This window comes from Lepisosteus oculatus, chromosome 14, assembly GCF_040954835.1.
Source record: "Lepisosteus oculatus isolate fLepOcu1 chromosome 14, fLepOcu1.hap2, whole genome shotgun sequence".
Lineage (NCBI taxonomy): Eukaryota > Metazoa > Chordata > Actinopteri > Semionotiformes > Lepisosteidae > Lepisosteus > Lepisosteus oculatus.
In genome coordinates, this window is record NC_090709.1 from 54,181,303 (window position 1) to 54,324,355 (window position 143,053).

A 143,053-nucleotide genomic window follows, 5' to 3' on the forward strand; every position below is an offset into this window, starting at 1 on the left:
TCCAACTACCCATCACTCAGGAGATGGAGGGGGGGTTGTACTTGCAGTGCATCGGCATAGACGGGAAAGCAAGAGCCGACCGCTACGCCGCCCTCGTGTTTCGAAATCTTGTGACTTTTGAAATTTACTGGGGGTGGGCCACGTCTGTAAATTTCGATGGGTCCAGAGGCAAAAGTGCCTTGCCTTGCAATCTCCGGGAAACCAATAGTAGCATGGTGAATCGGAGATTCTCAACCCTTTCTGTGTGCGACTGGAAAAGAATTAGTGATCGGATCAACAAAATGCTTCGTAGAAGGAGGCGCTCTTTTCCTCTTGTCTAACAGTCTGTCCACAACAAAACATTCCTGTTAGACAAGAGGAATTGAAAAAAAAACAATTTTGTCAATGGAAACCGGTGTGTGTGTCTCTCCCTGCTGGATGTCCCTCTCACTCTCTGCTATATGAATAAATCATTTTATTAAAAACACGTTTGTGTTTGTCTGGTATTTACTTTGGTCCCTTTTAACTGTTTTTCCCATCTACTTTTTTGCTTTGAGATGCCACTTTTAAAGGTGATATGTAAAATAAAGTTTTTTATTATTGTTATAGAGAAACATGATCAGATTTTCCCTGGTTCAGAAAAAAATATCTAAAGTGCTACACATAACTTTCTTAATTCGATGTATTTAAAGCAGTGAACTACTGTAGGTGTAACATAACATTCAGAAATACAATCTCATATTTGAAAAATAAAAACGATTACAATCAAATCCTTCCACGTTTGATCCCAAAATCCCAAGAAATATAAATCTAAACGGGTAGAAAGGTATGCTGAAAGTTTATTAAGATACTTAGAAGACAAAGATACTGTATCAATTTATGTTGCATTAGCCTAATTATGATTAAAAAACACATATAATTAAACTCGCGTTTGCGATTTAAATCAGATGACGATTTAAATCAATATAAATGTTTATATTGTAACGCATACTGTCCAGCCTGCATTTCTCTATAAAAATTTACTCTATTGCACACACACACACACTAGAAGCAGGAAGCAGAAACAGGGACCATTGTCAGAAGGGAAGAAGGTGACTATTCATTGTTATCAAAAATGACTTAGAATCGATCATGTTGTGATATTTTGAAATATAAAAGTCAATTGATTGTCCATAATATCGCTATTCTATTTTTTCAAAGAAATGTTTGCACAACCTGGATTTGAACACACAACCCATGAGTTGATAGTTGGGCACGTAGACCAGTAGGCTACTAGGGAAGTTGCATAAAGAGAGAGGCGAAACAGCCCTACACAGCCCTGTCGCAGTTCACGAATATAATCATATCGTTATTAAATTCTTTAGATACGCGATTCCATATTATATTAGCAGAAAAGCTTAAAACTACCATTTTTTCACACGCTATTTCACATGCTAGTTATATACTTCGATGCTTAAAATCGTTAGGGAGAAATGGAATACCGGTGTGTATTATTCCTTTAAAGTACCGATTCCTGGAATCTGACCGGCTGACACCCCTCTGAAGTCGTTCCATAAAATCTGGTATACGGAAAAGAAAGTGTTGCTACATACAAGTATCTTTTAATACAGTCTTTGCTGTGCTCTTGAGGATCCTTGTGATATTTTGAGCTCTAGTTGAATGATAAGTGTCGCATTTTAAATCATTTTCGTAGTTAGAAATTATGAAACACCCTGTTAAAAGCAAGAAAGTTTTTATGCCCGTTGAAGTAAAACAAAATGCCTGACAAAGTATGGCTTGGACAGATTCCAAGTGCTTGTACAAATGTGCTAAAGAAATTATACTTTGAGTATACAGCTTGTCCAAAGTCATCCATTATTAATACTATTAGTAATATCTTCGGTAAAGGCTTTGATGCATAAATATTTCTGATAAAGGTAGGTTGTGTACTTTTGTCCAACTGAGCAATCTTGCTTTCATAAAATATACCAACATTTTAATGACTGATGATTAACATGCTGTAATACACAGTTCAAAATTAAAAGCTCAAATGCTGTACATGAGAGGTTAAGCTCCCCCTGGCGGTTTTACAAGGTGACACCGGATAGTTTCCGGGATGACACCAAATGACGCGATTAACCGCGTGATACTGCGTGACACCGCGACACGCCCACCGGGGTATGCCGCGAAATACCCCACCCATTTTGAATTGCTGCATCTGTAATACCTTGTGATACATGCAAGACATCTGTAAACGAAGATGTAATTACAATAAAATTGGCAATTCACAGAAAACCACAATTTGTATAATATTATTCCTCGATATCAATGATCAATTAAAGGATTTGAAGAAACAGCAGCAATAGCAGATGATTTTGGTTTTGAACCCATCTTTACACCTCAATAATCCATTTGTCCTCGAAAAAAGAAAAGACAGGCATATTTTGAGTCTCATAATTATATGTGAATATGTGAATAACAGTTTAACCCCAAATGTCTGTAATTGTGATTCTGTTAAAATTCAAAAAAGCATCTATCAATAGTAAGAAATTATTAAGAAAGGAAGAAATTGTGTTATTTCATAAACTGTAAGACATGAAGACATTTACAGGTTATATCCTTTGCTTTGTCTTTTAACACAAGTGTTCAGGATCAAAACCCATATTCGGACGGTTGTGTTTCTCTTGTAATCATCAAATGTCATTGTTTTGTCCATCAGTTCTTTCTCGAGTTGTACCATGGATATTTTATACCATCAATACTTTTCATGCTCTTTTGCATTTTCTTTCACATACAGAAAAAAACTCAAGGCGTTCTTGTCACTGTGCTACACAGTACAGGACACGCAGGGAGGAATTCGCGCAGCTTTCAGCTCAGTGCGGAGTCCAGAGGGAGGACTCACTCAGTGAATGATCTCTCAGGAAATCCCGGGTGAGATTCAACATCCCGGGTGAGGTTTTTCTGCAACAGCCACGACAAGTGTGAAGATGTTCTCTGGATTTCCTGAATGTGGCTTTAAATTAGTTCACATTCTTTGGTAGTTAACAGAACTAAATAATTTGGAGGTACATTTAAAACTTCAGAGAACACTGTAGCACTTCGAGTTTAATTGTGTAAACCTGGCTCTCTATGAACACGAGCAAAGAGTTTTCACTCAACAGAAGACTGCGATGTGAGCACAGTAACATAAAGCACTTGGAAAAACCAGGGATTGAACCCAGGACCTCATACATTTAAGACAAGCACTCTACCACTGAGCTACATCCCCAACATAGACACGTGTGGAAGTGACTTAGAGATGTGCAGGTGCTCACAGAACACAATCCATCTTTTGCATCTTTTAAGTGCTCTTGATTAAACAATGCATAGAAAAACAGCAGTACTGATGATTTTCATGGACTGATGCACACTTGTTCTGTACAACTCCACTGATAAAACCTTGTCTGTAAATATTGTAGAACGTAAAAGGGTGAAACAACGCTCCAACTGCAGGAATGGTAACAGAAAGGATCATTTTCTTATTTAATATGTCCGTTTGAGATGCCTTGTCAACGCACACAGACGTTAGAGCTGAACAAATATTTTGTACACAAGACGGCAGTGCGATATTAGAATTCCTGTCTTCTTGATGGATTCAGACTCCTTCTCAGAGGTCCATGCTCACCAAATAAGTTTACAGCTGTAGCGGCAATGCTTGTTAATAAGACAGAATTAAGCGTTGCTGTGCTTTCCTAAATGAGGCCCCATCTCACTCTCCCTCTCTGTGGTGCAACCACAGAGAAAGTATTCATGCAGGCTGATTTAAGATGTTTTCTTTTCATAAGGGACAGCTCCCAAACGGGGATGCACTTAGATAAGCCTGGCTATCATGATCAATGGTCATCCATTGGCGCCTATCTTTCTAGGGAGTGCCGATTGGATATCTGGACTGCATTCCTAAGCGTCAGGAGTAAGTGACTCATATCTCACTTTGATCAACCAATCAGGGATTGGCAGGGCGTGGTAACACCACGTGGGTCTCCAATGCCCGCCAAAATCTCAACCAATCAGCACACATCTGTGTCTTGGTCAAAAACGGAGCGCAAGCTCAGATCGGGGCTCTCCTTGGCCATTTTCGGGCATCCTCAGAGACAATCATGTGACAACTGCTGTTGTCTGCACTGGGACTTGGACTTTGTTCTAAGCACGAGACCGAGGATCCCGTACGTACTCAGAATTCTACCAACGTGAATGCTCCGCTTGATCAACGGCAGCCTACAGTTGGACCCTTGTCGACAACCTGAATAGTTTATTCAGAAGCAGCGCTGGTCCGGGAACGAACCAGCTTCTTCCCAGGCAAAAGAGTGACTTGTGAGGACTCGCAGTCACACTCTGTGCATAGAGACTTTCTACTAGCCAGCCGGACTGCTGGTAGATCCCCTCGGAGCAACGACTGCCATGCGCGCCGCAATCAGATTCCTCCGCCCGTCCAACTCTGAGCTGCACCTCGACTGGTTGGTCGGTAGCCAGAGGACGCCGGGACAATGCCCATTGGACAACCGCTGGAACCGATGCTGTAACAGAGCCTGTCAGCTGGTTTGGTGTTCGTGCCAGGAAATTCCAAATCCATACACAGCGGATAAGTAAACCCCATGTTCTACATTGCGTCTCGAGAATTCAATTGTACCTCAACATAAGTTGTTATCAATTTAATTCATGAGTATTGCATTTACTTCCGAGTTTAGAGTAACAGTGGGTAATAACACTGATTAGCGATTTGGTAACCGAACGATATATATTGACATATATTCTCTGTTGTGTATCTCTTTGTGTTTGCATCTCTTCGAGATTATATACCGTGTGTATTGATAACCCTCACAGTAAGGTCTGCCGCTTGTATCCAGGCAGACTGGTATATGTTTGGTGCACAATTTATATTAATAACTGTATCTCGTGTATTGAACCCGTGTGTGTGCGTTGTTAGTTGTTCTGACAATTGATTTTCTAAAAGCCACAACGAATCACCTCGTGATTGCTGCTGCAATGAATAATTGTCTCAGTAAACCCATCAAACCTCTACACAGCTAAGGAAGAGTAGCTCGGAAAATACCCAACTCAACAAGCGAGCGCGTTGGTTGCTCTTGATCTTAATGCAAGGAGCTTTTTTTTTTCGCATTAATGATTATTAACCAGAAACAGCTGCACAACTGGTTGCATTTGTGATTATGTCACTTCTCTGCTTCAGCAAGGTCAATAAAAGACTCTGAAAGTAGTAGAGAAAAACTGAATTAAAATCATTTAAGCAATTCTGAGCGATATCTGCATACAGGCAATCCAATAAGAACATTGAAATCTTTGAATGTCATCTCTCTATATATTGCGCTGCTTTTTACTTGGAGTAAAACTATTGGATTGAAGGGTTAAAATGTATTGTTGTTATTTGGAGAAATCAATGAACTCGTGATTTTATATGTTTTATAGACGGTCATGCCCACAGAAAAAAGACAGTGCTGATTATTTTTCTGGAGACGGAGCACTGATGACCTATCCGAGCCAATTGATAAAGCCCACCCAGTGGATACTCTAGCAGAACGTGGAAGAACGTTCACCATTGTAACCAAGGCAACCACAGGAACAACATCAAGAAGCACAATCAATTCCCCATTTAAATCTTTCGTGTAAGGTATGCCATGTGAAAGCGTGAAGTAAATCCCCTGATCTCTTTTGAACATGGATAAGGTATTTCTGATGGAGCGCAATGAGCAAAGATTTAATAAGGTACTCCTGCCGATGATTCAGCTTAAAGAAGTAAAACCAGCTCGCTACCACAGCCAATATTAAATATACTTGGTAGCACATTACCATTTGCACTGGCTCAAAAGTGGTCTCGGCAGACGTTGTTCCCTACGTAAAGCTGAAAGCGCCAAGGAGCATTTCCATTGAGAAAAAAAAATCTTTCTTGATGTTAAACATAGAGAGCCTGCCTTTTAGAAGTTCTCCCTCTAAACACCTTGTGCAGCCTCCCGACAGACTAACAAAAAGCGCCTTTTCACCAACTCAATTTATAATACGCCCCTCAAAACTCACAACCGAATAACAATCCATCCGTATATTTGATTTCCAAGATCCATTCAAGGCAACTTGGCTCTTCGCAAGCAAATAATTTCAGGGAAGAAACTCAGTTTAGTCAACTACTGGTGCATTCAGCACACCATTTGCTTTCACTTGTCAGGGTGGCCGAGTGGTCTAAGGCGCCAGACTCAAGGACGTGTGTCTTTCCAGTTGGCTTGGGTGTTCTGGTCTCCAAATGGAGGTGTGGGTTCAAATCCCACTCCTGACAGCTTCTGCTTTTACCTCTCTTGAATTGTTCCAGTGCTACAGTGAATGACTGAAATATAAAAGCAGCAGAAGAAAGCAAGCAACTCAGTGCAATTTGTGAGTATTCTGCACTGTTAAAATGCACAGGTTTTCATACTTTTTGGAATTCGTAGCTCAAGAAGTCACTCCTGTTTCATTTTCTATTCACCAACTCGATTTGCATTCCGCCCCTCACACCTCACAACAGAATAACAAACGGCTTCATGTTCCACAGCATTCCCCTGTAGATTCAGTTTGCACTATGAATTAGGCGACCCCGAATGAAATATTTTAGTGTTGGCTCAAATGTGAGGAATTTCATGAACCCTCAAAAAGGAACGCTTGCAGAAAATGCCAGCAATTCAAAGCGTGTAGGCAGCATGAACAGACCAATTCTGCAATTTCTTTTATCACGGGCGGTGCTTTCCGAGTCGATGGCTCTGCATTAGAAATTAGAAGTCCTGAACTCTTAACACGTTCTTGCCATAACTGCTACTCCTGCTGCTACTCCTTCGTCCTCGAAAAAAGAAAAGACAGGCATGTTTTGAGTCTCAAAATGATCTTGTGGATCCACAAGAAACATGTAAATTTGATTGATTCCGCAGTATTTTGGATGTACTGTACTTATAACTTCCATTGAAGAGAGATTTCATCAGTTGCATGAAATTGAAACTTTCGACTTTTTGTCTGGTATTGAAAATATGTTTAAAAAAAGCCATAAACAATTTTCTAACAAACAACTCATGAATTATTGCCAGGATCTATATTTAGTGTTCGGTAGTGATAACACTGCTGATATTGATTGAGTAGAAATCTATGATGTATTGACAGCTTTATCTGAAGCGAGAAGTCCTAGAACGCCATCTATGAAGTTTTAGGATTCATACCAAGAAATGCCTTTTGTTTCCCACCCCAACTGCTGCTTTGGCATTACACATTATGTGAACATTACCAGTTTTGGTAGCTTCTGGGCACGATTTTCCTAAACTGAAACTTAAATTATAAAGAAAGTAAAAAATTGTTTTATTACATAAACTATAAGACAATGAAGAGAGTTTACTTCGCTTTTGTTCTTTTGACTTAAGCGTTCAGGATCCGAACCCATCTGCGGACGGTTGTGTTTCTTGAATCTCTTGTAATCATCAAAAGTCGCTGTTTTGTGCTTCAGTTTTTTATCGAGTTGTACCATGGATATTTTATATGATCAATACTTTACATGCTCTTTTGCATTTTCCTTCACATACAGAAAAAGTTCAAGTTGTTCATATCACTGTGCTGCACATTTACGCTGGACCACCTGTAACAGTACAGGACACACAGTGAGGAATTCGTACAGCTTTCAGCTCAGTGCGGAGTCCAGAGGGAGGACTCGCTCGCTGAATCATCTCTCAGGAAATCCCGGGTGAGATTCAAAAGGTAAACCTGGCTCTCTATGAACACGAGCAAAGAGTTCTCACTCAACAGAAGATTTCAATGTGAGTACAGTTATAATTAAACACCTGAAGATGCCAGGGATTGAACCCCGGTCCTGTGGAGCAGTAAGTGACTTGTAGCGCTGACATAAGAGATACTTACATAAAGTGCTTTTACTGACCATATTACAAATCACAGGAAGTAAGGTCTTGAAACATTGGGCAGTAGTGGGATTTAAACCCATGCCCCTGAGAGAGTGGAGCCTAAAATCCAGCATATTAGACCATTCAGCCACACTACCTCTGGCCCCTTCTCCTTTCCTCTCGTTGCTGAGTATAGGTGCCTTCATGCAATTGAGCCAGGTTTGAATCCCAGCCAATGCATCTCCAAATCTTTTCAAATGAATCTGTGATCTTGTAGCACATCCTCTGAAACCAGCAATCGAAATTGGAAACGTCTTCTTCAACACTGAAAAGCTCAATTAGGATGAAGAAGTAATACACAGGACAGCAGTACCATATCTGTTCTTGATTGATTCAGACTCGTTCTCAGTGGTTCTTGTTCACCAAATAACTAAAAAGCTGAGGAAGAACGCTACGGAAAATACTAATCAAAATACAAAATAATAATCAGTATTAACCAGAAACAGCAGAAAAACTGGTCACAATTGTGATTATGTCGCTTCTCTGCTTCAGCAAGGTCAATAAAGGACTCTCTGAAAGTAGTAAAGCACTAAAGCACTGCAAAACTGAATTCAAAATCATATTAGGAATTCTGAGTGGTGCCTGCTTACATGCAATCCAATACGGATGTTGTCTTTAAATAAGAATTCTCTATGTTTCCCTGCCTTTTCCCTGGAGTGAAACTATTGGATTGAAGGAATTCTTATGACAGGTTTACAAGGTCCCGTTGATATTTGGATAAGTCTATGAACTCGTGATTTTTATATACTTTAAATAACTGCCATACACACAGAATAAAATGACAGTACTGATGATTTTTCCTGAGATGAAGCACAGCTTATCTTTCCAAGACTGCTTATAAAGGCAAGCCAGTGGATACTCTAGCAGAACATGGACAAACGTTCAGCTTCGTAACCAACAAATTCCCAATTTAGATCTGACATGTGAGGTATGCTTTGTGATTGCTTGAAGTGAAACCCACAATCTCTTTTGGACTTAGACAAGTTATTTCTGATGGAGCGCTATGCGGAAAGACATAATCAGCTCTACCCCTGAGGATGACTCGACTTGAAAATGCAGAACATTAACGTTTCACAGATAAAAGGAGCACAACCGACATTAAAATTGAGGGCGCACTGTGATTTGCACTGACTCAAAAGTGATCTTGGTAGACAAACTTCCCTGCTGAAGGTGGAAACGATAAATTGTGTTGAGAAGAAGAAACACTTTTTTCTCCCTGCTTTGATGTTAAGCTGATAAAGTAACTTTTAACACATTGCTCCATTTGGTGGTTGTAACACAAAAACTCCTAGCAGCAGTGGGATTCAAGCCCACACCCCCAAAGAGACTGGAGCCTTAATCCAGCACCTTAGACCGCTCGGCCACGCTACCCACTGGGCCCTCTTTTTTTGTCTCATTACTTGCCTGGAGGAAGCCGGGTGGGTTTTGCTCTTGTCGCCCAACTTAGTGGCGTTATGACCGTGGAACCGACTGCACCTGCTTTTTCTGAGATGCTTCCCCTCTCATGGCGAGATCTCGACTTCTTTAACACCTCTGAATAAAGATCTTCTGTGGAGCAGGTTTCAGACCTCTGCGTACAGCACCCTTGATGTCATTTTATTTTTACAGCAGCCGCATCCGGAAAGTTGTGTCCTTTACGTTTTATTTGAACAACAAAACTACATACAATACAAACAAGAGCACATATAACGTATCAAGAAAATCGTCAGGGGCACATGCTATAATACAATTACACTTTATGAAAAACGATTACACAAGGTAAATAAAGATAAGGTCCGCACAGCTCGTTCTTACATTTCGAAAGAGTCCGTAAATACCCCTTTACGTCTATTTTGAACTGTTCAAACGTAGGACTCTTCCCAGACCATTTCACTTTATACCACATTCCTAAACGAGGATGCTTCTCCTGTTTTAGAACTATTTTGGGCGGTATGGCTTATACAACACACCCACAGTATTCTAATGGTGGACTGCAGATCTGTGCTATAGTTCAGTCGAATTCAAAGGATCCAGCAATCTTACTGGATTTGACTGGGATTCTGAAATGTCTCTTGCAAAAGTATTCGGGTTTGCTTGAACCTTTGATAAAAAAAGTGATCTGATCTGAAACTACCCAGCTTACAATCTCTGAGGTAGTTGTCACTAAACTCGGATGTGATGTGGCACACATGTGCCGTGTGCCTTTACTTTTGTAAAAAACTGGTATCGGGAAAAGTTTCTTAATATTTCTTTTGATTAGCATGCAAGAAAATGTGATCATTACCTATGGAATTTCCCGCCAGCGTGGAGCTTGAATTCACAACCTTGAGACTCAGTGTTCAAGAGTCACAGAAGAGGTCAGCCTGGTCTTCAGTTTGCCAACGATAAGCTCCGGCAGTGCTCCTCTGTAAAGCAGATTGTTCGGATCGGTTATGTGGGACGGCACTTCGATACTAAGATCGTTTGCAGCACACGCATGGTTTCCCCCTTCACGCAAAAAACATAGACGAAGGAAACTCTCTTGTCTTGGGCTGCTGACTCCCGGATTTAAAGCGCTCTGGGTGCCAGCTATGTCTCTAACAAGCACACTATAAAGACAGGAATTACACTTTGCTCACGTCACGCATGGAATGGCGAGGCTACTTGTTCCAATATTATCTAGTCTCACCTCATATGGTGCCGATTCCTGGTTTTCATTTAAGAAAGAGCACTGCAAACACCGTAAACAGTGCAAAACGTGTGATGAAAGAAGTCTTTTCCCCCCTTTGTCTAAAGCAGAACACAGCGGAGTCATGCCGAGGGTTGTGAGATCAAGATTTCAGTGGAGCACTGTCGTCTACGTCTTTAGCTACATGAGTTGGACATCCTCTTGTACAGGGAAAGCAGATTGAGATCCTCTGACATGAAAAGTGACAGATAAAAGCCATTTCTCATCCTTTCTCTTAGTGGTGGAACTATCGCATGTAAATGAGGCAACTTGCAAGGCGAGCAGGCTCGGTGCACACCGAACGCAGATGTCTCAGAGCAGTTGAGACGTGTCCAAGTGGCTGTCAAAGGACAGCACTTTGCCGGCGCCGTGGCTTAGTTGGCTAAAGCGCCTGTCTAGTAAACAGGAGATCCTGGGTCCGATTCCCAGCGGTGCCTTTCTTCCTGTCTTACTGTACAGAATTTATCCTTATGGGCAAATCCCATGCCTTTTAATTCAGGTGAATGCAAGTGTTCGTTTCCTTTCTGGAACAACTTGTTTTGAAAGAAATCTATACAGCTTGCGAAAGATGAAACACAAATCTTGCTTATCAGTGAAGAAGAGGTACTCCCAGCAGGCCAACTAATACCAGCAAAGTTTTTTTTCACCCTAACCCAGAGAATGGAGAAAAGCGAGGCGCCTGTGGCTCTGCAGTGTAATCAGTTCGCGAGTTCGGCGGTTAGCTGAAAGAGTAGTAAATGGAGCTCGCTCCAACCCGTCCTTATTCTTTTAAAGAGGATAAAAAATTAACTTCGCCGCCATTACTACCAGCTTTAAAAGACTGCCATGGGCACGGAAAAAAACACACTACAGATGACTTTTCTGGAACCGAAGCAGAGATTCCTTTACGAACCAACTGATAAAGCTCAGCCAGTGAATACTGTTAACAGAATGTGAAAGCACGATCAACTTTGTAACTGCAACCACAGGAAAAACAGCAAGAAGCAGGCTCCATTCCCCATTTAAATCTGTCGTGCGAGGCATGCTTTTTGCACGCATGAAGTAAATCCCACGATTGCTTTTGAACTTGGACAAAGTACTTCCAAAGGAGCGCTATGCTCAAAGATTTAACAAGCTCAATCCCCGCCGACGATTTGGTGTGAAGAAGCAGAACATTCAAGTTTCACAGACAGAAGCAGCACGCCAGCACAGCCAAAATTAAAACGCAGGGCACACTACGATTTGCATTGACACAAAAGTGATCTGGGCAGACGTCGTTCCCTGCATAACGCAAAAAGTGGCAAAGCGCTTTTGGGTTGAGAGGACGCAAGAAGGTTTTTGTTTTGTGCCTTGATGTCAAGCTGAGAAAGTATCTTTAAACACTTTGCTTAGTTTCTCGAGAGACTGCCAAAAAGCAGTTCCCTTCGTCTGAAGCCAGCTGAAAGGGGGTCTCGACAGAAGCACCTGGCAGCGGTGGGATTTGAACCCACGCCCCCGAAGAGACTGGAGCCTTAATCCAGCGCCTTAGACCGCTCGGCCACGCTACCCGCTGTGCACTGTCTCTTTGTCTCATTACTTGCCCGGAGGAAGCCGGGTGGGTTTTGCTCTTGTCGCCCGAATTAGTGGCGTTATGACCGTGGAACCGACTGCACCTGCTTTTTCTGAGATGCTTCCCCTCTCATGGCGAGATCTCGACTTCTTTAACACCTCTGGATAAAGATCTTCTGTGGAGCAGGTTTCAGACCTCTGCGTACAGCACCCTTGATGTCATTTTATTTTTACAGCAGCCGCATCCGGAAAGTTGTGTCTTTTACGTTTTATTTGAACAACAAAACTACATACAATACAAACAAGAGCACATATAACGTATCAAGAAAATCATTAAGGGCACATGCTATAATACAATTACACTTTATGAAAAACGATTACACAAAGGTATTCGGGTTTGCTTGAACCTTTAAAAAAAGTGATCTGAAACTACCCAGCTTACAATCTCTGAGGTAGTTGTCACTAAACTCGGATGTGATGTGCCACACATGTGCCATGTGCCTTTACTTTTGTAAAAAACTGGTATCGGGAAAATTAAAGTCGAAACCCAAAACAGTAACATATTTAAGAGTAAATGCCTCCTAATAGCTAGCAAGCGCTCCTAGTTAGTAAAGTTGTTTGTGTCCCAGCCTGTCACACGGGAAACCGGGGTTTGATTACCGACGGGGAGACAGCTAGTTTTTTTATGATCAGATTCCAGTCTTTAATGCTCTGTGTGAGAGTTTACGTAACTTTTCTTTTTCTCACATTTTCTGACGACTATTCCGAAGGAGCGCCCTATCAACTCCTAATACTTTTCAAAAATCTGCCTGCATGTTTGATTAGTTTTGTTTTACTTAGAAAAAGTTCAATATTGATCATAACTAAAGAAAATTATGATCAGAAACAAAAACAAAATGTTGAAGATGCAACTCGATCTTGAATCAGAGCTGGGTGACATGGGCTTCTGTTCTGATATGGTTGTACGAGAAACAGGAGGAATCTCTTCTCTCCTATGGAACATGAGCTGAATCAGGAATGAGACATGTCATATATCAACGCATGACCTACATCGTAAAACTAAAATAAAAACTAACATTAAGTTATCAGAGACATCCATTTATATACAAACAAGAGACAGACAAAGCAATAATTCTACATTAACTTGTCCTGCACTGATCAGACTAATTGAAATGGTCTGATTCAGAGCCTGTGCAGCTCGTGCTAATACAACAACGACAGTATTGAACCCTCAGCACCATACTGACTACTGAGCACAAGTTCAGCTGCTCTCCAGCTTTGTTACGCATGTTTTTTTTATTGCAAATGGAGCTGATCTCCAGACAGTACAGTGTTAGTCAGCAGCCTCTACTAGTAATACATCGCCCCTGTCCAAAATCTCTAGGTAAAAAAAACACATTTTATACATTTGTCTGTTTAAAGATATAATCTCTTTAAAAAAGACAAAGGGTTTGTGTGTCAATTGTTTCGAATTAATTTCGAACGCAAAGAAAAGTAGTTTTCTTCCAAGAAATCACACATTTGTCGCATCCTCCATACTATACTTCTCTCTTGTAGTAGTAAAGCATTTTGATTTAAACTGAACAATATATTAAATGTTTCATCTATACACTTACGATTAACATAGGCAGCCTTGAACGGATTGCAGAAATCAAATATACAGATGGATTCAGAGTGTGCTTTCCAACTTTTGTGTAACATTTTCCTTTGATAGGGCGGAGTTGTTTTTAAAATCTGGATTAAATAAAAAGGAGTGACGTCAGTGTAAAACAGCTTTCCTTCATGGGGAACAACAGTTGTGTTCCATATTTCTAATTATTTTGGTTTCAAGATAGCAATTTAGTATGAAACATAAAAGCCAGCTGGATAAATCTGTTACACGTCATTTACAATGGTTTTCAACTAATAGCCCGTGCAGGGATCAAACCCCAACAGTTGTTGCGAGTTGCATAAGACTCTGCAACATACAGATGAGAAACTAACCTCCGCTTCTTCATTATATACACAGTGAGCTATATTTGCGAGCCTACTGCCCCCTGCGGGCTCTGTATTTGATTGCGGTACAAGACCGGCCGTGGAGGTAAAGTGAGACGGGTGTGTACATTAAAAGGCTCATAGCGTCCCTGGGAAGGCTCAAACCACCACCCTTTTTGTTAACAACCGAGCCACAAAGACTCATGTACAGCTTAACACTCCTCGGTCTCAGTGAAAGTGATACACTCCGTAAAATTTCTGGAGAATCATTTGTCAATTTCCCTACGGGATTAATAAAGTATTATCTATCTCTGTTAAAGGAAAATCGCCAACAGTGGCCGATATCTATTGGAGTTTTTTTCATTCTATACTGCAATTTCTGAAGGGTACAGGCTTGAGGAATTGGACCTTATGGTGAAGGCTGTGGGCTCAGCAGCAGCAGAACCTGATCAGTATCGGTTGACTCCGATATACTTTGACAACTTAACTTCTGGATTTAGAGACATTTACCTTAGTGTCGGTATACTAAGATGTTTTGGTAACGAGGAAGGACGGACAAAGCAAATTGGTAGAATGTGTGCTATTTTGTTGACTACAAGTCCTCACATGCCAGAGGGTCAATATTAAAAAAAAAATGTAACAGTATAATCTCTTGTACTTCAAAATTTAATAGTGTCTGTTACATTGTGTCTCACACCTCAGTCTCAGAATTGTGAGACGAGTTTGTAATCAGGAGGGAGGGCAATAGCAATTCAGCAGAAATTGCATTCACCTTTTCCCAATGCATTCTCACATGCCATTTTCTCACATGCCATGCTCAGAGGGTCATATTTTTAAAATGGTATCATAAAATGTCCTGAAGTTCAGGATTTTGACAGTCTGTTATATTGTGTCTCACACCTTAATGTCAGAAATATGAGATGATTTTAAAATCAGGAGGGAGGGCCCTAGAAATATAGCAAACATTGCATTTACCATTTGACAATGTATTCTCTCGTGCCATGTTCAGAGGGTCGTATTTAAAAAAAACTGTACAGTACAATGTCCTGAAGTTCAGGATTTTGATAGTCTTTTCCATTGTCTATCACACATCTGTGTCAGAATTTTTAGACATTTTTATAACCAGGAGGTAGGTTCGATCACCCTCTGCTCATCCTCAGTTAACCATATAGTCTCATATGCCATGTTCTAAATGTCCCATTTAAAACGGCTATATTAAAATTTCTTGTAAATTCAAGAGTTTGAGACTTTTTATGATCAGAAGGCAAGGTCGTGGAAAATATGCAGGAAGTGAATTTACGTTTTGCCTTTGTCTTATTTACTCGTGGTATAACATGCCAGTTTGTTTTATTGTGAGTTGTGTTTCTGAAATGTGTTTCATACAAAATGCAATTTGGACAGTCTCTACTTACATATTCCCCTTTACTGAGGAAATGTACAATAATACATCCGGATAAGTATTTTTAAAAATGACTGTAGAGAGCCATCTACAGGCGAAAGACGACATAACATCACAGCAGTAGCATTTAAGATGGAACGAAAAACACAAAGCAGCAGCTGGCGAATAAGAAGCCAACTTCAGCCTCGTTAATGCAATAGCATTAGGTGAGGTGGAAAAATATTTCTTGCTCTGAATCTTAACATTTTTATAGGAGGTGTTCTAGGACCTCTTGCCTCAGAAAAAAAACTGCCAGTACATCACTTATTTCTACTCCATCAATAGCAGCAGTGTTATCAGTACTGAGCCCTAAATGTAGGTCCTATCATCATATAAAAAGTCGAAAGTATCGACTACATTCAACTGATAAAATGTATCTTCTATGAGAGTTATATCTTTATCCAAAATACATCGGAAACAAATTTGCACGTTTTTTGGGGGGGATCCTGAAGACTGAGACTCAAAACTTTTTTTTCCTTCTTTCCAGGAGGAAGGATTATTCAGATGCAAACATTGTCCCAAAATCGATGTACTCTTCAATGATATTCAAATCCTCAAATTCTTCATCTGAATGTCGATATTGAAATATGATATCGTACAAATTGTGGTTTTCTTTTTAAAGCAAATTTTATGCTTTAAATTAAATAAATTGTATTTATTATGAATGTGCCGGAATTTTTTCAGTACTTTAGAGGGTTCTGCCATTTTAGATGTTATGCTGTTCCTGTCTGATTTATCAAATGTGTCATTTAAATCTCCCGTCATTTCTATATCAGCCTGAAGGCCTTGAAGTAAAGATTGCAATTCATCCAAAAATGCAATTCATCCAAAAAAAGTTTCTCACTGGTGATACATACAAGGAAATGAATGTACATTTTCCCCCCAAATCAACAAATTTAAAATCAAATACCTCCCTCATCTGCAGGTGGAGAGAATAATGTCAGAATAAATACAGGTTTAAAAGTCAGGAGCATTGATAGTCCTATTTTAAAATGACACTAAAATGCTCACAATATATTAAAAAGCTCTGTAAAATAATAAAAAAAATAAAAAAGGTAAAAAGAAATAATACACAGTTATAAAGCTCAGGAATTATCAATGGGAACTTACAATGGGTTGATATGATTTAAAAATAAAATATTTGAAAAGATCCACTTACAATATGCTAAAAATGGCAAGAATACTTAAAACAGGTTTTAAAATTTTAAAAAAATAAAACAAGTTAAAAATAAATACTAAATGGGTTTGAAATTCAGGAATGTGATTGGTCAGATGCTTACAATGAGTGTTGCTGGTGTTTCGTGTGATTTACTGAAATGAAAAAATATTCAATTTAAAAACGGCAAGAGCTCGTATGAAAAAAAAGTTCTTAAGTATCTTTGTTGTAAGAGCTGCACCAGAACTAGTGTATTCATATACATCAGAAAAGTAGCTGAACGTGACTGGTTTATATTCAGTTATATGCATTGGGGACGAAAAGGAGACTTACATGGATTTTATTAGGTTTTAGGAATCAGAACATTTATTTTTACACATTTATGCCTACGAGCAGAAATAACTTCCTGCTTTCAGCGCTTTTATTGTTTCTGCTTGTAACCTCGAACAGAGAAACCTAGTACTGACTCACAGAAACGCCCCGGAGTTTCTGTGTTTCTGGGATTTAAGAGGGATGTACTGTATGAAGACAGTAAAGGGAGTTTTTTTTTCCCGCTATAGAGTATGAAGGCGGTTTGATGAGTCTGGAGGGAGGAGACGAGCATTCCGCACGGGGAGCGCAGAACAACGAGTTTCACCTGCAGCTCGCCGAGTCCTGTCCTATATAACCGCTGAGCCTGGGACAGACTGAGTCTCTAACCAGTGTTTGAGATGTAAAGGGTTAAACCCAGAAGTCGAGAGTGGAGTTTTTGTATAAGTGTAAGATTAAGGGAATAGGGTTTTGGTGGGTTTGGTGCACAGCAGAGGTTTCGGTTTAGGTTTAGTTTGCTTTTGACACATTTGTAACGGCCATGGCGGCCTGTAGGGTCGGCATGCACCGTTACTTTTGCTCACTTTTGGTGTATAAGGGTGGTGAGGGTTTGGCTCACTCGGGTGATATTTCACGGTTGGACTTTTCAAGGAAGGTGTTACAGAAAGGATTAAGGCATTAGATGTCAAATTCTTAATCACTTTGCTGAAGGGAATTGGTTTTGACATTAGTTTCAATCGGCGAAGTTACTGGAACAATTTTGGATAAAAATAGAGTAGAAAAAAAGATGTGGGCCTGATTAGAATGTTTGAATGGCAGAAGCTGATGGATGTTTCTAATGTGGTGTGAGCCTGGTCAGTACCTGGAGGGGAAACCTCCTGGGAAAAACCAAGGTTGCTGCTGGAAGAGGTGTTAGTGGGGCCAGCAGGGGGCACTCACCCTGTGGTCTGTGTGGGTCCTAATGCCCCAGTATAGTGACGGGGACACTGGACTGTAAACAGGCGCCGTCCTTCGGATGAGATGTAAAACCGAGGTCCTGACTCTCTGTGGTCATTAAAAATCCCAGGGCGTTTCTCGAAAAGAGTAGGGGTGTAACCCCGGTGTCCTGGCCAAATTTCCAATTGGCCCTCACCAATCATGGCCTCCTAATAATCCCCCCCTATGAATTGGCTACATTACTCTGCTTTCCTCCCCACTGAGAGCTGATGTGTGGTGAGCGTTCTGGCGCACTATGGCTGCCGTCGCATCATCCAGGTGGATGCTGCACATTGGTGGTGGTGGAGGGGAGTCCCCATTACCTGTAAAGCGCTTTGAGTGGAGTGTCCAGAAAAGCACTGTATAAGTGTAAGCAATTATTATTAATTAATAGGACTGTGATTGTTCGCATGTTTAATGAGATGGTGATGAAGGAAGATGTTGTGACATGGTTGTCTAAGTATTGTTTAGTGAAAGGTGAGCTTCAGAAAGTCTTGGATGATGATGGCATCTGGAACTGTGCATGGAGAGTACCTGTTTCATTGCATGAAGACAAAAAATGGTTATGGTGGATTTAAACACATTCCTTCTTTGATTGGATTAGGTGAAAATAGAGGCCTTGTGTTCTGTTTTTCAAATGAAATGTACAGAACAGAGGGTGCAGTCTAAAAGAGACATTAGATTTAGAAAATGATTTAACTCTGAGCAGAAGAGTGAGGGAAGATCATTTTCCGAGTCCTCAGGTAGGTTCTCCCATGGGTTTAGATGTCTCCAATATATGTGATCTTACTTACCAAGCTTTAGAACCAGAGACTCAAGGAAGGCAGGTGGAGATATATCCTATGGATTGTGGGGGTGGTGGAGGAGGAGACAATTAAAATAAAAGGGGGGGGGCTGTATAGTAGGTGTCACCTACTGAATGATTGTAGCCAGAGCTTTAAGTCTCCCCTGGTCCTACTTAAGTATGGCTCTTAATATTGTGTCCATAAATGTGAGAAGCATTCGCTGCAAGTTAAGGGCAAGGAATATAATATCTTTTGTGAGGAAGGTAAATGCTGATATTGTGTTGTTACAGGAGTGTGGGTTACCCTTTAAAAACTGCCATAAGGATATGGAAGAACTGGGGACATTGGGCCCATCAATCTGGAGTGGGTCCAAAGAAAATAAATCTGATGGTATAGCTGTTCTAATTAAAAATAAGATGGTAGAGGTACGTCAGCACCTTGTAATGAAACCAGGGAGAGCACTGGTGGTGTATCTGGGTTTCATGAATGTCTAATTTAAACTCTTAAATATATATTGTCTGAGTTGCTCACATGACAGATATGTCCTAATTCAGGAACTGAGTATATTGATTGGGATGGGAACCAGTGGTTTTAGCTGGGGATTTTAATTCTCTTTTAGAAAGAGAAGGCAGAATGAGGGGCGAGAGACGGGTCCAATTTGATAAATCATCAATATTATTGCAAACATTATGTAAAGATTTTAAACTGAAAGATGGCTTCAAACTTCATAGTCAGGGGAGGGCAGGTTTCACATGGGACTAGTCTAATGGGACCCAAGGCTCACGCATTTTGTTTTGATACATGATTTTACTTGCACGACCGCAGGCCTAACCCCTGTTTTTTTTTCTCTGACCATTGTCTGCTGTCATGTACAATTTCTATTCCAACAGCTGTTACTGTGGGGAAGGGTGTGTGGAAGCTCGATATTTTGCTTCTGGAAGGTGAGGAAGTGACACACAGGTTCAGGGAAAGATATAAGGAATGGCAGTCTTTGTATGACCTGTTTGGCACAAGAGCACAGCAGCCTGCGCTCTGACCCCCAGCTTCTCTCCCTGTCTGTGTGTCTCATGGAGTTAGAAAGACTACAAGCTGTGCAAACTTCCAAATCTTTAACATCATTTCAAGGGTGTATGATAGATCATTCACAAGATCAAATGGCTGTTTATTATTGTAAGAACTGTAGTTCACTACTGTTCTTTTTACTCTTTTGCTTGCATTATACAGCCGTTAAGTGCATTTAGAACCTAAGAGATATCCAACTGATTAACCTGTCTGATGAATGTTAAATGGGTTGTGACTTTTGGCAAAGTTTTTTGCAACATTATTTGTTTCATGAATACCATTCATCTCTATAACAACTTTCCTGTACCCTGAACATATGTTTTAAATTGCTTGATCCCATTTGGTGCAAACTTTCCATTGTACTCGTAATGTGTTGTTTGCATTAGGAGTGTGTTAAATAAGCAGAAAAGAAGCCCGTTTCTTCTACTGCTTCTGATCTTATATAGTGGTCAGAATCTCTCATCCAAAAGCTGATGAGTGGGAGGGGGGGAAATTAGTGCATAAAAAAACATTAAAGAGCATAAGGGTTTTCATCACATGGACTTGTTTGACTGTTTAGGATTAATGTTTTGGTGCCAGATCAATTAAAGGACAACAACCAGAAACACTGGTTCTCAGACTGAACGCATTCTCCTTCAATAATCTTTTTTACCAACAGGTGAGTGGAGTTGCCATGGGCACCAGAATGGGACCCAGCTATGCCAATATCTTTGTTGGCTGGGTAGAAGAATGCTTCTTCGCTTCCTACACTGGCTATGTCCCTGACCTCTACAAGCGATGTATTGATGACTGCGTCAGTGCCGCCACATACTCCAACGATCAGCTTAAGTGCTTCCTGCACCATTTCACCAACTTCCACCTGTACCTCAAATATATAGTTAACATATCTTCAACTACTCTTCAGTTTCTGGACATCAACTTCTCCATCAACTACCACAGACTCTCCACTTCTGTTTATTACAAACCCACAGATTCACACAGATATCTTGTATAGCTCATTTCACCCCAAACATACTAAAAATCTCTCCCTTTTTCACAGTTCCTTCGGCTACAACAAATATGCAGCGACGACATCGAATTCCAGAACCAAACCCTCAAAATGAACTCCTTTTTCATCAACAGAGGATACCCCAGCAGTGTTATTGACAGGGCCCTTGCCCGAGCCAAAAACACCCCTCGGACCATCAACCCAATCAGGAACTCCCACCGTAACAACCGCATTCCTTTGGTGCTTCCCTAACACACTTCCTATCCCCAGGACTGTTAACGACAACTTTTCCATCCTACAGGATGATCCCTCTGTTGGGGCCCTCTTTTCTGACCGCCCCATCATCTCATATCACCAGTCACCTAATCTGCACAACCTTCTTGTTCACAGCTCCCTTGACCGCCCTCAGCAACCATCCACACCAGGTACTTTCCCTTGCAACAGAGCTCGCTGTATCGCCTGCAAGTACACATCCAACACCACACTCATTCAAGGCCCCTCAGGACAATTCTGGATCACCCAGATGGCATCTTGTACCTCCAGCAACCTTATTTACTGTATCTCTTGCGTAAATGCCCAGTTTCTCTCTATATTGGAGAAACAGGAAGGAGACTTGGAGACCGCTTCAGAGAACATGTCAGGGCTATGAAGATTAAAGATCTCTCCAAAAACCACTGTTTCTCATTTCACCTCTGATGGCCATGACCACTCTAATCTCTCCATCTGTGTTCTCAAAGATGGTTTTCTGAACTCATACATTAGAAAGAATACCAAAACCAAACATATCCTGCAGCTAGGATCACACCTTACCCCTTCTCTAAACGAAAGACTACTATTCTACTAAATTTTCTCCATTCATTGGAAGTTTCATTTCACACCTCTCAACACCTATTCTGACTTCACACCTCTTGATTGGCCTCTCTTTCTGTCCCCTGCTCCCGCCTCTCACCCCTCCTCCCTCCCAGCCTTTGTTCTCCCACTACATTACCTTTGCCTACTGCCTTCTCTCTCTCACACCTGAATGAGGCTCCACGGCCGAAACATTGTTTTCTCTCTTCTTTTTTTTCAGCATGGAATAAACCTATTACTTGTTCCTTAACAACCGGAAACAATATCTTCGGTCTTTCCAGAGCTGTAAGTAGTCATTCCAAGTTTATTAACTTGTCTCTGTGCTTGTATGTACTCTTCAATAGCCACTGATGTTCTGTACAACAGCTATTTTTAAAAATAAATTTGCATTTTTTTGGACTGCTTTTAAAGAATTGGCACATTTGGCAGAACGGCGGCTCTGTGGCTAAGGATCTGCACCTGTGGCTGGAAGGTTGCTGGTTAACATCCCACGGTCGGCAGAGGAATCCTACTCCATTGGGCTCCTGAACAAGGCCCTTAACCCCAACTGCTGCAGGGGTGCCGTATAAATGGCTGACCCTGCGCTCTGACCCCCAGCTTCTCTCCCTGTATGTGTGTCTCAAGGAGAGCAAGCTGGGATATGCAAAATAGGAATTTCTAATGCAAGAAACTGTATATGGTCAATACAGTGATCTTATCGTATTGGCACATGGTAATCTCCAAGGAAAAAGTAATAGGTTTATTCCATGCTGAAAAGAGAAGAAGAAAACACAATGTTTTGAGCATGGAGCCTTCTTCAGTTATGATTTGATTTTTTACAATCATACCCACACAAACTTTCCAATTTTAAAAAATCTTGCAAACACAACCCAGATATGTTGACTTTTAAAAAACAAAAACAATTTGGGGTATTTTTTTTAAGAAACACATACTTCTTTTCTAGTTTTTTATGTGGCTGTGACTGTCAGAAATCCTCAGTGAAAAGGTATGCAGATCCTGTGCAGATGCAGGAGCAAGTAGTTATTGAGACAGGCGAACAATCCAGAACGAGATTGTTAGGTGAAAGGTAGATCGAAATACTGGAAGTACAGAGAGAAGCAAACAATTCAAAACAGAAGGTAAGGTCCAAGGTCGAGAGGCAAAAGGGAGTTCAGTAACCAGTAAGCGAGATTCAGAGTAAACGCGAGGTAGAGCTCTCAAAGAGAAGACTCAATACCGAGTAGCGGGAAGCGGGTTTGAATGGTTAAAACAGTGCTTTTCTGGTGGATTAACAAATGTTATTATTAACCCGCTGCTGGTACTGGTTAGTTCTTTTGTGAGTTGATCTCCCCTGGCTGGTGGTCGTGACAGTGACAGAATGCTGTTTTGTGATTGATGCTATATCAAAATATAGGGTCCCTCAAAAATTAAACACAGAAATAAGAACATTTAATGGCTTGTACATCTGTTGCACTCCTACACTATTAACATCCATTGGGAGTTGAATTTCAATTATGTTTCCACTTCATTCAGATGTGTTCCCTATTTTTCAGATTTTTGGCAATGCCACATGTTAAAGGAGGACAGAGGAGTAGGAGGCCAGACCTGTGGTCAAGGGCTGGTGAAGTAGGGAATGAGATCAAAGAATTTCTGAAGTTTTCTAAGCTAGAAAAAAAATTAGGTGGCATGACAATATGTGGTCAACACTGTCAAACAGAGTCCTTGGAGAGGATTGCTCCAGCAACAGGAAATGGTTATCAGTGATTTGGCATGAAGATAGAAAAAAAGTAAGAATCCAAGTGCTTAGGGCTCAGAAGGAGGTGAGTATTGGTAAGGATTCCAAACCAGATGACAGTACACAATCTATAGTCAATATTTCAAGTCAAAGTGAGGGACATAGTTTGGAAGGCAACACAGAGCTCAGAAGTTCATCAGAAGATACAGAAGAGGCATGGGCTGCACACGGCAGCACAGACAGTGGTGACATGTTTGAAGGAGAAAAAATCTGTGTAGAATCAGAAAAAAAGCCTGAAGAGCACAGTGAATATTCCCAGGGGGCAAGCGTGCCTGGGACGTCACCTCAGGATAAAAGGGGATTAAGAAAGATTGTCTGTGCCTAACACTTTCCAAGTATGTCTGAAGGCTGAACGATGGAGAAAAATACCACCTCTAAAAGGTACATCTAAACTAAGATGACCATGGACCCATATGTTATATAGCGAGGTCAGGAAGATAAATCATTGCTGCCCAATAGCCTTCAAATACCAATACATCAGGAAAGAGAACAGCAGAAAAAAAAAAAACTTTCTGATGATTAAAGCAGTCTGTACTTTCAGTTCCTACCTTCAGTACCTTCAGTTCCTGTAATGTAAAATACATAATGATAACAAGACACAAACCAATGGGCAATGATGACATCACAATTGATGTTGTTCGAGTAGGAAAAATACAACACAGTGAAAGGGAAACAAAATTTCGACAGGCACGTCAGCCTTATCGTTGAAAGATTGCCCGTGCCCTCACAAAAGGAATCAGCAATGTGTACTACAGGCAGCTGAGCAGAACTCCGCTTGCTGAAATTGCAGCAGGCAATTTATCTAAGGCTCACAAGCAAGTATTAAACACTTCAGCATTTACTATTCGAATACCACACTTTGTCTAAACACTGCCGCTTCTTAAGCTAATGAGTAACGGTTTTTGAGCACGCATTGTGTTGTTAATACTTATATTAAAAAAGCATAAATTCACATAATGGAATTTGGACTGAACAAAGTAGTCCAGCCCCTTTACAACATTACATACCCACTGATTAAAGCTTAAAACTACAGCAGCAGGAGTAACAATAATGGCAACAACATGTTTGGAGTTCGGCATTTCATTTATTCTGCGGAAACATCGTATGGGAATGAACTGCCTGAGATAAAAGAGTAATTGTTTTTACAGAGCATTGCGTTGTTCTGTTCATGCTGACTACACGCTTTAAATTTGTCGTTTACTGCAAGCGTTGCTTTTCCAGGTTTTTCTGAAATTCCTCGCATTTGAGCCAGCACTAAAATATTTCATTCCCGTCGCTGAATACATCGTGGAAACGGTATTTGCAACGGAATGCTGTCACACATGAAACCTCTTTGTTATTCGGTTCTGAAGTTTGAAAATGAAAATAAAACGGGGGTCACTTCATAGGCTTGAAAGAAGTCCAAGCAGCATAAAAACCCGCGAATTCTCACAAATTGCATTGTGCTGCACCTTTCTTCTGCCTTAAACATTTGAATGCATACCTTACTGCTGCTAATCACATTCACGTGTTTACAAAGCTTTTTTCTGTCCGTTCTGTTTTTGCTAAGCAGTTTCTCCGTTTTCCTCGTACTGTGATTGTCAGCGAGCACAACAAGACTGAAACAGTGTAAAGGCAGGTAAAAAAGACAGGGTAAAACACCTGACTGTCAGGAGTGGGATTTGAACCCGTGCCTCTATTTGGAGAGCGAAACACAAAGCTTATAAGAAGCTGTGAATTTGCTGTTTTAAAGTGCTCGACTATCCTGAAAAAATGTGTGCTGATTGCACCAGTCGCATGCGATTTTCCGTAACGTTAGGACGATAGATACGACTGGACGAACACAATTTGTGGCGTTTAGCATGACATGGAAAACGGTACCGGAGCATTCGGGTCCGGACTACCAGACTCGAAAATAATTTTACCCCCGCACTATCAAACTATTAAACTCCCAGCCTCTCTCACTCTCTCCTCACCTCTCACCTATGATCTGAACCTCACAGTGCCTTCTTTCTTACCAAAAACCCAAACACACATTGAAAATCTATCTCTACCATACATGTCAAAAGCTCACTCCCCATCATTTCTATCCCTTTATTTCATTCTTTTGATGCATGTTTTTGCACATAACCTGTTACCTTTTTGTTGTTTTGCACACTGCCTGTTGTTGTTTTTTGCACATCGGCTGTTGTCTTTCTTTTGTTATACAATTGTATTGTTGTTGTGTTTTTTTCTTTGTACTACTTATATCCGAGAGCTAGCTAAATAGCATTTCGTTATACCATATACCTGTGTATGAGTATAATGACATTAAACTTGTACTTGAACTTGACAGAGTCTTGCAGGCAGTATATTATTTTATCGTTTACTCGTATAAAAAAAGCATGGTCTTCTCGTTCCTAAGTCAGATTTTTAGTGCTTTCGAACGTTACTTCCAACCTGGACTGACAGCTCACCCGATCTGTTTGTGATCAGACCATGGAGTCGGGGGCTGTACCAAGCGCACGTTCCTTCCCAGTGCTGAGGCGATCATTCGGAAGATGGGTGTGAAGAGAGATAAACTTTGTCGACTAAAAAACAAGGCAGGATATGCAAGAATACTAATCACTGGCGACAGTTATGCTCTCTTACTATTGAGATCCCTACATTGCGAGTTTTTTTAAGACTTTGAAACTAAAGGAAAGCGGTGACAAACGAAACAGGCACGGGTGGGGTTTGAACCCACGCTCTTCGGTTTACGAGACCGACGCCTTACCACTTGGCCACCGCGCCTTCACATAACCATGGGAATAAGGTTGTTCAAATTATTTTTTTCTGAATCCGGTTTACATCGCCAAATGTAAACCGGAGGCAGCAACAACAATAAAAAGGATACTTGTCCTTAAACTCGGACGTGATGTTCTGCAGACATGTGCACAATGTCCTGTTTTCTTGCAGTGTAGACATTTTGCTGTTCACGCTCCGCATTCATCTGCTTTGTGCGTTATTAGTCCGCACCTGTAACATGTAATGTCAGCCGTCCCCTGTTCTTCTATATCTCTAGCATGACTGCGTCCGGCTGCTCGGCTTTTGTTTGTAAAGTTTGAGCGAGCGCCCCGTTCAGTGTCACTTTGTCACTGTGGTCAGAAAGCATTCTTGATTCTGCTTGAGCTGCTTCATGAATTCTAGCGACTGTAAGAGCTCTTTTTAAAGTCAGCCTTCATCCTGCAGCAATTTATAGTCTCTTATGTGCACATTTTTCCACAAGTTGATCTCTTAACATGTCAGTTTCCAATACTCCAAAGTCACAAGATTTAGCCAGTTCTCTTAGTGCAGTCACAAAAGCATCAACAGATTCGTCCTGAGACTAAGTTCTCTGCCTAAATTTATGCCGTTCCAAAACCACATTTCGCCGCGGTGTAAAGGAAGCGTCTAAGGCAGCTACAGTCTTTTTCTCCAGGGAGGTTGGCAAAAATCCGCTGCACGGAAGCCCCGATACAGTGCAGTAATGTAGCACGTCTCACGGCATCCTGAGCTTCTGTAGATCCACCGGCTATTTAAAAAAAAATCTGTACGACTCCATCCATATCTTGTATTCCGTATACAAATCCGGAGCTCCGAGGTTCAGTAGAAGCGGTGGAAAAAGCTGGGCATAAGCAAAGCTTCTCGGCGCGGCTGCCATATCTTCCATGGCGCAAGCTAAACGAAAAGTCCGAAAATTCAAAAGTTCGTTTCTACCAGCAAGAGAATTAAAATCTGCAGTGTTCTGCTCGCTTTGAGTCCGTCAAGCACTCATCTCTGGTCACCATAAATGTTGTGTATCTAAATTTAGAGAAGTTTTTATATTATTTTAACTATTTTGTTAACTACACAGATCACGCCCTTACACCATATATTCCCGCCTTCTACTCTCGTTCTGTTGTCTCGCGATGTCTACTCACTATACTACATTAAGCATGACTTCTTGTTGCAGTTGAGCTCAAAGCTGGAGATGAACTCCATATTCTACCGCCGTAACTAGTCCGAAACGTAGTACACAGTACACACTTTTTAAGTGAACTCAGGTTGTTAAAAAATTAAACCAGCGCCCTGTCACAGAAACGTACCCCAGTCTCCCGCGCAACAAGCGGGGGTACTCAGCACTATACTAACGAGGAGCGCTTGTCAGCAGCTGAGCGTCAGCTCTGTTTACTGTCAGCAGTCATTTCCTCATTTCTAAAGACTTTTTCACTTGCTCTCAGCTTTTAAAGACGGTCATAAACGCTCAAGAAGTAATTCATGTCAGTTGGAAGTCTGTTTCTGTTGTCTCAGCTCTTGATAAAGAAAAGCCGTGCGTGGGAGACTCCCTCTCTGAAGAAGTTTGCCGTCACCCTGCGAGGGAGAAGAGCCATCAATCACCGAGGCAACCACTGAGACAGTTAACATTAAACACGTGAAATGCGAGATGTTGTGACTTTTTTCCCGCTTAAGGCTTCTATCGTTTCTACTCTAACGAGAAAGACCTCTTTATTAGAAGTGAGATTTTAACAAACGTCTCCAGGGTTAACTGCGACCTGAACGCAACGCCTTAGACCACCAGCCATCTTGCCTGTGGTACTTAGAGCAGCGCTCAAAAAAAATGATCAGAACCCGAAAGCGCTTCTTATGCGGATCAGTATATTCCGATACCACTGGTTCTGCAGAAGAAATAAGAAAAGCCGAACTCAAAGCAGTGTGTTGCCATTACGGGTACTCTGCGGCTGCTTTAAGATCTACTCACACCGTGTTGCCATTAAGGCTACCTAGTTAAAAAAAAACTTATCGTCATCTTTTTGAACGTGATTATTAGACACCCGTTAAATCTCCACCGAGGTTTCTTGAGAGATCGTTCAGCGAGCGAGTATTAAAAAACTACGTCGCTTCCAACCTCTGCTCTCACTGTAAACTCGGACGTGATGTTCTGCAGATGTGCAGTGTGCCTTTCCTCTTGTCGTATTCAAGAGTACTCACTGTGTGCGCTCCTCACTGCGTGTTCTGTACTCTACTGTGATTTAATTTAGATGATTACGTGGAGTAGAGTGACAAGATCTACTTGAACATTTTCGGTTTGTGAAATGAAACACTAAATACAGTACTGTAAATACAAGTAATGGACATTTAAAATAACCACAGTACAGCTAGAAGAGTGAAAGATAAGAGACTATTTAGAATGACATTCACAATAGACTTAAGAACAGCACAACCGCCCGAAGAGGGACTTGAACCCTGGGCCCTCAGATTAAAAGTCTGATGCTCTACCGACTGAGCTATCCGGGCTCTGAAAGAAAGTCGACACTGTCGGGATCCTCGCAAGTCACCTGTCTCTTGTGCCGAAGAGCAGTCATACCGGACCCGTCTGGAATGACCACTGACAGACTTTATCCAGAAGCGACGGTACCACTTCCAGTAGAATGAGTGAGAAATACAGCATGACATGGGTAGTTAAGGGGCTCCCACAATCCATCTTTCCTCACATTACTAATTTTTTTCAATAGCATTTTGACCTTTTTTCACATTCAGATTTTTTTCACATTTAATAAAATCTTTTAATCAACAACATTAAAAAGAAAACAAATGGAACATTTTTGGGAACAATAATTAAAAAAAAAACTTTCAATGCCTTGGTTGTTTACGTGTGCACACCCTTTATAAAGGGAGTTGCAACAGTGCTGAAATGTAAAGAGCATTTCTGTAGAGAAAACAGCATTTTTTCTGCCTTGATGTTAAGCTTAGGGAGCCTGTCTTTTAGAAATTCTATTTTATAACACCTTGCACAGCCTCCCGGCAGACTAACAAATATTTTTTTGGAGAAATTGGCTCACACACCGGAAGACACTAACGTTTATTTACGTTAGAGTATGTAAAACTCAGGCTTTAACAGATGTTCATGATGTTTCACACGGGGTGTTACCTGTTGTAGTGTTTCAAAAGATGTGTTAGCGGACAACAAATTATCTTGAAAAGATTTGGGTTTGCACTGGCTGGGATTCAAACCCGACTCAATTATTTGGAAGGCGCCTGTACCACCAACGCACTTCCGAGAAGCACCTGCAAATTGTCACAATCCTCTCTCTCACCTACAAAGTTATGGAGACACAGACATCCAATGAAAGCTCAAGGCTCCACTCAAGGCTTTATTCATTCAAGGCTCCACTATTTTGCTGTGAAGTCATTTTAATTAATTTTAGCTTTGATAAGGTGTCGTTTTTGCCTCTTAAAGTTAAAATCTGCTCCTTTCTTCCTGGTATAGAAATAACATGTTCCATCTTTGTTTAAAAACACCACTAAAAGTAAATTATTCAGCTCTAACGCCTGTGTGCATTGACAAGACATCTCAAAAGGACTTATCAAATAAGAACACGATCCTTCCTGTTACCATTCCTGTGGTGGGGCGTTGTTTCACCCTTTTATTTTCTTCTACAATATTTGCAGACAGGGCTTTATCACTCGAGTTGTACAGAACAAGTGTACATCGGTCCATGAAAATCATCAGTAGTGCTGTTTTTCTATGCATAGTTTAATCAAGAGCACTTAAAAGATGCAAAAAGCTTTCAAATAAAACAGAATTGAAAGACAGTCGAGTAAGAAGGTAGAAAAAAAGCACTCCCCCGTCTGGGAATTAACCACCGTCGCAGGTATGACTGGATACAAAAATAATAGATTAATTTGTGCCCAGTCTCTTGAAGCTTCAATGCGATTATTTTTCCTTCCTTATTTCTTCATTCCCATGCATTTACTCTGTAGTAGAGGAAACGCGAAAGTGGGAAACTGCAGGCATTCTTCGTGAGTGGTGGATTGTGATCAGTGAGCATCTGGACAAGTCTGTTCCATTACTTTGCCATCGGGGATGTAGCTCAGTGGTAGAGCGCATGCTTCGCATGTATGAGGTCCCTGGTTCAATCCCTGGCATCTCCAGGTGCTTTATATTACAGTACTCACATTGCAATCTTTTGTTGAGTGAGAACTCTTTCCTTGTGTTCAGAGAGAGCCAGGTTTACACAACTAAATGCAGGCACACTCGACGTGCTGCAGAGTTGCGCTGCTGTTTTAAATGTACCTCATTTAGTTCTGTTAAATCCTAAATTATTTGAACTAACCCTAACCCTAATAATTTAGTTCAAATTCAGGAAATCCAGAGATTGCTTCACACTTGCCGTGGCTGTTGCAGAAAACACCTCTTGAATCTCACCCGGGATTTCTTGAGAGATCATTCAGCGAGCGAATCCTCCTTCTGATCTCCGCACTAAACTGAAAGCTTCACGAACTCCTCACTGCGTGTCCTGTACTGTTACAAGTGCTCTCGTGTAGATGTGAAGCACAGCCATAAACACACTTTGAACTTTTGCCGTTTGTTAATGAAAATGCAAAAGAGCATGACAAGTATTGATCGTATAAAATATCCATGCCACAACTCGAGAAAGTACTGAAGGACTACATATCGACTTTTGATGATTACAAGAGATTCAAGAAACACAACCGTCCGCACCTGGGTTTGGATCCTGAATGCTAGAGTTAAAAGAACATAACCGACGTTTATGACCTATAAACTCTCTAAATTGTCTTATAGTTTATGAAAGAAAACACTTTCTTAATAATTACTTACTGATGATAGACGATTTATTGAATTTTAACAAAATCACAATTACAAACTTTTTCGGTTAAACTGTTATTCACATACTCTAACGTAAATAAACGATAGTGTCTTCCGGTGTGTGAGCCAATTTCTCCAAAAAAATATTTGTTAGTCTGCCGGGAGGCTGTGCAAGGTGTTATAAAATAGAATTTCTAAAAGACAGGCTCCCTAAGCTTAACATCAAGGCAGAAAAAATGCTGTTTTCTCTACAGAAATGCTCTTTACATTTCAGCACTGTTGCAACTCCCTTTATAAAGGGTGTGCACACGTAAACAACCAAGGCATTGAAAGTTTTTTTTTTAATTATTGTTCCCAAAAATGTTCCATTTGTTTTCTTTTTAATGTTGTTGATTAAAAGATTTTATTAAATGTGAAAAAAATCTGAATGTGAAAAAAGGTCAAAATGCTATTGAAAAAAATTAGTAATGTGAGGAAAGATGAATTGTGGGAGCCCCTTAACTACCCATGTCATGCTGTATTTCTCACTCATTCTACTGGAAGTGGTGCCGTCGCTTCTGGATAAAGTCTGTCAGTGGTCATTCCAGACGGGTCCGGTATGACTGCTCTTCGGCACAAGAGACAGGTGACTTGCGAGGATCCCGACAGTGTCGACTTTCTTTCAGAGCCCGGATAGCTCAGTCAGTAGAGCATCAGACTTTTAATCTGAGGGCCCAGGGTTCAAGTCCCTCTTCGGGCGGTTGTGCTGTTCTTAAGTCTATTGTGAATGTCATTCTAAATAGTCTCTTATCTTTCACTCTTCTAGCTGTACTGTGGTTATTTTAAATGTCCATTACTTGTATTTACAGTACTGTATTTAGTGTTTCATTTCACAAACCGAAAATGTTCAAGTAGATCTTGTCACTCTACTCCACGTAATCATCTAAATTAAATCACAGTAGAGTACAGAACACGCAGTGAGGAGCGCACACAGTGAGTACTCTTGAATACGACAAGAGGAAAGGCACACTGCACATCTGCAGAACATCACGTCCGAGTTTACAGTGAGAGCAGAGGTTAGAAGCAACGTAGTTTTTTAATACTCGCTCGCTGAACGATCTCTCAAGAAACCTCGGTGGAGATTTAACGGGTGTCTAATAATCACGTTCAAAAAGATGACGATAAGTTTTTTTTTAACTAGGTAGCCTTAATGGCAACACGGTGTGAGTAGATCTTAAAGCAGCTGCAGAGTACCCGTAATGGCAACACACTGCTTTGAGTTCGGCTTTTCTTATTTCTTCTGCAGAACCAGTGGTATCGGAATATACTGATCCGCATAAGAAGCGCTTTCGGGTTCTGATCATTTTTTTTGAGCGCTGCTCTAAGTACCACAGGCAAGATGGCTGGTGGTCTAAGGCGTTGCGTTCAGGTCGCAGTTAACCCTGGAGACGTTTGTTAAAATCTCACTTCTAATAAAGAGGTCTTTCTCGTTAGAGTAGAAACGATAGAAGCCTTAAGCGGGAAAAAAGTCACAACATCTCGCATTTCACGTGTTTAATGTTAACTGTCTCAGTGGTTGCCTCGGTGATTGATGGCTCTTCTCCCTCGCAGGGTGACGGCAAACTTCTTCAGAGAGGGAGTCTCCCACGCACGGCTTTTCTTTATCAAGAGCTGAGACAACAGAAACAGACTTCCAACTGACATGAATTACTTCTTGAGCGTTTATGACCGTCTTTAAAAGCTGAGAGCAAGTGAAAAAGTCTTTAGAAATGAGGAAATGACTGCTGACAGTAAACAGAGCTGACGCTCAGCTGCAGACAAGCGCTCCTCGTTAGTATAGTGCTGAGTACCCCCGCTTGTTGCGCGGGAGACTGGGGTACGTTTCTGTGACAGGGCGCTGGTTTAATTTTTTAACAACCTGAGTTCACTTAAAAAGTGTGTACTGTGTACTACGTTTCGGACTAGTTACGGCGGTAGAATATGGAGTTCATCTCCAGCTTTGAGCTCAACTGCAACAAGAAGTCATGCTTAATGTAGTATAGTGAGTAGACATCGCGAGACAACAGATTGAGAGAGTAGAAGGCGGGAATATATGGTGTAAGGGCGTGATCTGTGTAGTTAATAAAATAGTTAAACTAATATGAAAACGTCTCTTTATTAAGATACTGTAACGCTTACGGCCGACAAGCACTGTGTGTGATAGCAGGACCTCTCTTTGGCTCACGGGGCTAGGTCGCTGCAGAGAGACGCGGAAGTCCCGGGTTCGAGCCCCGGACGGTTTAGGGGCCGACCTAATGCGGCAAGGGCGCCCGCCTGAGCCCCCGTTGCGTTACAATACACAACATTTATGGCGACGAGAGATGAGTGGTTAACGGACTCAAAGCGAGCAGAACACGAACTTCTGAATTTTCGGACTTTTCGTTTAGCTTGCGCCATGGAAGATATGGCAGCCGCGCCGAGAAGCTTTGCTTATGCTCAGCTTTTTCCACCATTTCTACTGAACCTCGGAGCTCCGTATTTGTATACGGAATACAAGATATGGATGGAGTCGTACAGATTTTTTTTTAAATAGCCGGTGGATCTACAGAAGCTCAGGATGCCGTGAGACGGGCTACACTACTGCACTGTATCGGGGCTCCCGTGCAGCGGATTTTCGCCAACCTCTCTTGAGCAAAAGGTACATATGAACAGACTGTAGCTGCCTTAGACGCTTACTTTACACCGCGGAGAAATGTGGTTTTGGAACGGCATAAATTTAGGCAGAGAACTTAGTCTCAGGACGAATCTGTTGTTGCTTTTGTGACTGCACTAAGAGAACTGGCTAAATCGTGTGACTTTGGAGTATTGGAAACTGACATGTTAAGAGATCAACTTGTGGAAAAATGTGCACATAAGAGACTATAAATTGCTGCAGGAGGAAGGGCTGACTTTAGAAAGAGCTCTTACAGTCGCTAGAATTCATGAAGCAGCTCAAGCAGAATCAAGAATGCTTTCTGACCACAGTGACAAAGTGACACTGAACGGGGCGCTCGCTCAAACTTTACAAACAAAAGCCGAGCAGCCGGACGCAGTCATGCTAGAGATATAGAAGAACAGGGGACGGCTGACATCACATGTTAAAGGTGCGGACTAACAATGCACAAAGCAGATGAATGCGGAGCGTGAACAGCAAAATGTCTACACTGTAAGAAAACAGGACATTATGCACACGTCTGCAGAACATCACGTCCGAGTTTAAGGACAGCAACATCAGAGATTGGAAGCTAGGAAGTTTCAGGTCTGTTTTTTTATTATAGGTTCAAGAAAGTCTGAATACCTTTGCAAGAAGTATTTCAGAATCCCACTCAAATCCAGTATGAATGCCGGATAAATCTACATTGTACAATTAGTATACTGTTTGTCCGTTGAATCAAACACGCCTTATGAAGCATTTCTAAAACAGGAGAGATCGTTATGGAATGGGTCTTCCTGTAAAAATAAAATGACTTCACTATAAGCAGAGGTGTGAAAGCCTGCTCTACAGAAGAACTATAGCCAGAGATGCCAAAGAGGTCGAGATTTCACCACGTGAGAGAAAGCATCTCAGAAAACGAAGTTGCGGTCAATTCCACGCGTTATAAAAACACTAGGTCAAACAACAAGAGCTGAAGAGCCGCTGTTGAGAGTAACGTGGCCGAGCGCTCTAAGGAGCTGGCTTAAACCTCCAGTCTCTTCAGGAGCATCTGTTGGAGTCGCACTGCTACAGCGTATCTCCTTGTTAAGTATCCCTTTTACTGTTGTTGCTGCCTCCAGGCGATGTAAACCAGATTCAGAAAAAAATAATTTGAACAACATTATTCCCATGCTTTCTCGAAGGTCCAGTGGCCAAGTGATAAGGTGTCGGTCTTGTAAACTGAAGATTGTGGTTTCAAACCCCACCCATGCCTGTTTCAAAGTCTTCAAAAAAACTTGCAATGTAGGAGTCTCAATAGTAAGAGAACATAACTGTCGCCAGTGATTAATATTCTTGCATATCCTGCCTTGTTTTTTAGTCGACAAAGCTTGTCTCTCTTCACACCTATCTTCCGAATGATCGCCTCAGCATTGGGAAGGAACGTGCGCTTGGTACAGCCCCCGACTCCATGGTCTGATCACAAACAGATCGGGTGAGCTGTCAGTCCAGGTTGGAAGTAACGTTCGAAAGCACTAAAAATCTGACTTAGGAACAAGAAGACCATGTTTTTTTAAACGAGTAAACGATAAAATAATATACTGCCTGCAAGACTATGTCAAGTTCAAGTTCAAGTCCAAGTTTATTGTCATTATACTCATACACAGGTATATGGTATAACGAAATGCTATTTAGCTAGCTCTCGGACATAAGTAGTACAAGAAAAAAACACAACAACAATACATGTATAACAAAAGAAAGACAGAGACAACAGCCGATGTGCAAAAAAAAAAACAATGGGCAGTGTGCAAAACAACAAAAAGGTAACAGGTTATGTGCAAAAACATGCATCAAAAGAATGGAATAAAGGGATAGAAATGATGGGGAGTGAGCTTTTTGACATGTAAGGTAGAGGTAGATTTTCAATGTGTGTTTGGGTTTTTGGTTAGAAAGAAGGCACTGTGAGGTTCAGGTCATAGGTGAGAGGTGAGGAGAGAGTGAGAGAGGCTGGGAGTTTAATAGTTTGATAGTGCGGGGATAAAAACTGTTTCTGAGTCTGGTAGTCCGGACCCGAATGCTCCGGTACCGTTTTCCATGTCATGCTAAACGCCACAAATTGTTCGTCCAGTTGTATCAATCGTCCTAAAGTTACGGAAAATCGGATGCGACTGGTTCACTCAGCACCCATTTCTTCAGGATAGTCGAGCGGTTTAAAACAGCAAATTCACCGATTTGTGTCTTTTAAGCTTTGTGTTTCGCTCTCCAAATAGAGGCATGGGTTCAAATCCCACTCCCGACAATCAGGCGTTTTACCCTGTCTTTTTTACCTGCCTTTACACTGTTTCAGTCTTGTTGTGCTCGCTGACAATCACAATACGAGGAAAACGGAGAAACTGCTTAGCAAAAACTTAACGGACAGAAAAAAGCTTCGTAAACACGTGAATGTGATTAGCAGCAGTAAGGTATGCATTCAAATGTTTAAGGCTGATTTATAACAGCAGCAGAAGAAAGGTGCAGCACAATGCAATTTGTGAGAATTCTCGGGTTTTTATGCTGCTTGGACTTCTTTCAAGCCTATGAGGTGACCCCCGTTTTATTTTCATTTTCAAACTTCAGAACCGAATAACAAAGAGGTTTCATGTGTGACAGCATTCCGTTGCAAATACCGTTTCCACGATGTATTCAGCGACGGGAATGAAATATTTTAGTGCTGGCTCAAATGCGAGGAATTTCAGAAAAACCTGGAAAAGCAACGCTTGCAGTAAATGACAAATTTAAAGCGTGTAGTCAGCATGAACAGAACAACGCAATGCTCTGTAAAACGATCTGAAGCCGCAATTACTCTTTTATCTCAGGCAGTTCATTCCCATACGATGTTTCCGCAGAATAAATGAAATGCCGAACTCCAAACATGTTGTTGCCATTATTGTTTCTCCTGCTGCTGTAGTTTTAAGCTTTAATCAGTGGGTATGTAATGTTGTAAAGGGACTGGACTACTTTGTTCTGTCCAAATTCCATTATGTGAATTTATGCTTTTTTTTAATATAAGCATTAACAACACAATGCGTGCTCAAAAACCGTTACTTATAAGCTTAAGAAGCGGCAGTGTTTTGACAAAGTGTGGTATTCGAATAGTAAATGCTGAAGTGTTTAATACTTGCTTGTGAGCCTTAGATAAATTGCCTGCTGCAATTTCAGCAAGCGGAGTTCTGCTCAGCTGCCTGTAGTACACATTGCGGATTCCTTTTGTGAGGGCACGGGCAATCTTTCAACGATAAGGCTGACGTGCCTGTCGAAATTTTGTTTCCCTTTCACTGTGTTGTATTTTCCCTACTCGTACAACATCAATTGTGATGTCATCATTGCCCATTGGTTTGTGTCTTGTTATCATTATGTATTTTACATTACAGGAACTGAAGGTACTGAAGGGTAGGAACTGAAAGTACAGACTGTTGTAATCATCAGAAAGTTTTTTTTTTCTGCTGTTTCCTGATGTATTGGTATTTGAAGGCTATTGGGCAGCAATGATTTATCTTCCTGAACTCGCTATATAACATATGGGTCCATGGTCATCTTAGTTTAGATTTACCTTTTAGAGGTGGTATTTTTCTCCATCGTTCAGCCTTCAGACATACTTGGAAAGTGTTAGGCACAGACATAATCTTTCTTAATCCCCTTTTATCCTGAGGTGACGTCCCAGGCACGCTTGCCCCCTGGGAATATTCACTGTGCTCTTCAGGCTTTTTTTCTGATTCTACACAGATTTTTTCTCCTTCAAACATGTCACCACTGTCTGTGCTGCCGTGTGCAGCCCATGCATCTTCTGTATCTCCTGATGAACTTCTGAGCTCTGTGTTGCCTTCCAAACTATGTCCCTCACTTTGACTTGAAATATGGACTATAGATTGTGTACTGTCATCTGGTTTGGAATCCTTACCAATACTCACCTCCTTCTGCGCCCTAAGCACTTGGATTCTTACTTTTTTTCTATCTTCATGCCAAATCACTGATAACCATTTCCTGTTGCTGGAGCAATCCTCTCCAAGGACTCTGTTTGACAGTGTTGACCACATATTGTCATGCCACCTAATTTTTTTTCTAGCTTAGAAAACTTCAGAAATTCTTTGATCTCATTCCCTACTTCACCAGCCCTTGACCACAGGTCTGGCCTCCTACTTCTCTGTCCTTCTATAACATGTGGCATTGCCAACAATCTGAAAAATAGGGAACACATCTGAATGAAGTGGAAACATAATTGAAATTCAACTCCCAATGGATGTTAATAGTGTAGGAGTGCAACAGATGTACAAGCCATTAAATGTTCTTATTTCTGTGTTTAATTTTTGAGGGACCCTATATTTTGATATAGCATCAATCACAAAACAGCATTCTGTCAATGTCACGACCAGCAGCCCGGGGAGATCAACTCACAAAAGAACTTACCAGTACCAGCAGTGGGTTAATGATAACATGTGTTAATCCGCCAGCACATGCTCTACTGTGCGGCAAGCAGCATTGTTTTAACCATTCAAACCCGCTTCCCGCTACTCGGTATTGAGTCTTCTCTTTGAGAGCTCTACCTCGCGTTTACTCTGAATCTCGCTTACTGGTTACTGAACTCCCTTTTGCCTCTGGACCTTGGACCTCACCTTCCGATTTGGATTGTTTGCTTCTCTCTGTACTTCAAGTATTTCGATCTACCTTTCACCTAACAATCTCACCTGACGTTCTGGATTGTTCACCTGTCTCAATAACTACTTGCTCCTGCATCTGCGTAGGATCTTTATACCTTTTCACTGAGGATTTCTGGCAGTCAAAGCCACATAAAAAAAACTAGAAAAGAAGTATGTGTTTCTTTAAAAAAAATACCCCCAAATTGTTTTTGTTTTTTAAAAGTCAACATATCTGGGTTGTGTTTGCAAGATTTTTAAAAATTGCAAAGTTTGAGTGGGTATGATTGTAAAAAATCAAATCATAACTGAAGAAGTCTCCATGGTCAAAACATTGTGTTTTCTTCTTCTCTTTTCAGCATGGAATAAACCTATTACTTGTTCCTTGGAGATTACCATGTGCCAATAAGATATGATCACTGTATTGACCATATACAATTTCTTGCATTAGGAATTCCTATTTTGCATACCCCAGCTTGCTCTCCTTGAGATACACATACATGGAGAGTAGCTGGGGGTCAGAGCGCAGGGTCAGCCATTTATACGGCACCCCTGGAGCAGTTGGGGTTAAGGGCCTTGTTCAGGAGCCCAATGGAGTAGGATTCCTCTGCCGACCGTGGGATGTAAACCAGCAACCTTCCAGCCACAGGTGCAGATCCTTAGCCACAGAGCCACCGCTCTGCCAAATGTGCCAATTCTTTAGAAAGAAGTCCAAAAGAATGCAAATTTACTTTTTTAAAACAGCTGTTGTAAATAACATCAGTGGCTATTGAAGAGTACATACAAGCACTGAGACAAGTTAATAAACTTGGAATGACTACTTACAGCTCTGGAAAGACCGAAGATATTGTTTCGGGTTGTTAAGGAACAAGAAATAGGTTTATTCCATGCTGAAAAAAAGAAGAGAGAAAACAATGTTTCGGCCGTGGAGCATTCTTCAGGTGTGAGAGAGACAGGGCAGTAGGCAAAGGTAATGTAGTGGGAGAACAAAGGCTGGGAGGGAGGAGGGGTGAGAGGCGGGAGCAGGGGACAGAAAGAGAGGCCAATCAAGAGGTGTGAAGTCAGAAAAGGTGTTGATAGGTGTGAAATGAAACTTCCAATGAATGGAGAAAATTTAGTAGAATAGTAGTCTGTTGTTTAGAGAAGGGGGAAGGTGTGATCCTAGCTGCAGGATAAGTTTGGTTTCGGTAGGCTTTCTAATGTATGAGTTCAGAAAACCATCTTTGAGAACACAGACGGAGAGATTAGAGTGGTCATGGCCATCAGAGGTGAAATGAGAAACAATGGTTTTTGGAGAGATCTTTAATCTTCACAGCCCTGACATGTTCTCTGAAGTGGTCTCCAAGTCTCCTTCCTGTTTCTCCAATATAGAGAGAAACTGGGCATTTACTGCAAGAGATACAGTAAATAAGGTTGCTGGAGGTACAAGATGCCATCTGGGTGATCCAGAATTGTCCTGAGGGGCCTTGAATGAGTGTGGTGTTGGATGTGTACTTGCAGGCGATACAGCGAGCTCTGTTGCAGGGGAAAGTACCTGGTGTGGATGGTTGGTGAGAGCGGTCAAGGGAGGTGTGAACACGAAGGTTGCGCAGATTAGGTGATTGGGGATATGAGATGATGGGGCGGTCAGAAAAGAGGGCCCAAATGGAGGGATCATCCTGTAGGATGGAAAAGTTGTCGTTAACAGTCCTGCGGATAGGAAGTGTGTTAGGGAAGCACCAAAGGAATGCGGTTGTTACGGTGGGAGTTCCTGATTGGGTTGATGGTCCGAGGGGTGTTTTTGGCTAGGGCAAGGGCCCTGTCAATAACACTGCTGGGGTATCCTCTGTTGATAAAAAGGAGTACATTTTGAGGGTTTGGTTCTGGAAGTCGATGTCGTCACTGCATATTTGTTGTAGCCGAAGGAACTGTGAAAAAGGGAGAGAATTTTTAGTATGTTTGGGGTGAAATGAGCTATACAAGAGATAGCTGTGTGAATCCGTGGGTTTGTAATAAACAGAAGTGGAGTCTGGGGTAGTTGATGGAGAAGTTGATGTTGAGAAACGGAAGAGTAGTGGAAGATATGTTAACTATATATTTGAGGGACAGGTGGAAGTTGGGTCCCATTCTGGTGCCCATGGCAACTCCACTGACCTGTTGGTAAAAAAGATTATTGAAAGAGAATGCGTTCAGTGTGAGGACCAATTCTGCAAAGCGTACCAGGGTGTGGGTGGGTGGACAAAGCACTGTGCGTTTGTCCAGCGTGTGCTTGAGGGCTGTAAGGCCGTCATTATGGGGAATGACGGTGTACAGAGATGTGATGTCCATGGTAAAAATGTGGCATTCGGTACCCTGAAATTGGAAATCATTGAAAAGTTGGAGCGCGTGGTTGGTGTCTTTGATGTATGAGGGAAGATCTTCAACCAGCGGTCTCATGAGGCTGAGATGTAAGTAGTAGGACAGTTACATGCTGATACGATGGGGCATCCAGGGGTGTCCGGTTTGTGGATTTTGGGGAGGAGGTAAAATTGAGATACCTGTGGGTGTTCCATGATGAGCCGGTTCGCCTCCTGGGGTAGCTTGTTACTGCTGATGAGAAGGGAAATGGTGGATACCACTTCCTTTTGGTAGTCAGTGGTAGGGTCCTGTTGGAGAGGGAGGTAGGCAGAAGTGTCAGTTAGTTGTCTAGAGGCTTCAAAGATATATAGATCCTTACGCCACACCACAACAGCACCTCCTTTGTCCGCTGGTTTGATGACGATAACATCCCTGTTGCGGAGAGACTGGAGCGCCTGATTTTCTCCTTGGGTGAGGTTAGACCTATGTTTACTGGGTATAGAGAGTGCCATGGGAGCTTGATTAGTGCATTGGTTGATGAAATAATCAACTGGTGGAAAACGGCCAGAGGAGGGAGTCCATTTGGGATTAATGTTGTTAATGACATCAATAACCGGGTTGTCATCAGCTGCCTGTGAAGAGGAATTGTCGGCAAAATGTGCTCTGAGACGGATCCTGCGGTAAAAGCGGTTAAGGTCGACATTGGTCTGGGGGATGTCCAGCTTCCTGGGAACTGGTACAAAACTCAGCCCTTTGCTGAGGAGGGATCGCTCATCCTGTGAAAGGGAAAGGTCAGAAGGTATGGTGACAACAAGGTTAGGGTTGGTGAGGGTGTCCTGGGTGTTGATGGTTTTCTTCTGTAGAAGATGACTGAGTTTTTTGTCCTTCTCTGTAGTGAGAAACTGGTAGAGTTTAGAGTTGAGAGATCTAATGAGGTTAGTTATGAAGGGAAGATGATGTGGAGCTGTCAGCCGTAGAAATTCCTTAGCCTCTTTGATGTTGTTATCGGAGAGGATAATCTGTTTTACTTCTTTTGTCATACTTCTTTTCTAGTTTTTTATGTGGCTTTGACTGTCAGAAATCCTCAGTGAAAAGGTATGCAGATCCTATGCAGATGCAGGAGCAAGTAGTTATTGAGACAGGCGAACAATCCAGAACGTCAGGCGAGATTGTTAGGTGAAAGGTAGATCGAAATACTTGAAGTACAGAGAGAAGCAAACAATTCAAAACAGAAGGTAAGGTCCAAGGTCGAGAGACAAAAGGGAGTTCAGTAACCAGTAAGCGAGATTCAGAGTAAACGCGAGGTAGAGCTCTCAAAGAGAAGACTCAATACCGAGTAGCGGGAAGCGGGTTTGAATGGTTAAAACAATGCTGCTTGCCGCACAGTAGAGCATGTGCTGGTGGATTAACACATGTTATTATTAACCCACTGCTGGTACTGGTAAGTTCTTTTGTGAGTTGATCTCCCCGGTCTGGTGGTTGTGACATTGACAGAATGCTGTTTTGTGATTGATGCTATATCAAAATATAGGGTCCCTCAAAAATTAAACACAGAAATAAAAATATTTAATGGACTTGTACATCTGTTGCACTCCTACACTATTAACATCCAGTGGGTGTTGAATTTCAATTATGTTTCCACTTCATTCAGATGTGTTCCCTATTTTTCAGATTGTTGGCAATGCCACATGTTAAAGGAGGACAGAGAAGTAGGAGGCCAGACCTGTGGTCAAGGGCTGGTGGAGTAGGGAGTGAGATCAAAGAATTTCTGAAGTTTTCTAAGATAGAAAAAAAAATTAGGTGGCATGACAATATGTGGTCAACACTGTCAAACAGAGTCCTTGGAGAGGATTACTCCAGCAACAGGAAATGGTTATCAGTGATTTGGCATGAAGATAGAAAAAAAGTAAGAATCCAAGTGCTTAGGGCGCAGAAGGAGGTGAGTATTGGTAAGGATTCAAAACCAGATGACAGTACACAATCTATAGTCCATATTTCAAGTCAAAGTGAGAGACATAGTTTGGAAGGCAACACAGAGCTCAGGAGTTCATCAGGAGATACAGAAGATGCATGGGCTGCACACGGCAGCACAGACAGTGGTGACATGTTTGAAGGAGAAAAAATCTGTGTAGAATCAGAAAAAAAGCCTGAAGAGCACAGTGAATATTCCCAGGGGGCAAGCGTGCCTGGGACGTCACCTCAGGATAAAAGGGGATTGAGAAAGATTATGTCTGTGCCTAACACTTTCCAAGTATGTCTGAAGGCTGAACGATGGAGAAAAATACCACCTCTAAAAGGTAAATCTAAACTAAGATGACCATGGACCCATATGTTATATAGCGAGTTCAGGAAGATAAATCATTGCTGCCCAATAGCCTTCAAATACCAATACATCAGGAAACAGCAGAAAAAAAAAAACTTTCTGATGATTACAACAGTCTGTACTTTCAGTTCCTACCCTTCAGTACCTTCAGTTCCTGTAATGTAAAATACATAATGATAACAAGACACAAACCAATGGGCAATGATGACATCACAATTGATGTTGTACGAGTAGGGAAAATACAACACAGTGAAAGGGAAACAAAATTTCGACAGGCACGTCAGCCTTATCGTTGAAAGATTGCCCGTGCCCTCACAAAAGGAATCAGCAATGTGTACTACAGGCAGCTGAGCAGAACTCCGCTTGCTGAAATTGCAGCAGGCAATTTATCTAAGGCTCACAAGCAAGTATTAAACACTTCAGCATTTACTATTCGAATACCACACTTTGTCAAAACACTGCCGCTTCTTAAGCTTATAAGTAACGGTTTTTGAGCACGCATTGTGTTGTTAATGCTTATCTTAAAAAAAAGCATAAATTCACATAATGGAATTTGGACTGAACAAAGTAGTCCAGCCCCTTTACAACATTACATGCCCACTGATTAAAGCTTAAAACTACAGCAGCAGGAGAAACAATAATGGCAACAACATGTTTGGAGTTCGGCATTTCATTTATTCTGCGGAAACATCGTATGGGAATGAACTGCCTGAGATAAAAGAGTAATTGCGGCTTCAGATCGTTTTACAGAGCATTGCGTTGTTCTGTTCATGCTGACTACACGCTTTAAATTTGTCATTTACTGCAAGCGTTGCTTTTCCAGGTTTTTCTGAAATTCCTCGCATTTGAGCCAGCACTAAAATATTTCATTCCCGTCGCTGAATACATCGTGGAAACGGTATTTGCAACGGAATGCTGTCACACATGAAACCTCTTTGTTATTCGGTTCTGAAGTTTGAAAATGAAAATAAAACGGGGGTCACCTCATAGGCTTGAAAGAAGTCCAAGCAGCATAAAAACCCGAGAATTCTCACAAATTGCATTGTGCTGCACCTTTCTTCTGCTGCTGTTATAAATCAGCCTTAAACATTTGAATGCATACCTTACTGCTGCTAATCACATTCACGTGTTTACGAAGCTTTTTTCTGTCCGTTAAGTTTTTGCTAAGCAGTTTCTCCGTTTTCCTCGTATTGTGATTGTCAGCGAGCACAACAAGACTGAAACAGTGTAAAGGCAGGTAAAAAAGACAGGGTAAAACGCCTGATTGTCGGGAGTGGGATTTGAACCCATGCCTCTATTTGGAGAGCGAAACACAAAGCTTAAAAGACACAAATCGGTGAATTTGCTGTTTTAAACCGCTCGACTATCCTGAAGAAATGGGTGCTGAGTGAACCAGTCGCATCCGATTTTCCGTAACTTTAGGACGATTGATACAACTGGACGAACAATTTGTGGCGTTTAGCATGACATGGAAAACGGTACCGGAGCATTCGGGTCCGGACTACCAGACTCAGAAACAGTTTTTATCCCCGCACTATCAAACTATTAAACTCCCAGCCTCTCTCACTCTCTCCTCACCTCTCACCTATGACCTGAACCTCACAGTGCCTTCTTTCTTACCAAAAACCCAAACACACATTGAAAATCTACCTCTACCTTACATGTCAAAAAGCTCACTCCCCATCATTTCTATCCCTTTATTCCATTCTTTTGATGCATGTTTTTGCACATAACCTGTTACCTTTTTGTTGTTTTGCACACTGCCCATTGTTTTTTTTTTTGCACATCGGCTGTTGTCTCTGTCTTTCTTTTGTTATACAATTGTATTGTTGTTGTGTTTTTTTCTTGTACTACTTATGTCCGAGAGCTAGCTAAATAGCATTTCGTTATACCATATACCTGTGTATGAGTATAATGACAATAAACTTGGACTTGAACTTGAACTTGACATAGTCTTGCAGGCAGTATATTATTTTATCGTTTACTCGTTTAAAAAAACATGGTCTTCTTGTTCCTAAGTCAGATTTTTAGTGCTTTCGAACGTTACTTCCAACCTGGACTGACAGCTCACCCGATCTGTTTGTGATCAGACCATGGAGTCGGGGGCTGTACCAAGCGCACGTTCCTTCCCAATGCTGAGGCGATCATTCAGAAGATAGGTGTGAAGAGAGACAAGCTTTGTCGACTAAAAAACAAGGCAGGATATGCAAGAATATTAATGACTGGCGACAGTTATGTTCTCTTACTATTGAGACTCCTACATTGCAAGTTTTTTTGAAGACTTTGAAACAGGCATGGGTGGGGTTTGAAACCACAATCTTCAGTTTACAAGACCGACAACTTATCACTTGGCCACTGGACCTTCGAGAAAGCATGGGAATAATGTTGTTCAAATTATTTTTTTCTGAATCTGGTTTACATCGCCTGGAGGCAGCAACAACAGTAAAAGGGATACTTAACAAGGAGATACGCTGTAGCAGTGCGACTCCAACAGATGCTCCTGAAGAGACTGGAGGTTTAAGCCAGCTCCTTAGAGCGCTCGGCCACGTTACTCTCAACAGCGGCTCTTCAGCTCTTGTTGTTTGACCTAGTGTTTTTATAACGCGTGGAATTGACCGCAACTTCGTTTTCTGAGATGCTTTCTCTCACGTGGTGAAATCTCGACCTCTTTGGCATCTCTGGCTATAGTTCTTCTGTAGAGCAGGCTTTCACACCTCTGCTTATAGTGAAGTCATTTTATTTTTACAGGAAGACCCATTCCATAACGATCTCTCCTGTTTTAGAAATGCTTCATAAGGCGTGTTTGATTCAACGGACAAACAGTATACTAATTGTACAATGTAGATTTATCCGGCATTCATACTGGATTTGAGTGGGATTCTGAAATACTTCTTGCAAAGGTATGCAGACTTTCTTGAACCTATAATAAAAAAACAGACCTGCAACTTCCTAGCTTCCAATCTCTGATGTTGCTGTCCTTAAACTCGGACGTGATGTTCTGCAGACGTGTGCATAATGTCCTGTTTTCTTAAAGTGTAGACATTTTGCTGTTCACGCTCCGCATTCATCTGCTTTGTGCATTGTTAGTCCGCACCTTTAACATGTGATGTCAGCCGTCCCCTGTTCTTCTATATCTCTAGCATGACTGCGTCCGGCTGCTCAGCTTTTGTTTGTAAAGTTTGAGCGAGCGCCCTGTTCAGTGTCACTTTGTCACTGTGGTCAGAAAGCATTCTTGATTCTGCTTGAGCTGCTTCATGAATTCTAGCGACTGTAAGAGCTCTTTCTAAAGTCAGCCCTTCCTCCTGCAGCAATTTATAGTCTCTTATGTGCACATTTTTCCACAAGTTGATCTCTTAACATGTCAGTTTCCAATACTCCAAAGTCACACGATTTAGCCAGTTCTCTTAGTGCAGTCACAAAAGCAACAACAGATTCGTCCTGAGACTAAGTTCTCTGCCTAAATTTATGCCGTTCCAAAACCACATTTCTCCGCGGTGTAAAGTAAGCGTCTAAGGCAGCTACAGTCTGTTCATATGTACCTTTTTCTCCAGGGAGGTTGGCGAAAATCCGCTGCACTGGAGCCCCGATACAGTGCAGTAGTGTAGCCCGTCTCACGGCATCCTGAGCTTCTGTAGATCCACTGGCTATTTAAAAAAATCTGTACGACTCCATCCATATCTTGTATTCCGTATACAAATACGGAGCTCCGAGGTTCAGTAGAAATGGTGGAAAAAGCTGAGCATAAGCAAAGCTTCTCGGCGCGGCTGCCATATCTTCCATGGCGCAAGCTAAACGAAAAGTCCGAAAATTCAGAAGTTCGTGTTCTGCTCGCTTTGAGTCCGTTAACCACTCATCTCTCGTCGCCATAAATGTTGTGTATCTTAATAAAGAGACGTTTTCATATTAGTTTAACTATTTTATTAACTACACAGATCACGCCCTTACACCATATATTCCCGCCTTCTACTCTCTCAATCTGTTGTCTCGCGATGTCTACTCACTATACTACATTAAGCATGACTTCTTGTTGCAGTTGAGCTCAAAGCTGGAGATGAACTCCATATTCTACCGCCGTAACTAGTCCGAAACGTAGTACACAGTACACACTTTTTAAGTGAACTCAGGTTGTTAAAAAATTAAACCAGCGCCTTGTCACAGAAACGTACCCCAGTCTCCCGCGCAACAAGCGGGGGTACTCAGCACTATACTAACGAGGAGCGCTTGTCTGCAGCTGAGCGTCAGCTCTGTTTACTGTCAGCAGTCATTTCCTCATTTCCAAAGACTTTTTCACCTGCTTTCAGCTTTTAAACTAAACGCTCAAGAAGTAATTAATGTCAGTTGGAAGTCTGTTTCTGTTGTCTCAGCTCTTGATAAAGAAAAGCCGTGCATGGGAGACTCCCTCTCTGAAGAAGTTTGCCGTCACCCTGAGAGGGAGAAGAGCCATCAATCACCGAGGCAACTACTGAGACAGTTAACATTAAACACGTGAAATGCGAGATGTTGTGATTTTTTTTCCCGCTAAAGGCTTCTATCGTTTCTACTCTAACGAGAAAGACCACTTTATTAGAAGTGAGATTTTAACAAACGTCTCCAGGGTTAACTGCGACCTGAACGCAACGCCTTAGACCACCAGCCATCTGGCCTGTGGTACTTAGAGCAGTGCTCAATAAAAATGATCAAAAACCGAAAGCGCTTCTTATGCGGATCAGTATATTCCGATACCACTGGTTCTGCAGAAGAAATAAGAAAAGCCGAACTCAAAGCAGTGTGTTGCCATTACGGGTACTCTGCAGCTGCTTTAAGATCTACTCACACCGTGTTGCCATTAAGGCTACCTAGTTAAAAAAAAACTTATCGTCATCTTTTTGAACGTGATTATTAGACACCCGTTAAATCTCCACCGAGGTTTCTTGAGAGATCGTTCAGCGAGCGAGTATTAAAAAACTACGTCGCTCCCAACCTCTGCTCTCACTGTAAACTCGGACGTGATGTTCTGCAGATGTGCAGTGTGCCTTTCCTCTTGTCGTATTCAAGAGTACTCACTGTGTGAGCTCCTCACTGCGTGTTCTGTACTCTACTGTGATTTAATTTAGATGATTACGTGGAGTAGAGTGACAAGATCTTCTTGAACATTTTCGGTTTGTGAAATGAAACACTAAATACACTACTGTAAATACAAGTAATGGACATTTAAAATAACCACAGTACAGCTAGAAGAGTGAAAGATAAAAGAATGACATTCACAATAAGAGCAGCACAACCGCCCGAACGGGGACTTGAACCCTGGGCCCTCAGATTAAAAGTCTGATGCTCTACCAACTGAGCTATCCGGGCTCTGAAAGAAGGTCAACACTGTCGGGATCCTCGCAAGTCACGTGTCTCTTGTTCCGAAGAGCAGTCATATCTGACCCGTCTGGAATGACCACTGACAGACTTTATCCAGAAGCGACGGCACCACTCCCAGTAGAATGAGTGAGAAATACAGCATGACATGGGTAGCTAAGGGGCTCCCACAATCCATCTTTCCTCACATTACTGATTTTTTTCAATAGCATTTTGACCTTTTTTCACAGATTTTTTTCTCATTTAATAAAATCTTTTAATCAACAACATTAAAAAGAAAATAAATGGAACGTTTTTTGGAACAATAATTAAAAAAATATTTCAATGCCTTGGTTGTATACGTGTGCACACCCTTTATAAAGGGAGTTGCAACAGTGCTGAAATTTAAAGAGCATTTCTGTAGAGAAAACAGCCTTGATGTTCAGCTTAGGGAGCTTGTCTTTTCGAAATTCTATTTCTTAACACCTTGCACAGCCTCCCGACAGACTAACAAATATTTTTTGGAGAAATTGGCTCACACACCGGAAGACACTAACGTTTATTTACGTTAGAGTAAGTGAATAACAGTTTAACCGAAAAGGTTTGTATTTGTGATTTTGTTAAAATTCAATACATCGTCTATCAACAGTTAGAATTTATTAAGAAATTGTTTTATTTCATAAACTATAAGACAATTCAGAGAGTTTATAGGTCATATCCGTCGCTTATGTTCTTTTAACTCTAGCGTTCAGGATCCAAACCCAGGTGCGGACTGTTGTGTTTCTTGAATCTCTTGTAATCATCAAAAGTCGATGTGTAGTCCTTCAGTACTTTCTCCAGTTGTGCCATGGATATTTTATATGTTCAATACTTGTCATGCTCTTTTGCATTTTCCTTAACAAACGGAAAAAGTTCGAAGTGTGTTTATGGCTGTGCTTCACATCTACACGACAGCACTTGTAACAGTACAGGACACGCAGTGAGGAGTTTGTGAAGCTTTCAGTTTAATGCGGAGTTCAGAAGGAGGATTCGCTCGCTGAATGATCTCTCAGGAAATCCCGGGTGAGATTCAACAGGTGTTTTCTGCAACAGCCATGACAAGTGTAAAGCAATCTCAGGATTTCCTGAATTTGAACTAAATTATTAGTTCAAATAATTTAGGATTTAACAGAACTAAAAGAGGTACATTTAAAACAGCACTGCAACTCTGCAGCACGTCGAGTGTGCCTGCATTTAATTGTGTAAACCTGGCTCTCTCTGAACACAAGCAAAGAGTTCTCACTCACCAGAAGATTGCGATGTGAGTACTGTAACATAAAGTACCTGGAGATGCCAGGGATTGAACCCGGGACCTCATACATGCGAAGCATGCGCTCTACCACTGAGCTACATCTCCGATGAAAAAAAGCTTACGGAACAGACTTAGAGATGTGCAAATGCTCACTGATCACACCACTCATGAAGAATGCCAGCAGTTTCCCACTTTCGCGTTTCTTCTACTACAGAGTAAATTCATAGGAATGAAAAAATAAGGAAGGAAAAATAATGGCATCGAAGCTTCAAGAGACTGTGCACAAATTAATCTGTTATTTTTGCATCCAGTTACATGGGCGACGGTGGTTGATTCCCAGACGGGGGAGTGCTTTTTTTCTACCTCATTACTCGACTGTCTTTCAATTCTGTTTTATTTGAAAGCTTTTTGCATCTTTTAAGTGCTCTTGATTAATCTATGCATAGAAAAACAGCAGTGCTGATGATTTAATGTAAAAGGGTGAAACGACGCCCCAAATACAGGAATGGTAACAGGAAGGATCGTGTTCTTATTTAATATGTCCTTTTGAGGTGTCTTGTCAATGCACACAGGCGGTAGAGCTGAATAATTTACTTTTAGTGGTGTTTTTAAACAAAGATGGAACACGTTCTTTCTATACCAGGAAGAAAGGAGCAGACTTTACCTTTTTAGAGGCAAAAATGACACCTTATCAAAGCTAATATTAATTAAAATGACATCACAACAAAAGAGTGGAGCCTTGAGTGAATAAAGCCTTGAGTGGAGCCTTGAGCTTTCATTGGACGTCTGTGTCTCCATAACTTTGTAGGTGAGAGAGAGGAGTGTGATAATTTGCAGGTGCTTCTCGGAAGTGCGTTGGTGGTACAGGCGCCTTCCAAATAATTGAGTCAGGTTTGAATCCCAGCCAGTGCAAACCCAAATCTTTTCAAGATAATCTGCGGTTCGCTAACACATCTTTTGAAACACTACAACAGGTAACACCCCGTGTGAAACATCATGAGCATCTGTTAAACCTCTCTACCTGCCCGTTCCTAGCAGAGACATGCCGAGGGTCTAAAGGGACATTTTGAGCCGTAGAAACATTTTATCATTCCATACTTTCCTGTGCAGTCAGGCCAGTTCCACTTTAACTGCGCCCAACAACGGAGGTCGTTTTGAAAACTACGAGAGTAAAGGCACACTGCACGTCTGCAGAACATCACGTCCGAGTTTAAGGACAGCAACATCAGAGATTGGAAGCTAGGGAGTTTCAGTTCTGTGTTTTTATTATAGGTTCAAAAAAATCTGAATACCTTTTCAAGAAGTATTTCAGAATCCCAGTCAAATCCAGTACGAATGCTGCATAGATCTGCATTGTACAATTAGTATACTGTTTGTCCCTTGAATCAAACACGCCTTATGAAGCATTTCTAAAACAGGAGAGATCGTTAGGGAATGCGTCTTCCTGTAAAAATAAAATGACTTCAAGGGCACTATAAGCAGAGGTGCTCTACAGAAGAACTATAGCCAGAGATGCCAAAGAGGTCGAGATTTCACCACGTGAGAGAAAGCATCTCAGAAATGAAGTTGCGGTCGTTTCCACGCCTCATAAAACCACGTGGAGTAGAGTGACAAGATCTACTTGAACATTTTCGGTTTGTGAAATGAAACACTAAATGCACTACTGTAAATACAAGTAATGGACATTTAAAATAACCACAGTACAGCTAGAAGAGTGAAAGATAAAAGACTATTTAGAATGACTTTCACAACAGACTTAAGAACAGCACAACCGCCCGAACAGGGACTTGAACCCTGGGCCTTCAGATTAAAAGTCTGATGCTCTACCAACTGAGCTATCCAGGCTCTGAAAGCAAGTTTCATGAAGCAGCTCAAGGAGAATCAAGAATGCTTTCTGACCACAGTGACACTGATCGGGGCGCTCGCTCATACTTTACAAACAAAAGCCGAGCAGCAGGACGCAGTCATGCTAGAGATATAGAAGAACAGGGGACGGCTGACATTACATGTTACAGGTGCGGACTAATAACGCACAAAGCAGATGAATGCGGAGCGCAAACAGCAAAATGTCTACACTGTAAGAAAACAGGACATTATGCACTAGTGTGTAGAAAGAAAGACGGTTCCCATCAGGAAAAGAAATTTAATACAAATAAGGAAGGGACAAAACTGCGAGCAGTTCAAGAACCGTCTTCAGACTCAGATGAATTTGTTAATTCCATTGACCCTGAAGGTAAAGAAACTGTTCGAATAAATGGCCAAGAGATAAAAATGGTGATAGATACAGGAAGTCAAAGAAACTTCATTGGAGTAGAATTTTTAAAGAAAGTGTTTGCACACAGAACTAAACTTCAGCAGACTAAGAAGAAATTTTATGCCTATGCACAAATTAGTCCACTTAAGTGTGTTGGCTACTTCGAGGCACAGCTGAAATGGCAGAAAAATGTAATAAAGGACAAAGTAGTTGAAGGAAATGTAGAAGTGTTGTTGAGAAGAAAAGCATGTTTTGATCTGAAGATTCTGAATGTAGGAGACACTGTCAATGCGGTTGACCAGTCTTCAGAGAGGTTTAAGCGGTTAGCACAGGAATATGAGTCACTCTTTAAAGGTTTAGGACAGATCAAGGGTTACAGTCACAAGGTTACAGTAGATGAGAAAGTTTCACCAGTAGCTCAAAGTCTGAGATGAGTACCCTATCCAATGATAGAAGCTGTTAATCAAGAGTTAGATAAAATGTTGGATGATGGAATTATTGAAGATGTGAATGAAGGTGCAGAATGGATCTCAAATATTCTGATAATACCTAAAAAAGACACCAAGGAAGTGAGACTGTGTGTGGATCTGCAAGAAGTGAATAAAGCAGTTATCAGAGAGAGACATCCAGTACCAACGGTTGGCAGCATACTGCAAGCAGTGCAAGGAGCCAAAGTTTTTGCAAAGTTAGATGTTCGAAAAGGGTTCTGGCAAGTTGAGTTGGCCCCGGAATCAAGACACCTGACTACCTTCATCACACACAGGGGTTGTTACCATTTCAGAAAAGTTCCCTTTGGCTTGTCTAGTGCCCCAGAGGCCTATCAGAAGTGTAGGGAAAACTGGTTCAGGGACGCCAAATTTGTAATCATAGTGGCTCTCTGAAGGCACCAGTTCTGTAGGGTTTGGGCACTTACTGAGACAATTATTAATTTTAGCAGTAAATCACAAAGTTGATTCTTTTGATGGCTTTAGAATCCAACCATGCGACATAACTCAAACAACGCGCACACACAGGTACTAATACACGAGGATACATTTATTAATACATAGAATATGCATAAAAAACTAACAGATCTTATCGAGAGGGTTATCAGAATACAAAAGATATATATTCAGTCAGTTACAAAGTGTTACATATATCAAGAAGACATACGTTCAGTATATCATTCATTAAGACCGTTTCGTAAAGTGAACTTGGTTACAACTTCTACATTAGATACTCAAAACAAGTACATAACTCTTAGGAATTAAACTGATATCAACTGGTTTGGATAACAATTGAATTCTCGAGCTGTAATGCATTGAAGTTGAATACTCATCCAATTTCTGGGGATTCAGATCTTCCTGCGGGCACAAAGAAACAGTTGCAGGCTGTTGCTGTCCAATCCGCGCTCTCTGGCTCGGTGCCAGGCTGTGCTGTGCGGCTTGCGACGGTGCGCTGCTGATGCTCACTGTTGGCTTTAACTAGCTTTAAGTTTTAAGTTTGTGCGCAGGAGAAAAGATGACTGTGGGTCCCAGCAAGTCAGGAAGAGGACCGGTTCGTTCCTGATGAAGAGCTAGTTCTGAATAGTGATTCAGCTGTCCACAGTTCCGACCTGTTCACGAGGCCTGCTGCTGGTTACTCTCTGGCAACCTCCACTCTAGACTCTTAGAACAAAGGAAAGTTCTGGCACTCTGACACACTGGCCGTTCCGTGGTTGTCCGGGCTGAGTCTCAGGATGGTCAGGAGGCGCGCTGCGAGAATGTCCTGCCCTTGGGAGCCCTCTGCTCCTGGGCCGTCCTGCCCTTTAGAATCTTACAGAATCTTGTTGAATCTGAATCTGAATCTGAATCTCACAGGCTCTCTGTGTTGCCTGTTTTTACCTGGAGGAACTTCAGCTCATTGATTGGCTGAAAGTTCCATGGGCATCAGAGTCCCACGTGGGTTACTCGGCCCTACCGGTCCCTGATTGGTTGATCAAGGTGAGATATGAGTCACCTACTCCTGACACTTAGTAATGCAGTCCAGATGTCCAACTGGCACTCCCTAAACAGATAGGCGCCAATGGATGACCATTGATCATGATAGCCAGGCTTAGCTAAGTGCATCCCCCTTTGGGAGCTGTCCTTATCAAAAGAAAACATCTTGCATGAATAGTTTCTCTGTGGCTGCACCACAGAGATGAACAGAGAAATGGGGCCTCATTTGGGAAGCTCAGAAACACTTAATTCTGCCTTATTAATAAGCCTCGCCGCTACAGAAGGCTATGGACTCAATGTTGTGTGCAATGCCAGGTGTTGTATGGTACAGTATATGGATGATGTTGTAGTACATGCGGAAAATGAAGAACAACTAGAACAGAGGCTCAGGCAAGTATTCCAAAGATTCCAAGACAGAGGCTTAACTTTAAATAAAGATAAGTGTATATTTGGCCTGAAAGAGATCGAGATACAGGGACATTTGGTCACTGCAGAAGGAATAAAACCAGACCCGAAAAAGGTGACAGCTGTTTGCAGTGCGCCGAGACCTGAGAATGTTGCACTTTTGCGCTCATTCTTAGGAACTTGTGGATTTTTGATGAAATTTATTCCTAATTATGCAGATATATCAGAACCCCTTAGAAAACTAACAAGGAAAGGACAGAAGTGGGAATGGACATCGGAAACTGAGAAAGCCATTGCCGAGTTGAAAAGAGCACTTGTAACTGAACCATGTCTGGGATACTTCAAACTAGATGCGCCACCAGTAGTGATCAGTGACGCGAGTCCTGTAGGACTTGGAGCAGTATTGCTACAAAGACCAGAAGAAGCCAGTGGCATATGCAAGTTGCTCACTTACCCCAACAGAAAGGCATTACTCGCAAGTAGAGTGTGAAGCCTTGGGTTGTGTTTGGGCAGCGCAACATTTTAGAACATATTTATGAGGAGGCAAGTTCACACTTCAAACGGATCATAAACCCCTCATTTACATGATCAATCCCAAAAAGGCAACTTTGTTACCACCCAGGATACAAAGACTTGGATTGAGATTACAGCCGTATGATTACAGAATTGAACACATAGTAGGGAAAACCAATGTTGCAGACTCATTGTCACGTCTTCCTTTACCAGACACAGAAGACACTGGTTATGTAGACACCTATGTTGATAAAGTGCTTTCAATCAGCACTTATGAACTGCATGCACTGACACTTGAGGAACATAAACAAGCAACAAACGAAGATGACACATTGAAATTGTTGATGTCCATAGTGGAAAAAGGACAATGGCCTAATCCAATTCCAGACGAACTGCAGCCATACCACAGGTGTAGGCTGGAGTTATCTACATATGATGGACTGCTTTTAAGAGGACAGAGGATTGTGTTACCGAAAACAAAAATCAGACAAGCACTGAAAATAGCACATGAGACACATCAGGGTGTAGTTCGTACAAAACAGTACCTGAGAAGCAACTTTTACTGGCCCAACATGGACAGTGATGTTGAAAGACTAATCAGGAATTGTTCCACTTGCGTGTTGAATCAGCCATTGCAGGAGGATCAACTTCTCCAACCACTTGAATTACTACCAAGGCCTTGGACAAAATTGGGCATTGCCCTGGTAGGCCCCATTCAGAATGAATACATATTGACTGTCATAGACTATTATACTTCTTAACCTGAGGCGGTTGTTGTATCAGACATATCTTCAGCCACAGTTATTAGAGAGCTGATGAACATCTTTGCACGATTTGGTTATCCACTAGAGGTAGTAATAGCTAATGGCAGGCAATTCATAGGACAGTTGTTTGAATCATTTCTGACTAATTGTGGAATTAAACACATCCGTGCATCACCTTACTATCCAAGATGTAATGGCAAAATTGAAAGATTTCACAGATACCTGAAAAAGGCCTTAAGAGCAGCTGTGACAGAAGGAAAAAAGAGAGAGAGGAACTCCCTAAGATTCTGCTGACTTATAGATCAACACCACACAGGGCATCTGGAGAAACCCCAGCTAATCTTATCTTTGGGCGTGATATCCGGACTAAACTACCAAACGTGGAGAAGAAAGAAGAAGAGTCAAGGGACATTCAAAAGACAAAAGATATCCATAGACATCATGAGGAGTATGCACACAAAATGAAATTATATGCAGACCAGACACGGATCATAACTTCAAGGTCTGTGACATAGTGTTTGTGGCTGGCCTAGACACCGGTAAATTGGATGCCAAGTTCAAAGACACTCGCTATGTGTTATTGAGAAACACCTCTTGTAACTCTTTTGAGTTAGTGAATGTGGAAGATGGCTCAAAAATAATGAGAAATGTAAAACATCTTTGACACGCTCCTCCATTGGATCTTGATTTTGAATCTGCAGAAACACAAAATGCTGAGAATACAGGACTTTCTGACGTGCAGGAAGTGCCGAGTCCTCAGACAGTGGAGAGTACATCCGTAGGAGAGCCAGTAACTTTACCCAGAAGTAACGTAACAACCATTAGTGGCAGGATTATCAGGAAACCGGCTCATTACAGAGACATTTAAAATTGCAGGACTTGCATAGCTCTCCAAATGTTAAATTGCCCTATTTTGTTTGTGTTATCTATGTAGATGTTGCTTAGACTGCTAGAAATGAGGTGATATTTAGAAGTGACTTAAGTAGAAATTGAACTAAAATTTGAGTTGGTACGCATAGAAATTGTTGTAAAAAAAGATGAATGTATTGAATAGAAATGAAAGGGTTTATATACATTTTGTTGTAAAAGTTAATAACCGTTTACTGTGTGTTGATATAAAATTGTTACAATTGTATGGTAAAGTTATAGACTTTAAAAATAACAAAGGAAGGGATGTAGTATAGTGAATAGACATAGCGAGACAACAGAACGAGAGAGTAGAAGGCGGGAACATATGGTGTGAGAGCGTGATTTGTGTAGTTAATAAAATAGTCTAAATCATGTAAGAAAGGCTCTTTATTAAGATACACAACATGCTCAATAAGCTACTGGACACACCCGCCCCTCCTCACACAGACCGTGGAAAAGCCCCCGAGTGGGAGGGCTCTCTCTTCCTCCCAGGAGCTCTTGGACACGACGCACAGACAGGGCGCGGGGAGCCGCCGCCTGCAAAACACAGCTCCAGGCAGGACTCCACTCCGCAGGAGCCGCAGAGCAGAGGAGATGAGGGCAGCTTAGCTCCTGTGCAGAGACCTGAGCTGTTGTTGCTGCAGACTCTGTCTTTTCTTTTCACGGGGTAGGAGTGAATGTTAAGTTGCCCTTAGAAATGAAGCAGAGCACTTCAACGTTCGATCTGTCTCCCAGAATCACCAGGGCGCACGGGTGTGTGTGTGCGCCCTGGTGATTCTGGGAGACAGATCGAACCTGGGCTAAAAGAGAGGGGGCTTAGCCCTCTTGCATTTTCTAGTTCGAAGTTGTACAACCCATTTGTATCTGCTAGGCGGCGCAGTCTTTGTGCACAAAGAACGCTTTGAAAAGCGTCAAAGGCAAGTCATTCAGAGTTGGTCGGTTGTGTTTTCCGTTCAGACGCGAAATGCTGAAATGATCTCTCGGCTCCTCGGTTGTCATTTCTGCTCCGTAAAGGAATCACAGTACGCGTCGGCTTCCAGCACGGTGGGTCGGGACACGATGCCGGGGGTCGGAGAGAGCGATGTCTTCCTCGTTAGTATAGGACCTGTCACGCGGACCTGTCACCTGTCCCCACCTGTCACGCGGGAGACTGGGGTACATCAGGACGCGCATTGAAGTGAAAGCAGGATGCGCTGTGACATGCACTGTGCAGATCCCGCCACACTAAGAGGTGAGTGGGTCTGTTCGATCACAGCGCTAGGCGAATCCCCAATCCCCTTCTGTGCCTGGCGACAAAATAAGTCTGTTTCCACCCGGTTTCGAACCGGGGACCTTTCGCGTGTGAGGCGAACGTGACAACCACTACACTACGGAAACAGTGGTAAGACGTGCCCAGCAGCCCAGCGCTGAGCTTCGCCAATGCGATTCAGCTGCTTCCAGTGCCTTTATTGGAGTGCGCTGATGGACCGTGCTCTCTCTCCAGAGACCAGCACGCCTGTCATGGACGGAACAGGAAAGGCGGCGCCACATTCTACAGCCCTCTCCACGCAATCGACGAAATCGGGCTACTGAAATGGAGAAAATCGCCTCTCCAGAAAGTGCAAATATCATCTTGGAGACTATAAATCCTATTGCCGAAGGTCAGCCCTGTCTACCAGAGTAACCCTCCCACAGCGATGATCAGCTCGTCTCACACGCGAGAAGTTTCGGTTGGAAACAAGCGCCCCCTCTTATCGCACGTTTTGCACGTTCGAGTAGTTTTAATGCGGCTCCTTCGTACACGGTGCTGATCTTTTGGAAAGCAGGAGGCAAAACTGACACGTTCCCATACCAGGAGTCGAACTCGGGAGCCTGGGTGAAAACCAGGAATCCTAACCGCTAGACTATATGGCAGCAAACAACCATGCTGTTCCCGGCATCATGCAAGCAAACTACATAAATATGAGAAAATACGCAAGAGAGTTGTCACTCAGAGTGTCGAAGGGTCGATGTATACTTGGGCTCAGTTGAAATGCAACGTCAGGACTTTTCCGAATTATGTCACACGAAGAGAGCACAGCCCTTTCCGCCCTGCCACGTGTGTCTCGGTAACTCGCTGTGATCGTATAGTGGTCAGTTCTTTGCGTTGTGGCCGCAACAACCCCGGTTCGAGTTGGGGTCATGACAGAATAGAGGCGTCTGCTTTTACTACTTGCACGAATGAAGGCAAAAAAAAGCCAATCGATGTGAACGAACGGCGCTTTACAGAGGAGTATTGCCTGACTGGATCGGTGATGAACGACAGAGGCCACTCCGACCTCTTCTCGGTTTTCTTCAATGACTTACTAAGGTTTTTCTTCACATTCGCCCATGCAGGGGAAGTCAGTTACACCAAAGCAAACGCAGGAAAGTGCAATTCAAGCAGAGACCAGGAGGGACTTGTTTACACCGAGAGTGGGCGGAGAATGGAACAATGCGCCCAGCCCTGTTGCTGGAGCCGATTCTTGATGAGCTCTTGGGCTCACTAAGAGGCCCCCGCTGGATGCTAATCTTTCTGTTGTTCTTGCAGGTCCTGCGCTGCTTTTGAGCCGACAGAGCTCGTCCTGGTCTGTCTGCACAGCTCAATTGCAAATGATTGGCTCCGCGTACAGAAGGAACGTGCGTTTGGTACAAGAGTGCACGAAGGCACCGGAAATACATTGGGAACAAATGACCGGTTGCTCAAGACCTCTATGAAGTACAGGAGCGTGCAAAACGAGGCTGTTTCCGCCCGGTCTCGAACCGGGGACCTTTCGCGTGTTAGGCGAACGTGATAGCCGCTACACTACGGAAACCTGTAGGGACTGCTGCTGGTGTCTCGCTTGCGTTTCGGGCTGAGAAAGGGACGCGTCACTTTAGGCAGGTGGCGCTGGAGAGAGGAACAAAGGGCGCGATGAAACAAAATGCCGAAACCCGGGATCGAACCAGGGACCTTTAGATCTTCAGTCTAACGCTCTCCCAACTGAGCTATTTCGGCAGTGCGCAAAGCCCACAGCCACCTGCTCCAGCCTTCCTGTGTTGTGGCATGAGCGCACCAAGAGTAGCGGGAGAGTGTTGCAGGAACGTCACTCAGAAGGAAAGCCACCCAGCTGCGCCCTCTGAGCTCTGTCCAGCGCATCTTCCTCGCATGGACTCCTGCCTGCGACGGGCAGGAAACAATTAGCAAGAACAGAACGACACCCCATGGGTGTCTCATGACCGCACCTTAGGTTGTGACACGTGCAGGTGTGAGGGGTTGCCGGGCTACTTTGGAGCAGAGCTTGGGCGGAGGGGGGGCGGGAAAGCAGACAAAGAGGTGACACCTCAAGGTCTGCACGATCACAGCTCTCCGCCGCCCCAGGCTTCCGCTCGATAAGCTACTGGACACACCCGCCCCTCCTCACACAGACCGTGGAAAAGCCCCCGAGTGGGAGGGCTCGCTCTTCCTCCCAGGAGCTCTTGGACACGACGCCCAGACAGGGCGCGGGGAGCCGCCGCCTGCAAACACGGCTCCAGGCAGGACTCCACTCCGCAGGAGCCGCAGAGCAGAGGAGATGAGGGCAGCTTAGCTCCTGTGCAGAGACCTGAGCTGTTGTTGCTGTGGATGCTGTCTTTTCTGCACTCGGGGTAGGAGTGAATGTTGAGTTGCCCTTAGAATTGAAGCAGAGAACTTCAACGGCACGGGTGTGTGTGTGTGTGCGCCCTGGTGATTCTGGGAGACAGATCGAACCTGGGCTAAAAGAGAGGGGGCTTAGCCCTCTTCCATTTGCTAGTTCAAAGTTGTACAACCCCTTTGTATCTGCTAGGCGGCGCAGTCGTCGTGCACAAAGAACACTTTGAAAAGCGTCAAAGGCAAGTCATTCCGAGTTGGTCGTTTGTGTTTTCCGTTCAGACGCGAAATGCTGACATGATCTCTCGGCTCCTCGGTTGTCATTTCTGCTCCGTAAAGGGATCACAGCACGCGTCGGCTTCCAGCATGCTGGGTCGGGACACGATGCCGGGGGTTGGAGAGAGTGATGTCTTCCTCGTTAGTATAGTGGCAAGTATCCCCGCCTGTCACGCGGGAGACCAGGGTTCGATTCCCCGACGGGGAGTAGCTTTTCTTTCACCTCCTTAGAGAAATGACTGCCTTTCACTTCTCTGTTTTCTTTCACAGCGTCGTGCACCTTTTCATTGCTCTCGCTTTCAGAGCCTCCGCACGGCAGTCGACTCGACATCAGGAAGCACATTGAAGTGAAAGCAGGAAGCGCTGCGACATGCACTGTGCAGATCCCGCCACACTAAGAGGTGAGTGGGTCTGTTCGATGCACAAAGAACGCTTTGAGAAGCGTCAAAGGCAAGTCATTCCGAGTTGGTCGTTTGTGTTTTCCGTTCAGACGCGAAATGCTGAAATGATCTCTCGGCTCCTCGGTTGTCATTTCTGCTCCGTAAAGGAATCACAGCACGCGTCGGCTTCCAGCACGGTGGGTCGGGACACGATGCCGGGGGTCGGAGAGAGCGATGTCTTCCTCGTTAGTATAGGACCTGTCACCTGTCCCCACCTGTCACGCGGGAGACTGGGGTACATCAGGACGCGCATTGAAGTGAAAGCAGGATGCGCTGTGACATGCACTGTGCAGATCCCGCCACACCAAGAGGTGAGTGGGTCTGTTCTATCACAGCGCTAGGCGAATCCCCAATCCCCTTTTGTGCCTGGCGACAAAAGATGTCTGTTTCCGCCCGGTTTCAAACCAAGGACTTGTCGCGTGTGAGGCGAACGTGATAACCACTACACTACGGAAACGGTGATAAGACGTGTCCAGCGGCCCAGCTCTGAGCTTCGCCAATGCGATTCAGCTGCTTCCAGTGCCTTTATTGGAGTGCGCTGATGGACCGTGCTCTCTCTCCAGAGACCAGCACGCCTGTCATGGACGGAACAGGAAAGGCGGCGCCACATTCTACAGCCCTCTCCACGCAATCGACGAAATCGGGCTACTGAAGTGGAGAAAATCGCCTCTCCAGAAAGTGCAAATATCATCTTGGAGACTATAAATCCTATTGCCGAAGGTCAGCCCTGTCTACCAAAGTAACCCTCCCACCTGCAGCGATGATCAGCTTGTCTCACACGCGAGAAGTTTCGGCTGGAAACAAGCGCCCCCTCTTCTCGCACGTTTTGCACGTTCGAGTAGTTTTAATGCGACTCCTTCGTACACGGTGCTGATCTTTTGGAAGGCAGGAGGCAAAACTGACACGTTCCCATACCGGGAGTTGAACCCGGGCCGCCTGGGTGAAAACCAGGAATCCTGACCGCTAGACTATAGCGGGGAGCACACAACCCCGCTTTTCCGGGCATCATGCAAGCAAACTACATAAATATGAGAAAACGCAAGAGAGTTGTCACTCGGAGTGTCGACGGGTCGATGTATACTGGGGCTCAGTTGAAATGCAACGTCAGGAGTTTTCCGAATTATGTCACACAAAGAGAGCACAGCCTTTTCCGCCCTGCCACGCTTGTATCGGTAACTCGCCGTGATCTTATAGGGGTCAGTACTTTGCGTTGTGGCAGTCCTGATGTACCCCGGTCTCCCGCGTGACAGGTGGGGATACTTGCCACTATACTAACGAGAGAGACATCGCTCTCTGCTTAGCGTGCAAAACACTTACTTGCAGCATTGTGGGTGCTGTGGTTTAAATGCTATTGGTTTGTGAATAGAATACCCCTATCCCAGTGCACTGTGCCACATTAAATAAACGCACGAGAAAAAGAGATTCAGAACACAAAGCTGTGTCAGTGTTCGGTGTAAAAAATCGGTTTGAACATCATGGGAGCTGTTTTTAATAAGCTGCTGAGAAAAGAATATTTTAATCTTCCTGCTGTCAGTAGTATTGTGAATATAGTTGACTCTTACCTGAATGAAAACAGGACATAAAGGAAGGGTTTCAGAATCCAGACAAAGCTTTACTCCCGTGCTTACAGTCTGAGTAATTGGAGACTGCACTATCCTTTTGCCTATGGTCATATATGCGTTTTTCGCAGGAAGCCGTATTGAACAGTATTTCTCACGTTGTGAGCTTGTGTATACAGCGGTCCCCCGGGTTCCAGTTAGTGTGTAATTACGCATCGATGAAAAACCGGAGGTTTAAAAAAAGATAATTAGCTCACTGATACTTTGATGTAGAGGCTGTGGAAATATCCACATGTCGTGGTCCTTAAAATGCAGTTGGTTTGAAGGCGTTCTGTGCTTCCGTTGCTTCCGTTGCGAAGATATGGACAAAAGAATATTCGTGCTTGGTAAAAAAAATGTCATAAAAATGAAAAAGTAAAGGCTGAGAAAGCATTCACAATGTATTTTATACACAAAGCAAGTATTCTCGCGATTCTAAGAGGTTTCGTGTAAACGCTACAGGCGTGCCAAAATCGTTTTCGAACTTCAAGCTAACTTTACCCCGGTCTGGTACCATAGGTCACGTAACTTAAAATCCCAGTCATGTTTTTTTTCCTATCTTGTGGTACATAACATGCCATTTCGGACTATCACAAAGGGCTTAATTTCGTTAAATGCATGTATTCATTTCCTTTCTGGAAATCTTGTATTTCAAGAAATTCACACAGCTTGCGAGAAATGAAATTCAATTCTTGATTATCAGTGCAGAAGAAATATTACCAGCTTAACCTGAACGTTGTGATGCGAGACACGGACCCACCATTCCATCTGTGTGGCGCGTTCGGTTGTTCACTGAAAGGTTGGTGGTTCGAGTCCACCCAGGGACGGGTTTCTTTTGCGATGTAAACATTGTCTTCGCAAAGGTCGATTGGATTGCTCGGCGAAACCTTAACCATTTTAATATTTGCAGGAAATGCGAGTGCTTAACAGGTGTCAGAATCACCGGGAAATGTCCAATTACTGTATGCCCAACATCGCAACTCCCCAGAAAACCATATTCACCCAAGAAAAAGTCGAGTCGTCATTTATACCCCCGTTGCATCCTCTGCTGAAATATTTTAAAAATACAATGCAGATTTGTTTAAGAACATGCAAGCATTGTTACATTAGCACCGTGCATTTGGACTTCGATATTTTGACATATTTACCTTAATTTTAAACATAAATACTGTACAATCTATTGTAATTTTGTTGTACTATTAAAATATGTTAGCTGAGGATGCAAAGGGGTGAAAGGGAAAGGTCAGAGGGTGTAGTAACACCAAGGTTAGGATTGGTGGAGGTGATAAGGGTGTTGATGGTTTTTCTCTGTAGAGGATTTTGAGTTTTTTTTCCTTCTCTGAAGTGAGAAACTGGAAGAGTTGGGAGTTGAGGGATCTGATGAGGTTAGTTATGTAAGGAAGTTGATGTGGAGCTGTTAGCTGTAAAAACTCCTTAATGTCTTTGATGTTGTCATCAGCGATAAACTGCATTCAGCAAAGATAAAAAGAAAATTATCTTTGCTTACTGCCCTGTCTTTCTCACACCTGAAGAAGGATCCACAGCCGAAACATTGTGATTCTTTTCTTCTCTTTTCAGCTGGAATAGTCCTTTACTTGTTCCTTTGCAGCCTACGCATGCTGACGCAGCTACCCACCCGATATCTAACATTCTATAATCACAACTATGAATGTCCACTTTGGGTATTTTTTCCATGATTATTTATTATTATTATTTATCATTGAAGCATATTTTATGTCATACTGAAGTGTCATAATCACTGAAAAAATATTTTTTTTCATTTAGAAAGTAAGAAAATGATAAATCACTAGGAATTGCATTTAGCCTGTTCTGATCTAGATTTTCTATATACTTTAACATGCCATGTTCACAATGTCACAACTCATAAATGAAACAGTGAAGTGTTGTAATTACAAAAGTACATAGTGTCGGGACATTGAGATGTTTTGGTAATGAGGATGGAGGGACATGCAATGTTCACAGGGTCAAATTTATAAAACGCTACAGTAAAATTTCTTGTATTTCGGGATTATGAGAGCCTGTTACATTGTGTCTCACACCTCAGTGTCAGAATTTTGAGACATTTTTATAACCAGGGATAGGTTCATAGCAATAAGCAGAAAGTGCGATCATCCTTTGCTCATCCTCGGTTAACCATATATTCTCATATGCCATGTTCTGAATGTCCCATTTAAAACTGCTATATTAAAATTAAGACTTTTTATGACCAGAAGGCAAGGTTGTGGTAAATATGCATAAAGTGAAAGTGAACTTATGTTTTGCCTTTGTCTTGTTATTGTGAGTTTTGAAAATTGGTTTTCGATTTTCTGAAATGTGTTTCACACAAAAATGCAATTTGGATAGTCACTACTTATATATTCCCCTTTACTGAGGATATGTACAGTAATCCATCCCGATTAGTACTTTTAAAAATTACTTTAGAGAGCCATCAGAAAGGGAATGAAAACTTGCATTAAACAAAATCAAGCTGCATGTAATCATCCATAGTGATACATTTTGTAAGACAAGACAGGAAGAAAGACACTGCTGGGATTTGAGCGCAGAATCTCCTGTTTAATAGGAAAACACTTTAACCAAATCAGCCAAGATGCTGTCAGAGTATTAACATCATGTCTGCATCAGTGATTACAGCTGACTATCGCTGGAGGACAGTGAAGTCAGCCTCATAATGAGGGGGAAGAGACTGACCTCTGTGATGCACTATAGAGTTACACTAACCTTCTATCCAACTGTTCTATGCTGCATTCTATCCTAGTGGTAAATATTGGTTTCCGTGCGTGTAATATTGTGAGAATGTGTAGAATGTTGTGATCCTTTTCCCCCAGTGTCACCCAAATTGATACACTGTGCTTTGGCAATTCTTCAGGCGATATTGTTTAGAGGAGCTCAGTTGAATTAGTTTGCGTATATAAAGTATTTATTTTCCCTTTAATCCTTTAAAACATATTACATTTTCAAAACATTGTATCTTTCTTTCTACTAATTGTAGCGGCAATGCTTGTTAATAAGACAGAATTAAGTGTTGCTGTGCTTTCCCAAATGAGGCCCCATCTCTCTCCTCATCTCTGTGGTGCAGCCACAGAGAAGCTATTCAGGCAGGCTGATTTAAAGATGTTTTCTTTTGATAAGGGACAGCTCCCAAATGGGGATGCATTTAGCTAAGCCTGGCTATCATGATCAATGGGCATCCATTGGCGCCTATCTGTCTAGGGAGTGCCAGATGGACATCTGGACTGCATTCCTAAGTGTCATGAGTAAGTGACTCATATCTCACCTTGATCAACCAATCAGGGACTGGTAGGGCAGAGTAACCCACGTGGGTCTCTGATGCCCATGAAACTTTCATCCAATGAACGAGCTGAAGTTCCTCCAGGTAAAAACAGGCAACACAGAGCTCCAAGACTATTCTAAAGGGAATTCAAAGGAGAATTCCAGGGCTGTGAGATAATTCCAGGGCGGGACGGCCCAGGAGCAGAAAGGCTCCCAAGGGCAGAACATTCTCGCAGCGCGCCTCCTGACCATCCTGAGACTCAGCCTGGACAACCACGGAACGGCCAGTGTGTCCGAGTGCCAGAACTTTCCTTTGTTCTAAGAGTCGAGAGCGGAGGTTACCAGAGAGTAACCAGAGGATCCACCCGAGGTTAGCACCAGCAGCAGGCCTGGTGAAAAGGTCAGAACTGTGGACAGCTGAATTACTATTCAGAACTAGCGCTTCATCAGGAACGAACTGGTCTTCTTCCTGACCTGCTGGGACTCACAGTCATCTTTTCTCCTGTGCACAAACTTCGCTAGTTTCAGCCAAAACTAACTAGCCAGTATTCAGAGAGCATCAGCAGCGCACCGTCACAAGCCGCACAGCACAGCCTGGCACGGAGCCAGAGAGTGTGGATTGGACAGCAACAAGCCTGCAACTGTTTCTTTGTTCCCGCAGGAGATCTGAATCCCCAGAGATCGGAAGAGTATTCAACTTCACTGCATTACTGCTCCAGAATTCTATTGTTATCCCAACCAGTTGATATCAATGTAATTCCTAAGAGTTATGTACTTGTTTTGAGTATCTAATGCAGAAGTTGTAACCAAGTTAAATTACGAAACGGTCTAAATGAATGATATACCGAACGTATGTCCTCTTGATATGTGTAACTCTTTGTAACTGAATGAATATATATCTTTTGTATTCTGATAACCCTTACGATAAGATCTGTTTGGTTTACATGCATATTATATATATTAATGAATGTATCCTCGTGTATTAGTACCTGTGTGTGCGTTGTTTGAGTTATCTCGCATGGTTGGATTCTGAGACCATTAAAAGAATCAATTTTGTGATTAACTGCCACAATTAATAATTGTCCCAGTAAATGCACAAACCCCTACAGAACTGGTGCCTCGTGAGAGCACACTACAACAGTGTGTGATCTCCTGTCCCAGCCTGAGGAGCAGACACCGAACCTGTCTCTCAATAATAATAATACAGTGTGTGATCTCCTCTCCCAGCATGAGGGACAGACACCGAGCCTGTCTCTCAATTATAATAATACAGTGCGTGATCTCCTATCCCAGCCTGAAGAACAGACAGTGACCCTGTCTCTCAATAATAATAATACAGTGTGTGATCTCCTGTCCCAGCCTGAGGAGCAGACAGCGAGCCTGTTTCTCAATAATAATAGAACAGTGTGTGATCTCCAGTCCCAGCCTGAGGAACAAACAGTGAGCCTGTCTCTCAATAATAATAATAAAGTGTGTGATCTCCTGTCCCAGCCTGGGGAACACTGAGCCTGTCTCTCAATAATAATAGTACAGTGTGTGATCTCCTGTCCCAGCCTGAGGAACAGACAGCGAGCCTGTCTCTCAATAATAATAATAATACAGTGTGTGACCTCCTGTCCCAGCTTGGGGAACAGGGAGCCAGACTCTCAATAATAATAACAGTGAGGAACAGTGAGTTTATCTGTCAATAATAATAATACAATGTGATCTCCTGTCCCAGCCTGAGGAACAGTGAGCTTGTCTCTCAATAATAATAATACAGTGTGTGATCTCCTGTCCCAGCCTGAGGAACAGACAGTGAACCTGTCTCTCAATAATAATAATACAGTGTGTGATCTCCTGTCCCAGCCTGGGGAACAGACAGTAAACCTATCTCTCAATAATAATAATCCAGTGTGGAATGTCCTGTCCCAGTCTGGGGAACAAACAGTGAGCATGTCTCTCACTAATAATAGAACAGTGTGTGATCTCCAGTCCCAGCCTGAGGAAAAGTGAGCTTGTCTCTCAATAATAAAAATACAGTGTGTGATCTCGTGTCCCAGTCTGAGGAACAGACAGTGAGCCTGTATCTCAGTAATAATAATAATACAGTGTGTTACCTCCTGTCCCAGCCTGAGGAAGAGACAGTGAGCCTGCCTCTCAATATTAATAATACAGTGTGTGATCTCCTGTCCCAGCCTGGGGAACAGAGAGTAAACCTATCTCTCAATAATAATAATCCAGTGTGTGAGCTCCTTTCTTAGCCTGAGGAACAGACAGTGATCCTGTCTCTCAATAATAATAATCCAGTGTGGGATGTCCTGTCCCAGTCTGAGGAACAAAAAGTGTGCTTGTCTCTCAATAATAATAGATCAGTGTGTGATCTCCTGACCCAGCCTGGGGGGCACTGAGGCTGTCTCTCAATAATAATAATACAGTGTGTCATCTCCTGTTCCAGCCTGAGGAACAGTGAGCTTGTCTCTCAAAAATAATAATACAATGTGATCTCCTGCCCCAGCCTGAAGAACAGACAGTGAGCCTGTCTCTCAGAAATAATAATACAGTGTGTGATCTCCTGTCCCAGCCTGAGGAACAGACGGTGAACCTGTCTCTCAATAATAATAATAATACAGCGTGAGACCTCCTTTCCCAGCCTTAGGAACAGACAGTGAGCCTGTCTCTCAATAATAATGATACAGTGTGGGATCTCCTGCCCCAGCATGGGGAACAGACAGTGATCCTGTCTCTCAATAATAATACTCCAGTGTGGAATGTCCTATCCCAGTGTAGCGGCAATGCTTGTTAATAAGACAGAATTAAGTGTTTCAGTGCTTTCCCAAATGAGGCCTCATCTCTCTGTTCATCTCTGTGGTGCAGCCACAGAGAAACTATTCATGCAGGCTGATTAAAGATGTTTTCTTTTGATAAGGGACAGCTCCCAAAGGGGGGTGCACTTAGCTAAGCCTGGCTATCATGATCAATAGGCATCCATTGGCGCCTATCTGTCTAGGGAGTGCCAGATGGACATCTGGATTGCATTCCTAAGTGTCAGGAGTAAGTGACTCATATCTCACCTTGATCAACCAATCAGGGACTGGTAGGGCCGAGTAACCCACGTGGGACTCTGATGCCCATGGAACTTTCAGCCAATCAACGAGCTGAAGTTCTTCCAGGTAAAAACAGGCAACACAGAGAGCCTTAAGTGTAGAATTCTGTGGACTTTTCTAAAGGGAATTCAAAGGAGAATTCCAGGGCAGGACGGCCCAGGAGCAGAAGGCTCCCAAGGGCAGGACATTCTCGCAGCGCGCCTCCTGACCATCCTGAGACTCAGCCCGGACAACCACGGAACGGCCAGTGTGTCCGAGTGCCAGAACTTTCCTTTGTTCTAAGAGTCGAGAGCGGAGGTTGCCAGAGAGTAACCAGAGGATCCACCCGAGGTTAGCACCAGCAGCAGGCCTGGTGAAAAGGTCAGAACTGTGGACAGCTGAATTACTATTCAGAACTAGCGCTTCATCAGGAACGAACTGGTCTTCTTCCTGACCTGCTGGGACTCACAGTCATCTTTTCTCCTGTGCACAAACTTCACTAGTTTCAGCCAAAACTAACTAGCCAGTATTCAGAGAGCATCAGCAGCGCACCGTCACAAGCCGCACAGCACAGCCTGGCACCGAGCCAGAGAGCGCAGATTGGACAGCAACAGCCTGCAACTGTTTCTTTGTGCCCGCAGGAGATCTGAATCCCCAGAGATTGGATGAGTATTCAACTTCACTGCATTACTGCTCGAGAATTCAATTGTTATCCCAACAAGAGTTATGTACTTGTTTTGAGTATCTAATGTAGAAGTTATAACCAAGTTAAATTACGAAACGGTCTAAATGAATGATATACTGAATGTATGTCCTCTTGATATATGTAACTCTTTGTAACTGACTGAATATATATCTTTTGTATTCTGATAACCCTCTCGATAAGATCTGTTTATATGCATATTCTATGTATTAATAAATGTATCCTCGTGTATTAGTACCTGTGTGTGTGCGTTGTTTTAGTTATATTGCATGGTTGGATTCTAAAGCCATCAAAAGAATCAATTTTGTGATTTACTGCTACAATTAATAATTGTCCAAGTAAATGCCCAAACCCTACAGAAGCATGCAAGAAAATGTGATCATTACCTATGGAATTTCCCGCCAGCGTGGAGCTTGAATTCACAACCTTGAGACTCAGTGTTCAAGAGTCACAGAAGAGGTCAGCCTGGTCTTCAGTTTGCCAACGATAAGCTCCGGCAGTGCTCCTCTGTAAAGCAGATTGTTCGGATCGGTTATGTGGGACGGCACTTCGATACTAAGATCGTTTGCAGCACACGCATGGTTTCCCCCTTCACGCAAAAAACATAGACGAAGGAAACTCTCTTGTCTTGGGCTGCTGACTCCCGGATTTAAAGCGCTCTGGGTGCCAGCTATGTCTCTAACAAGCACACTATAAAGACAGGAATTACACTTTGCTCACGTCACGCATGGAATGGCGAGGCTACTTGTTCCAATATTATCTAGTCTCACCTCATATGGTGCCGATTCCTGGTTTTCATTTAAGAAAGAGCACTGCAAACACCGTAAACAGTGCAAAACGTGTGATGAAAGAAGTCTTTTCCCCCCTTTGTCTAAAGCGGAACACAGCGGAGTCATGCCGAGGGTTGTGAGATCAAGATTTCAGTGGAGCACTGTCGTCTACGTCTTTAGCTACATGAGTTGGACATCCTCTTGTACAGGGAAAGCAGATTGAGATCCTCTGACATGAAAAGTGACAGATAAAAGCCATTTCTCATCCTTTCTCTTAGTGGTGGAACTATCGCATGTAAATGAGGCAACTTGCAAGGCGAGCAGGCTCGGTGCACACCGAACGCAGATGTCTCAGAGCAGTAGAGACGTGTCCAAGTGGCTGTCAAAGGACAGCACTTTGCTGGCGCCGTGGCTTAGTTGGCTAAAGCGCCTGTCTAGTAAACAGGAGATCCTGGGTCCGATTCCCAGCAGTGCCTCTCTTCCTGTCTTACTGTACAGAATTTATCCTTATGGGCAAATCCCATGCCTTTTAATTCAGGTGAATGCAAGTGTCCGTTTCCGTTCTGGAACAACTTCTTTTGAAAGAAATCTATACAGCTTGCGAAAGATGAAACACAAATCTTGCTTATCAGTGAAGAAGAGGTACTCCCAGCAGGCCAGCTAATACCAGCAAAAAATTTTTTTCACCCTAACCCAGAGAATGGAGAAAAGCGAGGCGCCTGTGGCTCTGCAGTGTAATCAGTTCGTGAGTTCGGCGGTTAGCTGAAAGAGTGGTAAATGGAGCTCGCCCCAGCCCGTCCTTATTCTTTTAAAGAGGATAAAAAATTAACTTCGCCGCCATTACTACCAGCTTTAAAAGACTGCCATGGGCACGGAAAAAAACACACTACAGATGACTTTTCTGGAACCGAAGCAGAGATTCCTTTACGAACCAACTGATAAAGCTCAGCCAGTGAATACTGTTAACAGAATGTGAAAGCACGATCAACTTTGTAACTGCAACCACAGGAAAAACAGCAAGAAGCAGGCTCCATTCCCCATTTAAATCTGTCGTGCGAGGCATGCTTTTTGCACGCATGAAGTAAATCCCACGATTGCTTTTGAACTTGGACAAAGTACTTCCAAAGGAGCGCGATGCGCAAAGATTTAACAAACTCAACCCCCGCCGACGATTTGGTGTGAAGAAGCAGAACATTCAAGTTTCACAGACAGAAGCAGCACGCCAGCACAGCCAACATTAAAACGGAGGGCACACTACGATTTGCATTGACACAAAAGTGATCTGGGCAGACATCGTTCCCTGCATAACGCAAAAAGTGACAAAGCGCTTTTGGGTTGAGAGGACGCAAGAAGGTTTTTGTTTTGTGCCTTGATGTCAAGCTGAGAAAGTATCTTTAAACACTTTGCTTAGTTTCTCGAGAGACTGCCAAAAAGCAGTTCCCTCCCTTTCGTCTGAAGCCAGCTGAAAGGGGGTCTCGACAGAAGCACCTGGTAGCGGTGGGATTTGAACCCACGCCCCCGAAGAGACTGGAGCCTTAATCCAGCGCCTTAGACCGCTGGGCCACGCTACCCGCTGTGCACTGTCTCTTTGTCTCATTACTTGCCCGGAGGAAGCCGGGTGGGTTTTGCTCTTGTCGCCCGAATTAGTGGCGTTATGACCGTGGAACCGACTGCACCTGCTTTTTCTGAGATGCTTCCCCTCTCATGGCGAGATCTCTACTTCTTTAACACCTCTTGATAAAGATCTTCTGTTGAGCAGGTTTCAGACCTCTGCGTACAGCACCCTTGATGTCATTTTATTTTTACAGCAGCCGCATCCGGAAAGTTGTGTCTTTTACGTTTTATTTGAACAACAAAACTACATACAATACAAACAAGAGCACATATAACGTATCAAGAAAATCGTCAGGGGCACATGCTATAATACAATGACACTTTATGAAAAATGATTACACAAAGTAAATAAAGATAAGGTCCGCACAGCTTGTTCTTACATTTCGAAAGAGTCCGTAAATACCCCTTTACGTCTATTTTGAACTGTTCAAATGTAGGACTCTTCCCAGACCATTTCACTTTATACCACATTCCTAAACGAGGATGCTTCTCCTGTTTTAGAACTATTTTGGGCGGTATGGCTTATACAGCACACCCACGGTATTCTAATGGTGGACTGCAGATCTGTGCTATAGTTCAGTCGAATTCAAAGGATCCAGCAATCGTACCGGATTTGTCTGGGATTCTGAAATGTCTCTTGCAAAAGTATTTGGGTTTGCTTGAACCTTTGATAAAAAAAGTGATCTGATCTGAGACTACCCAGCTTACAATCTCTGAGGTAGTTGTCACTAAACTCGGACGTGATGTGGCAAACATGTGCCGTGTGCCTTTACTTTTGTAAAAAACTGGTATCGGGAAAAGTTTCTTAATATTTCTTTTGATTAGCATGCAAGAAAATGTGATCATTACCTATGGAATTTCCCGCCAGCGTGGAGCTTGAATTCACAACCTTGAGACTCAGTGTTCAAGAGTCACAGAAGAGGTCAGCCTGGTCTTCAGTTTGCCAACGATAAGCTCCGGCAGTGCTCCTCTGTAAAGCAGATTGTTCGGATCGGTTATGTGGGACGGCACTTCGATACTAAGATCGTTTGCAGCACACGCATGGTTTCCCCCTTCACGCAAAAAACATAGACGAAGGAAACTCTCTTGTCTTGGGCTGCTGACTCCCGGATTTAAAGCGCTCTGGGTGCCAGCTATGTCTCTAACAAGCACACTATAAAGACAGGAATTACACTTTGCTCACGTCACGCATGGAATGGCGAGGCTACTTGTTCCAATATTATCTAGTCTCACCTCATATGGTGCCGATTCCTGGTTTTCATTTAAGAAAGAGCACTGCAAACACCGTAAACAGTGCAAAACGTGTGATGAAAGAAGTCTTTTCCCCCCTTTGTCTAAAGCGGAACACAGCGGAGTCATGCCGAGGGTTGTGAGATCAAGATTTCAGTGGAGCACTGTCGTCTACGTCTTTAGCTACATGAGTTGGACATCCTCTTGTACAGGGAAAGCAGATTGAGATCCTCTGACATGAAAAGTGACAGATAAAAGCCATTTCTCATCCTTTCTCTTAGTGGTGGAACTATCGCATGTAAATGAGGCAACTTGCAAGGCGAGCAGGCTCGGTGCACACCGAACGCAGATGTCTCAGAGCAGTAGAGACGTGTCCAAGTGGCTGTCAAAGGACAGCACTTTGCCGGCGCCGTGGCTTAGTTGGCTAAAGCGCCTGTCTAGTAAACAGGAGATCCTGGGTCCGATTCCCAGCGGTGCCTGTCTTACTGTACAGAATTTATCCTTATGGGCAAATCCCATGCCTTTTAATTCAGGTGAATGCAAGTGTCCGTTTCCTTTCTGGAACAACTTGTTTTGAAAGAAATCTATACAGCTTGCGAAAGATGAAACACAAATCTTGCTTATCAGTGAAGAAGAGGTACTCCCAGCAGGCCAGCTAATACCAGCAAAGTTTTTTTTTACCCTAACCCAGAGAATGGAGAAAAGCGAGGCGCCTGTGGATCTGCAGTGTAATCAGTTCGCGAGTTCGGCGGTTAGCTGAAAGAGTGGTAAATGGAGCTCGCCCCAGCCCGTCCTTATTCTTTTAAAGAGGATAAAAAATTAACTTCGCCGCCATTACTACCAGCTTTAAAAGACTGCCATGGGCACGGAAAAAAACACACTACAGATGACTTTTCTGGAACCGAAGCAGAGATTCCTTTACGAACCAACTGATAAAGCTCAGCCAGTGAATACTGTTAACAGAATGTGAAAGCACGATCAACTTTGTAACTGCAACCACAGGAAAAACAGCAAGAAGCAGGCTCCATTCCCCATTTAAATCTGTCGTGCGAGGCATGCTTTTTGCACGCATGAAGTAAATCCCACGATTGCTTTTGAACTTGGACAAAGTACTTCCAAAGGAGCGCTATGCGCAAAGATTTAACAAGCTCAACCCCCGCCGACGATTTGGTGTGAAGAAGCAGAACATTCAAGTTTCACAGACAGAAGCAGCACGCCAGCACAGCCAACATTAAAACGGAGGGCACACTACGATTTGCATTGACACAAAAGTGATCTGGGCAGACATCGTTCCCTGCATAACGCAAAAAGTGACAAAGCGCTTTTGGGTTGAGAGGACGCAAGAAGGTTTTTGTTTTGTGCCTTGATGTCAAGCTGAGAAAGTATCTTTAAACACTTTGCTTAGTTTCTCGAGAGACTGCCAAAAAGCAGTTCCCTCCCTTTCGTCTGAAGCCAGCTGAAAGGGGGTCTCGACAGAAGCACCTGGCAGCGGTGGGATTTGAACCCACGCCCCCGAAGAGACTGGAGCCTTAATCCAGCGCCTTAGACCGCTCGGCCACGCTACCCGCTGTGCACTGTCTCTTTGTCTCATTACTTGCCCGGAGGAAGCCGGGTGGGTTTTGCTCTTGTCGCCCGAATTAGTGGCGTTATGACCGTGGAACCGACTGCACCTGCTTTTTCTGAGATGCTTCCCCTCACATGGCGAGATCTCTACTTCTTTAACACCTCTTGATAAAGATCTTCTGTTGAGCAGGTTTCAGACCTCTGCGTACAGCACCCTTGATGTCATTTTATTTTTACAGCAGCTGCATCCGGAAAGTTGTGTCTTTTACGTTTTATTTGAACAACAAAACTACATACAATACAAACAACAGCACATATAACGTATCAAGAAAATCATCAGGGGCACATGCTATAATACAATGACACTTTATGAAAAATGATTACACAAAGTAAATAAAGATAAGGTCCGCACAGCTTGTTCTTACATTTCGAAAGAGTCCGTAAATACCCCTTTACGTCTATTTTGAACTGTTCAAATGTAGGACTCTTCCCAGACCATTTCACTTTATACCACATTCCTAAACGAGGATGCTTCTCCTGTTTTAGAACTATTTTGGGCGGTATGGCTTATACAGCACACCCACTGTATTCTAATGGTGGACTGCAGATCTGTGCTATAGTTCAGTCGAATTCAAAGGATCCAGCAATCGTACTGGATTTGTCTGGGATTCTGAAATGTCTCTTGCAAAAGTATTTGGGTTTGCTTGAACCTTTGATAAAAAAAGTGATCTGATCTGAGACTACCCAGCTTACAATCTCTGAGGTAGTTGTCACTAAACTCGGACGTGATGTGGCACACATGTGCCGTGTGCCTTTACTTTTGTAAAAAACTGGTATCGGGAAAAGTTTCTTAATATTTCTTTTGATTAGCATGCAAGAAAATGTGATCATTACCTATGGAATTTCCCGCCAGCGTGGAGCTTGAATTCACAACCTTGAGACTCAGTGTTCAAGAGTCACAGAAGAGGTCAGCCTGGTCTTCACTTTGCCAACTATAAGCTCCGGCAGTGCTGCTCTGTAAAGCAGATTGTTCGGATCGGTTATGTGGGACGGCACTTCGATACTAAGATCGTTTGCAGCACACGCATGGTTTCCCCCTTCACGCAAAAAACATAGACGAAGGAAACTCTCTTGTCTTGGGCTGCTGACTCCCGGATTTAAAGCGCTCTGGGTGCCAGCTATGTCTCTAACAAGCACACTATAAAGACAGGAATTACACATTGCTCACGTCACGCATGGAATGGCGAGGCTACTTGTTCCAATATTATCTAGTCTCACCTCATATGGTGCCGATTCCTGGTTTTCATTTAAGAAAGAGCACTGCAAACACCGTAAACAGTGCAAAACGTGTGATGAAAGAAGTCTTTTCCCCCCTTTGTCTAAAGCGGAACACAGCGGAGTCATGCCGAGGGTTGTGAGATCAAGATTTCAGTGGAGCACTGTCGTCTACGTCTTTAGCTACATGAGTTGGATATCCTCTTGTACAGGGAAAGCAGATTGAGATCCTCTGACATGAAAAGTGACAGATAAAAGCCATTTCTCATCCTTTCTCTTAGTGGTGGAACTATCGCGTGTAAATGAGGCAACTTGCAAGGCGAGCAGGCTCGGTGCACACCGAACGCAGATGTCTCAGAGCAGTAGAGACGTGTCCAAGTGGCTGTCAAAGGACAGCACTTTGCCGGCGCCGTGGCTTAGTTGGCTAAAGCGCCTGTCTAGTAAACAGGAGATCCTGGGTCCGATTCCCAGCGGTGCCTTTCTTCCTGTCTTACTGTACAGAATTTATCCTTATGGGCAAATCCCATGCCTTTTAATTCAGGTGAATGCAAGTGTCCGTTTCCTTTCTGGAACAACTTGTTTTGAAAGAAATCTATACAGCTTGCGAAAGATGAAACACAAATCTTGCTTATCAGTGAAGAAGAGGTACTCCCAGCAGGCCAGCTAATACCAGCAAAAAATTTTTTTCACCCTAACCCAGAGAATGGAGAAAAGCGAGGCGCCTGTGGCTCTGCAGTGTAATCAGTTCGTGAGTTCGGCGGTTAGCTGAAAGAGTGGTAAATGGAGCTCGCCCCAGCCCGTCCTTATTCTTTTAAAGAGGATAAAAAATTAACTTCGCCGCCATTACTACCAGCTTTAAAAGACTGCCATGGGCACGGAAAAAAACACACTACAGATGACTTTTCTGGAACCGAAGCAGAGATTCCTTTACGAACCAACTGATAAAGCTCAGCCAGTGAATACTGTTAACAGAATGTGAAAGCACGATCAACTTTGTAACTGCAACCACAGGAAAAACAGCAAGAAGCAGGCTCCATTCCCCATTTAAATCTGTCGTGCGAGGCATGCTTTTTGCACGCATGAAGTAAATCCCACGATTGCTTTTGAACTTGGACAAAGTACTTCCAAAGGAGCGCTATGCGCAAAGATTTAACAAGCTCAACCCCCGCCGACGATTTGGTGTGAAGAAGCAGAACATTCAAGTTTCACAGACAGAAGCAGCACGCCAGCACAGCCAACATTAAAACGGAGGGCACACTACGATTTGCATTGACACAAAAGTGATCTGGGCAGACATCGTTCCCTGCATAACGCAAAAAGTGACAAAGCGCTTTTGGGTTGAGAGGACGCAAGAAGGTTTTTGTTTTGTGCCTTGATGTCAAGCTGAGAAAGTATCTTTAAACACTTTGCTTAGTTTCTCGAGAGACTGCCAAAAAGCAGTTCCCTCCCTTTCGTCTGAAGCCAGCTGAAAGGGGGTCTCGACAGAAGCACCTGGCAGCGGTGGGATTTGAACCCACGCCCCCGAAGAGACTGGAGCCTTAATCCAGCGCCTTAGACCGCTCGGCCACGCTAACCGCTGTGCACTGTCTCTTTGTCTCATTACTTGCCCGGAGGAAGCCGGGTGGGTTTTGCTCTTGTCGCCCGAATTAGTGGCGTTATGACCGTGGAACCGACTGCACCTGCTTTTTCTGAGATGCTTCCCCTCTCATGGCGAGATCTCTACTTCTTTAACACCTCTTGATAAAGATCTTCTGTGGAGCAGGTTTCAGACCTCTGCGTACAGCACCCTTGATGTCATTTTATTTTTACAGCAGCCGCATCCGGAAAGTTGTGTCTTTTACGTTTTATTTGAACAACAAAACTACATACAATACAAACAAGAGCACATATAACGTATCAAGAAAATCGTCAGGGGCACATGCTATAATACAATGACACTTTATGAAAAATGATTACACAAAGTAAATAAAGATAAGGTCCGCACAGCTTGTTCTTACATTTCGAAAGAGTCCGTAAATACCCCTTTACGTCTATTTTGAACTGTTCAAATGTAGGACTCTTCCCAGACCATTTCACTTTATACCACATTCCTAAACGAGGATGCTTCTCCTGTTTTAGAACTATTTTGGGCGGTATGGCTTATACAGCACACCCACAGTATTCTAATGGTGGACTGCAGATCTGTGCTATAGTTCAGTCGAATTCAAAGGATCCAGCAATCGTACTGGATTTGTCTGGGATTCTGAAATGTCTCTTGCAAAAGTATTTGGGTTTGCTTGAACCTTTGATAAAAAAAGTGATCTGATCTGAGACTACCCAGCTTACAATCTCTGAGGTAGTTGTTACTAAACTCGGACGTGATGTGGCACACATGTGCCGTGTGCCTTTACTTTTGTAAAAAACTGGTATCGGGAAAAGTTTCTTAATATTTCTTTTGATTAGCATGCAAGAAAATGTGATCATTACCTATGGAATTTCCCGCCAGCGTGGAGCTTGAATTCACAACCTTGAGACTCAGTGTTCAAGAGTCACAGAAAAGGTCAGCCTGGTCTTCAGTTTGCCAACGATAAGCTCCGGCAGTGCTCCTCTGTAAAGCAGATTGTTCGGATCGGTTATGTGGGACGGCACTTCGATACTAAGATCGTTTGCAGCACACGCATGGTTTCCCCCTTCACGCAAAAAACATAGACGAAGGAAACTCTCTTGTCTTGGGCTGCTGACTCCCGGATTTAAAGCGCTCTGGGTGCCAGCTATGTCTCTAACAAGCACACTATAAAGACAGGAATTACACATTGCTCACGTAACGCATGGAATGGCAAGGCTACTTGTTCCAATATTATCTTGTCTCACCTCATATGGTGCCGATTCCTGGTTTTCATTTAAGAAAGAGCACTGCAAACACTGTAAACAGTGCAAAACGTGTGATGAAAGAAGTCTTTTCCCCCCTTTGTCTAAAGCGGAACACAGCGGAGTCATGCCGAGGGTTGTGAGATCAAGATTTCAGTGGAGCACTGTCGTCTACGTCTTTAGCTACATGAGTTGGACATCCTCTTGTACAGGGAAAGCAGATTGAGATCCTCTGACATGAAAAGTGACAGATAAAAGCCATTTCTCATCCTTTCTCTTAGTGGTGGAACTATCGCGTGTAAATGAGGCAACTTGCAAGGCGAGCAGGCTCGGTGCACACCGAACGCAGATGTCTCAGAGCAGTAGAGACGTGTCCAAGTGGCTGTCAAAGGACAGCACTTTGCCGGCGCCGTGGCTTAGTTGGCTAAAGCGCCTGTCTAGTAAACAGGAGATCCTGGGTCCGATTCCCAGCGGTGCCTTTCTTCCTGTCTTACTGTACAGAATTTATCCTTATGGGCAAATCCCATGCCTTTTAATTCAGGTGAATGCAAGTGTCCGTTTCCTTTCTGGAACAACTTGTTTTGAAAGAAATCTATACAGCTTGCGAAAGATGAAACACAAATCTTGCTTATCAGTGAAGAAGAGGTACTCCCAGCAGGCCAGCTAATACCAGCAAAGTTTTTTTTCACCCTAACCCAGAGAATGGAGAAAAGCGAGGCGCCTGTGGCTCTGCAGTGTAATCAGTTCGTGAGTTCGGCGGTTAGCTGAAAGAGTGGTAAATGGAGCTCGCCCCAGCCGTCCTTATTCTTTTAAAGAGGATAAAAAATTAACTTCGCCGCCATTACTACCAGCTTTAAAAGACTGCCATGGGCACGGAAAAAAACACACTACAGATGACTTTTCTGGAACCGAAGCAGAGATTCCTTTACGAACCAACTGATAAAGCTCAGCCAGTGAATACTGTTAACAGAATGTGAAAGCACGATCAACTTTGTAACTGCAACCACAGGAAAAACAGCAAGAAGCAGGCTCCATTCCCCATTTAAATCTGTCGTGCGAGGCATGCTTTTTGCACGCATGAAGTAAATCCCACGATCGCTTTTGAACTTGGACAAAGTACTTCCAAAGGAGCGCTATGCGCAAAGATTTAACAAGCTCAACCCCCGCCGACGATTTGGTGTGAAGAAGCAGAACATTCAAGTTTCACAGACAGAAGCAGCACGCCAGCACAGCCAACATTAAAACGGAGGGCACACTACGATTTGCATTGACACAAAAGTGATCTGGGCAGACGTAGTTCCCTGCATAACGCAAAAAGTGGCAAAGCGCTTTTGGGTTGAGAGGACGCAAGAAGGTTTTTGTTTTGTGCCTTGATGTCAAGCTGAGAAAGTATCTTTAAACACTTTGCTTAGTTTCTCGAGAGACTGCCAAAAAGCAGTTCCCTCCCTTTCGTCTGAAGCCAGCTGAAAGGGGGTCTTGACAGAAGCACCTGGCAGCAGTGGGATTCGAACCCATGCCCCCAGAAAAGACTGGAGCTTTACTCCAGTGCCTCAGACCACTCGGCCACGCTACCCGCTGTGTGCTGTTTCTTTGTCTCATTACTTGCCCGGAGGAAGCCGGGTGGGTTTTGCTCTTGTTGCCCGACTTAGTGGCGTTATGACCGTGGAACCGACTGCACCTGCTTTTTCTGAGATGCTTCCCCTCTCATGGCGAGATTTCCACTTCTTTAACACCTCTGGATAAAGATCTTCTGTGGAGCAGGTTTCAGACCTCTGCGTACAGCACCCTTGATGTCATTTTATTTTTACAGCAGCCGCATCCGGAAAGTTGTGTCTTTTACTTTTAATTTGAACAACAAAAATACATACAATACAAACGAGCACATAAAACGTATCAAGAAAATCGTCAGGGGTTCATGCTATAATACTGTACTGTTTTCAGGTTCCCTCAGGAAAAGGACAAGTGGCGACGTGATAGTTAACCAAGCGACAGCTTTATACTTTTATCGAAACCACACAAAACCAAACACAGGACATACACACACATGAGGAGACTGATGGAACACGTTCACATATTTAGGGTGGTAATTACTTAACAACAGGCTATACACTTATAAGGCTACACAGGACACTAAAACTACTATAACACTATTCACATATGCAGAGTCAGCTGCTGGTCATCGAGCTGACCCTCACTCTCCCCGGCTACAACTCCCAACCTGCTCCACGGTACCATGAGTGCCTAGGTGCACTTCCTCCTCACCACCGGGCCAGGGGGGTTACACTGTCCCCACCTGAAGCGTCTGGCGTCCCGCCGACATCGAACACCCCCCTCAGGCTATACTCATACTAGGCTAAAGGCTGTGGAACTCTGCGTGAGCAGCTGTTACGAAGCGGTGGTTGCCGGCGGCCCGCGGTCACCCCATTGTCGGTCGGCTCCGGCCCTGGCTGCTCCTCCGGAGCCTCCCCGCGGGGCTCCTCCTCCCGGTCCCAGTAGGGGACCAGGCGGTCTCGGTGCAGAACCACCACTCTCCCCTGGTAGCAGTCCTTGCCTACCACCCTGAGGACCTCAGCGGCCCCCTCCCACAAAGGCGCCAGCTTAGGTCTGAGGCCTTTGCGGCGGTGCGGGCTGTACACCCAAACCAAGTCCCAGGGCAGGAAGGCAGGCCCCCTGCAGAGCAGGTCGTAGTGCCGCTTCTGCCGGACTCCCGCCTGAGTCAGATGGGTCCGGGTAAAGCTGTGCACCCGCCGCATCCACTGCTGCAGGTCCTACTCGTAGTCCGGTCCAGCTGGTGGTGCCGACTCGTCTCCGGGCGGCGGGCCGAAGACCAGGTCCACCAGGGTTTGCATTTCCCGGCCCAGCATGAGTGAGGCCAGGGTACACCCGGTAGATTCCTGGACTGTGGTCCGATAAGCCCAGAGCTCGAGGGGGAGGTGGCGGTCCCAGTCCTGTTGGTGCCAGGACACCAGGGAGGCCAGCTGGGTGGCGAGAATCCGATTAAACCGCTCCACAGACCCGTCGCTCTGGGGATGCAGCGGGGTGGTCTGAGTCTTAGAGATCCCCAGGCGCTGGCACACTCTGGCGAAGACCTGGGACTTGAAGTTACGCCCCTGGTCACTGAGTAACTCCTCCGGCACCCCCAGCCTGGCAAACATCCCCTCCAGTAGTGCATCGGTGACCATGGGGGCACTCTGGTCCAGGAGGGCATAGGCCTCCGGCCACTTCGTGAAATAGTCCATTGCTACCAGGATATAGTGGTTTCTGGCCTCGGTGCGCGGAAACAGGCCCAAAACATCCACCCCCACCCGCTCCACAGGAGCCCCCACCTGGTGTTGTTGGAGGGGGGCCCGAGAGCACTCGAGGGGACCTTTCTGCGCCACGCACACCGCACACGTTTGGCAATACCGCCCCACGTCCCGGTGGCAAAGACCCCAATAAAAATGGCCTCGGAGACGCTGCAGGGTTTTTTTACAGCCGAAATCCCCCATGCCCGGCTGGCCATGCACCACTCTGAGCACAGCCGCGCGGAGCGACTGTGGCACCACCAGCTGCCACCATATCTCGCCACTGGAGGGTACCTGCCACCCCCGGCGCAGCACCCCGTCCTTTACCTCCAAGGCCTCCTACAGGACGCAGAGGGCCTTGACGGACTTTGGGTGCTGGGGGAGCTCCTCTCGCACAGGCCGCGCTCCTGCTGCCTTCCAGCGGAGCACCGGCCCCACGTCAGGATCAGCTGCCTGTTGCTGTGCCAGGTCTGACATGCCCACCCCCAGCAGCCCCTCCAGGGCTGTGGCCGAGGTGCTCGCCTCCGTCACTGTGCAGACGGCTCCCTCACACTGCTCCCACCGGGCGCAGTAGTGGCAGTCCGCAACCTCACAGGGGCGCCGCGAGAGAATGCCGGCATTGAGATGGCGAGATCCAGCACGGTGCACAACAGTGAAGTCATACTCCTGCAGGACCTCTATCCATCGCACCATCTGCGCCTCCGGCTCCTTAAAGTGGAGCAGCCAGGTGAGGGACGCATGGTCGGTCCTCAACAGGAATCGGGTCCCGAATAGGTATGGCCTGAAGCTCGCGACGGGCCACGCAGTAGTTCCGTTCAGCCTTATTCAAAGCCCGACTGTAGAAGGCAACTACCCGCTCCCATCTGGCCCCTCCTGTGCCAGCACCACGCCCACCCCCAAGTCACTTGCATCGGTATCCAGGATATACGGTAACCACGGATCGGGATAGGCTAGCACGGAGGGAATGGGAATGACAGTAAAGTGCCAGGGGCCCTGGCCGATGGAAAAGGCTGTCTTCGAGCGAGCATTGGGAGCGAGCGGTACCTGTCATTACCTGCTTAGTGAGCCCAAGATCTCATCAAGAATCGTATACAGCAACAGCATTTGGCGCATTGTTCCATACTCCGACCACTGTAAACAGGTGTAAACAGGTCCCTCCTTGAAATGCACTGGTCTCTGCTTGAAATGCACTTTCCTGCATTTGCTTTGGTGTAACTGGCTTCCCCTGCATGGGCAAATGTGAAGAAGATCCTTAGTAAGTCATTGAAGAAAACCGAGAAGAGGTCGGAGTGGCCTCTGTCGTTCATCAACGATCCACTCAGGCAGTACTCCGCCGTTTGTTCACAGGCTTTTTTTTGCCTTCATTTGTGCAAGTAGTAAAAGCAGACACCCCTATTCTGCCGTGACACAGATTCGAACCGGGGTTGTAGCAGCCACAACGCAAAGTACTGACCACTATACAATCACGGCGAGTTACCAATACACACGTGCAGGGCAGAAAAGGCTGTGCTCTCTTCGTGTGACAGGAGTCGGAAAAGTCCTGATGTTGCATTTCAACTGAGCCCCAGTATACATCGACCCTTCGACACTCTAAGTGCAAACACACAGTGCACTTGTTTTGTTTTGTTTTGTTTTGTTTTGTTTTGTTTCTTTTTCATAAATACAACAGTAGTACCTGATGTCTCAGTGGCTTTCAAAATTAAATTATGCATGCAAACCTGTGAACTAGAAAGATAACTAAGATATCCATCCATTATATTCCATAATATCCATGAAATATATGGCGCCAGGGCACCTCACCGTGTCAGGCCACCAGTGTGTCACACATATTTCAGCGCCATATACGCGATTAAAAAATAAATAAATAAAACTGGAAGGTCCAGCACCAGCTGGATTCAAACACACAACCTGCTAGCTGGTAGTCACGCACCTAGACCAGTAGGCTACAAGACAGCTCGCATGAACAGGCAGGCGATACAGCCCTACACAGCCCTGCCGCAGTACACGGATATAATCATACCGTTATTAAATTCTTGAGATACGCGATTCCATATTATATTCCCTTTTAATCAAATTCTAAAAGTATGCTTGTTGACTCCGGTATCACGTTAGTTAAAGACTTCGAAGCTTACAATGTTTAGGGAGAAATGGAATACTGGTGTGTATTTTTTTCTTTTCATGATAGGTGTCGCATTTTAAATCATTTTCGTAGTTAGAAATTATGAAACGCCCTGTTAAAAGCAAGGAAGTTTTTATGCCCGTTGAAGTAAAACAAAATGCCTGACAAAGTATGGCTTGGACAGATTCCAAGTGCTTGTACAAATGTGCTAAAGAAATTATACTTTGAGTATACAGCTTGTCCAAAGTCATCCATTATTAATACTATTAGTAATATCTTCAGTAAAGGCTTTGATGCATAAATATTTCTGTCCAACTGAGCAATCTTGCTTTCATAAAATATACCAACATTTTAATGACTGATGATTAACATGCTGTAATACACAGTTCAAAATTAAAGGCTCAAATGCTGTACATGAGACGTTAAGCTCCCCCTGGCGGTTTTACAAGGCGACGCCGGATAGTTAGTCACGTGACACACGTGAACCGCGTGATACCCCGGTGGGCGTGTCGCGGTATGCCGCGAAATACCTCACCCATTTTGAATGGCTGCATCTGAACATCCCCGACATAGAAGGTTGTGGAAGTGACTTAGAGATGTGCAGGTGCTCACAGAACACAATCCATCTTTTGCATCTTTTAAGTGCTCTTGATTAAACTATGCATAGTAAAACAGCAGTACTGATGATTTTCATGGACTGATGCACACTTGTTCACAACTCCAGTGATAAAACCTTGTCTGTAAATATTGTAGAACGTAAAAGGGTGAAACAACGCTCCAACCGCAGGAATGGTAACAGAAAGGATAATTTTCTTATTTAATACGTCCTTTTGAGATGCCTTGTCAACACACACAGACGTTAGAGCTGAACAAATATTTTGTACACAAGACGGCAGTGCGATATTAGAATTCCTGTCTTCTTGATGGATTCAGACTCCTTCTCAGAGGTCCATGCTCACCAAATAAGTTTACAGCTGTAGCGGCAATGCTTGTTAATAAGACAGAATTAAGCATTGCTGAGCTTTCCTAAATGAGGCCCCATCTCACTCTCCCTCTCTGTGGTGCAGCCACTGAGAAAGTATTCATGCAGGCTGATTTAAGATGTTTTCTTTTGATAAGGGACAGCTCTTAAACGGAGATGCACTTAGCTAAGCCTAACTATCATGATCAATGGTCATCCATTGGCGCCTATCTGTCTAGGGAGTGCTGAATGGACATCTGGACTGTATTCCTAAGTGTCAGGAGTAAGTGACTCATATCTCACCTTGATCAACCAATCAGGGATTGGCAGGGCGTGGTAACACCACGTGGGTCTCCAATGCCCGCCAAACTCTCAACCAATCAGCACACATCTGTGTCTTGGTCAAAAAGGGAGCGCAAGCTCAGATCGGGGCTCTCCTTGGCCATTTCCGCGCATCCTCAGAGACAATCACGTGACAACTGCTGTTGTCTGCACTGGGACTTGGAAGCTCAGATCGAGGCTCTCCTTGGCCATTTTCGCGCATCCTCAAAGACAATCACGTGACAACTGCTGTTGTCTGCACTGGGACTTGGACTTTGTTCTAAGCGCGAGGCCGAGGATCCCGTACGTACTCAGAATTCTACCAACGTGAATGCTCTGCTTGATCAATGGCAGCCTACAGTTGGACCCCGTCGAAAAACCTGAATAGCTTATTCAGAAGCAGCGCTGGTCCGGGAACGAACCAGCTTCTTCCCGGGCAAAAGAGTGACTTGTGAGGACTTGCGGTCACACTCTGTGCATAGATACTTTCTACTAGCCAGCCGGACTGCTGGTAGATCCCCTCGGAGCAACAACTGCCCTGCGCGCCGCGGTTAGATTCCTCCGCCCGTCCAACTCCGAGCTGCACCTCGACTGGTTGGCCGGTAGCCAGAGGACGCTGGGACAACGCCCATTGGACAACCGCTGGAACCGAGGCTGCAACAGAGCCTGTCAGCTGGTTTGGTGTTCGTGCCTGGAAATTCCAAATCCATACACAGTGGATAAGTAAACTCCATGTTCTACATTGCGTCTCGAGAATTCAATTGTACCTCAACACAAGTTGTTATCAATTTAATTCATGAGTATTGCATTTACTTCCGAGTTTAGAGTAACAGTGGGTAATAACACTAATTAGCGATTTGGTAACCGAACGATATATATTGACATATATTCTCTGTTGTGTATCTCTTTGTGTTTGCATCTCTTCGAGATTATATACAGTGCCTTGCGAAAGTATTCGGCCCCCTTGAACTTTTCAACCTTTTGCCACATTTCAGGCTTCAAACATAAAGATATAAATTTTTTATTTTATGTGAAGAATCACCAACAAGTGGGACACAATTGTGAAGTGGAACGAAATCTATTGGATTTTTGAAACTTTTTTAACTAATAAAAAAATGAAAAGTGGGGCGTGCAAAATTATTCGGCCCCCTTGCGTTAATACTTTGTAGAGCCACCTTTTGCTCCGATTACAGCTGCAAGTCGCTTGGGGTATGTCTCTATCAGTTTTGCACATCGAGAGACTGAAATTCTTGCCCATTCTTCCTTGCAAAACAGCTCGAGCTCAGTGAGGTTGGATGGAGAGCGTTTGTGAACAGCAGTTTTCAGCTCTTTCCACAGATTCTCGATTGGATTCAGGTCTGGACTTTGACTTGGCCATTCAAACACCTGGATACGTTTATTTGTGAACCATTCCTTTGTAGATTTTGCTGTATGTTTGGGATCATTGTCTTGTTGGAAGATAAATCTCCGTCCCAGTTTCAGGTCTTTTGCAAAGTAATACTAATAGGTTATAGCAGTATAACCCTGTATATGCGCGGACAGCACATACAAGGGTTAATTGCACAATGAACTGCGCCAAGAAATTTAAAATAGTCTTCTTTAGGTGTGATACAGTCTTTTAATACAGTCTTTGCTGTGCTCTTGAGGGTCCTTGTGGTATTTCGAGCTCTGGTTGAATGATAAGTGTCGCAGTTTAAAGTGTCGCAGTTTATTTATGGGTTGCAATTTAGAAAAAGTCAAAAACCCGCACTCAAAATGCAATTTAGAGCTTTCTGGCAAGAGGAGACACCCAAATTAAAAATGTAACATGCCACTGTTTGTGCATGAACAAAGTAATACTTGTATGTACTTGATATCTCTAATCAATCCACGGCGATATAGTTAAAGCAGAGTCCCCGCACAAAACGAAACTAAAACGCCCTGGGCATACCGTTTCGCGCTTCTTATCAGATGCTCAAAAGTAATTTGACCGTATGAAATGCATAATATAAACCTAGAAACATATACGTGAGCAGTATTTACGTAGTATCGGTGTCAAGACATACCTCTCAAATACTGTAAATCAAGTTAAAAATATCTCAAGACCGATTCTGGTCATAATGAAACCATGTTTCGTGTATGTTTTCTTTAAAGTACCGAGACCAGCCATATACTGTATGTTTATGTTCCAAAATTAATATTGTTTATGGCCTTCACACGCCTTACAGTATGCTCCTATTCTTTTTATGCTCAGCTATTAAGATTTCCCTTCAGTGGTAAAATTCCATATGAATATTCAATACTACAACGGGCACAGTAAAGACGTTTACAGTAAATTTTTCTACGACAGACCAACAGACCAAGAGTGCCCCTGTCGGTCAACCAATCACATACCGCGGTACCCCGCGTCATCTTGCATCATATTCCTCCAAAATGCGCAACGCCGTAGCCAATTACCTCCAGTACGTGTCTGTACCGGGCACTTTGAATGGCTGCATCTGTATAAATTGAATTGTTCTATTTTTCAGGCTTGCATATCATATTTCAGTTAAACCTTTTCTTCTATAGTAATTTCATTTGATATTAAAATTAGTCCTGATTTAAGAATTTTATAATAAGTTTCAGTTTCAGTTTAATCATGCCCAGAAGCTACCAAAACTGGTAACGTTCACATAATGTGTAATGCAAAAGCAGCAGTTGGGGTGGGAAACAAAAGGCATTTCTTGGTATGAATCCTAAAACTTCATAGATGGCGTTCTAGGACTTCTCGCTTCAGATAAAGCTGTCAATACATCATAGATTTCTACTCAATCAATATAAGCAGTGTTATCACCACCGAACGCTAAATATAGATCCTGGCAATAATTCATGAGTTGTTTGTTAGAAAATTGTTTATGTTTTTTTTTTAACATATTTTCAATACCAGACAAAAAGTCGGAAGTTTCAATTTCATGCAACTGATGAAATCTCTCTTCGATGGAAGTTATAAGTACAGTACATCCAAAATACTGCGGAATCAATCAAATTTACATGTTTCTTGTGGATCCAGAAGATCATTTTGAGACTCAAAACATGCCTGTCTTTTCTTTTTTCGAGGACGAAGGAGTAGCAGCAGGAGTAGCAGTTATGGCAAGAACGTGTTTAGAGTTCAGCACTTCTCATTTCTAATGCAGAGCCATCGACTCGGAAAGCACTGCCCGCGATAAAAGAAATTGCAGAATTGGTCTGTTCATGCTGCCTACACGCTTTGAATTGCTGGCATTTTCTGCAAGCGTTCCTTTTTGAGGGTTCATGAAATTCCTCACATTTGAGCCAACACTAAAATATTTCATTCGGGGTCGCCTAATTCATAGTGCAAACCAAATCTACAGGGGAATGCTGTGGCACATGAAGCCGTTTGTTATTCTGTTGTGAGGTGTGAGGGGCGGAATGCAAATCGAGTTGGTGAATAGAAAATGAAACAGGAGTCACTTCTTGAGCTACGAATTCCAAAAAGTATGAAAACCTGTGCATTTTAACAGTGCAGAATACTCACAAATTGCACTGAGTTGCTTGCTTTCTTCTGCTGCTTTTATATTTCAGTCATTCACTGTCAGCTAGTACTGGAACAATTCAAGAGAGGTAAAAACAGAAGCTGTCAGGAGTGGGATTTGAACCCACGCCTCCATTTGGAGACCAGAACACCCAAGCCAGCTGGAAAGACACATGTCCTTGAGTCTGGCGCCTTAGGCCACCCTGACAAGCAAGAGCAAGTGGTGTGCTGAATGCACCAGTAGTTGACTAAACTGAGTTTCTTCCCTGAAATGATTTGCTTGCGAAGAGCCAAGTTGCCTTGAATGGATCTTGGAAATCAAATATACGGATGGATTGTTATTCGGTTGTGAGTTTTGAGGGGCATATTATAAATTGAGTTGGTGAAAAGGCGCTTTTTGTTAGTCTGTCGGGAGGCTGCACAAGGTGTTTAGAGGGAGAACTTCTAAAAGGCAGGCTCTCTATGTTTAACATCAAGAAAGATTTTTTTTCTCAATGGAAATGCTCTTTGGCGCTTTCAGCTTTACGTAGGGAACAACGTCTGCCGAGACCACTTTTGAGCCAGTGCAAATGGTAATGTGCCACCAAGTATATTTAATATTGGCTGTGGTAGCGAGCTGCTTTTGTTTGTGAAGCTTTTACTTCTTTAAGCTGAATCATCGGCAGGAGTAGCTTATTAAATCTTTGCTCATAGCTCTCCATCAGAAATACCTTGTCCATGTTCAAAAGAGATCAGAGGATTTACTTCATGCTTTCACATGGCATACCTTACACGAAAGATTTAAATGGGGAATTGATTGTGCTTCTTGATGTTGTTCCTGTGGTTGCCTCGGTTACAATGGTGATCGTTCTACCACGTTCTGCTAGAGTATCCACTGGGTGGGCTTTATCAATTGGCTCGGATAGGTCATCAGTGCTCCGTCTCCAGAAAAATAATCAGCACTGTCTTTTTTCTGTGCGCATGACCGTCTTTTGCTAATATGATTTTAATTCAGTTTTTCTCTACTACTTTCAGAGTCTTTTATTGACCTTGCTGAAGCAGAGAAGTGACAATCACAAATGCGACCAGTTGTGCAGCGTATCTTAGGAAAATCTCAGTATTATGTGTGTGCTGTCCGCGCTCAAAATGCAATTTAAAAAAAGTCAAAAACCGCGCTCAAAATGCAATTTAGAGCTTTCTGGGAAGAGGAGACACCCAAATTAATAATGTAACATGCCACTGTTTGTGCATGAACAGGGTTATACTGCTATTCCCTTTGATACCCGATTAAAAAAAAAAATAAAAAATGTTTTGAATCCCCGGCGGAACCAGGCATCCATATGAATCAAGTAACAGGTTTATTCAATGCTGAAAAAAAGAAGAAAGAAAACACATTCCATAAGAATTGACTGAGCTCCGCTCTGTACCACGCAATGATCCCCCCAGAGTCTCAGTCCCGGGTTATTTGGGTTTTTAGACAGAGGGTAAAAAACTCTCTCTCTGGCTTGACCTCCCCCTCCCTGTGTATTGTCTGTTTTTTTGTTAACAAGGCTCGCCAGCTAATATGAATCGAAACCTGTCTTTCTAGCTTTTAAAGTCGTGCGAAGTGTAAGCCACAATTCAAATAGAGAAAAAAGAGCTGACTGGCAAGATTTAAGATGTGGCTGTCAATGTTGGATTAAAAAAAACACATTGCCAGACGTTTGTTGCATTGCTTGAAAAATAACTTTATTTCGAGAGACTGGATAAGTATTTCAAGTGTTTTTTTAACTTCCTGAAAAACAACTAATAATTTAACTATATGTGCAAACGTTTTATGATAAGTCACTGTTGTGAATGTCTGTGGACATGTGCTGGCTGGACAGTAGGCTCTACTGTACACAGAGAGGGGCGGGAGGAGTGGACAAGCCGGTACATACTCTTAGAGTTTGATTAATAGGGAATATAATACAAACGTTGTTTGGTGTTAATGTGTTGTTAAGTGTGAATTTGTACCTGTTTCCCTGAGGTCTGGCTTTTTTTCTGGAAAACCATAACTCTGGTCTTGTCCAGATTGACTGTCGGCGCCCAGGTCTGACAGTGCTGCTCCAGCAGCGCCAGGTTCTGGCGCAGCCTCTGTTCTGTGGGCGACAGCGGGACCAGGTCGTCTGCAAAGAGCAGGAACTCGATTTCCATAATTAATGCAGATCAGTAAATCAAGGGACAAAACAATTATTGCGCCCGGCTCCTCAATGGGCTTTGACGTGCTAATGCGTTGGTTTAACAGTCCGGGTGTGGCAAGCCTCTAATGTCTCCAGACTTCGGCAAGAGGCACCCACCTTTCATTGGAAGCCAATGAACATTCTAGCCGTACATGTGAATATAGCATAAATACACAAAGGGATTGGGTGAGCTCCCATCACAAAAAAAACTGCGAACCTGCACTACAGCGACCACAGTACAGTATGGAGACCAAGACCTTTTACGGGAAGAGACGGGGTGCTTCTACCGCCCCAGCTTCCAAAGAGCGAAGGGTAAGCAAATACAGCAGACTTCATCTGAAATACGTGATTACAGCGTATATTACAAGGTATTATTGCCGTTTTGAATTTTAAATTCAATTATAATTATTTCTTTGTAGCCTGTTCTTCAAGAAAACACCGTACGGGCGAAACGATCTACCACCAGGACAGTAAAAAAGAAAGCGGTAAGACGGAAAAAAAGAAAAGTTTATTTTGACTTCTGTTCCGCGACTGATGAATACTACTGTGTGACTTTATTTCTTACATGAATTATGTTATTTTGCCACAGGCCGTGGGTCTCTGCTCTCGGCCACTGGCCACGGTGCCAACCTGTAGAAGCAGCACCTGTGTGGAGACATTTCGGCAGCAGCGGGAGCAGTACAACGCATTACTGGGGAGGACTGGGAGGCTAGAGACACTCCTGAAAATGCAGAGGAAGGAGACAGTATGTTCCAGCAGTCAAACAGTTGAGCAGCTGTCTCTCGAAAAGTGCCTCTCCCCGCCGCGCAGGTTGCAATGCCTGGCGGAAGCTCTGCCCCCCACAGAGCACACACCGCCTCAGTACACTCCATCCCGGCCTCTCCGTTCACCACCGCATGGGAATTGGTTGATGCTGTCCCCGTCGTCTATCTCCCCCCAGGAAGCACAGCAGAAGTCACAGACGCCAGTGGGACGAATAATTCTCCCAGATGTCCAACTGCTACCCATCACTCAGGAGATGGAGGGGGGGTTGTACTTGCAATGCATCGGCATAGACGGGAAAACAAGAGCCGACCGCTACGCCACCCTCATGTTTCGAAATCTTGTGACTTTTGAAATTTACTGGGGGTGGACCACGTCTGTAAATTTTGATGGGTCCAGAGGCAAAAGTGCCTTGCCTTGCAATCTCCGGGAAACCATTAGTAGCATGGTGAATCGTAGATTCTCAACCCCTACTTTGTGCGACTGGAAAATAATTCGTGATCGGATCAACGAAATGCTTCGTAGAAGGAGGTGCTCTTTTCCTCTCGTCTAACAGTCTGTCCACATACACAACATTCCTGTTAGACAAGAGGAATGTAAAAAAACAATTACTTTTGTCAATGGAAACCTGTGTGTGTGTGTCTCTCTCTGCTGGATGTCCCTCTCACTCTCTGCTGAATGAATAAAAGCATTTTTATTAAAAACGCGTTTGCGTTTGTCTGGTATTTACTTTTGTCCCTTTTAACTGTTTTTCCCATCTACGTTTTTGCTTTGAGATGCCACTTTTAAAGGTGATATGTAAAATAATGTTTTTTATTATTGTATAGAGAAACATGATCAGATTTTCCCTGGTTCAGAAAAAAAAGATCTAAAGTGCTACATCTAACTTTCTTAATTCAATGTATTTAAAGCAGTGAACTACTGTAGATGTAACATAACACTCAGAAATACAATCGAGAATAGTTTTGTGGTGTTTGTTTAGATGAAATGTTCCTAAAACGTATAACGTAACAAAATTAAAGACGATTAAAATCTGTAATCTTTCCACTTGTACTGTATGTCATCGGAAAGTTTCTGCTTTGTGTAAGGATGGTATCAAAAAGTAATCTTAAGTGGTGAGAAAGCTGTGCTCAATGTATTTAAGGGACTTAAAAGTAAAAGGAGATGCTTCATATTGCTTGACTAATTTTAAAAACTAAGTTATAAATGCAGACGCTCCCTCGGTGCCACGCCGGGTGTAAAGATCAAAATATACATTCGTCCCGGGCAGAGGCCGAAGAGCCCGGCTGGGGTGCGCGGGGAAGAGCAGGACAGGAGTGAAAGTGGTCAGGGCGGGGTTAAGGAAGGCGTACAGTCTGGGCAGGTATAGATTACACTTTTCTAAAACGTATTTGAAAAATAAAAACGATTACAATCTAATCCTTCCACGTTTGATCCCAAAATCCCAAGAAAAATAAATCTAAACGGGTAGAAAGCTATGCTGAAAGTTTATTAAGATACTTAGAAGACAAAGATACTGTATCAATTTATGTTGCATTAGTCTGATTATGATTAAAAAAACACATAATAAAAAATGAGTTTGCGATTTATATCAAAACACGATTTAAATCAATATAAATGTTTATATTGTAACGCATACTGTCCAGCCTCCATTTCTCTATAAAAATTTACTCTATTACACACACACACACAATAGAAGCAGGAAGCAGAAGCAGGGACCGTTATCAGAAGGGAAGAAGGTGACTATTCATCATTATCAAAAATGACTTGGAATCGATCATGTTGTGATATTTTGAAATATAAAAGTCAATTGATTGTCCATAATATTGCTATTCTATTTTTTCGAAGAAATGTTTGTTAAAAGAAAAGTCCAGCACCAGCGGGATTTGAACACACAGCCCGTGAGTTGGTAATTGAGCACGTAGACCAGTGGGCTACAAGGGAATTCACATGAAGAGAGAGGCGAAACAGCCCTACGCAGCCCTGTCGCAGTACACGAATATAATCATATCGTTATTAATTTCTTTAGATACGCGATTCCATATTATATTCCCTTTTAATTAAATTCTAAAAGTATGCTTGTTGACTCCGGTATCACGTTAGTTAAAGACTTCAATGCTTAAAATGCTTAGGGAGAAATGGAATACTGGTGTGTATGTTTTCTTACCGAAGAAGTACCGAGACCAGCCATATACTGTATGTTTAAGTTCCAAAATGAATATCGTTTATGGCCTTCACACGCTTTGCAGTATGCTCCTATTCTTTTTATGCTCAGGCACTAAGATTTCCCTTCAGTGGTAAAATTCCATATAAATATTCAATACTTAAATGGGCACAGTGAAGACATTAAATATACATATACATACTGTATACAGTACAGTTTGCATACGGTGATATGTTTATGCTCCTAAATCAATCTCTTTTATGAGCATGTGAAAGGCATGGTGAATCGATTCTCATAAATTACTGTACTTTGCATGATTGGAAACAAATGCGTGATTGCGAAATGCTGTGGTGTTACTTTTACAAAGACGGTCAATGAAAAAATGAATGTGGACCAGGGCAATACTTTTGAGTTTACACTTACAGCTTGTCCAAGGTCATTCATTATTAATACTATTAGTAATATCTTCGTTAAAGACTTTGATGGCGACAGCTCAAACACGAGAGGTTGAGCTTTATTAGCTCCACCTTGCGGAAATTCCGGATACTATTATTTTGCTTGCCGTATTATAGGAGAATTTACGGTAACTAGCGGTATTTACCGGTAACTCGCGGTAGACTGCATACAGCGCACCGGAAAATAATGCGGTATCGCCCTCGCATTTTGAATGGCTGCATCTGTATGTGTAGCAATCTCTCTCTCTCCTTCTCTTCCTGGTGATCTGAAGGGCAGGACTTTGTCCTCTTAGTGGCTCTTGATAAAATATTTACTGGGTTCAGTTAATGATTAGGATGGTTTTGACCATCATGGCCTCAGAGATGTTCTTGATTTTGCCTGTGTAGATTATGCCGGTTCAGGGACGCCAAATATGTAATCATAGTGGCTCTCTGAAGGCACCAGTTCTGTAGGGTTTGGGCATTTACTGAGACAATTTTTAATTGTAGCAGTAAATCACAAAGTTGATTCTTTTGGTGGCTTTAGAATCCAACCATGCGACATAACTCAAACAACGCGCACACACAGGTACTAATACACGAGGATACATTTATTAATACATAGAATATGCATATAAACCTAACAGATCTTATCGAGAGGGTTATCAGAATACAAAAGATATATATTCAATCAGTTACAAAGAGTTACACATAAAGAGGACATACGTTCAGTATATCATTCATTAAGACCGTTTCGTAAAGTGAACTTGGTTACAACTTCTACATTAGATACTCAAACAAGTACATAACTCTTAGGAATTAAATTGATATCAACTGGTTGGGATAACAATTGAATTCTCGAGCTGTAATGCATTGAAGTTGAATACTCATCCAATCTTTGGGGATTCAGATCTCCTGTGGGCACAAAGAAACAGTTGCAGGCTGTTGCTGTCCAATCCGCGCTCTCTGGCTCGGTGCCAGGCTGTGCTGTGCGGCTTGCGACGGTGCGCTGCTGATGCTCATTGTTGGCTTTAACTAGCAAAGTTTGTGCACAGGAGAAAAGATGACTGTGGGTCCCAGCAAGTCAGGAAGAGGACCGGTTCGTTCCTGATGAAGAGCTAGTTCTGAATAGTGATTCAGCTGTCCATAGTTCCGACCTGTTCACGAGGCCTGCTGCTGGTTACTCTCTGGCAACCTCCACTCTAGACTCTTAGAACAAAGGAAAGTTCTGGCACTCGGACACACTGGCCGTTCCGTGGTTGTCCGGGCTGAGTCTCAGGATGGTCAGGAGGCGCGCTGCGAGGATGTCCTGCCCTTGGGAGCCTTCTGCTCCTGGGCTGTCCTGCCCTGGAATTCTCCTTTGAATTCCCTTTAGAACAGTCCACAGAATCCTCTCCAGAATCTTACTGAATCTCTCTGAAACTCCCCTTCTGAATCTTGTTGAATCTGAATCTCCCAGGCTCTCTGTGTTGCCTGTTTTTACCTGGAGGAACTTCAGCTCATTGATTGGCTGAAAGTTCCATGGGCATCAGAGTCCCACATGGGTTACTCAGCCCTACCAGTCCCTGATTGGTTGATCAAGGTGAGATATGAGTCACTTAGTCCTGACACTTAGTAATGCAGTCCAGATGTCCAACTGGCACTCCCTAGACAGATAGGCGCCAATGGATGACCATTGATCATGATAGCCAAGCTTAGCTAAGTGCATCCCCCTTTGGGAGCTGTCCCTTATCAGAGGAAACCTTAAATCACCCTGCACTAATGGTCTCTCTGTGGCTCCAAATGGGGCCTCATTTGGGAAGCTCAGAACACTTAATTCTTTCTTATTAATAAGCCTCGCCGCTACACCACTTTCTGATGGCATCACAGTGCCTATTCTGCCTGGCTGATGACGTCAGCTGGACTCCCAGTTCAGGCAGCTTTACAGTCACCGGCACGTGCAGGAGAGACTCACACAGGATTTCATTTTTAATTCATTTCAGTTTATTTTCTCAAAATTCGAAAAAAAAAAACAACACGAGAGGGTTTCCAGAGATATTTACAAGTCAGGAGTACAGCAGGCTGGTAGCGAGGAATATCTCCCTCTCTCGTATATGTTATTTTCCTGTTTTAATCTTTTACTGTAATATAACATGTTTAAACATGACACAACATCGACATCATCTAAAATTACTATTAGATTTTTGACATCATCTCACTACCCGCCGTTAAACCCATCTCCCAGTATGAGCAGTGGGACAGAGAGCTGGGAGAGAGTCAGCCTGTGTTCATGAGTCAGTGACTGGTTTAATCTCCACACTGACAGCAGGCAGCAGCTCAAGGTCTTTGTTACGATCCACAGTCCTGAAGACAGGATAGATCTTCTCTCCCTGAGTGAAGACCATATCAGTGAAAGTATAGAGATGAGCTCTGGACTCCACTGTGTAAAAGGAGACATTCCTCTCCTCAATATCCACACACACCCCCAGCTTTCTGGGCTGCAGACTGTGGGGAAGATGAGTCACAGGGTCAGTGAGAGCAGATAAAACAGAGAGGTAAGAGCTCAGACACCAGTAACCCTGCTGGGGAGAGAAGCTGAACCCCCCTTGCCTCTCTGCAGACTCTCTGGTCACTCCTATTGTCCACCAGTCGTTCACCTCCACCTCCCAGTAGTGTCTCCCTGAGGTGAAGGCCTCCCTGCTCACGACACAGGACCAGTGATCAAATCTGTGAGGATTGTCAGAGAGACTCTTCCCCTGTCCCTGTCTCACTCTCTTCCCATCCTCAGACAGGCTGAGAACACAGTGAGCTGTATCAGGGTCCAGAGTCACAGCAGCTGGGGAATAAAACAGCAAACATCACAACAGGCTCCTGCCGATTACATTCCAACTTAACTCCATTATACTGTGAAATGTCTTTATTTAGGAGTGCTGGGTCTTCAAAGGAGAAGTCTAAGATACCTCAATCGTATATATATATGGTACTACAAAATATCGATGGCAACTAAAGAGAAAAGTGTAGCAGCTGGAGGGGACGTGGAAAGAGTACTGGAGATGCGCCTGTCTGTTAAAACGGTTTATTTCAAATCCCAGTTTAGCAGCTCGTTCATCTTCTCTAAGACCATTTTCCTGATGACGCAGAATAAAACAGTGCTGAATTCAAAGACGACTGTATAATGCCCGTTTTTACACAAAAACAATATAATTACAAAACCAAAATCTTGCTTAAATATAAGAAAACCTTCACACTTACTTTGAAAATGTGAAGAAATGTCCAAAGTATTCAATTTAAACCAGAAATAACACATCCAGAAACCCAGAGAGAAACAGAGGCGCAGCATTCAAGATGGCATTCAGGTGGGAGGTAAAGTTTAGAGGCTGAGGAGTTGTTTTGAGTTTTTCATGACCTGAACGTTATTTTTTTGCTTTTTTTGACTACAGAAAAATAAGGACATTGTTGCAACAGTGAAGAGTATCTGTAAAAGGACCCTGCCGGACCAGGAGGGCATGATATCGGCCATCAACACTGTTCACAGGCTCGGGAGAGCTAACATGTCTGGGCAAGTGCGCCCTAGAATGATTATAATACAGTTCACCAAGAGGACGGTGAGGGATATGCTGTGGCCAGCGGCGAGGGGGAATGAGTATTTGAATGAGAACAAACTGAGATTTGCAGAGGACCTGTCCGCCCCAGACAGGAGCACCAGGAACCAGCTGTGGCCCAAGGTTGAAGCTGCCAGAAGAGAGGGGAGGAGAGCCTACTTTGTGGGAGCGAGGGCCTCTGTGGACAGGAAGGAGATTCGCTCCCAGTGACTGCTCAGGTAATGATTATGTTTGGTTTAATTTGTTATAGCAGTATATACTAATGTTTATTTAGTGTTAGTTTGGAATGTTGTAGTTATGTATTAAGGACTGTTATAGTTCTGGTTCTTGAAAAACTCAATAATTTAGACAATTTAAGAGTAAGTTATCTGCTTTTGTGTATGTATTTTTCATGAATGCCAGAGGTACTCGAAGTGTTTAAAAAGAAAAGTGTTTTTATTTGTTTTCTAAAAAAGTGAGTGCTGATTTTTATTTTATACAGGAAACGCATGCATGTTGAAACACTATTTAAATTCTATATATAATTGAGAAATAATAAAGCAAGGGAAACATTATATATGTAAAAAATACAATTTGATCACATAATTTACTTAATTACCTCTGGTGGTTAAATGTTTTTTTCTGTTGTGTTTTTTTTCTCTTGTACCTGTTTCTGATCCTCTGGTTGTAGTTGTATTTGTAAATTCTATTCGTTTAATAAAAAAAAAACTTTTGTGACTGTGGCGCTCATACTGACTTCAGACTGTTCGCGCATAGCTGTCTGCCTCTCTGATAGGAGACACCAGCTGTCAATCAGTGAGCTCTGACCACTGAGAGACGGGGGGCGGGGCTTATACATGTTCATTGTGAATGGGGGTTTTGATCAATTCAATTCAAGAGGCTTTATTCCCATGACCAATGAACACTGACTTAATACTCTCCTGATATTTAATACTTAAATACAAACTCTTAATAATTAATAAAAACTCTCCTTCTATTGTCTGCTGGTCAGTCCAGTGAAGATCAAAGAGATTCTTCTCAGTTCTTATGTTTTTACTCCTGGAGAATAGAAAGGCTGTAAAAAAGAGCCTATCCAGTATAAATAATAGACATATATTGGGAACGGCCTGGAACAATAAGTATCTACATGTGCTATAATTTGAATAATCATTTTTGAAGAAATGAAATGTGTTTTTTCGGGGTGGCGGATATTTCTTCCTAGAGTGTGTACTGAGTAAAATATATATAAATCTGATGTTTCAGACTTGATGTCAAGATGGTTCCTTGAATTCAGACCCTGAACCAGGCCTGGACTTGCTATACTGTCCAAGATATTGCAAGATGTTCAGGCCACAAACACTCCAGGTGGAAATGACCTTTGAGGAGCTGGGGGTTAAAGAGGTTCAACATCCTGACTGTATCATGATTTTAAACACAAAAAGCAACAACATGAGCTGTTTAGCAATAACGTTTATCTGCCTGATAATGTTTATTATTCCCTCAGCCTGAACGTACTCTATATAGAAGCCCATCCTGCCTGTACTGTGTTTGTATGAACATCCTGATAACACAGTCAGAGGAAATAGGGAAACAGACGAAGAAAAGGTGATTTTATAAATATAAACTCTCATTTGTTTCTTCTTGCTGACCCATCAGCCTGGTTGACATGTGAAGAGAAGCAGCCATTTCTCAGACAAGAGAGAGGCCTACAGGCCCCAGAGGAGCCCCTGTACCAGAGTCCCACTGCTGCCTCTCACAAGAGGCTGTGTGTCTGTGAAACTTCAGGGGAAGAATACTGTCATTATACCATCCTTTTTTCCACAACCTTTAACAGTGTTTCTCCTTAGGATTTGAACAGCTTGTTATTATGAGACTGGCTCTGCTCCTGAATTCTCCTGATATTCCACAGTTTTTCCAGTCACTGGTTCTGCCACATTCAGTCTGTAGACCCTCATTCAGGAGTTAGCAGAGACCAGAGCACGTGGCCTTCGGGGAAAATGAGTTTTCTATACTGTCAGTCCTGGAGAGACTCATACTGGCCATTAGATTGAAACACAGGACGGAGATAGAAATTCCCACCATGAAACTTTGATTGATCTTCACAGCCCACATGTAGGATGTTACAGAAACATGAGATTGAAATACATCTCCTTCTGTTTACAGATCATATCACACCAAAGAGACCTTCTGGACTCAAGACCTCAATAACCTCAGACACTAGGGCTTAAAACAACACCTCTGTCTTCAAGAAGAGACAGACCTACCTGCAGCACTGCACAACCACTGCCATTCTGAAACACAGATATACAGACACTGTTAATCACAGTCTCACACTGGAACACAGAGACACAGATACTGTTAATCACAGTCACACACTGGGACACAGAGATACAGACACTGTTAATCACAGTCACACACTGGGACACAGAGATACAGACACTGTTAATCACAGACACACACTGGGACACAAAGATACAGACACTGTAATCACAGTCGCTCACTGGTAATAACACGTCAGTAAAGTCAGTACTGTCTGTCAGCAGAGTTTCACACAGTGTACATACGTGATTTAGGGATAGGAGCTCGCTTCACAGGATCTGCAGAGAGAGAGAGAGAGAGAGTAGATCTTTATTGTACTAAAGACTGTTATTGCTTCATACCTGTTATTATACCAGAGTTTATACTACAGTCTGCAGTCAGTTCATTTCAGGATCCCCGGTCTCCACTCCAGTGTGGATCAGAGTCAGTGAGGGTGAGCAGCAGTGGCTGTAAGACTGGAGTCTCACTCAATAAGACTGAGCAGCACAAGGCAATAAGACACACAGACACATCACAGGACACCCTGGAGTCCGGTGCTTGAGCCATTGAGAAAGATAAGAAACACAGTCTGTCCACAGCAGTGAGCAGTGATTTCATAAAGAACCAGCAGTGATACTGAGAACTGATCAATGCTCAGTCAAATGCTTCTCATTGTTGTGTGATCTCTCACAGCATGAGTGACCTTTACCAACAGTGACCAGTAACATTGTCTGAGTGACCTGTTCCCACAGTAACCAGTATCACTGACTGAGTGACCTGTACCCACAGTGACCAGTATCACTGACTGAGATACAGAGATGTCCTGCTCACTGGACACACTGCCTGATCTCTGGACATCAGCTAGACAGTGAGAGGTGTCAATAATCCTGTCCAAGCTACTAGCCAGCAGACTGAGGACCATCCTGCCCCACATCATCAATAGCGACCAGACGTGTGGGGTGGAACAGCGATCCGTCAGCTGGAACCTCCAGCTCACGAAGCATAACGGAGGCATGTAGGATGAAGCTATTTAACTAGGTAGCCTGGTGGGGATTCTCCACGGAAAAGTGCACTGGACAGGACAGAGAGCTCTGTACAGGGACTGAAGAAAGCTCAGAAAACCTGTTCCTTAGTGCTCCTGTTGAGAAATGGACAATCGCAGTTTCAGAGCCAGGACTGCAGCCAGTGGTAACACCCAGGAGGCTTGGAGGGGCTCTTATTGTGTGAACCAGCCTCACTGACCACTTGCGAAATGGAAAGTTTGATAATGAACAATCACTCTCTTAGAGACGATTTAAATTCTGTTGAAGTGTTGTTGTTATAATTGTATTTTTTGTAAGAAGTGTGCTGTACACATTGTTGTAATAAAGTGCATTTTCTTAAAAAATGACCCCCACTGGATTTTCTGTCTCTGTCCATCTGTGTGTTTCTTACACAGTGTGACTCTGATCCACACAGAGTGACTGTCTGCAAGCTTGACTTTCTGAATTCAGACGTGTATCAGCAAGTATCAGAGTGTGAACCAGTGTGTGTGTCAGAGTGTGTATCAGTTTATGTATCACTGTTCCTGCTGTGTGTTTGAGCTCCAGGTATATTTCAAGGGGGAGCTGTTGTGAAAACAGACTCACAGTGTAAAAGCTCTGCTCTGGACCCGGGTTCTGGAGTCAGCAGACTATAGACTTCAGTAACTGGGAAGACACACAGAGAAATGTTTCATCAGGGCTGCAGTAACAGATTAACAGGAATAACAGAGCTATTCTGCTTCACTTGGGCTGTAGATCCTATTGTAACAGGACCGATCTACTGGACTGAGACTGTGGCCCCTATTCTCACGATTATAGTCCTCTTTCCTTAAGGGTGCTCCAGCCCTTTCACTTTAGACTTAATTGTGTGCACCTGATCCCTTTTCCCAGCCCACCTTAAAAGCCAGGCGCTGATGCTCATCCTGGCTCTGTATCTGGTTTCCGCACCGTGCGAGTCCGGGACCTGGAAGGGCCTGGTCCCGTTAAGGTTTTAATCTTTGTTCCTGTTCCCTGTCCGCCGGTTCCGACCCGGTTTCTGGTTTTAATTCTTTGTTTGGATGGATCACCTGCCAATGGTCTTATTCTTGTGTTTTGGATTGCCTCTATGGATTGTTTTTTGGATTGTTTGCCTCGGCCACACCTTCCCCGTGCACCAGCGCACTTTGGACACGCCCCCCTGTTTTCAGCCCCGTATCCCTGCATGACTTTTTCCTAGTGTTTCCTACTTCTTCGGATTGTGTCGTCTGCATAAGGTCCGGAAAGAACTGTTCGTTACACCTATGGTTCTACTATACAGGGACTGTCGCTCCTATTAAAACATTCCTGTTAAACTACATACAGCACAATATAACAATACAGTTACTGTCATAAAGATTTGTGAGACTAAAACTTTAAAGATATTTCACCTAGAATTTGAATCATTGACTGGTAAGCTGCTCTGATAAATACAATCACTGAACAGAAAATCCATTAACAATATAAGAGAAATTCATAGTCTATCCAGAAAGACATCAGTGTGTTTCACCACCAACCTGTCATGGAAATCTTTATTGATTCCTTCTTGCAGATGTCCTCCAGTCGTTCTTTCAGTCCAGAGACAGCTCTCCTCACTGCCTCAGGAGAGAAATCTGGACGGACAGGGATGCTGGGTGAGTGTCCATCTCCAGGAGGGACACAGACAGACTGGAAATTCTGAAGAGAAGAGAAGAGAAAGAGGAGTTTCCAGTCAAACACAACACACAATCCTTGGGAGAAGCCAGGAGCAGCTCTGTGTGAGAGACACCCTTCTGTACTGCAGAATCACAGAGCAATGATGTTACCTGGAGGAAATGGATGTGATCCTCTGTGTGTGAGAGCTGGTTCAGCTCAGCATCTCTCCTCTTCAGCTCAGTGATCTCCTTCTCCAGTCGCTCTAGAAGTCCTTCAGCCTGACTCACAGCAGCCCTCTCTTGAGCTCTGATCAGCTCTGTAACCTCAGAGCGTGTTCTTTCAATGGAGCGGATCAGCTCAGTAAAGATCCTGTCAGTGTCCTGTACCGCTGTGTGTGCAGAGCTCTGAGGGAGGAGACACACAGTAGATTATTACACAGGAAAACTCTCAAACTACATTATGCAGTATGTTGTGTTTCCAAAGGGTACTGTCCAGTGTTCAGCTTTGGAAATGTGTGTCAATGCGTCCACTTCTCTGGTCAATACCCACTCCGAGTGATTCCACAGCCTGTGTCAGCTCCTGAAGCTCCTTCTCTCTCTTCTGGAGTCTCTGCTGGGTTTGTGTCTGTGTCACCCCTAGCTGATTCTGTGGAGAAACAGAGACATTCAGGGCATTTCTGCTGTAAGAGAATCACATCACAGAGATGCCCCTTAGAGTCACCCATGACAATTGACACTCTGTATCTCTGATGTCTTATCCACACGAGCTTTGTTTCCTGGTCCTGTCTGACACACTCCTGTTTCGTGTCTAATCTACACCGGCAGCATGTGCAGCGCAGCAGACCACGAGTCTCCACCTCCTGCTCGACTTTTACTCCTCGCACCTGGGTCTGCACATCTGTGTGTGAAGTGAAAACACAGAAATTATATCTGAAACGCAATCTAGAGACTTCGCTTTTCATTCTTACAGCTCAATACTGTGTCCTAACTGCTCTCTGCTCCTCACAACAAGGGATTTCAGCAGTGCTGATGAGCCCAGTGGCTGCAAGTTTCAGGATGGCCCCGGGGCCAAGATGTATACCGTGTCCCGTGTTGAAGATATAAAGTCCAGCTTTAAATTGTTTCTGCCAAGGGCTATTGAAAGGACAGCCCTAGATGTGACAAACCTGGAGGGGAGACTTGTGCATAGCGATAGCTGGAGGGAGGTGGACTGAATAGACTCTCAACAGAATAGACGTGGGTCTGTTGATTCTGTCTGGCGTATACAGATCAAGGAATGAGGCCACCACCAGCTTTTGGCATGCTTTTGGCATGCCGAGTCTGGTTGGGCCATATTTTAGGCTAATGTGTCAATCCTTTCATATTCTCTCAGGAGCCATTTGCTTTGACAAGCGGGACACAAGACCTGCCCGATGTCAACAAGACGAATTCGCTGCACTGGAGATGTCTGGGACAAGCGCCTGCCACTCATCTACAGTCTCGGCCCGGAAGTCACTGTGGATGAGCACCTGGTCCCCCTGAGAGGTCGCTGTTGTCATGACCACCAGTCATCAGAGATCGATCCACAAACCACAGACCAGATCCAGCAGCAGACTAATCACAACAAGCACCACCGTCGCTGCATGTGTTAAACCATCACCACCCGCTGTACCGTTCTGCACTCAGCTCTATTTAAACCCTCTAAACTGGCGCTATTGACTTCTCTCCTAGCGAGCTCCTACCTCGCTCCTTTTCTGGAAACCTCTCTTGTACGACTACTTTCAGCTTTTTGAACTTACCTTTGCTCTTGACCATGAACTCGCCTGTCGATTCAGATTGGACACCTGTGTTGTTTCTGCCTCTATTCTCTCTCGTCATCATAGGATTCTACTAATTCATCACTTGAACTTGTTACAACTGTCCTTCCCAACAATACATGCCGAGTAAACCAGGCAAATATGGCATAAAGATCTGGGCTACCTCCCCAGCAGCTGCCCCCGACGGAAGAACAGACAGCTCTGTGTCCCAAGGGATGTAAAAACCAGCATCGTATACCACAAAAACAAGCCATCATTACCACCCGCTGCACTCATGTGCGTGAACACACACACACACAAACACACACAAATGGGACTGTTCATTTTATCTGAAAGGCTAGTTGAATTTGTGATGTTTGCAAAATAAAGTGTCATTTGAACACAATTTTTTACTCACTCTTTTCTTTGTAAATAAAATCATAAGCTCAGTTTTGACTGGAAACATAACAGAAGTGTAGCGGCGAGGCTTAATAATAAGGCAGAATTAAGTGTTTCTGAGCTTCCCAAATGAGGCCCCATTTCTCTGTTCATCTCTGTGGTGCAGCCACAGAGAAACCATTCATGCAAGATGTTTTCTTTTGATAAGGACAGCTCCCAAAGGGGGATGCACTTAGCTAAGCCTGGCTATCATGATCAATGGTTATCCATTGGCGCCTATCTGTCTAGGGAGTGCGAGTTGGACATCTGGACTGCATTACTAAGTGTCAGGACTAAGTGTCAGGACTAAGTGACTCATATCTCACCTTGATCAACCAACCAATCAGGGACTGGTAGGGCCGAGTAACCCACGTGGGACTCTGATGCCCATGGAACTTTCAGCCAATCAATGAGCTGAATGAGCTGAAGTTCCTCCAGGTAAAAACAGGCAACACTGAGAGCCTGGGAGATTCAGATTCAGATTCAGATTCAGATTCAGATTCAACAATTCTAAAGGGAATTCAAAGGAGAATCCCAAGGGCAGGACATTCTCGCAGCGCGCCTCCTGACCATCCTGAGACTCAGCCCGGACAACCACGGAAAGGCCAGTGAGTCCGAGTGCCAGAACTTTCCTTTGTTCTAAGAGTCTAGAGTTGAGGTTGCCAGAGAGTAACCAGCAGCAGGCCTCGTGAACAGGTCGGAACTGTGGACAGCTGAATTACTATTCAGAACTAGCTCTTCATCAGGAACGAACCGGTCCTCTTCCTGACTTGCTGGGACCCACAGTCATCTTTTCTCCTGTGCACAAACTTTGCTAGTTAAAGCCAACGGTGAGCATCAGCAGCGCACCGTCGCAAGCCGCACAGCACAGCCTGGCACGGAGCCAGAGAGCGCGGATTGGACAGCAACAGCCTGCAACTGTTTCTTTGTGCCCGCAGGAGATCTGAATCCCCAAAGATTGGATGAGTATTCAACTTCAATGCATTACAGCTCGAGAATTCAATTGTTATCCCAACCAGTTGATATCAATTTAATTCCTAAGAGTTATGTACTTGTTTGAGTATCTAATGTAGAAGTTGTAACCAAGTTCACTTAACGAAACGGTCTTAATGAATGATATACTGAATGTATGTCCTCTTGATATGTGTAACACTTTGTAACTGATTGAATATATACCTTTTGTATTCTGATAACCCTCTCGCTAAGATCTGTTGTTTATATGCATATTCTATGTATTAATAAATGTATCCTCGTGTATTAGTACCTGTGTGTGCGCGTTGTTTGAGTTATGTCGCATGGTTGGATTCTAAAGCCATCAAAAGAATCAACTTTGTGATTTACTGCTACAATTAATAATTGTCACAGTAAATGCCCAAACCCTACAGAACTGGTGCCTTCAGAGAGCCACTATGATTACATATTTGGCGTCCCTGAACCGGTTTTCTCTACAGAAGTAAATATGTGGCAACTTGCAAAATTTGAAATGGTTTCAAAACTAGTATCTTGGCTAAATACATACCAGTCTTTGATAATCACTTAACATGTTTGGAGGAGGAGGAGATAATGAACAACAGACAGAAGAACAGGAGACAGTTCAGAGACACAACCAGTGTGGATCACAGCTGAGTACATGAGCAGGACTCACCAGTGGAGAGATATAGCATTACAGAAACAGTAAATACAGTCCAGAGATCAGTTAGAGCCCGAGATATCCTAAATATCAATTTTACATCTTGTACTAGAAAATAAATACAGACTGAAAGTCCTCACCTGTTTCTCAGTCCTTACTGCTGCAGCTGAGACAGTATCATGGTCTCTGTGTTCATCCATTACACAAGCATAACAAACACACTTCTGGTCAGTACGGCAATAGAACTCCAGCAGTTTGTGATGAGTGGAGCAGATCTTCTCCCGTGGTTGCCCTGTGGCATCAGCCAGCTTGTGTCTCTTCAATGGAACAGCTTCATAGTGAGGCTGGAGGTGAGTCTGACAGTAAGAGGCCAGACACACCAGACAGGATTTCACAGCTCCCCTCTTTCTCCCAGTGCAGACATTACACAGTAAATCTCCAGGGCCAGCAGGACTGCGAGCAGGAGGAGGACCACTGAGTTCTTTCTCCTTCAGTTTCTCCACCACTTCAGCCAGGATGGTGTTTCTGTGAAGATCAGGTCTTGGGGTGAAGGTCTGTCTACACTGGGGGCACCTGTAGATCCCAGTCTGATATTCCTGATCCCAGCAGTTATTAATACAGCCCATACAGTAACTGTGTCCACAGAGCAGAGTCACTGGATCCTTCAGCAAATCCAGACACACTGAGCAACTGAACTGGTCCTGAGAAACTGAAATATTGCCTTCTGCCATTTTTCTGACAAGTAAAAACTGCACAGAGAGGAGCAGTAGAGACGGAGCTGCAGTGAGGCTGTTTCAAGTGAAACGAAACTGATCTCCGAGTTTCACTTCCTGGATCTGCACAGAGCTGCGGGGCTGTGAGTGCTAGGGGGTATCGTTGTTTGGGGTGTGATTAAGATTATTAGGGGGAGTGGTTTAGAAACAGCTGTGATTTCTTTGGTGGTTGTTGTTTAAAAGAAGGAGGTGGTGTTGTAGGGGAGGTGCCTTTTGGTGTCATTTTGGACTCAGGCTGACAGAGAGAAGTTTTTTTATGATTTTTTAAGATGTCAGTAGCTGCTCATGTACAGAGATTAATGTGAAGTCAATCTAGTGGTTTGTGTTCCCAATAATTAAAACAATAAAATACTAACTCACTCACACAGCATGAGAAGATCAGACCCTGATGGGGACAGACAAGAGGAGGCCAGCTGGCCCATCCAGTTGTTTTAACAAACCCCTGATCTCTGTGTGAGATTGACAACATCCTGTGTGTCTGATTATTATTAGAAGCTAATTAATCTAACTATCCCATCTCATGTTACTCTAAAATGTTGTGGAACCTTTTTCACACTCCCACCACTGTTTGTGTAAAGTAGTAATCCTGTGCTGTGATGGAAACCCACTTTCTTGTCAACACCTCTGAGAAGTTAATCAGTCTGGATACAGTAAGTCCCTCCTGAATCTCCTACAGCTGAGATTCACTGGTGTTCAGTGTGACATTTTCAGAGCTTGTCTGGTCACAACCAACTGGAATCTCAAGGCTGAACTTCTGGAGGAAAGCCAGGATTTTGTCCTTAAGTCTTTTACAACAAAGGCATCCAAAAACACAAGCAAGCTCCCTCTTTTAAGAAGAAAAATACAATAAAATTGAATCTTTAATACAAACACCAAACTGCAGGATTACTCACTTTGTCCTTTTTAAGAGTCCAAGACAAGCCATCACGAAAACCAGACTTTCAAATCTCAGACAAAAGACCCCTGACTCCAGATGCAGGCACTTAAAACGTGCAGTATTTCTTCCTAATACAGTAAAGGTCGTGTGGTGTATTGCGGTATGCATTTAGCTGGCCAAAGATGATCAATAAGTGGCACTTGTGCTGCATTAGATGTTAGTGAAACGATTTTGTCATTTAATCTGTATCTCTACTGTGCATATGGAATATTAATGTGGAATTTACAACTTAAGGGAAATTTTGGTGGATGAAAATAAAAAGTATAACATAATATATACCTAATGTAATGCAAATTTCAGCAACAAGTAATCATGAAACAATTTAACTTTACATTTTTATTATAAAAATCAATTTCACACATACTGTACTGTAGTGGCTCTTAAGCCATACAGTCTCATATGTAATATATAGACAGCATGGTGGACTGTGACGACATAGACAACATGGTGGACTGTGTCACTGACTACGACACAGACAGCATGGTGGACTGTGTCACTGACTACATTAACTTCTGCGTAGACAACACCATCCCCACCAAAGACGTACACTGCTTTTCCAATACCAAACCCTGGATCACCAGCAACCTGAAGGCTCTTCTGAATGACAAGAAGAGAGCCTTTAGGAGGGGGCGTCAAGGAAAAGGTCAAGCGTGTACAGAGGGAACTAAAGCAGAAGTTAAGAGAGAGCAAGGATGCCTACAGGAGAAAGGTAGAGGACAAGCTGCAAAGGAACAGGGTGAGAGACATATGGAGCAGCATGAGAGAGATCACTGGCTTCAAACAGGCTGGGGGTGCAATGGAGGGGAACCTGGAGATGGCCAACAAGCCCTCTGTGGCTCAACACCCATCCCCCCACAGCCACACGCTCCCTAACCCTTCACAGCTGCGACTGCCCAACACCTCCTCCATCCCCCCACAATCATGGCTGCCTACAGCTACGACCCCCAACAGCTACTCACCCCCCAATCCCCCACAGCTGCCATTCCCCAACACCTCCACCATTAACACCTGCAGCACTGACAGTGCTATGAGCACCATCCCCCAGGCCAGGCTGACCATCACAGCTGACCAGGTAAAGAAGGAGCTGAAGAGGCTGCACCAGGGTAAGGCCACAGGACCAGACAAAGTCTGTCCCAGAGTTCTGAGGGCCTGTGCTGATCAGCTCAGCGGAGTGCTCCAGCGACTGTTCAACCTGAGCCTGCACTTGGAGAGAGTCCCTGTGCTCTGGAAGACATCATGCCTGGTCCCGGTACCAAAGAAAGGGCGCCCCTCTGTTCTCAATGACTACAGACCAGTTGCACTGATTTGTCTCATGAAGACACTGGAGGTCTTATCCCACCTGAGACCCCTGGTTAGCTCATCACTGGACACCCTACAGTTCGCCTACCAGCCCAGTGTTGGTGTGGAGGATGCGATCATCTACATGCTGCAAAAGGCCTACTCACACATGGACAGGGCTGGCAACACTGTAAAGATCATGTTTTTTTACTTCTCCAGTGCCTTCAATACCATCCAGCCCTTACTTCTAAGGAGGAAGCTGGAGGAGATGCAAGTTGATGCCTCCATGACCTCGTGGATCACTGACTACCTGACAGGCAGACCACATTCTGTGAGACTTCAGAACTGTGTGTCTGAACAGGTAGTGAGTAACACAGGGGCTCCTCAGGGGACGGTTCTTTCTCCATTCCTCTTCACCCTCTATACTTCAGACTTTAAGTACAACTCAAAGTCATGCCACCTGCAGAAGTTCTCAGATGACTTTGCAATTGTGGGATGTATCAAGGGTGGGCAAGAGGAGGAGTACAGAGGACGGGTCAGCAGCTTTGTGGAGTGGTGTGGGGAGAACCAGTTGGAACTGAATGTAACAAAGACAAAGGAACTGGTGGTAGATTTCAGGAGGAAAAGGGTCAAACCTACTCCTGTCTACATCCATGGGAGTGGCATGGAGATGGTGGACTCGTACAAGTACCTGGGAGTGCACATCGATGATAGACTGGAATGGTCTAAGAATGTCGAGGCCATCTACAAGAAGGGTCAGAGCCGACTTTACTTCTTGAGGAGGCTCAGGTCCTTCAATGTATGTAGTAAGATGCTACATATGTTCTATCAGTCGGTGGTAGCGAGCACCATTTTCTATGCAGTGGTATGCTGGGGCCCTGGGATTAGAGCAGTGGATTCTAAAAGGGTGAACAAGCTCATCAGGAGAGCAAGTTCTGTCATTGGGTCTGACCTGGACCCCCTTGGAGGTAGTGGCCGAGAGGAGAATGGTGTCCAAACTAGAGGCCATCATAGACAAAGTCTCCCATCCCCTCTATGACAGGCTTGTAGAAATGAAGAGCACGTTCAGCAATAGAATGATTCATCCCCGGTGCGACAGGGAGCGCTACATGAGGTCATTCTTGCCTTCTGCCATAAGACTGTACAACTCACCCACTGTGTGTCTGGACAGAGGCAACATTAACAGTCACCTGTTTCTGGACTGAACACATCTACTGCTACATCTGTTCTTTTTCTTTTCCCTGTTTACAACCGTTTTTTGTGCAATATATGCCAGGGACCCGTGCAATACATTTATATTTATATTTATATCTATATTTATATTCATATGTGTTTTACGATTTTTCTGCTTACTGTTCTGTTCTAGTTTGTTCTTTGTGTGTCCGGACTGTGAGTAACTCTTTTAGTGCACCCCTCACTGTACTGATTGTATTGTATTATTATTATTGTATCATTCGTTACACTGTGGCTGTGTTGTCTGTGTAAAGCTGCTGTTGCACTGCAATTTCCCTCACGGGATCAATAAAGTATCTATCTATCTATATATATACCTCCTGTTCATGCAGTAGATGTTAGAAGTAGCTAAATATAAAAAATACAAATTATACACAGTATTATACCATCTTCATAAATATTTTATGCATCAAAGTCTTTAACTCTGTAACTTGCGGTGTTTATTTTGGAAAAGTGTTGATGTGCTTGTTCTAACTGTATAAAATATATATACTTTACAAAAAGGTATATTTTTTTATTATTTTTGAAGGATACATAATAAAAATACTTGCTGTTATTGTTGTAAAAAAAGGTGCAATGCTGATTTAATACCACACTATAGGGAATATTATTCCACAGAGGCGGAGCGGTGGCTCTGTGTCTCAGGATCTGTGCCTGTGGCTGGAATGTTGCCGGTTCAAATTCTGTGGCTGGCAGAGAAATCCTACTTTGATGGGCCCCTGAGCAAGGCCCTTAACCCCAACTGCTCCAGGGGCGCTGTATAAATGGCTGACCCTGTGCTCTGACCCCCAGCTTCTCTCCCTGTCTGTGTGTCTCATGGAGAGCAAGCTGGGGTCTGTGAAAAGACAAATTCCTAATGCAAGAAATTGTATATGGCCAGTAAAGTGATCCTATCTTACCTTATTAGTTTGAAATGAGGTCCTGTTGTGGTTTTGTTCAGCTGAGCAGTTTGAGATGTTTGCGAGCTGTGTGCAGTTCTCTGGTTCAGGTGCTGGAGAGGTTTACGGGGAGAACGTGACCGGAGTAGGAGAGGATGTGGAGTAGTACAGGTGGCTGTTCAATAATAAACTACAAAAATATATACTGTATATATATGTCTCCATCCAGTTCCCATCCATACCTGCAGAGTGTTTAACCTCCATCGCACGAACCCTAAAGTTACATTAGTTTGAAATTTCCCCTTTAAAAAATTGGAAGATAAAAATATAATTTATGGATATTTTGGAAAAAAATTGTATTTTTTTATTGTCCTTAGAGTGGTAATGGACATAAAAAAGCTGATAGACAGTAATGTAGAACCTTACACACTAGTGGCAGTTTAGCATAGCAGTTAAGACTACTAGTCTTCCTTCTGGGCAAAGTAGTTCAGATCCTGGTCAGAGTGATCCTTTTGGCTGTAATTTTTACATTGTCTATATTTTGTATTAATTCAAATTTCAGCAATGAGAAATCAGCAATTAACTTTGGTTATGAAAAATATTTCACTGTATTTCACTACTGTACTGTAGTGGCTTTAAAACCATACAGTATCATGCTGTATTACAGTTATATACTGTATATATAATTTACATACAATCACACTGCCATTCATTGCCGTGTGCACTAATGTTTCGGTATATCTGTGTATCTGACTTCAGGGGATTGGCGTGTGGAACAGCTGGAGATGAGACCCAGCTGGGGTTTTGATTATACTATGTATGAGTCCCTGAGGCAAACCATCCAAGTTTTGAAATTATAAAAAAATAAACCTTTGTTGAGTTTGCACGAGAGAAAAAAGGTATATTTTGAGAAATCATGTACCGCTTGCAAATTAGCTGATTTTGAAGTTAATTTTGCTTAAAGAGTTTAAAATCTGTCTGACTGTACTGTAGCTTTCATTTTCATAGCTTTCACGCAGATTCTAAGCTGATCACGATGAATGAAAATCACCCTCTTTTCGTGCATAATAAGTTGTTTATCTAAACCTGTTTTCTATAGTCATACAATGTTTTAGGCAGGGACACGTTATTGTTTCTTATTTTTTATTTTCTTTAAAGTACAATAGAATGTTAACTTTTTATGTTTTTGAGAGACTTTATAATGCTTTTACAGATGTATAAAAAATGTAGCATAATGCGTGCTGTGGTGATAAAAGTTATTGAGCACAGAACATCTTTCCTCCTTTCAAAAGAATTTCATAAATAGTTTATTCTTATTTGAGGAAAAACAGAAAATACAGAAAGAGTTTCTCAGATTTAAGAGAGGTTGAACCCAACGAGTTTGTGTTATTCTGCTTTATATGTTCAGGTGTTTCGCAAACATACAGTATCTTTTGAATAGTAATCGTCTCATTATAAACTCGCTTACAGGTGGATCTGCTTCATTCAAACTGAGGTTTCTAAAAATGCAACCAGGTACTAGATGTTTAAATAACAGTTGTGAAAAGTTTCTCAAATTGTCTCAAAACTTTAAAATGTCTGTAGTTTAAAGTCTCTGTGTTATTTGGTCAGAAAGTGATTGACATCTGATACATTGTGTCTCATAAATAGACGTTTCAATAAGAAAGTGAAGGTTATGAAAACTGGAGAAAGAAAATTACCCTGAACAAAATACAAGAAGTTCAAATTATTATTTGTAATCAATAAATTAATATTGTTTATAATGATCAAATATATTATTATACAATAGTTCATTTTCAGTGGTCATATTAATACCACTTTGTTATTCTCTATTATAATTATAATATATATAATTTCATTTTATGACTTGTTGTAAAGGATTGTGTTAAATTGCCCCACTGGGGTTAATACTGTATTTGAATTTAATTGAATTAAACCAGTTGAACTGATTTTAGCTCCCACTGTTAACAGTATTCACACTTGCTCATTCATGTTTATAATAATATCATTTAACATTGAACACACATATTTAAAAGTAATAAAAAGTCAATACAGGTTACTATTTAATTTTTTTAATTTTTTAAAAAAGGAGTCATTCGTTAAAAGAAAACTTCTTCTGCCCTGTGTGGGAATAAACACAGACCTTCAGGGTCTGAGAGACATGAACCAATCCCACTGTACCAACACACCACTCAGAAACATACCTGAAATGGACAGATCAAAATGTTTCCAAAGTATTCACGAGTGAATGTGTCAGATTGATTTCCAAAGAAAGTGGACTACTGTAATACTACCAGCTATATAAATATATGATATTGAAGGAAAGGGTTAAGAGCACACTGTAGCTCTTAGCTATCTGGGAAAAGAAACTGCCTGAGGAGTAACAGGAGCAATAGTTAAGGCTATGTGGCACTGAAATTGCGCCAGACTTAAAATAATGTTCAAGGACTAGTAGCGAGTGGATATCTGGAGTTGTAAATAAGCTGTCTTTGTCCTGCGATATCTTTGCTTTGCACTTATCTGCACAAATACAGATCCAGCCATTCAAAATGTGCAGAGTACGCTGCGTTAAGACGTGGTGGGCGTGGCGCATCATACCGCATGTGAATTGTATTATGATAATAGTATCCGGATGCACCTTGTGAAGCAGCCCGGTCGAGCTAATAAAGCTTAACCTCTCATGTACAGGATTCCAACCGTCATGAGAAACACACAGCACTCCTGCGCCCTCGCGTCAGCAGCACTGGTCAGCGGCTCTCCTCGTCCCTGCCTGACCACTACTCCTCCCGTCCTGCCCCTCGCCGTGCACCCCAGCTGCAGCGCCAGGCGGTCGCGCTACAATATTGCAGGTTGTTCAAGCCGGCTGACCAGCGCGGTGACTTCACCGCCCTTCCCTGTGAATAGCAGGGACCGCAGCCTGCAGGCAGGACGGGAGATCTTCCTTTAGTTCAACTGGCTGAGTCCCTGTTGAGTGACGCCAGTGACCCGGGTTCGAGTCCCCGAAGGTGGGGGGCTTACCTGAGGCGGCAGCAGTGAGGGCGAATCCCCACGTGAACCTGAGAGCACTACAAAATTAATATGGAATTGTATAACTAAGCAGCTAAAGTATCACAAGTGGACGTTTTGGAAACATTTTCACATTCGTTTCTTTTTTAAAAAAAACTTCTGTCCTCCTTGTAGTGGTAATGAGCACTGTAATGTAGCAAGCTGCACCCAGGCGGTTCAAAGAGCGATCAGAGCCGAATGCATAAAAATAATCCACTATTATAGCTTATTGTAAACATGATGTGTCTCTTTCAAGTTTACACCTGAATTGAGAAAATCTATATTTTGTCTTACTCCAAATGTCATCAGCCAACAATTAAACTTGGAATAATAATAAAAAAACTACTATATAGTAAACCACCAGGGATTGAACCCAGTCTTTCAGCGTCAACAGGGAACCAGCTGCCTGGGGTGAAGGAGACCTCAGTCAAAGTACCTGATTTGGTCTGGGAGGTTGTTTCTGGAAAAATTTGATTCCGGCGACTGTACTGAATTCCGGCGAATTATACGTGATGGTTTTGTGTTTCAGGATTTCTTCACGGAAATCTTTAAGATAAATGAGGGGGGAAGGGTTATTATTTACAATTGCTAGTAATCGGAGAACAGCTTGTTAACATGATGTGCAAATTATTTTTTTTAAATAAAATAAATAAGATACAATGAGGTGCCCTGCCTAACGTAAACTGCATGACTTTAAAAGCTGTAAAAAAATGGTTTAGATAGTTAATAACCACTTTTTATGCGTTACAAATGGGTGACTTTTCTTCCTCGTGATCAGTTTAGAATGTCTGTGTACACTGTAAGATTTTTACTTTTTAATTAAATGTTTAAAATACTAGAAATTTCATAAACGAAACACTTTCATACAGAAAAAAAATCACATTCTCCTCTCTTCCTGTTGTGTCGGACAGATCGGCTGGACTGTTTTTCCCCAATCAGAGGCTGTGAGAATAGAGTCCCGCCCACTGCGCTCCGTCAGAGGGGGGCGGCACCGAGAGCGAGAGGAGGAGCAGCACAACACGAGCTTTCTGTAGCGTGGAGTGTAAACGGCACCAATCGCTTCTGCGTTTATCACCTAGTTCTTAAAATTAAACAACGTATCGTAAATTATCTTTGTCTTCTAAGTCCCTTAATTAAGCATAGCTTTCTCATCATTTAGATTTCTTTTTCATACTATCGTTAAACAAAGGAGGAGTGTATTGTAGTTCCTAATGGCATCACACGTGGAAAGATTATAGATTTTAATTATTTTTAATTTTATTAATTTTAGCGAAGTACCATCTATACAAATGCCACAAAACTATTCTCGATTTCTGAATGTTATGTCACACTTAGTTAATGATTTTAAATACATCTAAATAAGAAAGTCAGGTGTGAATATAAACTATTAGTAATCAATAATGTTAAAATTAGCACTAATAAATTGTCGCACTTTTCCTGCATCTTGTAAAAATATTAATTTCCAAACCATTGTTCAAAGGTATGTTAAATCAGACTATGAGACAATATGTAAAATGTGAAATTAATGTGAAATTAACAAAAAATTAGGGTATGATATAATTTAAAATATTTTCTAACAATCAACAATTAATAATAGTCTTACCTGTTTAGAAAAATTAAATGTATTATCTAAGGAATAGGATGGCACAGTGGTTTGCATGCTTTCTGTATGTTTTTTCATAAATACAACAGGAGCACCAGATGTCTCCGTGGCTCCATGGAAATCATTGAACTAGAAAGATATCCATCCATTTCTAATGGTGATGCAGTGGTTAGCATTGCTGAGGCCCTAGGTTCAATTCCTGAGGTATTGTATGTCTGGAGTTTGCATGTTCTCTCTGGGTTCATGTGGGTTTTCTCCAGGTAATCTAATTTCCTCTTGCAGTCCAAAGCATACTGTTAGGTTCATTGGCTTATGTGAATACTGACACTTGTGTGAGTGTATGTTTGTATGCCCTGTGATGGACTGACACTATGTCAAGGGCGTATTCTGCCTTGCATCTGCTTCTTGCTGGGATAGACTCCAGCTACTCTGTATAAAGATTAGAAAATGCATGGAATTAAAGGCACTGTGTACCTACTGCATACACAGTGTTAGAAACCCACTTTGAGATGCATGTGAGCTGAGGATAAATTATTTTATAGTGCTGGTTTAAGGAAACAGCCTTTCCACCTCTCTGGGACATCAGTATCCATAACTAGTCTGTATTTAAACAAATATCTTCAGATGCTGGCTCCGTGGATCAGCATCTGCTATGTTTGCCCATTCCTTCAATTTATGTGCATCCAACACACAGTTCAATGGTAGCAACTACACAAAATCTAAAATATTATCCTCATTTCAGTATCTACTTAAACATTCAACAGTAGATATTCAGTGAGTCTGTTCACTTCATCTTCCTCTGCAGCACACAACATCTCATATCTATTTGTCAAAAGTCTCTTAGAAGTGTTCGTGTCGTCTGTGTATTCCTCAACTTTCCCAAAATGATCTTTTTCCTACCTACATCTCTAGACTTAACATGCTCCATTAAAACTTACTTTTAGCCTGTGCCTTTTCTTCTACTACATGTTCTGATGGTGCCAGACAATCTTTGTCTAATTGTACTACCATTTCTTGTGGCCTGCAGATAACACTTTTTTAAGTCAGTCAGTTATTCTAGCTTTTTAGAAAAACTTTGAAAAACTGAAAACCCCATTGTAATTTTCATCCCTATCCCAGCTTCTCTTCTTTCCTCATTTCACCTTTACACTTACTACAGGATGTTTCAGGTCCACATTTCAGCTTCTATGTGTTTTTCTCACTGTTCAAGTTTCTCTTACTTTCTTAACTTTCTTCTACCACTAGTAGAACTTTTGTCCATACATCCTCCCTTGCTTCTTTTTCAATCTTTCTAGCCTCCTCTTTCAGTGTCTGTGATCTGGCATCTCCTATTCTCACCATACCTTGAAGATCTGTATACAGTACCTGATATTCATTTCTAATTACCGGTATGCCATTATTTTGCATACGTTGTTTTTTTTTTGTTGTTGTTGTTATTGTAAAAACACGCTGTTACTAACACTGATTTAGTTTCTTTTAAAGGGTACTGGTGAAATAAGAAAAGCTTTTTTCTAGAATTAATGACTGCACACCCTGTTCACTGGGGTAATTAAATCCACACTGAGAAATCTCCAATATTTTCAGAATTTGACAGCCAGAATCCTGATGGGGTTGCATTACAGCTGCCTTCAAGTCGTGGCACTGGCTTCCTATCAGTTTTCGAGTCAACTTCAAAATCCTCATCCACATTCAGTCCCTATCTGGTTTATTATCTGTCTGCTCCCCACCTTGCAACCTCTGTCTGTCTGACTCTGGTCTTCTAGCTGTCCTCAAGAGCATCTACTTTCTGTGGGTGACAGGACCTTCTCTAGCTGCACCCCAGAGCTCTGGATTCGTATCCCAAGTGATATCAGAGGCACCTACTCTGAGTGCATTTAAATCTAACTTCAAAACCTTTATTTTCAGGTTATTTAGTGTCTGTATCTATTTCATTTTCTAAATTTGGTAGCACTTCGAACTGCTTGTCTTTCTTATATGTATTTACTTTGTAATCTGTGGTCCTTATAACTGTTTTTACACCTACTCTATTGCTTTGAGATGCTTGGATATGTGCTATATAAAATAAAGTGTTTTATTATTTTTATAGAGAGACATGATCAGATTTTCCCTGGATCAGAAAAAAAAATCTAAAGTATACTAGTTTGTCACTCTTCTCATCCCCTCTTTGCTAAATGGCTTTGCATACTAAAATGAACAATGTAACTGTACCTACAGTATGTTCTGTGCTTTCCCTATCCTGTTAGATATATAATTACCCGGATTCTTTTCCTTCTTGAAATAAATATTTATAAATACCTGTTTTCACTAACATCTTGCACCAACTCTGCAACCTGACAGCTGCTGAGTCCTAAGTTCATCCTGCTACTGACACTGAATTAAAAATCTTTATATTTCTATATATACAGTATATTATATTTTGAAAAACGCATGCAGAGGCAGGTACATGATAAAGCTAGTTTGCCAACACAAATTAAAATGAGCGAGATTCTGTCACAATATTGTTTGCGGACCCTTGTAAATTGACCTTTTATCAAGGCCCTAAAGCCAGTGTTTGAGATACTGTACAGAAGGTGTTTCTAAGCTCCTCTCAGACATTTTGGTCAGTGCAATTACCTGAGAAAAACAGACCACATGCACAGGTAATGAACTATTTAAAAAATATTAACAGAGGTAGTTAATTATGGTAGGAAAAAATGTCAACGTATGGTGGACTGCTTTTTTAAATCATGTATGTGATGCTGTATTTATTTGGTTTACTTATTGGTGAACAGAAAAACAGCCAGCAAAACTCAGAGCAACATCCTGCACAGCTTCTCTCCTGGAAGTGTCCTGTGAGCCACTGAGCTCTCCTCCTTCTCCTTTCCTAAACACACAGGGGATACAGCACCTCAACACCATCAAAGACAGACCATTAACATGACCAGTGGGAGGTCCTGTGCAGTAAATACAGTTGTCAGCTGATAGATAACTGTAAGGGACATTGTAAAAGTGATTCACTGGTGGCTAAGGGGAATAAGAAAGGCAGCCTTAAGGCCTGGAGAACAGGACAGAGAAGGTGAGGCCTACGTCAGGATGGTGCATGCTGGCAAATGGCTGCAAGAATTACAGGAGGCTCCTCGGGCCTGTGAGACGATGGGCTCTGTCAGGACACAGGGCAGCCCATGAGGCTGCTGGGCAGCCCAGACTTAACCAAAGGAACTTTGAGTTGAATTACTGATTGTCTGTGGCAGTAAGTACAGCTCTTGACTGAGACCGGGTGCTGGAGGCCTGGGGACACAACCAGAAGGAGGACATGATCTGCTCTGTAGCGAGTGGGTTTGGGTCAAGAGGTTTCCTTCAAGCACCATGCAGCCCCGTTGGGAAGGACTGTTCCAGGTGCTGCTGACCACTGGATCAGCCGTCAGGCTGGAGGGGAAAGACCGCTGGATCCACGTCACTCACTGTCAGCGAGCTTCTCCAAGAGAAGCAGATTTGACCAGCTACAACTTTTGTATTCTGCCATTTTGCTGTTTGATGTAAGAGAAGCGGGTCCAACAGGGGACCCAGAAAAACATAGGGATCAGGGAGAAAAGCTATTTCTGTCAGTAAGGAATAATCAGAGCTTGTGCTGGGTATGTATTGCCATACCACGTTACACGTTACAAGGAGGGCTGCCCTTGGGGGTCATTCCTTTTAATATGAACGACCATCTAGGTAGACTAGATTGGACACATAGAACTACTCTGAACATATATGCCAATGTAAAGGGAGGTAACTTAACGCAGCCTGATGGAGAAACAGCTAAAGTGCAGGAATGGAATCCCACAAATTTTGAGGGCTGGTACGCACCTCGTTATAATCACAGCAAACGTCCACCTGCCTTGCGCCTTGCCTGAACATACAGGGGCTGGTTATGTTTTAACAGGACACATACTTTAACTGCTGTTCACTGCTACAGGCACACAGTTCTCTTCCTTCTTTCACTTTACCTGCACAGACCTGTTCTTTCAGCACAAACTCACCCAGCCTGCATAGCAACATTCCCACTGAGCTGAGTCTGTGTCTGAGCAGTGAACAAGAGCAGGAGAGCAGGTGGGAAAAGAGTTTGAAACTTGTTTTCTTTTACTGTCTCTTTAATTGTTTTTTATTCATTTTGGTCAGAGAGTTGTTGATCATTTCAGTTATATGAAAGTTGTGTTTAATCTTCAGTTGCCTGAAGTTAATCTGTGCCATTGATGCCCTTTATGTTACTATGGACCTCATGTGACTCTTCTGACAGCTCCTGACCCTGTGCTAACAAGATCTGCAAACACAGCTCAGTACAATCAATACAGCAGCCCCTCAAACTTTCTGTTCACCCGCCATCACACTGACAGGACAGTGGACAGGGACACTCAGAGCTGTGGTCTGAGCTCTTTTCAAGAGACAGTACAGTGAGCAGGACAGGGACACTCAGAGCTGTGGTCTGAGCTCTTTTCCAGAGACAGTACAGTGAGCAGGTCAGGGACACTCAGAGCTGTGGTCTGAGCTCTTTTCCAGAGACAGTGCAGTGAGCAGGACAGGGACACTCAGAGCTTTAGTCTGAGCTCTTTTCCATATCTTAGTTTTTAAAATTAATCAAGCAACGTAAATAATTTCTTTTAACTTCACGTCTATTAATTATCCTAAAGCAGAGTTTCCATAAAAGTTAGTTTTATTTTGAAACACTCGTTAAACAAAGCAGGAGCTTATTGTTCTTAATAACATCACATGTGAAAAGATTATAAAAAAAGAAACTCACTATGAGATGGCAGCAGTTACTCACTGAGGATAAATTTTAAAGAGATGGCTTAAGGCAACAGCCTTTCCACCTCTCTGGGACATCAGTATCCACAGCTAGTTTGTTGTTTAAACAATCTACCTCTGAATATGAACATCTTGAGATGCTGGCTCCATGGATCAGGATCAGATACTGTATGTTTGCTTACTGCTTCTGGTTCTGTGCATCCAACACAGTTCAATGCTAACAACTACACAACATCTAAAATACTTTTACATTCTATACGTTTCCATTAAAATACAATTCAAATATGTTTATCTCATTTCAGCAAACACCGAACAGTGTTCATAATGTTCTTTTATAACACAGCTTTCTGTGATTTTTTGTATACCTAAGCTTTAACAGGTGGTCCTGCATTCCTCCTCTGCACTATGTCTGGTCATGATTTGCTTTTTTCTGTTTGCTCATTTCAAAGAAACACCTGCTGCATTTCTAAAACTCCTGAGCTCTTTAATTGTGTAGAGATGAGCTTGTGATTCTCTGCAGCGCTCTGCAGGTCTGTGCGGCTCACACAGGGGGTCACTGCGCAGGTGAAGCACGAAGCCCTGGACGTACCCTGCTGGCCCACACGCTGCAGGGCAGAGCCAGGCAGCAGGCTGGGCTCACTGGCCTGGAGAGAGAGACACAACAGGCTGGACTGTTCGCAGTAAGAGCTCACACCCGGACAATGAAATCCTCTGCACCATGTGGAGCTGTGACACCCCTCTGCCAAAACACAGCTGGAGGAGATCCTGGAGCCAAATAACTCCCAATGATTAAATAGCTGGATGGGCCAGCTGGCCTCCTCTTGTCTGTCACCATCATGCTCTGATCTTCTCATGGTGTGTGAGTGAGTTAGTATTTTATTGTTTTGATTATTGGGAACACAAACCACTGGATTGACTTCACACGAGCAGTTACTAACATCCAGGTTTATTAAAAAAACTTCCCTCTGTCAGGCTGACACAAAATGACACAGTGATTCACATCCCCCACAGCAACACACCTTCTTTGAAACAACAACCACCAAAGAAATCACAGCTGTTTCTAAACCACTGCCTCTAAAATCCTTAATCACACCCCTAACAATCACACCCCCTAACACTCACACCCCTGCAGCTCTGTGCAGATCCAGGAAGTGAAACTCAGAGATCAGTTTCATTTCACTTGAAACAGCCTCACTGCAGCTCCGTCTCTACTGCTCCTCTCTGTGCAGTTTTTACTTGTCAGAAAAATGGCAGAAGGTACTTTTCCATTTTCCCAGGACCAGTTCAGCTGCTCAGTGTGTCTGGATTTGCTGAAGGATCCAGTGGCTCTGCTCTGTGGACACAGTTACTGTAAGGGCTGTATTAATAACTGCTGGGATCAGGAAGATCAGACTGGGAACTACAGCTGCCCCCAGTGCAGACAGACCTTCACTCCAAGGCCTGATCTTCACAGAAACACCATCCTGGCTGAAGTGGTGGAGAAACTGAAGGAGACAGGGCTCAGTGCACCTCCTCCTGCTCACAGTCCTGCTGGCCCTGGAGATGTGCTGTGTGATGTCTGCACTGGGAAACAGAGGGGAGCTGTGAAGTCCTGTCTGGTGTGTTTGGCCTCTTACTGTCAGACTCACCTCCAGCCTCACTATGAAGCTGCTCCATTGAAGAAACACAAGCTGGTTGATGCCACAGGACAACTGCAGGAGAAGATCTGCTCCACTCATGAAAAACTGCTGGAGTTCTATTGCCGTACTGACCAGAAGTGTGTTTCTTATCTTTGTGTAATGGATGAACACAGAGGCCATGATACTGTCTCAGCTGCAGCAGGAAGGACAGAGAAACAGGTGAGGAATTTCAGTCTGTATTGAGTGACTAGCACAAGATGTAAAATGGATATTTAGGATATTTGGGGCTCTAACTGATCTCCTGACTGTATTTACTGTATCCATAATGCTGTATCTCTCCACTGCTGAGTCCTGCTCATGTACTCAGCTGTGATCCACACTGTTGTTTCTCTGAAGTGTCTCCTGTTCTTCTGTCTGTTGTTCATTATCTCCTCCTCCTCAACTTCACTGTTTCCCTCTTTACTGTCCTCATGTAGCACCAATGAACCTGTACAACTGCACAGCACACTCAACACCTCTGTAACAGACTGCACCCTCATTAATGAAGTCATGCTTTATTTTCACCTCAATAGTATTATTATTAATAATAAACTTTATTTTATATAGCATCTTTAAAAGTGGCAAAGCAATTTACAGCACAACAAATGCACAGAGAAAGGAGGTATGGTATCTTTAAAATGGCTTCTCAAAACACTTTACAGAACACCGAAGGCAGAAGGTAGAAAGGGGTTTGATAAAACAGCAGAAAAGCGAAGGGGCAGAAACAGACCCAGTTAAATTAAAGCTCTTAATGAATAGAAGATTGTGAGTCTGGATTTGAAAGAGCTCAGGGAATGTGACTCTATGATATCCATAGGGATAGAATTCCAGAGCTCTGGGCTGCAGCAGGAGAAGCCCTGTCACCCAGAGTGCTGGCTTGGGGGACAGACAGGAGACCAAAATTAGAAGAGTGAAGGTTGTGAGATGGGGAGTAGGATGATAGTAACTCTGACAGGTACAGAGGTGTCAAACCATGCAGAGGCTTTTAGGGGAGCATGAGGACTTTGAAATCAACATGAAACCTGATAGGAAGTCAGTGCAGGGACTCCAGGACAGGAGTAATGTGATCACTTGCATTAGACCTGGTCAGAATTCTGGCTGCCAAATTCTGGAGGCTGTAGGATGCAGCCAGGTGCTATTTCTGAGGTAGAAGAATGATGTTTAGGCAATATGTTGAACATGTCAAGCCTGGATTAGATATCACCCCCAAATTCTTCAATTTTGACTGTGACTCCTTAACAGGTACAATTTCAGAGCTAAAATCAGAGAGAGACAAAGTGAAAGTGATCAGTGAGGTAAGACTGGAACCATTGAAGAGCAGTGTCAGAAACTCCAAACACAGTCTCAAGACAAGAAAGTGTGATGTTATGGCTGACAGTGTCGAAAGCAGCACTGAGTTCAGTAAGAATGAGGACAGAAAGAGAACAAGAATCAGGAGCCATTAGAAGATCTTTAGTGACTTTGACAAGGGCACTTTCTGTGCTTTGAAGTCAGGGCACTTTCTATGCTGTGAAGTTGTCTGAAACCAGTTTGGAGTTAAAAGAGGATTATTATCTGAAATCTAACAGCACATTCTAAACATTTTGCTTGAAAAGGTAATTAAAGAGTATGAAAGTTGGATAGAGGGTGAAAGTTGTTCAGGTTGTCCAGAGCCATGATTCTTTTTCTCACACAGGGTTTCTCACAAGCAGCAGTTGTGAAGGCCACTGGTACGATATCAGTGCTCAAGGATTCATTTATCATATTGAGGACTATGGGGCAGAAAGCAGAGAAACAGGATTGAAATAAAGTGCTGGGAAGGGGATCTAATAGGCAGGTGGTTTATCTCAGACACAAAAACCAGTTGTAAACTGTGGTGTAATACCTTCACATGCGCTATTAAATACAAGACTCACGCTGGGCTCAGCTGGAGTCAGATCTGACACAGAACATGTTCCCTTTTCTCCTCTGAAATGATCTGAATTTTCCCAGAAGCAGACAGGATGTGAGATGTGGTCAAACACATGGTCTTACTGGTCCAGAACCTCTTCCAGCAGTCAAGCACGTCAGCCACAGGGTCTCCACTGACTGCAGGGGAAACTAGTAGCAACCGGGCTCATCAGTAGTGCTTAAATCCTCTGTTTGGAGATGCCAAGACCGGTCATATTGAGATGAATGAAATCTGAAATCTCTAGATTATGTTTTATATATAATTAGAATCACAATTATCTCATTTTTACATTTCACTTTACATACAGATGTGCAGACCCAGGTGTGAGGTGTAAAACTTGAGCAGGAGGTGGAGACTCATGCTCTGCTGCGCTGCACACGCTGCCGGTGTAGATTAGACAAGAAAAAGGAGCGTGTCAGATAGGACCAGGAAACACATCTCATGTGGATAAGACATCAGGGATACAGAGTGTGAATTTTCCAGGGTGACTCTAAGGAGTGTCTCTGTGATGTGATTCTCTTACAGCAGAAATGTCCTGAGTGTCTCTGTTTCTCCACAGAAGCAGCTGGGGGCGACACAGACACAAACCCAGCAGAGACTCCAGGAGAGAAAGAAGGAGCTGCAGAAGCTGAGACAGGCTGTGAAGTCACTCAGAGTGGGTATTGACCAGAGGAGTGGACACACTGACACACATTGCCCCAGCTGGACATTGGACAGTACCCTTTGGAAACAAAGTATACAACATAATGTAGTTTGAGAGTTTTCCTGTGTAATAATCCAGTGTGTGTCTCCTCCCTCAGAGCTCTGCACACACAGCAGTACAGGACACTGACAGGATCTTTACTGAACTGATCCACTCCATTGAGAGAACAAGATCTGAGGTCACAGAGCTGATCAGAGCTCAAAAGAGGGCTGCAGTGAGTCAGGCTGAAGGACTTCTAGAGCGACTGGAGAAGGAGATCACTGAGCTGAAGAGGAGAGATGCTGAGCTGAACCAGCTCTCACACACAGAGGATCACATCCATTTCCTCCAGGTAACATCACTGCTCTGTGACTCTGCAGTACAGAAGGGTGTCTCTCACACAGAGCTGCTTCTGGCTTCTCCCCAGGAATGTATGTTGTGTTTGACTGGAAACTCCTCTTTCTCTCCCCTGCTGCAGAATTTCCAATCTGTCTGTGTCCCTCCTGGAGCTGGAGACTCACCCAGCATCCCTGTCAGTCCACACTTCTCTCCTGAGGCAGTGAGGAGTGCTGTCTCTGGACTGAAAGAGCGACTGGAGGATCTTTGCAATAAGGAATCAATAAAGATTTCCATGACAGGTTGGTGGAGAAACACACGTATGTCTTTCTGAATAGCTTATAAATTTCCTTTTTTTCTCTTATATTGTTTATAGATTTTTTGTGCAGTGACTGCATTTATCAGAGCAGCTTATCAGTCAGTTTCTAGGTGAAACATCTTAAAAGCTCTAGTCTCACAAATCTTTATGACAGTAACAATATTGTTATATTGTGCTATATAACTATATATTAGTGCCATATATTATATAGCTTAACAAGAACATTTTAATAGGAGCTACAGGCTTAGTATAGTAGACCAGTCTGTTACAATAGTAGCCACAGTTTCAGTACAGTAGATTCAGTCCTGTTACAATAGGATCTACAGCCCCAGTACAGTAGAACAGTCTGTTACAATAGGAGCCACAGTTTCAGTACAGTAGATCAGTCCTGCTACAATAGGAACTACAGTCCCAGTACAGTAGAACAGCTCTGTTATTCCTGTTACTCTGTTACTGTAGCCCTGATGAGACATTTCTCTGTGTGTCTCCCCAGTGACTGATGTCTACAGTCTGCTGACTCCAGAGCCCGGGTCCAGAGCAGAGCTTTTACACTGTGAGTCTGTTTTCACAACAGCTCCCCCCTGAAATATACCTGGAGCTCAAACACACAGCAGGAACAGTGATACATAAACTGATACACACTCTGACACACACTCTGATTCACACTCTGATACTTGCTGATACACGTCTGAATTCAGAAAGTCAAGCTTGCAGACAGTCACTGTGTGTGGATCAGAGACACACTGTTTAAGAAACATTCAGATGCACACAGACAGAAAATCCAGTGGGCGTCATTTTTGTAAGAAAATGCACTTTATTACAGCAATGTGTCCTGCACTCAGTCAGTGTTACTGGTCACTGTGGGTACAGGTCACTCAGTCAGTGATACTGGTCACTGTGGGTACAGGTTACTTAGTCAGTGATACTGGTCACTGTGGGTACAGGTCACTCAGTCAGTGATACTGGTCACTGTGGGTACAGGTCACTTAGTCAGTGATACTGGTCACTGTGGGTACAGGTCACTCAGTCAGTGATACTGGACACTGTGGGTACAGGTCACTCAGTCAGTGATACTGGACACTATGGGTACAGGACAATGATGGCTTAGCAATGATCAGTTCTCAGTATCACCGCTGGTTCTTTATGAAATTACTGCTCGCTGTTGTGGACAGACTGTGTTTCTTTCTTATCTCTCTCAGTGGCTCAGGCACCAGACTCCAGGGTGTCCTGTGATGTGTCTGTGTGTCTTATTGCCTTGTGCTGCTCAGTCTTACTGCCACTGCTGCTCACACTCACTGACACTCTGATTCACACTGCAGTGGAGACTGGGGATCCTGAAATGTACTGACTGCAGACTGTAGTATAAACTCTGCTATAATAACAGGTAAGAAGCAAGAATGGTCTTTAATACAATAAAGATCTACTTCTCCTCTGCAGATCCTGTGAAGCGAGTTCCTCTACCTAAATCACGTATGTACACTGTGTGAAACTCTGCTGACTGACAGCAGTGACTGTACTGACATCTTATTACCAGTGTGTGACTCTGATTAACAGTGTCTGTGTCTCTGTGCTCCAGTGTGTATTTGTGATTAACAGTGTCCGTTTCTCTGTGTTCCAGTGTGTCTGTGATTAACAGTGTCTGTGTCTCTGTGTTCCAGTGTGTGACTGTGATTAACAGTGTCTGTATCTCTGTGTTTCAGAATGGCAGTGGCTGTGCAGTGCTGCAGGTAGGTCTGTCTCTTCTTGATGACAGAGATGCTGTTTTAAGCCCTAGTGTCTGGGGTTATTGAGGTCTTGAGACCAGAAGGTCTTTTTAATGTGAGATGGTTGTTCATGGTCTGTAAACAGAAGGAGATGTATTTCACTCTCATGTTTCTGTAACATCCTACATGTGGGCTGTGAAGATCAATCAAAGTTTCTTGGTGGAATTTCTATCTCCATGCAGCGTTTCAGTCTAAAGGCTAGAATCTGTCCTGGTGTAACAGGAGCCAGAGTGTGAAGTGTAGCTCAGGACCCTGGCAGACGGTATAATCCAGAAGTAAGTGGAGAAGGACATCGGGGAGGAGACGAAGAGGATCAGGGCAGGTTCACAGACAGGGGGGTGTGACAATGGCAAGCAGTTTTAGGGAAGTCCAAAAGGGGGAATCTGGGGCGCAGTCCAAAGTCCAAAACTGGGGGATCCATCCAGGGCGAAACAAACACAGTTAAAATCCGTAACGGGATCCAGAACAGGGACAGGGAACCAGGAAGATAAAAACAGGATACCGAGGCCAGGCGCTCCGATGGTCAGGATGTCATAATGAAGCCTATGCCGTCAGGTCTCTCCTGGACCTGCTGGTAAGCGGGCTTCCGGGGGTCCATCTCCCAATGCTGAGCCTGGAATAGCGAGAACACCAGGCTTAAATAATGAGACAACACAGGGGGCAGGTGCACATAATCAACTAAAATATGAAAGGGTCGGAGCTCCCTTAAGAGGAGGGATCCAGATCGTGACACCTGGAGGGACTGACAGTGTAGAAAACGCATTTTCTCTGAAGGCCACCTTCAAAGGACACCTCAGCAAAATCATGTGTCCTTTTATAGTAGGAGAGAGGGCATCTTCTTAATTTGTTTTGAGAGTGAAGGACTTGTGTCTCAGGTGGAAGGTGACTGGTACTGATTTACGTGAAGATGGGAAACTTGGTGTAAAGGGTTAATCTGAGTTCAGTACACCAGGGTGTCTCTGTTTGTGATTATTGTATCTGAGAGACATGGAGTAGCTGAGAGGAATTCTCCTGTTCTGGACTGTTCATGCTTCTACTAAAGAGGAACAGCAGGAAATCTGGGAGCCAGGAGAGGATCACTCTGATGTGCACATTTTAACATGATGTGTTTACTGAGAGCTGTAATTTGAGGTTCATGGTTTGGTGTCACTACACCTGTCTGGTTACAGACAGGTCTGGGGCAGATGCCTGTAGCCTCTCAGTCAGGGGGTATTTATCTGGGAATGAGGGGCTCTTCCCAGGACAGGGGCCATATCTGTGTGTCCTGACAGAGCTCTCAGGTCCAGTCAGTAAGAGTCTCTGTGGCCTGTTTCTCTTACAGAGTCTGAGGCTCTTGACCATCAGGTGTCTTATTAGTCCTGGTAAGAGAGGGGTGCTAGGGGTGTTTATCTGTCAGTAAGGAATCTGTTTCCTGGGCTGGAGAATACATCTGAGAGCTGTGAGCTCTGCTGAGACAGGCTGCAGTGATGTGGGTTCAGTAAGAGACTCAGTGTAGTGTTTGACTCAGAATAGATCAGTGATTTCAACATCAGTTCATCGTAATCACTACTGTCAGCAATGATTGTAGTTTTTACCTCAGATTTGGGTTGGTCTTCACAGGGCAGGAGGAGGAAATTTAGCTTCTGTGTTTCAGTGTCTTCTTAGTGTGACACGGTGACTGTGTGTCTAAGAATAAAAGTTAAGGAAATTTTGTTTGAATTGAGGAACTATTTGTAGGTCAAGAGTAATAAATTCTTGGTTAGTAGTTCAAGCAGGTAGCTGTGTCAGCATGCGTAGGCTGCAAAGTTACAAGTAAAGGTTTATTCCTGCTGAAAAGAGAAGAAACAGAACCTTTCAGCTGTGGAGACGTATTCTGGTGTCCTTCAGTTGTTTTTGGTTTCCTACTAAAATAAGAATGTCTTATGTTATTGTTGGTCACTTGCAAAATCCTCAAACGCTTTTAAACTACAGTATGCAGACATCAAATGCACTTGAATTGGGAATTACACAGTAAAATGCAGGGGAGGTGTAATTTGAAGGGAGAAGAAACAGTATTTCTGCGTATTTTATGCTGATGAATGTGAAGAGATAGAGGAATGACAGACAAAAAAAAAATAATTCAGGACAGCACACAGCCCGTTATACAGTTTGTCCATTGTTGGCTTGCTGTTTACTGGGACCAACAGTAACAGTGACAGGAAGCCAACAGGAGGTATAAGTCATCGTAAATGTATTCTGTTCAGTGTTTAAAGAGTGAGCAAACACCCTGTACAGGACATGTTTCTGCAGTTTCACATCAAGAAGAACAGACGTTTGGAAAGCTGTGTCAATTCAACTTGTAACAGAAATGGTAAAAACGACACACATTTAACCCGGGAACACTCACTGACACAGTGCTGTACTTCATGTGTACAAAAGACAGAACACATGCTCCTTTAGATTATTGTTTTCCAGAAAGAGGAGTGTGATGATATTCTTCTGTGTCCTGTTCTACACAGAACAAATGTGAAATATCAGTGGAAGATGCTGTCGTGTCGGCTTCAGAGCTGCAGTGCCCAGAAGAGTGCGTCCTCTCTCATCACTGAACTAAAGGCGCTCTGAGTCCAGAAATGAATTCAGGTGTTTTTATAAATTCATGTGGGTGGCTGTGTCAGCCTCTCTAGGCTCCAGGAGTAAAAAAAATAAGAGCTGATTAGAATATCTTTGATCTTCACTAGATTGACAGGCAGACAAGCAAAGGGACATATTACTCAATATTAAGTATTAAAAGTTCATACTGAAGTATTAAGTATGAGGAGAGTATTAAGTCAGTGTTCATTAGTCATGTGAATAAAGCTTCTTGAATTGAATTGATTAAAACCCCCATTCAGTCTGAACATGTATAAGCCCCGCCCCCGTCTCTCAGTGGACAGAGCTCACTGATTGACAGCTGGTGTCTCCTATCAGAGAGGCGGACAGCTGAGCGCGAGCAGTCTGAAGTCAGTATGAGCGCCTCTGTTTCTCTTGTCTTTCTCTCCGGGTTTCTGGATGTGTTATTTCTGGTTTAAATTGAATACTTTGGATATTTCTTGGCATTTTCAAAGTAAGTTTGAAGTCCTTTATTTCAGCAAACTATTGCTTTTGACTTTAGATTTTTCTGACCATTATACAGTCTTTGAATTCAGCACTTTTATTCTGTGTCATCAGGAAAATGGTTTTAGAGAAGAACGAGCTGCTGAATTGGGATTTGAAATAAACCATTTTAAAAGACAGGTCGTCCAGTTTCTTACAATATACAGGTCGTTGTGGTGGGTTTTGAAGTTTTTGAAAGCGAGTGGTCGGGCTGTAGTTTCTCTTGCAGTCCAGTCAGTCCTGTGTTTATTAATAATGTTGTTTAAAAAAAATAAAGTTTAATCGCTATGAAAACAAATGTTTAATGTTTGTATTTAGAGGATATTGGGGATCACTTCCATGTGTAATACTTAGTGAAACAATGACAGAATATGTCGTTTCTCTGGAAGGGAAAATATATAATGAGTAATTTACTTGTTTTTCTCACGCAGTGTGTTTGGGGGACAAAGACATTTCACAGCATAATGGAGTTGAACTGGAATGTAATCGGCAGGAGCCTGTAGTGATGTTTGCTGTTTTATTCCCCAGCTGCTGTGACTCTGGACCCTGATTCAGCTCACTGTGAGCTCAGCCTGTCTGGGGATGGGAAGAGAGTGAGATGGGTAGAGGAGGAACAGGATCTCTCTGACAATCCTCACAGATTCAATGATTGGGAATGTGTTGTGAGCAGGGAGGCCTTCACCTCAGGGAGACACTACTGGGAGGTGGAATTGAATCACAGCTGGAGAATAGGAGTGACCAGAGAGTCTGCAGAGAGGAAAGGAGAGTTCAGCTTCTCTCCCCAGCAGGGTTACTGGTGTCTGGACTACTACCCTGATTTCTCTGCTCTCACTGATCCTGAGACCCCTCTCCCCCTTAGTCTGCGGCCCAGGAAGCTGGGGGTGTGTGTGGATATTGAGCAGAGAAATGTCTCCTTTTACACAGTGGAGTCCAGAGCTCATCTCTACACTTTCACTGACATGGTCTTCACTCAGGGGGAGAAGATCTATCCTGTCTTCTGTACTGGGGATTCAGATAAAGACCTTGAGCTGCTGCCTGCTGTCAGTATGGAGATTAAACCCGTCCCTGACTCATGAACACAGGCTGACTCTCTCCCAGCTCTCTGTCCCACTGCTCATACTGGGAGACGCATTTAATGGCGGGTAGTGAGATGATGTCATAAATATAATAGTAATTTTAGAAATGACGATGTTGTGTTGTGTTTAAACGTGTTAAATTACAGTAAAAGTTTTAAATAGGGAAAATAACATGTACGAGAGAGGGAGATATAACTCGAAACATGGTTTCATTATGACCAAAATCGGTCTTGAGATATTTTTAACTTGATTTACAGTATTTGAGAAGTATGTCTTAACACCGATACTACAGTATGTAAATACTGCTCACGTATATGTTTCTAGGTTTATATTATGCATTTCATATGGTCAAATTACTTTTGAGCAACAAATAAGACACACGAAACGGTATGCACAGGGCGTTTTAGTTTTGTTTTGTGCTGGGACTCTGCTTTTAACAATGTCGCCGTGGATTGATTAGAGATATCAAGTACATACAGGTCATTTTTTAAATGTAGTAGTTCGTCTTGTAAAAATGTTACGAGTACATCATCTATCAACAATTACACAGGTTCTGTTTCCATATTGCGGATTTTGGTTACGTAATATTATTTTCTAAATTTCACGTTGTGAATATATGATTTGGGCAAACAGAGCCGCAAAGAAGTAAATTATGGGTTGTTGTTTTTTTTGCAGTTTTATCTAGAACAAGCAATGCTTAAACCTTTGTCTGATTCTTGTGAAACTATCCACACGAGAGTTACAGTACCTAGGAGTTGACTTCAGTGATGTCACCGATGGGATGTATCTAAAAATCCATCCTCTGTAAAACGTCTTCTCTAGTTGTCCTGCATATGTATTCGCTAATGAAGCTGTGTGTTCTGAGCCTGGATCTCTACATTTCTGTATGAACCAGCTTAGAGGGCTAAAGACAGCTTGTGTTTAAATTGAGTGTAAGGTAATTTATGCTTCTAAAGTCATGGTCAGCATTTATTATTGTACTGTGCTGTAAACTTGTTCTGTGCCTAGTCACATTATTTTATAGCATTTTTATAGTGTTATCAAATCTGGTGGCACTGTGTGTTAGTTTCCTGACTCCCATGTCACATGGTCTGTGATTGAATGCCATGGAACTATGACTTTATTTTTTAACAAACATTTCTTTGAAAAAATGAAACGTTTCCCTTGGTCAGAGATTAAATAAAACCTCACTCGCACCAAACAAATTTATATTTCTAAATATCACAACATGATCGAATTTAAGTCTTTTTAATAACAATGAATAGTCACCAATGCGTTACAAAATAAACATTTATATTGATTTTAATCGCGTTTTGATTTAAATCGTAAACGCGTGTTTAAATATATGTGTTTAAAGGCGATATACTGTATAAAAGCGCTGATTCTTATGGAGTGTGTTCCGCCGGGGATTCAAAAAATTTATTTTTTTTAATCGCGTATCTAAGGAAAATTGCAGTATAACTTTGTTCATGCACAAACAGTGGCATGTTACATTATAATTTGGGTGTCTCCTCTTGCCAGAAAGCTCTAAATTGCATTTTGAGTGCGGTTTTTGACTTTTTCTAAATTGCAACCCATAAATAAAGCTGATAAAGCTTAGACTAACTGTATTCTAAACTGTATTACAACAGCACATTGGACAATGCAACGTAAATTGCAAAAATGCACTTGGATTCTGTCCAAGCCCTCCTACGAAAATTATTTAAACTGCGACAGTGATCATTCATCTCTAAATAAACTTTATTTTATATAGCGTTTTAAGCAAATAGGTAATTAGATTGCTCATAAACCTAATCACTTTTTCTACATAAACACAGCGTGATTGCTCTCTGAAAATGCTTTTCTTTTATATTTAGGCTCAGATTTCAACTATAGATTGTATTATTATAAACTTTCTTGGAAAAATGTCTTTTATGTAAACCATGTTTGCTATTAATTCATTTAGGGCTAAAATACGTTCATTGTCTTCCAATTGAGTCGAGTTGACATTGGAAGCTTGCCACTCCCGGACTGTTAAACCAACGCATTAGCATGTTAAAGCAATTCCATTGAGGAGCCCAGCTACCAGTTAACACTGTACTTCCTACTTTGAAAATACCTGTGAAACCGGTTTAATTTGTCACAGCCAGCACTCCGGCAGAGAGGGGGTTGTACTCATAAAGTAGAAGCAGGCGAGATTTCCAGCGAAAGACACCTCCCCCCCTCCCTCAAAAACCCAGTAAGCAGTAATGCTTTATGTTGAAAATTGAGGTGGATTTTGTTTATGATAAAGAGGATAAACTGGGATGGGAGGAGGGTTTGGTTTTGCATAAGGGGCGGGATTAGGATAATTGGAGGAATTTGCGAGAGTATAATGGTTTGATATATTTGATTTTGTATTGTGGTCGTTATCTATGTTTTTGGTTGGTATTATGTTTATATGGTTGTTTTTATTGGTTGGTTGTTCTTGTGGTTATTAATAATACGATCTTTAGTTGAAATCTGAGCCTAAATAAAAAGAAAAAGCAAGTGATTAGGTTTATGAGCAATCTAATTACTTATTCGTTTAAAACGCTATATAAAATAAAGTTTATTATTAATTTGCTGGACAGAGTGGTGAACTTTATTATGCATAAGACAAAGATAACGATCCTGATCAGTTTAGAAATCTGTGTACGCTGTAAGGTTTTTACTTCTTAAACTTTTAAAATACACGTTTCGAATAGAAAGAAATCCTCTTCCTGGTACAGTCGCATGAAGAGAGAGGCGAAACAGCCCTACACAGCCCTGTCGCAGTACACGAATATAATCATATCGTTATTAAATTCTTTAGATATGCAATTCCATATTATATTAGCAGAAAAGCTTAAAACTACCACTTTTTCACACGCTATTTCACATTAGTTAAATTTAATTTATTTAAATATTATATATTTATATCTCTGACCAAGGGAAACTCATTTTTTCAAAGAAATGTTTGTTTGTTGATTGTTATCAAAAATGACTTAAAATCGATCATGTTGTAATATTTTGAAATATAAAAGTCAATTGATTGTCCATAATATCGCTATTCTATTTTTTCAAAGAAATGTTTGTTAAAAGAAAAGTCCAGCACCAGCTGGATTTGAACACACAACCCATGAGTTGCTAGTCAGGCACATAGACCAGTAGGCTACAGGGGAAGTCACATGAAGAGGGAGGCGAAACAGCCCTACACAGCCCTGTCGCAGTACATGAATATAATCATATCGTTATTAAATTCTTTAGATACGCGATTCCATATTATATTCCCTATTAATCAAATTCTAAAAGTATGCTTGTTGACTCCGGTATCTCTTTAGTTAAAGACTTCGATGCTTAAAATGTTTAGGGAGAAATGTAATACTGGTGTGTATTTTTTACTTTAAAGTACCAAGACCAGCCATATACAGTACTGTATGTTTATGTTCCAAAATTAATATTGTTTATGGCCTTCACACGCGTTACAGTATGCTCCTATCCTTTTTATGCTCAGCTACTAAGATTTCCCTTCAGTGGTAAAATTCAATATCTACAATGGGCACAGTAAAGACGTTTACTGTACTGTAAATCTTTCTACGACAGACCAACGGACCACGAGTGCCCCTGTCGGTCAACCAATCACGTACCGCGGTACCCCGCGTCATCTTGCGTCATGATGTGCGACGCCGGAGCCAATTACCTCCGGTACGTGTCTGTACTGCTCACTTTGAATGGCTGCATCTGTATCTCTGGAAACCCTACTGTGTTTTGTTTTCTAATTTTTGAGAAAATAAACTTTTAAAATGAAATCCCGTGTGAGTCTCTCGTGTGCGCAGCGGTGACTGTGAAGCTGCCAGAATGGTGAGGGACCTGCTGACGTCACCACAGCCAGGAGGAATAGGGACTGTGACACAGCTGTCAGGAAGTGGCTCAGGGTGTTTATAGGTGTTGTAGTTTGTAGGCAGTGCTGCATCTCTGAGCAGCTACAGCCAGTCTAATACCTGGCTCCCTTTAAGACAGGGTTTACATCAGCATATTCTTTATTGTGTGTTGTATGTTCTTATTGGGGTTATTTTCCTGTGGGAGATGGAGATAGACTGCAGCGGTAGTTTACTGCCCTGCTTCAGTATTTCATGTACTCAGCAGGATGAGCATCATTATCTGACAGATTATTTCTGTAACTTTGGGATGTGTATATATTTCCTTTCGTGTGTTTTCCTCTCTCTACCTTGGAACAAAACACGCAACAATTCTTTACTTGGTCACCACCTTTTCTCATCCTAGTCATGCTTAATCCAAACTGCAAAACTTCAAGTTTAGGTCTCTTAGTACTGCCATTTGCACAAAAAAAATTGATTACAAACATTTAAAAACGTACTTGCAAGATCATAATAATACACCGTTATATGAAAGCTAACTCTCTCTGGGCAGGACACTGCGAGGGGTACTGCCCACCAGAACTTCACAGGGATAAAGTCACGTAGCTGATTCACAGCTGGATACAATTCTACCTTGCTTCATGAAACTCAAAATCCAGACATTTGTCAACATATTTACTACAATGTCCATCTCAGTGATCTCAGTGTGTTAATGTCACTGTGCTCCCCGTGCTCACTCAATCTTCACACTCCCAGGGTAATAAAACACGTGTTTTGCCAGACAGCGCACTTTCTTTCACTTCCATCTCTCTGCCCACCCCCACGCCCTGACGATGGTGATAAAACTCTTTCACAACTCTGCTCAACACAAACTCTGCTCAACAGAGCTGCTGGAAGAGGATGGCGGGTTTCTATTCAATTAAATAAAGCTACAGGACAGATTTTAAATCCTTAAAGCAATAATTGGTTGTCAGCTACTTTGTGAGCAGTACACGACTTTCCATGTAAGAAATAAAAACCAAAGGGATCGCTCTGAGGTTAAATTCCAAGCTGAAAAGACAAGACTTGACGTGTCTGCTCTGTAACTCTTCACTTTCCAGCTTGTCATTCATTATTTATTATTAATGTCATAAATAATATCTTCCATATCTCAATAAAATTGGAACATTCTTACAAGTGTAAGAAGACACGATACACAATGTGTCTCCTCTATAACTCTTATGTTTACAGAAAAATTCCCCCTGAGCCACACAACATTGTCCAACATTGCTCTTCTTGTGTCTAATAACCCTGTTACAAAAGGGAACAGAGCACATGTCCTTGTCTAAAGTTAAACTTGTTCATAGCTGAACAGCACACACGATGCCTGGTGGAGTTTAGCGTTCATTTCCTTCTTCAAATTAAACAGTGCTCCATTAAATCATGTACAGTATATCACCTTCTGCAACGCTTCTAGTTTAGCAGGATTTGTGTGATAAGCACGTTGATTAATGAGGGTGACATTACCCACTGTAGGACACAGGTTTGAGCCGGAGTGTCTGTTAATAAAACAGAGTGTGTTTTATTAAAGGTGTAACCCGTTTGTCTTCAGTTATGGTTGGTTTCAGCATGTTGATAAGCTGTTCTCCGGTTACTGGCAATTGCAGAAATTACCCTTCCTCCCTCCTTTGTTTAACCTAAAGAAACGCGTGAAGAAATCCTTCATCAGAAAACCATCACGCATTACAATTCATCCAGATACACACACTCAAGCCAGAGCCAGTTTTACCAGCAGCAGCCTCCCAGAGTAAATCTTTGGACTGCGCAATAATGTGCAGTGCAATATACAGCACGGTTTAAAGGTTTAAATTCTAAATTTTAATTGTTGGTTGATTACTGGCTGTTGACATTTGGATTAAGACAAAATACAGATTTTCTCAAACCTGAAAGAGACGTGTTCATAATAAGCTACTGCATAATAGTGGACTATTTTTGTGTGTTCGGCTATATGAGAAACACACCGAAAGTAATGCTCTGATCGCGCTTTGAGTGCAGCTCGCTACATTACAGTGCTCATTACTACTACAGGGACAAAAAAAGTTTAAAAAAACAAAACGAATGTCAAACTTTACCAAAATGTCCACCTGTGATATTTTAGCTGCTTACTTACAGGTTCCATACTAATATTGTAGCGCATTCGCCTGGAGTAGCGTGATGCTACATTAAGAGACGCTGGCTTGGCAGCATCTTTCAAAATAAAAGTCCCCTAAAACCTGCCTGAGAAAAAATAATCCTGGACCAGGTAAAGTCACATTTATAGCACAACACTTTGTCCATCCTCAAAACTAGGTGGAATGTGATAAAGAGACCCACAGGTAATAGGAAATAGCTGTTCTTCATAAGTTTTTTTTAATTCTTGCAATCGTTTTTATATTGCTTCCTCCTTGCAAATGGACACAGAGCTGTGCTTTTCTAGACAGGAAAAAGTCTAATTTCTGACAAAAAAATCGTGCCTCTCCAAAAGTAGCTCAAATCTCTTCTACAGACCCACAGCTAATAGAAAATCACAATGGTTTCCTCAGATAAGTGTCTTTGCTAAAGTTGCTTGGGTTTATAAGAAAACTTGCCGTTCCCAGACTGGGACCATGCAGTGACCCCTCCCTTCACAGCTAAACAAACATTTGTGCCTCTCCAGAAATACCTCAGATCTACTCTAGAGATGTATAGCTAATAGAAAATCATCTTGGTTTGCCAGATAGGTGTCTTTGCTGAAGTTTCTGGGGTTGTTAAAGTTAGCTGTGTCACTTTCGTAAACTCCTCCTCTTAAGGACGCTCCAGCCCTTCCTTGTTTTTTACTCATCTCCCGTCACTTCGCTTAATGTTGCTATACTCCTCATACGCTACTGTGGTAGCTGAAGGATATTTATTTTGATTGAAATTCAGCTGTTGACATACACTTCCATGTCACTTAGTGTAACTTGCATCATATTACTCTGACTTCCGCACTGGTTCACCGCTTCCGGGGCATTTATATTTTGTTTCCTGATGGGACACACCTGTTTCCTGTTGTTTTTCGGAATTAGCCCTTTCCCTACGCGGGTCAGCTGGTTTCTCCTGCTTAGGTCTAAGTCGAGTATGTCGAGCAGTTCATCCTGAAATACCTGTCCTGGATGACCCTTCCTCTGGTCATCTTACTCACACTACCTTTTCAAATTAAAAGTGACCGCTCCATAGTGCTGCTCAGAGCATGACTAAATATTTTCAATGGGGACACTATGGAAAGCTATCTCAAAAGGACTGCACCTGACCATGAATTAAGGTGTACTTTAGTTAGGGCCAGTTAAAGACATGTTATGATGCAAACTAGTGAAAAAGCAGTCTAGTCAAAAGCACAATGTTGGCATATACAGTATATCTTCAGTGTCGTAGTTAATTCCACGGGATTCGAAGACCTGTCCGCTCATATTTATGACACCTGCATTTTCATGGGTAGTAGATACAGTAACACACTTGTCACCCAGTCTATTTCCAATCTCGAAAGTCAAGTGTCACAGCTGAGCACTAGCAGTGTCCCCACTGTTACAGGTGCTGAGGACTCAGATATTGATTTTGGATGCATAGAGAATTAAAATTATTCAATTTCTTCACTGTTTAAAAAAAATACATTAAGGCAATGGCGGATATAAACAGACAGGAGAACAAAGGGCCCAATGCCTATTTTGGTTCGAAACCTTTTTTTGTAAAAAGAAATTCTGTCATCAATCCCAATATGGACAGAAATACTAATAGGCAGATTTCAGCAATACCAAAAAATGGATGGACTACATCAACTTCTGAGGTAAAGTTCAAAATGAATGTATGGAAAGGTTAGGAACTTTTTACAAAGCACATAAAAGGGAATGTTGTGATAAGATAAGACTGAATTTGTCTAGAATAAGTAAGTCTCCTGCCCTTGTGAAAGAGGAGGAATGGAACAAGAAAAGAAAATTCCTCAACATCTCAGGCATTCATTCCAAAAAACCCCTATCAAGATAATCACACATTTTTAGTCTAAATGATAAATGCAAAATTGATGGTCATCCAAATTATCACAACAAGCTACTTATCATTAAACAGTGGTCTGGAAGCAACGATTTAGCTCTTGTCCACAAACTATTGTGATTCTGATTCCCAGAGCACATTCCACTGAGAACTGCAGTTGGAATTGGAAGGTGTTGGTAAAGTGCAATGTACTATTAAATCAACAATATGCCATGAAGGAAAGTCTATAAACAGAGGTGAACATTATTGGGTGGTACTTTTGTGCACTGGACAGAAATTTAGAATTAAAGTAAATGATGAAAACATCACAACACAGCCAACACATAGCATAAACTAAACTAATGTTGTGTTTGTTTTCTGGAAATAAAGGAGGCATCAGACAGAGACATATGTTGGTCAAACTATGTACTCACAGTTGAGAATGTCAATACTCATGAAACATAAAAAAACCTGGAGCCACTGAACAGTTACATATCAACTCCACTGCATAGTAAAGAGGCACTGAACGAGTCTTTGAATAGCTTGCAATCAGTGACGAAGAAACGGGCAGCGTTACCTGTAACAATACACAAGACTTTCAAGAGCCTTCTGGGATCTAAAGCTATTCAGATTTTCAAAAATACCCATATTTGCCGAACCATGTAAAATTGAAATAGAATCTAATATACAGTAAGATAATTTCTTGTGAAACATCTATCGTCCAAAATTGGACTCCCAAGCCGTGGACTCCCAGAGGTTTTCTTGCAGTTAAATGAGGTTTTTCCTCCCCTCTGTGCTGTGCAGAATTGTTGTGTCCAGAGGATAATAGGCCAGATAACTAAAGCAGCACTTGAATGTTGTCTGAGTAGTTCTACACTCGAAATAATAAAAAACTGATCTGATTTAAGAGAAAATACCATAGTGTAGTGTTTTGATACAGAACACCTGCAAGGTATCTTTACTTCCCAGTCTATCGGAACGCATGGGGGGGATCAGTTATCAACTGGTACTTGGGCACCATGTAACCCATCGTTTCCACATTACATCAACTCAAAAAGGCTGCATACCATGTCTGTGGCAGAGCCACCTTCCCAGAAAAGATACATCACCATTGAAGGTCTATTCAATCTTTTGGCTGTTTCAATACACTCTAATAAATTTAATATAGCAAAATTCCTAAGTTTTATAATATGTCTTACATTTACACCCCAAACAATTATCCCATAGACAGTAGGGAAAAAGTGTGAAATTTACACTTTATTTCAAACCAGAAAGGTGAAGTGTTAACAATGCCCACATTGCAATAACATGCCCTTCGAGACAAATCTAGTATCCGCTGCTAAAAGGCCCCTATAAACCCCAGCAACATTGGCAAAGGATGCTCATCTGGCAAAACCATGGTTATATACCATTAGCTGGGGGGTCTGTAGAAGAGATCTGAGTCACTTTTGGAGAGGCACAAATTTTGGTTTGGTCGGGAGGGGAATGAGACCAATCCCTGCACCATCACTGCACGGTCCCAGTCTGGGAACAGCAAGTAGTCTTATAAACCCCAGTAGCTTTAGCAAAGACGCTTATCTGAAAAAAACATGGCTATTTTCTATTAGCTGAGGGTCCGTAGAATAGATCTGAGGTATTTTTGATGAGGCACAGATGTTTGTTTGGTCGGGAGCGGGGTGAGACCACTCCCTGTCCATGGCTGCACAGTCCCAGTCTGAGGATGGGAGGTGCTCTATAAACCCCAGCAACTTCAGCAAAGACATTTATCTGAGAAAACCATGGTGATTTTCTATTAGTTGTGGCTCTGTAGAATAAGTTTGAACGATTTTTTTTCTGAGGCAGGTTTAGTGGACTTTGATTTTGAAAGGTGCTACCAAGCCACCGTCTCTTAGTGAAGCTTGCATCATGTTACTCGTTCAGACAGGGTTACGAGAGGGAACTACCTGCCTCCATTATTTTCCTCCTATTCTTCTTTAAAATAGCCGTGGGTGAACATACCAGGCTCATATCACTGCTGCAGTACCGAAATACAATATGAGGTATTAATAAATATGTATATATAAACTACAGGATCAAAGAAGCTTAAAAAAAGCTGGAAGTGATATTAGAAAGCGTTGTTCACACTGATGAAGTAGACTCCTATTTAATACAGTCTCGTTTTAATAAATTCCCCTGTTTCTCTGGTAAATCCAGGTTTTATTGCTCATTTCAATGAGTTTTTACTCTTTACATTTCATTAGTGTGAAAGACGCGACCCTGTACTGGATAAAGCGCATAGAAACTGGACGGACCTTTGTTAATGACTGAAGACACTCAGTTTAAAGAGTTAATTAAACCAGTTTAAACTGGAACTGGGTACAACCCGGATCAAGACAAGAACTGAGAGATTCAGGACTCTCTCCCTCTGGTATCCTTTTATATATCTCTGTCCTGTTTCCTAAAAAAAAACCCACTAATACCCCGTGTAGGAAAGAAGGCTCGCTCGTCACTCCTGTTCTGTCCCAGTGTCGCAGTAACTGGGACTGAAGCAGACGGAGAGGAGATGCGCACTTCCAGAACTTTCCTTCCCGCTCGGTTATTCCAGCTGAGCCCCAGATGGACTTTTTCCCTCCTGAGGAAAGAGCATCTTCCCACACAAACAACCAATTTCTCTCGGAAACACTGGCAGCCCACAACACCCACAGCACAGGGAGCGTTTTTACCAGCTGTGCCGCCACACGGGCAGCAGGACTCCCCTCATCTGCAGAAACACCAGGGAAGAGCCTCCGCCATCCCTCCCAGCCCACAGGAGATTCCCGCTGGAAGGACCTGGCGGGGGATTCCGAGTCATTCCTGGAATTTCCAGGAAAGACGCAGTTCCTCACCTGGGAATAAAACAGCACTGAGAGGAGCTCGAGCGCTCTGGCCGGGATTTTCCAACTCAGAGCGTCGCCTAGCAACCGGCGCTCTCTCCTCGAGCCTGACGGCCAGTGTCTGGTCTCGCGCTGGGCTGTGGGAGCAGGATTTGGCACCAGTTTTCCTCTTTTATTCTTACGTAAAAGTCAATATCCCTCCCTTATCTGTCTGGATATAAGAAAGGTTATAAACCAGA

General features: G+C 42.9%; 2 protein-coding genes, 1 long non-coding RNA gene and 21 other non-coding genes across 26 annotated transcripts; 9 read left to right on the top strand and 15 right to left on the bottom strand.

The window, feature by feature from the left end:
- The first annotated feature begins 6,164 nt into the window (after nucleotides 1–6,164).
- Nucleotides 6,165–6,277, top strand: trnal-caa (transfer RNA leucine (anticodon CAA)). The gene is made up of 2 exons: nucleotides 6,165–6,202; nucleotides 6,232–6,277. It is a non-coding gene; the product is annotated as a tRNA-Leu (tRNA).
- A 4,682-nt stretch (nucleotides 6,278–10,959) lies between these two features.
- trnat-agu (transfer RNA threonine (anticodon AGU)) lies at nucleotides 10,960–11,033 on the top strand. Its single transcript has one exon. It is a non-coding gene; the product is annotated as a tRNA-Thr (tRNA).
- Nucleotides 11,034–12,040: 1,007 nt separating this feature from the next.
- Nucleotides 12,041–12,122, bottom strand: trnal-aag (transfer RNA leucine (anticodon AAG)). The gene has a single exon. It is a non-coding gene; the product is annotated as a tRNA-Leu (tRNA).
- A 13,990-nt stretch (nucleotides 12,123–26,112) lies between these two features.
- Nucleotides 26,113–26,184, bottom strand: trnat-cgu (transfer RNA threonine (anticodon CGU)). The gene has a single exon. It is a non-coding gene; the product is annotated as a tRNA-Thr (tRNA).
- A 2,429-nt stretch (nucleotides 26,185–28,613) lies between these two features.
- trnak-uuu (transfer RNA lysine (anticodon UUU)) lies at nucleotides 28,614–28,686 on the bottom strand. Its single transcript has one exon. It is a non-coding gene; the product is annotated as a tRNA-Lys (tRNA).
- Nucleotides 28,687–30,252: 1,566 nt separating this feature from the next.
- On the top strand, nucleotides 30,253–30,324 carry trnaa-cgc (transfer RNA alanine (anticodon CGC)). Its single transcript has one exon. It is a non-coding gene; the product is annotated as a tRNA-Ala (tRNA).
- A 1,342-nt stretch (nucleotides 30,325–31,666) lies between these two features.
- trnak-uuu (transfer RNA lysine (anticodon UUU)) lies at nucleotides 31,667–31,739 on the top strand. The gene has a single exon. It is a non-coding gene; the product is annotated as a tRNA-Lys (tRNA).
- Nucleotides 31,740–48,199: 16,460 nt separating this feature from the next.
- Nucleotides 48,200–48,272, bottom strand: trnak-uuu (transfer RNA lysine (anticodon UUU)). The gene has a single exon. It is a non-coding gene; the product is annotated as a tRNA-Lys (tRNA).
- Nucleotides 48,273–49,584: 1,312 nt separating this feature from the next.
- On the bottom strand, nucleotides 49,585–49,656 carry trnaa-cgc (transfer RNA alanine (anticodon CGC)). The gene has a single exon. It is a non-coding gene; the product is annotated as a tRNA-Ala (tRNA).
- Nucleotides 49,657–51,323: 1,667 nt separating this feature from the next.
- trnak-uuu (transfer RNA lysine (anticodon UUU)) lies at nucleotides 51,324–51,396 on the bottom strand. The gene has a single exon. It is a non-coding gene; the product is annotated as a tRNA-Lys (tRNA).
- A 6,262-nt stretch (nucleotides 51,397–57,658) lies between these two features.
- trnav-cac (transfer RNA valine (anticodon CAC)) lies at nucleotides 57,659–57,731 on the bottom strand. The gene has a single exon. It is a non-coding gene; the product is annotated as a tRNA-Val (tRNA).
- A 1,363-nt stretch (nucleotides 57,732–59,094) lies between these two features.
- Nucleotides 59,095–59,167, bottom strand: trnav-aac (transfer RNA valine (anticodon AAC)). The gene has a single exon. It is a non-coding gene; the product is annotated as a tRNA-Val (tRNA).
- A 109-nt stretch (nucleotides 59,168–59,276) lies between these two features.
- On the bottom strand, nucleotides 59,277–59,349 carry trnaf-gaa (transfer RNA phenylalanine (anticodon GAA)). The gene has a single exon. It is a non-coding gene; the product is annotated as a tRNA-Phe (tRNA).
- Nucleotides 59,350–60,373: 1,024 nt separating this feature from the next.
- Nucleotides 60,374–60,445, top strand: trnad-guc (transfer RNA aspartic acid (anticodon GUC)). Its single transcript has one exon. It is a non-coding gene; the product is annotated as a tRNA-Asp (tRNA).
- Nucleotides 60,446–61,583: 1,138 nt separating this feature from the next.
- Nucleotides 61,584–61,657, bottom strand: trnae-uuc (transfer RNA glutamic acid (anticodon UUC)). Its single transcript has one exon. It is a non-coding gene; the product is annotated as a tRNA-Glu (tRNA).
- A 9,936-nt stretch (nucleotides 61,658–71,593) lies between these two features.
- trnal-aag (transfer RNA leucine (anticodon AAG)) lies at nucleotides 71,594–71,675 on the bottom strand. The gene has a single exon. It is a non-coding gene; the product is annotated as a tRNA-Leu (tRNA).
- Nucleotides 71,676–73,353: 1,678 nt separating this feature from the next.
- trnat-agu (transfer RNA threonine (anticodon AGU)) lies at nucleotides 73,354–73,427 on the top strand. The gene has a single exon. It is a non-coding gene; the product is annotated as a tRNA-Thr (tRNA).
- Nucleotides 73,428–74,431: 1,004 nt separating this feature from the next.
- On the bottom strand, nucleotides 74,432–74,513 carry trnal-aag (transfer RNA leucine (anticodon AAG)). The gene has a single exon. It is a non-coding gene; the product is annotated as a tRNA-Leu (tRNA).
- Nucleotides 74,514–76,191: 1,678 nt separating this feature from the next.
- trnat-agu (transfer RNA threonine (anticodon AGU)) lies at nucleotides 76,192–76,265 on the top strand. The gene has a single exon. It is a non-coding gene; the product is annotated as a tRNA-Thr (tRNA).
- Nucleotides 76,266–77,278: 1,013 nt separating this feature from the next.
- trnal-aag (transfer RNA leucine (anticodon AAG)) lies at nucleotides 77,279–77,361 on the bottom strand. Its single transcript has one exon. It is a non-coding gene; the product is annotated as a tRNA-Leu (tRNA).
- A 1,677-nt stretch (nucleotides 77,362–79,038) lies between these two features.
- On the top strand, nucleotides 79,039–79,112 carry trnat-agu (transfer RNA threonine (anticodon AGU)). The gene has a single exon. It is a non-coding gene; the product is annotated as a tRNA-Thr (tRNA).
- Nucleotides 79,113–96,329: 17,217 nt separating this feature from the next.
- LOC138242415 (E3 ubiquitin-protein ligase TRIM39-like) lies at nucleotides 96,330–107,562 on the bottom strand. 3 transcript variants are annotated; one of them, XM_069197897.1, is made up of 8 exons: nucleotides 106,882–107,562; nucleotides 103,449–103,544; nucleotides 103,070–103,303; nucleotides 102,782–102,941; nucleotides 101,856–101,915; nucleotides 100,494–100,526; nucleotides 100,194–100,220; nucleotides 96,330–97,184 (listed from the first exon to the last, which is right to left on the bottom strand). In XM_069197897.1, the coding sequence occupies exons 1-8, from the start codon at nucleotides 107,470–107,472 to the stop codon at nucleotides 96,637–96,639; spliced, it is 1,749 nt and encodes a 582-aa protein (XP_069053998.1). In that variant the 5' UTR covers nucleotides 107,473–107,562; the 3' UTR covers nucleotides 96,330–96,636. The 3 variants fall into 3 exon arrangements, with proteins under 3 accessions (XP_069053998.1, XP_069054000.1, XP_069053999.1); XM_069197899.1 differs by lacking the exon at nucleotides 101,856–101,915; XM_069197898.1 differs by lacking the exon at nucleotides 100,194–100,220.
- A 14,877-nt stretch (nucleotides 107,563–122,439) lies between these two features.
- On the top strand, nucleotides 122,440–133,327 carry LOC138242416 (E3 ubiquitin-protein ligase TRIM39-like). The gene is made up of 8 exons (XM_069197900.1): nucleotides 122,440–123,090; nucleotides 125,400–125,495; nucleotides 125,641–125,874; nucleotides 126,001–126,160; nucleotides 126,671–126,730; nucleotides 127,615–127,647; nucleotides 127,878–127,904; nucleotides 131,559–133,327. The coding sequence occupies exons 1-8, from the start codon at nucleotides 122,500–122,502 to the stop codon at nucleotides 132,104–132,106; spliced, it is 1,749 nt and encodes a 582-aa protein (XP_069054001.1). The 5' UTR covers nucleotides 122,440–122,499; the 3' UTR covers nucleotides 132,107–133,327.
- Nucleotides 126,972–129,603, bottom strand: LOC138242425 (uncharacterized). The gene is made up of 2 exons (XR_011191560.1): nucleotides 129,515–129,603; nucleotides 126,972–128,553 (listed from the first exon to the last, which is right to left on the bottom strand). It is a non-coding gene; the product is annotated as an uncharacterized lncRNA (long non-coding RNA).
- Nucleotides 133,328–143,053: the final 9,726 nt, after the last annotated feature.

What these genes read in the sequence shown, in the direction of transcription:
- LOC138242416 (XM_069197900.1), top strand. Translation starts at nt 122,500, where the DNA reads ATGGCAGAAGGTACTTTTCCATTTTCCCAGGACCAGTTCAGCTGCTCA. An exon ending in AATAAAGATTTCCATGACAG is followed by an intron (nt 126,161 to 126,670) that starts GTTGGTGGAGAA and finishes GTGTCTCCCCAG; the next exon opens with TGACTGATGTCTACAGTCTG. An exon ending in GTGGCTGTGCAGTGCTGCAG is followed by an intron (nt 127,905 to 131,558) that starts GTAGGTCTGTCT and finishes TTTATTCCCCAG; the next exon opens with CTGCTGTGACTCTGGACCCT.
- LOC138242415 (XM_069197897.1), bottom strand. Translation starts at nt 107,472, where the DNA reads ATGGCAGAAGGCAATATTTCAGTTTCTCAGGACCAGTTCAGTTGCTCA. An exon ending in ATCACATCCATTTCCTCCAG is followed by an intron (nt 102,942 to 103,069) that starts GTAACATCATTG and finishes TCTTCTCTTCAG; the next exon opens with AATTTCCAGTCTGTCTGTGT. An exon ending in AATAAAGATTTCCATGACAG is followed by an intron (nt 101,916 to 102,781) that starts GTTGGTGGTGAA and finishes GTGTCTTCCCAG; the next exon opens with TTACTGAAGTCTATAGTCTG.